At 36.5% G+C, this 126,033-nt stretch overlaps 11 protein-coding genes across 25 annotated transcripts in view; 5 read left to right on the top strand and 6 right to left on the bottom strand.

Moving 5' to 3' along the window:
• Positions 1-7,784: 7,784 nt before the first annotated feature.
• Positions 7,785-16,400, bottom strand: LOC127946777 (ubiquitin-like protein 7). Its single transcript, XM_052543535.1, has 10 exons — positions 16,214-16,400; positions 13,819-13,938; positions 13,559-13,641; positions 13,399-13,483; positions 13,263-13,320; positions 10,993-11,126; positions 10,825-10,874; positions 10,570-10,746; positions 9,133-9,242; positions 7,785-8,898 (listed from the first exon to the last, which is right to left on the bottom strand). Exons 1-10 carry the CDS (start codon positions 16,398-16,400, stop codon positions 8,745-8,747), a joined length of 1,158 nt encoding a protein of 385 aa, XP_052399495.1. The 3' UTR covers positions 7,785-8,744.
• Positions 16,401-21,748: 5,348 nt separating this feature from the next.
• LOC127946780 (inhibitory synaptic factor 1-like) lies at positions 21,749-29,466 on the bottom strand. Its single transcript, XM_052543540.1, has 2 exons — positions 28,019-29,466; positions 21,749-23,089 (listed from the first exon to the last, which is right to left on the bottom strand). The coding sequence occupies exons 1-2, from the start codon at positions 28,163-28,165 to the stop codon at positions 22,511-22,513; spliced, it is 726 nt and encodes a 241-aa protein (XP_052399500.1). The 5' UTR covers positions 28,166-29,466; the 3' UTR covers positions 21,749-22,510.
• A 3,712-nt stretch (positions 29,467-33,178) lies between these two features.
• On the bottom strand, positions 33,179-40,565 carry scamp5a (secretory carrier membrane protein 5a). Of its 2 annotated transcripts, none has more exons than XM_052543541.1 (7): positions 40,300-40,565; positions 38,846-38,900; positions 38,548-38,667; positions 37,717-37,873; positions 37,511-37,612; positions 37,005-37,122; positions 33,179-35,925 (listed from the first exon to the last, which is right to left on the bottom strand). In XM_052543541.1, the coding sequence occupies exons 2-7, from the start codon at positions 38,850-38,852 to the stop codon at positions 35,737-35,739; spliced, it is 693 nt and encodes a 230-aa protein (XP_052399501.1). In that variant the 5' UTR covers positions 38,853-38,900; positions 40,300-40,565; the 3' UTR covers positions 33,179-35,736. The 2 variants fall into 2 exon arrangements, with proteins under 2 accessions (XP_052399501.1, XP_052399502.1); XM_052543542.1 differs by lacking the exon at positions 40,300-40,565 and adding an exon at positions 40,099-40,204.
• A 4,968-nt stretch (positions 40,566-45,533) lies between these two features.
• On the top strand, positions 45,534-51,702 carry LOC127946778 (protein mono-ADP-ribosyltransferase PARP16-like). 2 transcript variants are annotated; one of them, XM_052543537.1, is made up of 7 exons: positions 45,534-45,678; positions 47,157-47,353; positions 47,445-47,582; positions 47,919-48,125; positions 48,333-48,504; positions 49,370-49,514; positions 51,002-51,702. In XM_052543537.1, the coding sequence occupies exons 2-7, from the start codon at positions 47,165-47,167 to the stop codon at positions 51,135-51,137; spliced, it is 987 nt and encodes a 328-aa protein (XP_052399497.1). In that variant the 5' UTR covers positions 45,534-45,678; positions 47,157-47,164; the 3' UTR covers positions 51,138-51,702. The 2 variants fall into 2 exon arrangements, with proteins under 2 accessions (XP_052399497.1, XP_052399496.1); XM_052543536.1 differs by having other exon boundaries at positions 45,548-45,678; positions 48,333-48,516.
• A 408-nt stretch (positions 51,703-52,110) lies between these two features.
• Positions 52,111-55,839, bottom strand: si:ch73-330k17.3 (IGFBP domain-containing protein). Its single transcript, XM_052543543.1, has 4 exons — positions 55,416-55,839; positions 52,860-52,947; positions 52,583-52,781; positions 52,111-52,482 (listed from the first exon to the last, which is right to left on the bottom strand). The coding sequence occupies exons 1-4, from the start codon at positions 55,747-55,749 to the stop codon at positions 52,423-52,425; spliced, it is 681 nt and encodes a 226-aa protein (XP_052399503.1). The 5' UTR covers positions 55,750-55,839; the 3' UTR covers positions 52,111-52,422.
• A 961-nt stretch (positions 55,840-56,800) lies between these two features.
• Positions 56,801-61,111, bottom strand: LOC127946779 (eukaryotic translation initiation factor 3 subunit J-A). Of its 2 annotated transcripts, XM_052543538.1 has the most exons (9): positions 60,979-61,111; positions 60,750-60,838; positions 60,479-60,530; positions 60,042-60,133; positions 59,860-59,880; positions 59,274-59,388; positions 59,038-59,202; positions 58,884-58,957; positions 56,801-57,942 (listed from the first exon to the last, which is right to left on the bottom strand). In XM_052543538.1, the coding sequence occupies exons 1-9, from the start codon at positions 60,998-61,000 to the stop codon at positions 57,811-57,813; spliced, it is 762 nt and encodes a 253-aa protein (XP_052399498.1). In that variant the 5' UTR covers positions 61,001-61,111; the 3' UTR covers positions 56,801-57,810. The 2 variants fall into 2 exon arrangements, with proteins under 2 accessions (XP_052399498.1, XP_052399499.1); XM_052543539.1 differs by lacking the exon at positions 59,860-59,880.
• A 1,968-nt stretch (positions 61,112-63,079) lies between these two features.
• Positions 63,080-76,245, top strand: LOC127946776 (amyloid-beta A4 precursor protein-binding family A member 2). Its single transcript, XM_052543533.1, has 11 exons — positions 63,080-63,247; positions 66,638-68,183; positions 69,248-69,287; positions 69,477-69,622; positions 69,781-69,867; positions 70,059-70,241; positions 71,738-71,917; positions 74,530-74,742; positions 74,832-74,951; positions 75,146-75,286; positions 75,574-76,245. The coding sequence occupies exons 2-11, from the start codon at positions 66,681-66,683 to the stop codon at positions 75,643-75,645; spliced, it is 2,685 nt and encodes an 894-aa protein (XP_052399493.1). The 5' UTR covers positions 63,080-63,247; positions 66,638-66,680; the 3' UTR covers positions 75,646-76,245.
• On the bottom strand, positions 75,756-79,608 carry LOC127946903 (dual oxidase maturation factor 1-like). The gene is made up of 7 exons (XM_052543720.1): positions 79,410-79,608; positions 79,065-79,122; positions 78,513-78,647; positions 78,209-78,416; positions 77,887-78,101; positions 77,075-77,292; positions 75,756-75,770 (listed from the first exon to the last, which is right to left on the bottom strand). The coding sequence occupies exons 1-7, from the start codon at positions 79,554-79,556 to the stop codon at positions 75,756-75,758; spliced, it is 996 nt and encodes a 331-aa protein (XP_052399680.1). The 5' UTR covers positions 79,557-79,608.
• Positions 79,609-79,744: 136 nt separating this feature from the next.
• Positions 79,745-98,878, top strand: duox (dual oxidase). The gene is made up of 33 exons (XM_052543532.1): positions 79,745-80,677; positions 81,498-81,581; positions 81,659-81,823; positions 82,521-82,708; positions 82,788-82,986; positions 84,027-84,193; positions 84,355-84,415; positions 85,658-85,754; positions 86,562-86,652; positions 86,834-86,936; positions 87,019-87,185; positions 87,307-87,482; positions 87,595-87,713; positions 87,800-87,940; positions 88,620-88,733; positions 88,820-89,022; positions 89,109-89,294; positions 89,413-89,626; positions 90,844-90,937; positions 91,047-91,207; positions 91,296-91,362; positions 91,459-91,536; positions 92,781-92,959; positions 93,116-93,346; positions 93,660-93,759; positions 94,100-94,149; positions 94,263-94,390; positions 94,771-94,924; positions 95,881-96,113; positions 96,253-96,411; positions 96,501-96,656; positions 96,826-96,954; positions 98,152-98,878. Exons 1-33 carry the CDS (start codon positions 80,614-80,616, stop codon positions 98,272-98,274), a joined length of 4,581 nt encoding a protein of 1,526 aa, XP_052399492.1. The 5' UTR covers positions 79,745-80,613; the 3' UTR covers positions 98,275-98,878.
• Positions 98,879-107,723: 8,845 nt separating this feature from the next.
• On the top strand, positions 107,724-113,999 carry LOC127946902 (uncharacterized). Its single transcript, XM_052543719.1, has 3 exons — positions 107,724-108,198; positions 110,228-110,351; positions 113,900-113,999. The coding sequence occupies exons 1-3, from the start codon at positions 107,778-107,780 to the stop codon at positions 113,997-113,999; spliced, it is 645 nt and encodes a 214-aa protein (XP_052399679.1). The 5' UTR covers positions 107,724-107,777.
• A 3,113-nt stretch (positions 114,000-117,112) lies between these two features.
• tjp1b (tight junction protein 1b) overlaps positions 117,113-126,033 on the top strand; it is a 75,876-nt gene continuing 66,955 nt past the window's right edge. For 10 of the 12 annotated variants that reach the window (XM_052543612.1, XM_052543618.1, XM_052543603.1 and 7 more), the window contains exons 1-3: positions 117,114-117,593; positions 124,351-124,392; positions 124,515-124,674. In XM_052543612.1, the coding sequence (XP_052399572.1) occupies positions 117,496-117,593; positions 124,351-124,392; positions 124,515-124,674 (300 nt within the window). In that variant the 5' untranslated portion in view covers positions 117,114-117,495. Of the gene's footprint in view, positions 117,594-124,350; positions 124,393-124,514; positions 124,675-126,033 lie in introns of all 12 variants that reach the window. The other 2 variants (XM_052543601.1, XM_052543600.1) reach the window with 1 other exon arrangement.

Below are 126,033 nucleotides of genomic sequence, written 5' to 3'. Positions count from 1 at the left end.
CCATACTGAAATGAGCTCTATGCACTACTTTAAACTGAATGAGCCCCAAGCGTACACAGGATGGATGAGCTAATCCTTTGTAGTGCATCCTCTCTGTGTCTGTCTGACAACTCAACCATCAACTCGCCTTCCCAACCGTTCTTAATTTCTGAAAGGTCATGATTTTCAAGAGACATTAGTTAAGAATATAACCGTTATATCAGTCCTTTTTTCGGACAGAGGAGGGTAATTTCCTCCCATGCTGCCTCAATAGGGAGGACCAGGAAGGAAAGGAACAGTGCTTTAACACAGTGGCGTATTTGGAGATATCTAAAAAAGTTATTGTGTGAAAAATCATATTTCTGGCATATATTATCAAAACTATCGAACCCTTCTTAGATTGCTTATATAGATCAAGACATCGCCTGCATACAGAGAGACATGATGTTCCTCAGTCCCACGCCTTAATTTTAAAAATTTTTATATCAACATTTAGGAGGGAAATAGGATGGTAAGAGCAACAGCTGGTAGGGTCCTTATCCTTTTTGAGGACGGAGTAGTTTAATCTTAGCTTGTGTGAGGGTTGGGGGCAAGTTACTGTTTCCCAATGATTCGTTAAATACTTATAGCATAATAGGTGCAAGTTAAAAATACGGGGGGATAACTGTCAGGTCCTGGAGATTTCTCAGTTCGCATGTCTCCGATGGCTGCAGTGATCTCTAACTGTGTAAGAGGTTGGTATAACTCTTCCCTGTCTCCAGACTCAATAGTAGGTAATTCTAAATTATCTAAGAAACTGTTCATATTCGTAACATCTGATGGGAATTCAGAAGTGTAAAGTGTAGAGTAATTGTAGCAAAAGTATTATTGATTTCCTTTGGGTTGGTGACTATATTTTGATCCTGATCTCTCACTTGGGGTATGAGCCGTGAAGCAGCCTGACGTTTCAGCTGGTGAGCCAGCAATCGACTAGCTTTTTCACCATACTCATAGTAAGTGCTCCGGGTCACCAATAATAAGTATTCAGCCTGGTTGGTAGATAGAAGAATAAGCTTAGACTGTAAAGCTATCTGTTCTTTATATAATTCTGGGGAGGGGCTTTCAGAATATTTGCAGTCTAACTTAAAAACTGAATCCGTCAGGTCTTCTGTTTGTTTGTGGCGCTACTTGGCTCAATGTCACGTCACCTTCACCTTCAGTGACATGTCTTCTTCATGTTCAAGATTATGAGATGCATTATTTGATTGTTTGGCAAAAGAGATGTGGTTTTAATCTAGATTTAAACAGAGAAAGTGTGTCTGCATCCCGAACATTATCAGGAAGGAATTCCAGAGTTTGGGAGCCAAATGCAAAAAAGCTCTACCTCCTTTAGTAGACTTTGCCATCTTAGGAACTACCAAAAGTCCAGCGTTTTGTGACCTTAGGGAGCGTGATGGATTGTAGCGTGGTAGAAGATGGTACGCAGGAGCTGAATCATTAAGGGCCTTATAAGTAAGTAATAATTGGGGTAATATGATCATATTATCTTGACCTGGCAAGGACTCTAGCCACTGTATTTTGGACTACCTGTAGCGTGTTTATTGAAGAAGCAGGACAACCACCTAGAAGTGCATAACAATAGTCCAGTCTAGAGGTCATGAATGCATGAACTAGCTCTTCTGCATCAGAAACAGGTAACATATTTCATAGCTAGGCAATGTTTCTAAGAATGCGGGTTTTGTAACATGTGAAATGTGGTTTTCAAAAAACAAGTTGCTGTCTAATATAACACCCAGATTTCTGACTGTAGAGGAAGTAACGGTACATCCGTCTAGTTGCAAACTGTAATCTACGAGATTATGTGTACTGTTTTTTGTTCCAATAAGTAATATCTCTTTCTTATCTGAATTTAATAGGAGAAAATTATTGGTCATCCAATCTTTTAAATTTTTAATACACTCTGTTAGCTTAGATAATTTAGAAGTTTCATCTGGTCTCATTGAAATATATAGTTGAGCATCATTAGCATAAAAGTGGCAACTAATCCCATATTTTCTAATAATATTACCAAGGGGCAACATGTAAATTGAAAATAGCAAAGGACCTAGGACAGATCCTTGTTGCACTCCATATTTTACTGGTAATAAATGAGATGACTCCCCATTTAAATAAACAAAGTTGTAGCGACCGGACAGATAGGATCTAAACCATCTTAGAACCTGCCCTTGAATACCTGTATAGTTTTGTAGAGTTTGTCATGAGCTAGGGTGTCGAATGCAGCACTAAGATCAAGTAAAACTAGCAATTTAGAGGACAATGCAGCCTTGGTCTGATTTGAATTTTATTGAATGATTGAATTTTAACAAGTATAGTTTCTGTTAAAATTTATGTTCTACAATGTTTCTGTTAAAAGACTGGGGCTAGTTGTCACACTTTTTTACACAGGTGATTTTCTCTACGTATATTTATTTTTTAAATCCAATTTCTGTATAAACCATAAAATCTTGACTATATAAGTCACTGAATGAAATTTAAACAGTAACATTTATGAAAGTTATGAAATACAACATCTTATGCATAAATGTAAAACTGTTATATACAAATATTGTAATTCTGTATAAATGTATAACATTTAAAATGTGTGGAAATCTGATGCAATATGAATGAAAACTATTGATGTTGTTGTTGTTTTCTGTTCAGTTAATATGTGAATGTTTTCCTTTGTGGAATCTCAGATATTTTCTGGAAGAACAGTACAAAAGCACATCAGTCATTATGAGATGTGTCACTTCTGATTTCAGCCTCATTCTGCACATTGACAAACGAGACAAATGTTATCATCACTGTTTGGCGTCAACATCAATGGCTACACGTAGTGAAATGGCTAATGCGGTGGCTCCAGATTTGCTCATGTAAGATGCTCTGGCAGGCTGTCTGGAGCTGGCATCAGCATCACACATCAGTCTTTGATCCCCGTCGCAGCGGGAGTTTGTGACAGTTTTTTGGTATCAAAAGAAGTAAACACAGAACTTATCAATTGAAGCTAGACAAAAATGAAATAAATAGAAACACATACACAACATTTCACTGACATCCCTGATAGACAGCACACTTTCTGGCTGGAAAGGACCATTGGCATCTGTGCATAAGTGGGATTTAGGGCCAGTGAACCACTAAATTACTCAACATGTCTTTAATTACTGGAATGCTCATGAGCGACAACATAATTAAGCTCAGAAACTGATGGGTAGGCTAGTGATTGGCAAGCATCATACTTTAATTTTATACATCAATGCTCTTTGTAAATAATAATTATTCAATAAGTTCTTTCAATCTGAAGATAAATTGATTTTGATTAATAAATTGTACTTTAATTTCATGATTAGAAGATCTTTTTCTCTAACATCCCAAGGCTTGCATCACCTTAAGAAAAAGAAAAAGAAAAAAACATGCAATTTACATTAGGATTTATTTTTTAATACTTGGATTTTGAATTATAGTATATCAAATAATAAATTATAACTATTTAATATATATATTTATATATATTATATATAATTTTTGTTTGTATTAATTCATTATTAATATAATAATCATAAAAAAATTATATTATCGTCATTGCCCAATATATTATTTTTTAATTACTAATAAATATATAAATATTCATTAATAATGTATTCATTATAATAATTTAACAATTAATACTTAATAATTATAATTCATACTATTAATCTATTCAGTATTATTGTAAAAGGTCACAATAAAGATAAATTAGTCTTGCTATTATAAATACAGTATTGAAGCGTGTAACTTCTCTGCAGTTGTCATAGAGATGCTCCTCAAGAAAAGCCAGAGTTTTCTGCCAGAACTCGACTGTGAGGAACCGTCTCTCCACTACAATCCAAATACAGAGTCATTTCAACTTCCTGAAATACAGCACACATGCCAACAACAGCACATTCATCTATCCGTCTATGTATATGCCATCTCACTTACCATTTAAAAGCATATTGGTGGGGAAAATAAAAATAAAATTATAGATAAATCTTAGTCTAGCCTTTATATTAATAGTGGGAAATACGGGTCAGCCTAGGATGTTTTTCTTGAATTTGTGAAATTATTTCTCATTTAGGGTCATGAACATGCCTGCAATGTTTTGACATTAAAAAAAAAATCACTGAATCGGACATGAGGGCTGTCGGGAGGCTCAATAAAGTGACCCGTTCCAAGATACCCTCTCAATCAACATCTTCATCTGCGGAGCAGGAAATGAGATTGGCTAAATCTCTGGCCTGAGATTAAATTCAAGTGCTGAAGATGAACATTTTAATGTATTAAACCGATCTACTCACATCCGCTGCAGACTCTGAAGCAACTAATAATACAGAGCATTTGATTTCACCCATCTGGTAAAAACAAAACCTACCGTATGAATTCCAAGCACATGACTCTTTATAGTGCAAAGCTGAATTGTATGCACCAATTACACATAAATGTATCATTTTCATAACTTTATTTGGAAAGGTCATTTGATATTGGCAGCAACAGATCCCGCCAAATTATTCTCATGTTTTCATCCTTGGTATTGACAGAATGACGGACATTATTAGTATATAGTTTGTGCTGTATAATGTAATGTGTTTTAATCATGCCTTTTATGGGAAAACAGTGTTTCTCACTCTTGCAGTGCTGCAGACATTAGCCAAAGATGTGATTCCCACTGACACAAACCACACAGCTGGGCTGGGAAGTTGCCATCAAAGAGCAGAAAAAGACATTGCATCACTGAATCTGCATCAAATCTCCACTGTACTGATGCAAATGAGAACATATGACATATTTACTTCTACAGTTTCTGAGTATGCTGTCAAACCCAGCATTACACCAAATGACATCCCCATCACTGCCACTCTGTCAGGACGAACTGTGGGGTGTTTTTGTAGAAATGTGAAACATATATGTGTTGTGCTGTAAATACTTTCAAGGTACTGTACATGATGAATGTACCAGTGTTGTAGTCGAGACCAGCTCATTCGAGTCTGAGTCAAGATTGAGTTCAGAGAGGGTTGAGTTCGAGTCAAGACCGAGAACAGAGAGGGTTGAGTTCGAGTCAAGACCGAGACCAGAGAGGGTTGAGTCCGAGTCAAGACCGAGACCAGAGAGGGTAAAGTCAGAGTCAAGACCGAGACCAGAGAGGGTAGAGTACGAGTCAAGACCGAGACCAGAGAGGGTTGAGTCCGAGTCAAGACCGAGACCAGAGAGGGTTGAGTCAGGTTCAAGACCAAGACCAGAGAGGGTTGAGTCAGGTTCAAGACTGAGACCAGAGAGGGTTGAGTCCGAGTCAAGACCGAGACCAGAGAGGGTTGAGTCCGAGTCAAGACCGAGACCAGAGAGGGTTGAGTCCGAGTCAAGACCGAAACCAGAGAGATTGGGTCCGAGTCAAGATCGAGACCAGAGAGGGTTGAGTCAGGTTCAAGACCAAGACCAGAGAGGGTTGAGTCCAAGTCAAGACCGAGACCAGAGAGGGTTGAGTCAGGTTCAAGACCAAGACCAGAGAGGGTTGAGTCCAAGTCAAGACCGAGACCAGAGAGGGTTGAGTCCGAGTCAAGACCGAGACCAGAGAGGGTTGAGTCCGAGTCAAGACCGAGACCAGAGAGATTGGGTCCGTGTCAAGACCGAGACCAGAGAGGGTTGAGTCCGAGTCAAGACCGAGACCAGAGAGATTGGGTCCGAGTCAAGACCAAGACCAGAGAGGGTTGAGTCCGAGTCAAGATCGAGACCAGAGAGGGTTGAGTCCGAGTCAAGACCGAGACCAGAGAGGGTTGAGTCCGAGTCAAGATCGAGACCAGAGAGGGTTGAGTCCGAGTCAAGACCGAGACCAGAGAGGGTTGAGTCCGAGTCAAGATCGAGACCAGAGAGGGTTGAGTCCGAGTCAAGACCGAGACCAGAGAGGGTTGAGTCCGAGTCAAGACCGAGACCAGAGAGGGTTGAGTCCGAGTCAAGACCGAGACCAGAGAGATTGGGTCTGAGTCAAGACCGAGACCAGAGAGGGTTGAGTCCGAGTCAAGACCGAGACCAGAGAGAGTTGAGTCCGAGTCAAGACCGAGACCAGAGAGGGTTGAGTCCGAGTCAAGACCGAGACCAGAGAGATTGGGTCCGTGTCAAGACCGAGACCAGAGAGGGTTGAGTCCGAGTCAAGACCGAGACCAGAGAGGGTTGAGTCCGAGTCAAGACCAAGACCAGAGAGGGTTGAGTCCGAGTCAAGATCGAGACCAGAGAGGGTTGAGTCCGAGTCAAGACTGAGACCAGAGAGGGTTGAGTCCGAGTCAAGATCGAGACCAGAGAGGGTTGAGTCCGAGTCAAAACTGAGACCAGAGAGATTGGGTCCAAGACAAGACCTAAAGAAATCTTCAAGAGTATGTCAAATGTTTGGTGGAAACAATAAAATTGGTGCCATACTCAAACAGTATATAAAATATAACATGGCATGTACACTGTATTTTACTTAACTTGATATAGGTTTAAAAAAATATCAGTTAAGGGTAAAAAGGCCACATGTCAAGGAATGTTTCTTTTTTAAGAGTCTTACTGCACACAAACTCTTTTTGCCTTTTATATGCAAACTGAATAATAGATGATGTTACAGACGTTTTAAAAATGTAATGTGTTAAGTTCATGAGACATCCTGACCTGAGTCCTGCTGCGGCTGCCTCACATTACGCTAACATCTCACGACACAAGAAAATCACCAATCATTGAACATGTCAATCATATATCAAATATTAACATACAGTAATTATCATGAAATATTTTGACTGGGACTCGAGTGGACTCGGGAATAAGTCTGATTCCTAATATGTTCAAGTCCAAGTCAATACCGAGTCAAAATGCACACAAGCCCATGACAAGACCAAGGCCATTAAAATACGGTCTCAAGACCGAGTCAGAGTCTCGAGTACTCAACACTGGTATATACATTTTTCCCCTCTCTAATGTGTGAATCAAATTGTGGGGAAATATTAATCATTTTATTATATAGAATTTTTTTGTTTTTTTGTTTTTTTGTTTACCTTTTTTAGCCAAACGCTTCCCAGTCATTTCCAACTTCAGAGTGACTCAAAAGAATCAGAATGAGCTTCATTGACAGGTATGTTTACACATACAAAGAATTTTCATGACAGAAACTTCTGCAGTGTAACAGAATGACAGCAACAGGACAAAAACAGTAAACAAAAAAAAGACAGCCTGCTCTTTAACCTCCTGTCTGTAAGCAGACTCATCACCGTCCTGAATGAGGCCAATGAGTGTGGTGTCATCTGCAAACTTCAGGAGCTTGACAGAGGGGTCTTTAGATGTGCAATCGTTGGTGTAGAGGGAGAAGAGCAGCGGGGAGAGATCACAGCCCTGAGGAGCTCCAGTGCTGATCATAAAGGTGCTGGATGTGAGTTTTCCCAGCCTTACTAGCTGCTGCCTGTCTGTCAGGAAGCTGTTGATCCGCTGACAGACGGAGGTGGGCACAGAGAGTTAGTTTGGACAGGAGGAGGTTTGGGATGATTGTGTTAAAGGCCGAGCTGAAGTCCACAAACAGGTTGCTGGTATGTCTAGATGTTGCAGAATGTAATGCACTCCCATGTTGACTGTATCGTCCACAGACCTGTTTGCTCTGTAGGCAAACTGAAGAGAATCCAGTAAGGGTCCAGTAATGTCCTGCAGGTGGCCCATTGCCAGTTTTTCAAATGACTTCATGATCACAGACGTTAGAGCCACAGGCCCGTAGTTATTTAGTCCTTTAATTGTGGATTTAGTCCAGTGCATGAAGAGCAAATTTAGAATCAGTGGGCAAGTGTTTCACTTCTACTTTTTCATCAACCAAGCAACTTGAAAGATGAACAGAAGTTATAAGGCCATGTTATATCACAAAAATGGACACTGAAATCACTAGAAAAGGTCTAAATGACAAATTGCGGCAAAGGCTTTTATAAGATGTTTGACCTGGTCATTGTCCTATAGAGTGTCCTATATCATTTGGACCTGAAGTTCATGAATAAACAACCCCATAAAAACATAACAGGTTATTGATACTGATGATAAAAGGCACATATAGATAGTTTGTTGTTTACCAATTAATTATTTAGCCTACTATTGTTTATACACAAAGCAAATAAACTGCAATCAAATCTTGTAGTAAATGCAAACTATCACTGCTTGCTTCCAAGAATATAGAAAGTATACATTTTAGTTAAAATTTAGTTTGGATATTTATTTTGCTGAAGTTGATTTTATGCACTAATTTCCATTTGAAAAGCTGTCACCTTCACCGTAACAAAGTCTATTGTTTCACTGGAAGATCAAGCTAGAGTGTGACATTTTAATTAAAAATCAGGAGGTCAAAATAAATTAAATATAACAATCGTAGATGAATCATTAAGATGCATTTGGAAAACAGAGAGGGGGATCTTCCACTTCATGCGAAGTTTAATCCTTGTACACAACTACAGAGCAACAAAATTTATGGTTTTTATCAAAGATTTTATATCCATGACAAAATAAAACTAAACAATGATTGTCTGAACATTTTACTTTACAGAGCTGAACATTGTATATCAACACAGCAGAAGTAATATATTTTAAAGTGGGCCCTAAACAGCTGATAGCACTGCATTTAGTGTACATATCTAAAAAAATAAAAGACAAATATGCATTTAAAAATAACTCAAATAGGTAGTTCAAGTATTGAATGTGTAGTGGTAAATCAAATGCCTTGGTTGTAACATCACAATAACGATTTACTTCAGAGAAGTGATTGGTGCGCCTCCGGCGAATATGAGCTCCAGGCCCGCTTGGATGTCTCCGCCGGTGGCCTGCAGGGCTCTCAGGATGAGCTCCTCATCACGGATGCCCATGTCCCGCAGCTGCTGGAGCTGCGACTGCCACTGATTCGACACATTATCAAACAGAGACACTCCAGAATCAGTAATGCCACTTTAATAAAGAAAATTATATTGTGATCAGACTTTGCTGCATATAAAAAGGAACAGGATGCATGCAAATCAAGCTGTGCTACCTGTCATAGGAAGAATGCACGCATTTTCTGCGACATCTCTATTTGAGATGTTTGAAGGGCTGATGACGGAAACTATAAAGATGATTCTGTTTTTCGGGTGGTTACTCACATGCAGGCTGGACATGCTGGACACCTGCAGGGCCTGCTGCAGTGCCTGGTTAAACAGATCGTTGGTTATAGGAGTGCCTGCAGGGACTGTGGACACTCCTGAAGAGGGAGCCTGTCACAAAGATTTTAGTTTTTTAAATTAGTGTATGCAAATCGAAAAAATTATTACAATTTAACTGATGTTTAAATTCCAGGTGATAACAATTATTATTATTATATAATTTATGTATTAATTATTATGTTAACTAGTTCTGAATTTAATGGGTCACGACATAATTTTCAACTAAAAACTGAAAACTCTGCTGAGTTTGGATGTTTTACAAGACAACAGAGTTTTAGGGGGCTGAAAAATGGAAACTTTAAAAAATGGGTTTTAAAGGGCAAGTTTTTGAAAATGATACCATTACCATCCCAGTATAAACTACAAAACCATGTGATGTCACGCACTTGTGTATTAAATGTGACCCTGGACCTCAAAACCAGTCTTAAGTCGCTGGGGTATATTTGTAGCAATAACCAAAAATACATTGTATGGGTCAGAATTATTGATTTTTCTTTTACGCCAAAAATAATTTGGATATTAAGTAAAGATCATGTTCCATGAAGATATTTTGTAAATTTCCTAATGTAAATATATTAAAAGTTAATTTTTGATTAGTAATATGCTTTTCTAAGAACTTCATTTGGATAACTTCAAAGGCGATTTTCTCAATATTTATATATTTTTTTCACCTTCAGATTCCAGATTTTCAAATAGTTGTATCTCGGCCAAATATTGTCTGATACATTGATGCTAATAAACCATACATCAATGGAAAGCTGTTAAATATTACATGTACAGGAAGTATTTTTAAATTCATGGTTTTAAAATGTAACTTAATTTTGGGGTCAGAAAGATAAAGGAAATTAATACTTTTATTTATTAAAGATGCATGAAATTGATAAAAAAGTGAGAGTAAAGACATTTATAATGCTACAAAAGATATGGGGGGATTAATCATGATATTCATGAATGATTTCGATGAAGGATCATGTGACACTGAAGACTGGAGGAATGATGCTGGAAATTCAGCTTTGATCACAGGAATAAATGTCATTTTAAAATATATTCAAACAGAAAACACTTATTGTAAATTTGTCATAATATTTCACAATATTACTGTTTTTACTGTATTTTTTGATCCAATGAATGCAGCCTTGGCGAGCAGAAGAGACTTCAAAAACATAAATACAATTATTTTACACCAAACATTTACCATCTATAAATAGTTTTTACAACCATGAAACGTAGTCTTTTAAATTTGATAAAGTACAAACATTGATAATCTATATATAGATATAGATATATATACTTATATACTTATATATATATATATCTTGTACATTGATACTCTGGGTGGACAGTCATGTGCAGTGTACTCTGCTGAAGTGTCCTCTACCTGGTTTCCTGTAGCTGGTGTAGCAGCGCTGCTCTCAGGGGTGCTGGCGAGGGCCAGAGCGGTGGCCAGCTCACTTTGAGTGATGGGTCTGGGGCCCACAGCGCCGTTATAGCCGAGCGAAGCTGGCCTCATGCCACCCAAACCACTAGCAATAGTGGACGGCCCACCGCGATTCCCCTACAGATGATAAACTGGCTTAGGATCCAATACTGTTAATGCACTATTCCTAATGAAGAACAGTAAATCATCACAAACCAACTGGAAGTCCTCCTCATCATCAGACATGCCTTCAAAGAGGAAACCTCCTGGGAAAAAAAAAAAAAAGTTATGCATGAAAACTACTATGGATCTCCAAAATAACCCATCACATTATGTAAATGGTTTGCAATTTTTCACTTAAATTGTGTTTTAATGGACACCCACCTGGCATGTCACTAAAAGAGCTAGAAGACACATTTCTAGAGGAGCTGGCGCTCTGTTGGGGCGGCACGCTGCCAGCCACCGAGTGCAGCACCAGGATGATGGCATTTACCAGCGCCGGGTGGGAATTGGCCAATCTGGTGAGACAGTTAAGCTCAGGGTATCATTTGCTTTAATCCAAAGTGCACCACGTGATTCAAATGTCACATTCGGAGACAATTAAACCTCGGATTCAATGGAAGTCAAAACAATATTGTGTTCACAACACATCGTTTTAAAAATGATGATTAATTATTATGAAGACACACAGTACCAGACAAACGTGACTGCTCATGATTAAAGGTGCCATAGATTTGATACCATATTTTAAATTATTCTCTGATGTCCCTAGAGAGTGTATGTGAAGTTTTATCTCAAAATACCCCACAGATTATCTTTTATAGCTTGTTGGAATTGCCACTTTTGGGTATGAGCCAAAACGGGCTGTATTTTGTGCTTGTCCCCTTTGAAAATGAGCTGATGCTCCCGCCTCACTTCTCAGACGAGTGTGGAGCTTCAAGAGCACATGCTCGCAGACATACCACAGATGTTACGATTTAACTGTTGGTGACCGTGTTACTGACCTCACATTGCTTCCAAACGCAATTTTTAACTACCACATTCCTACTCGCCATCATTCTGGTAGCACGTGAAGGCAGCATTAGTGAAAACAGGCAGAGACAATGGTAGCTTTAGCCACATTAGCCTTACAGTGAGACAAGAAGCTCTTTTGGAAAACAAAATATGATACATGATGCTTACTTTGTCTGGAGTCTGGATGTTTGCGCACGAAGCGTTGGTATCTATCCCTCTTTCAGAAGCAAATGACCCTTGTTTGTTAGGCATTCGAGTACGGTATGAAATGTTAGCACAAACGTATAGGACTATTCCATTTTTTATTTTATTTTTTCTGGACATTTCCTTCGAAAATGAAATTTAACCACCGTGTCCTCAGCGGTCTATGGAGACTCCTTTATCCATAGGTTCATCCCAACACATGACACCTTTAATGGCTTTTTGATGCTGACATTGTATCTCCAGCAACTACAGCAAGAGAACAGTAATGGCGGACCGCTGCTTTTCACTCAGGGCTGTGTATATGCTAACAGGGCGGAGAGCGTCACAAATGGATGGGACTTACACCGACTATGATGTCATAAACGTGAGAAACCTGGAACTGCTCGTGTGGAGAGACTGTTTCTGATTTTTTGGAATTATAAAACAATGAGTGGGTGGATTTTTACCATTATAGGCTGGTTGTTTTCACACACTGCGGCCACACAACTGTGCTCAAGCACCTTATAAAAGTGATTTTTGCATTCTGTGTCACCTTTAAATCTTAAATTAGACAAATATAAATTCTACCTAAATATAAATGATTAAAATAATTTATTGTATTAGTATTAGTATTATTTCAACATCGATTAATAATAATAACATTAAAACATTAACATAAAAGCATCACTATTATTAGAAGTAGTAGCAGTAGTGGTAGTAGTAGTTGTAATATTAAGTATAATTAAATAATGTTACTGATTAATTAATAATAAAAACATTCATGTATTTATTATTATTATTTTACTGTTATATATTATTATTTTATACTTATTTTTATTATTAAATTACAAAATGTATTTATTTATTATTTATATTAGTTGATAAATTACTGTTATTACATAATTACCAGTTAATAATAACATTATTGATTTTTTATTATTATTATTATTATTATTATTATTATTATTATTTTACTATTATTATTTTACATATAACATGATGATGATCACATGATTGTTAATTATGTTTATTAATTGCTATATATATTAATATTGATTCATAAATAAACAATAACATGACTGGTTTATGACTATTGATGGTGTTTTTCTTAATGATAGTAATATTAACATCTATTATTATTAAAATTACTAATAAGAAAAAACTAATATAATAATTATTATAACAATTGCTAATTATTATTATTATTATATTACTATTATTAGTTCATTAATAATAAAAATGACTGATTTATGAATGTTGTTTTGCTTTGTTTTTATATAACACATTATTTATTATTTTTGTTGTTGTTGTTGTTTTATTATTAATACTACTAATAATAATAATCATTATTATTTGTTTGTTTGTTTATTCATTCATTTATTTATTTATGGATGAGCTGGAGCAGCTCATGAAGGAAAAGCAGCTATTTCTTGTTGTATGTAATGATGCTCACTTACGTGTCAAGCATGTTTGGGTCCGTGAATTGCATGAAGAGGTCTTTGTCTTGAAGAACCCCTAAAAATGTAGACAATAAAGTTGAAGTTTTCAAAACGCCTCACACACATCACATATCACTTCTGCCTGTAAACATACCTAGAGCCACAGGATCGCTGCTCAGCCCAGGTGTCGCCACGATGATCTGGTAGAGGGATTCCTCAAAGTTCAGCATCTTGAACACCTGGAATGAGTAAACAGCTACTTGAATATGTTCCCAGGGATCCAGCAGTGAATCTGTATGCTGGTCTAATTCTACTGAGTCTCTGTATGCATTGCTGGTGTGAAGAGCTGCCTGCAAGACACGAAACTCCCTCATAGCTGCAACCTTGTCCACTGGCTCTATAGAAGAACATTGAGGAAGAAATAATGGACTGTATTCAGGGTGCATTTTTGTCTTTTTGGAGCTTGCCAGTGTCCATCTGTACATCATTTCATTTGTATGGAAAAAAGAGCAGCATGAACATTCTGCCTGATGTCTCTTTTTGTGTTCCACTGCAGAACGTAAACACGACTCACCGGGATGGATCTCAGGTTCTGGCCGGGACTTTCTCAGGATGTGCACAGTGGATCCCGACTGAATCCCATAGGACTCCAGAGTCAAGTCATCCTTTAACTTTCTTTCACAGTACACTAATTCTGTAATACATGAAGATAATGGGAAAACCGTTTGCAAACTTGTCAAGATTCCTCAAGGGGTTATTCCTAGAAATTTGATGCATTTGAAATTTGGTAATGATTATTTATGAAAGGATGTAATGCATTGTAACCAGTGGCATAGACAGGGGAGGGGCCATGGGGACTTCCCAGTGTTCCAGCACCTTCTATGTGTCTGTCACTCAAAAAAAGTCTTTCAGCTTAGATTTGAATAATACTTACACTAGCTCCGCCCACCATCGTGTGAATCAGCTATTAAAAACTTCAAAAGACAACCAAATTTTGTCATCCTCAGTGGTGAAGATGGTAAAACCTCTGTCATGTTCTTTTTGATGTGATCGACCCGGGTTTGAATCTGCCTAATGGCGAACTTTTTTCTCCCTTTTCAAATTACATCAGAAATGCATTTATTTTCAATGAAAATGAAAGAAATAATCAAAAAGTTGACAATAAACCATCGGTTAGGGTAGGTGTAGGAGGGCTTTATTTGTTGAGATTTTTACTTGTAGTCCAATGGTTGTGAGTTCGAGTCTCAGGCTGGCAGGAATTGTAGTTGGGGGTAAGGAATGTACAGCGCTCTCTCCCGCCTTCAATACCACGACTTAGGTGCCCTTGAGCAAGGCACCGAACCCCCAACTGCTCCCCGGGCGCCGCAGCATAAATGACTGCCCATTGCTCTGTGTGTGTGCACTTTGGATGGGTTAAATGAAGAGCAATAATTCTGTGTATGGGTCACCATACTTGGCTGTATGTCATGTCACGTCAATAAGGTGGCATAAACATATAAACACGTCGAAATGGACCGTATTCATAAAAAGAAATTTGGTGTAGTAGGCCTGCACAAATCACAACCCGAACATGACCACCGCGACCTCAAACTTCATTCATTGCATCTTGCAGTTGATGGAGATTTGTGCGATGCACATCCAAGGGCACGAAGCTCCCGTTCCACCACATCCCAAAGCTGATCTATTGGGTTGAGATCTGGTGATTGTGGGGGCCATTTTAGTACAGTGAACTCATTGTCATGTTCAAGAAACCAATTTGAAATGATTTGAGCTTTGTGACATGGTGCATTATCCTGCTGGAAGTAGCCATCAGAGGATGGGTACATGGTGGTCATGAAGGGATGGAGATGGTCAGAAACAATGCTCAGGTTGGCCGTGGCATTTAAACGATGCCCAATTGGCACTAAGGGACCTAAAGTGTGCCAAGAAAACATCCCCCACACCATTACACCACCACCACCAGCCTAATGGATCCATGTTCTCATTCTGTTTACGCCAAATTCTGACTCTACCGTCTGAATGTCTCAACAGAAATCGAGAATCTTCAGACCAGGCAAGTGAGGCAACATTTTCCAGTCTTCAACTGTCCAAATTTGGTGAGCTCATACAAATTGTAGCCTCTTTTTGCTATTTGTAGTGGAGATGAGTGGTACCCGGTGGGGTTTTCTGCTGTTGTAGCCCATCCGCCTCAAGGTTGTGCGTGTTGTGGCTTCACAAATGCTTTGCTGCATACCTCTGTTGTAACTAGTGGTTATTTCAGTCAAAGTTGCTCTTCTATCAGCTTGAATCAGTCGGCCCATTCTCCTCTGACCTCTAGCATCAACAAGGCTTTTTCGCCCACAAGAACGCCGCATACTGGATGTTTTTCCCTTTTCACACCATTCTTTATAAACCCTAGAAATGGTTGTGCGTGAAAATCCCAGTAACTGAGCAGATTGTGAAATACTCAGACCGGACCATCTGGCACCAACAACCATGCCACGCTCAAGATTGCTTAAATCACCTTTCTTTCCCATTCTGACATTCAGTTTGGAGTTCAGGAGATTGTCTTGACCATGACCACACCCCTAAATGCATTGAAGCCACTGCCATGTGATTGGTTGGTTAGATAATTGCATTGATGAGAAATTTAACAGGTGTTCCCAATAATCCTTTAGGCGAGTGTATATTAGAACACAAACTAGTATAACACAAACAGATCCCAAGGAAATCCAAGTATACAGTATATTGATATAACAACGGAATACTTACCTTTGATTATGAACTATTAGTACAAAAATAAATAAGTACTACAGTCTAATCAATAGATATTGAAATTAAAAAGATAGTCACCAAATAAATATAATAACTAATAAGCACTAATAAAATAATCATAAAATGATTCATGTTTAATGGCTCTAATCAGTTTATCAATACTGTAATAATCTGAAGTGTGACAGTATTAATGCCAAGCTGTCATTATATGTTACCTATGAGCTCAGGATCTGGTATGGCATCTGGGATCTGAGCTGAGACCAGCTGCTTGAGAGTGGAGACCCGATACTCTCCGGGAGGAACATCTCCAGGCTCATCAGTGTCGGGGAACTGCAGCACGGATTTGGGAAGAGAAGGCTGATCCAGTAGCTTGAGAGACAGACGCCACTCTGAGAACGCCATCGGTCTTATGCACGCACTGGAGATGATGTGCTGTCTTTGGCAACGCACAGAAATTACCACTATACCTGTCAATCTTGTAAACGCAATCTGTCTTTGAAATAAATAGTATTAGTATCATGCGGCTGTTTTCGGCTGTGGCCATGACGTCACGCAGGAAAGATTGCGGTTCTGGGAATTTGGGAGTTTTCTTGATGTGTGTACAGATTGTAGTAGTCGCTTATGAACAGAGAGGGCAGTGCACTAATTTAGATAGGTGTCAAGGCAACTCTTCTCATCTCTATTTATTTTAACTTAAAAATAGTTTTTACTGACATAAAAAAGAAACTAAAATGTATAAATATGTTTATATATATATATATATATATATATATATATATATATATATATATATATATAAAACAAATAATACAAATATAATAAAATGCAAACAATTTTAATTTTAAACAAAATTACTTAATATTTGAATTAACATGATCATTACTTGAAATAAAATAAACATTACCAGCAATTAAAAAGAAATGACATATATATAAAAAACCCATAAGCATATTTTATTTCAGCTATAGTTTAAAGTAAAATTACAAACACACAACAAGATGACCAAACATGGAAAATAATATTTAATAATAATAATTTCAGTCAAGTTATTTAAAGCCATTTAAGTATTTACTTCGAAGTAAATACTTAGCAAATACTTAGCAGTTTGTCATTTTTGCTCGTCAACACTTGTGTAGTTACGTCATCTACCAGTGTTGGCTAACTAAAACATACTGACTAGCCAAATGTTAACTTTTTGCTAGTAAATCAAGCTGTTCAACAATCTAATAATGATAAATTAGCAGTTCGGATCAGCTAGATATCAAATAATACCATTTACCACCTAATTACTTGGTATTTCAAAGATAGCATTATAGTAATAATCTTGTATCAATGATTGTTTGTTTTATTCATTCAATCCTTTCCACTATGATCAGTTCTTTCAATTCCAAGCTCTCGTATCCATCAGTTCCCATTTTTACTAGTCAGGGTTTTAGTGAGGTAGGACTGTGTTTGTGCTGTCACGCTGTTATTCGCTATGACAGATGGTCTCTTGGCTGGATATGCTTCTCTTCACTGAGCTCCTCCACTCGGTGCAGCACGCCTGACAGCGCCTGAGGGGATCAGGACACACCAGTTATGACAGGGATAGAGGAAGCGTCCAGACATTTCACACCCTGCGAAGAGACGCCCTGTTCAGCCAGAGCCGGTGGAACATGGCTCCGCTACAAAGGGACATCACTTTGGGCTTGTTTAAAGATCAAGACAAGTCTGAAAGTCTGTGCCGTGTAGATTAGAGGATCGGTGCCTGCTTCCAAACAGTGAGTGACCACTCAGACTTTAGTCATTCTGAAGTGGAAATCAGACGTCCCCATTGTAACAGGAGACGTTTTTTACATTTTACTTCTGAATAATGTCTATATCCTCTGGTTTGACAAGCCATACTCTAATTACAACGTTTGATGAATATCATGCACACAGGTTTTATTAGCTTGTGGAAATTAAAAGACTCATGGAACATGCATAAACACACACAAAATAAATAAATAAAATTATTATTAATAATAATAATAATTAAACCACAGGATGTTTTCAATTAAACTAGTCGTAGAACAAAGGTAACCAGTTATGATATACATAATACATATCAGTGCATGTCAATTTTAATGTAAAAATAAATGTGCATGAAAAAGCTCATGTCATTTGCTCTCATACAAATCTGCTTTCCTTATTTGATAATAAAAAATAAAATAAAAAAAAACTGGAATACGCAAGAAAGTGATGCTTGCTAATTTTTTGAGAAAAGCTGGATCATAATTTTCTGCATCAGAATGAATCATAAAAATCTGTCTCAGAGAAAATTTTATGAATCAAAAGGAGTTGTTTATTGTATTTGGCATCTTTATGGAGTTGCAAGTCATTTTTAAAGATATTTTACCTAATAGATAGATAATTTACCATTTTTATGTTTTTGAAAAAAAGCCTCATATATTATTTCAATTTAAAAGACAAATTAAAATGGTTCATATTAAAAAGTACATACATATACAGTACATATAGTTTTGATGACAATTTTTTTGTTATCTTGTCAAATGTGAGAATTTTGTACATATTGGTTGTTGTCTCAAGAGAAAATCCTGAAATGCAGAAGATTTAAGAGAAAAAGTATCTGTATAATAATCTGTTCTTCGCATAATCTCATAGCTGTTGACTGTTGCGTTCTTTTTGAAGCTTGGATGTTGCCATCCTTGAAACTAGCCCTTTTCTCAGTCACAGTACTGTATGGAAAGTATAAGAGGCTGAGGAATGGATTCTTTAATTAGATTAATTCGGCTAAAGACGGTGTCTGCAGATGTCTGATGAGAATTGAATATAAGCATTCTAAAGAGCCTAGAAACCCACATTAAGGGATGGTTATTTATGGAATGAATTAACATTAGGTGTCAATCAGGAAACCCAATGAATAAGGGAGAAGCTAATGGGTTTGATTACAAGCGACCCATTAAAACTTTTGTCCCAGTCTGGCCCCATGTGCATGAAGAGATTAGTGACTGGGATTCAACTAATGCAATGTCATTATCTTCATAAGCAAGCTTAATATCATGAGGGGCCTTGCCCAATGATGCCACAGTTATCATTATTAACCTAACACAGGGTTAGGTTATAGGAAAGTTTCTGTTTTAGTAAGTTTCTATACAACCAATTTAGCTTTATAACATGGTACATTACATTTCATAGCTCAAGTTCTTGTAACTGAACTATGGAAGTCAGTCTACGCCATGAGAAAAAATAAAAATAAATAAAAAAGTCATTCTATTATAATATAAAAAAGGTAGTTCTCACTATTGTGAGTATAGTATCTCATGGTCCTGAATTTTGTCTCACAATTGCAATTATATATCTCACAATTCTGACTTTTTTCTCACAACTGCAATTTTATATCTCACAATTTTCCTTGCAGTTGTGAATTTATATCTCAAAATTCCAACTTCTTTCCACACAATTTTGAATTTATATCTGAAAATTCCGACTTGTTTCCTTGCAATTTCAAAAGCATATTTCCCAATTCCTACTTTTTTGCACAGAAAAATTATTATATTAAAAAAAGTGAAAAATAAGGTCAAGAAAAGTTAAAAATATGGATGAATAAATTAGAAAGATCAACAGCATTTTGAAAATAGATGAATTTTCATTTCATGCTGACTCTATTCCAAAGCCTAATTTTCAATTTATCAAATGTTCTCTGTGCTTTTTTCCCATTCAAACTACTGAGATCAGCAAGGTCAGTGTGGGTGTAAAGATGTTTACACCATGTCAGCATGTAGTCTGAAACAGCTGTCTTGTAGAGCTCCATGTTCTGTCACAGGACTGACTCTCACAGAGCAGGTCTCAGCTCAAACAGTTTCAGGAGCAGAGCCACATTGAGCCGCGTTGAAAGACCTTGCCATGGAAGCAACTTCTGCAGTCTACCAAATATAATTACTATTGTGTGCAACCATTTTAATAGCAACTTCAATAATCCAGTATCAGTAGAAAGGAACCCCTAGTGGAAGGAAATATGACAAAAGCAGCATGAACAGGAGGCTGGTTATAATGTATTTTGGTTCAAAAGGGAAGACTCTGTAAGCAATATGCAAAATTATTAAACAACAATTGCTATTTCTGTCTGAGCTGACCATAAAATAAAAATACTGCAGCATTACCTAACACACACACAGACACACACACGCATATACATATATATATATATATATATATATATATATGCATATTCTGATTAAAAAAAAATGAATCTAAAAATTCTAAAAATAAAATAATTCGGGTTTTTTACAGACACACACACATACAGTATATATATATATATATATATATATATATATATATATATATATATATATATATATATATATATATATATAATACAAAATCTAATTTAATAAAAATCTTAACAAAAACTATCATTTCTAATACTAAAAAAAGACTATAGATACTTAAATAACAGTGTAAAGAAATGTAGTCAGGTTGATTAAATAAGATTAGTAAAATGAATAAACAAAAAAACATTATTATTCAATATATATATATATATATATATTAATTCCAGTTCATTGTTACCACATGAATACATTTTTTTTTAATGACATTGGTAAATGACAATTGTCCTGTAAGGCTCTTATCTTTAACCTTGTGATGAAGATAATTGGTCTCCTCTTGTATAGAGGATTAAAAGGTATTCCATAAAAAGATCTGCACAGTGTCCCTTGAAGGCAGTTTCAATGATTGGCTTTTTATTATAGATGATTGCATAACTGCCATCTCCAGTTGAAATGGGCCTGAGGTAAAGCTTTATGATTTAGACTCCATTTAAACTGCCTCACTCACACTGACGGATGAACTCAGATCACGGCCTTGTGAGGTCTTTTGAAGCAATGAGCCCGCAATGTCAAAGTTCAGATACGGCACGGCTAATGTGTTTGACATTATGGATAGTGAATCTTGCCTCTTAATTAATTTCCTCTGTCTGATCCCCTGTACTGACTCGACACAATGATTACAGTCATTGCTGAGCATTTTATCCTTATAAAATATGTCTTAAAGGGACAGTACACCCAAAAATGAAAATTCTGTCGTCATTTATTTAGCTGTCTCTTATCAAAATGTTATTTCTTTCTTCAGAAGAACACATAAGGGGTTATTTATAGCTGATAAAAAATAATACAATTTATAAATTTTGTGAAGAAAATGTGAGTGGTGGTTGCCTAGATGTTGTTATTTGGTCGTTCAATGTTCTGAGAGGGCTTCAGCATGTTCCTATGCAGTTCTGGCTGGACCTCCAAGAATTTTTTTATTTATTTATTTTTTATAAAATAAGTATACAAATGTTTTACTAGTTATACCATTCACAATGCAAGAATCATAAGTCTGAGTGACTTAGAAGAGTAATAGCACACTACTAGAGGCATGATGTTTGTAGTACAGACCTTGCAGTATGAGCTGCACAGCAAAATCTAACACAGTTTGAGGATTCTTCAAATCATTAACCCTAATTACGGCAGTAATGATCCTATATGAGCCTTATATGCAAATATGAGCTTTAAAAATCACAACTTATAAATGGGTCTTCTTTAAACACTTTGTGAAGCTTTTCTGTCATTATGTTAACTTCTATTTTAGTGACAATGGCTATGCTGCAGTATTATCATACGTATAGTTTCTATGGTAAATCTTTGCATACTACATCATTGGAAAAACAGTTTAATTAATGACCTGGTGAGAGAAAGACGGTTCAGAATGAAGTGTCTGCCAGAAACTTGCATTCATCATTTTATTCAGAAATAACAGCTTAATATAAAGCACATTCTTTGGGGAAGTGTACCACTCGCTTAATTTAACTCTGTCTATTTTCTGCGCAGTGTGGGTGTGACTGAAACCAATTCTCACTCTTTAGGGGGCTTTGGACTGGGGTTAATGTTCTGCCGAGATGCATGATTGTTTCGATATTGGCATAATCCCTCATAATGAATCCAAATGATGTTTAAATTGTTCTTTGCAAACTCCATGAGAACAGAGGTTTTTCCATGGCAGTAATTCATTATCATTAAGCATCGACCTAAACATTTCATAAATACAGATGACACACTTCACAAACATTTCAAACTTATTTAAATAATTAGTTCACCCCGAAATGAAAATTCTGTTCATTTATTCACACTCATGTCTTTTTGCTGACATTTTTATCATTCAGTGGAACACAAAGAGAGATTTCAATCACACTTTTTCATGATTTAAGCCTTAAAAAGACAAAAGCAACATGAAAATATTGTTGAAATATCATAAAAGTGCAGTAGCTCTGATTTATGAACGAATCATTCAGACTGGTTTTGTGAACCTCAGAAGATTTCAAATGTAGTAATTGAGTCACATGGACTATTTTTATGTTGTTGTTGTTGTTTTTGTCATATTTCAGCTTCACTTGCCTTCCGCCGAAAAAAGGAAAGTCATATGGTTTCAGAGAAGCATGAGGGTGAGAAATTAATGACAGATGTTTCAATTAGGGGCGCTTGCAGAACGTTTCAGTTCTTGTAGTCACTTGAAGCTCTTTGTTTGGCTGGAATGTATGGGAGGTGTGTTTGTGTGCTTTTATCGGAAACAGTTTGCGTACTGCAGCTACGGAGAGCTATTTTCTTCGAGTCCGGGCTGGAGTAAGTTTTACGATTACATCTGGGCGTCAGAAACCTCGGAGGTGAAGATGAAAACACAGAATCGGTGGACGACAGCCTTGATGATCTCATTCCCCCTCGATCTTCTTTGTAATCATCATCGTCACAGCACAACGCGTGATATAGCGTCTTGTCATAGTAATGGAGCCGTCCTCCAGATCCAAAGAGCCAGGAGGCTTTAGGGCTATTTGCGGCCTTTAATGGTCCATTGAGGGCAGGCAAGTCTCCACAGCTCCTGTGGTAGAGCTCTTGTTTCTTGGCTGTGGTTGGGTTACACACCGTGTCTAGCAGAGGGATGTGTAGTAAGTGGTTGTCGGATAATGTCTCATTGTGCAAGAGGTCACCACAGTCCTCGTTGCAACACACTAGTGTCAGGTCATCGTCTGAGTCGAGGTCGATATCTGATGTTAACTTGTCAATCTGTGCAACAACCTGAATGGAAGAAAAAGAGAAGATTTAGTACATGTCTGGAAAAATCGGAATCTTAGTTCAGCCACAAATGAAAATTCTATCATCATTTACTGACTGTACAAAAACGTAGGAATAAACCCATTTGGATTCATTCAAATTAGCCACTAGTTCACCAAAGTATTATAGAAATATATATATAATAGAATAGAATTGCCATGTGCTGTAGAAATCCAGTATTTTATAAGTAGGAACGTACAGTATGCCATATCTATTGACCATAACATTATAGAGATTTTGGGGTGCACTCTTTTAACAATTGCCAGTAAACCACCAGCAGAAAGCCAGAACACTACACTCTTTGTACATATATCCTTTCTATCGTTATGTTTTCCATCTCACCCCATTTCACCCAGTGGCATTGGAATATTTAGTATCTGTTTGTGCTGAAGGGAATTTGTCCTGCTGTGCTAGTAGCTGCATCTTATATAAGACCTCAACCATACGCTTATCAATATTCCTTTGCTTGCTTTGCCCAACTCTTTTCCGAGCAGGGTCTCAAGGCTAGTGCTCACAATTCAAAACAAAACAATGCACAGGTGTAAAGGCATAAAGATTTTAATCAAGATTATAACATGCATAAATGGTTATCACAGGATATTTTTCAAAATAAAATCATATGACTGAAAAGACATTATGTTGACTCTTGTCAATGTTAAGCAGCTTAGTACATGATTTATGACACAGTTATGTTTGATTTCTCAGGATTGTGATGATAGAGCACTGCTTGAATTGAAATATCAGAGGTGGTAATGACAGCTTGTTCTGTAATTCGCTGCTTTTGAGTTCAATGAGCTCAGTGCTTTGCTGTTGCCAAACTTTCTCATCGCATTCATTCGCAGGATGTGGAGTTCATGATATAGCAGACCAGCTATTCAGCAGCAAGCCGCGGGCTTTTGCCTGTTGGGATTCATTAATGAGCAGTCAAACATAAACAGGAAGAACCCAAATGACAACCATTCAACAACTCGAATATCTATTCACACCACACCTGCTTCTCGAAGTGCAAGCAATATGCAAACAATGCCATGACTTTTTGCCATGCATACAAGCAAGGGCTATACGAACATTATGTATTGGTATTTGCAAATATGTACTGTATCGAACTCTGCCAAGTACAATAAGCCATTATCAGATAAACACATTTTGGGGACTTCACTGAAAGTGGAGTTGTGCCCTGTGCGCTACTGTCAGACAGTTCATGTTTAATGCATTCCTGCCAACTGCACACGAACTGATTGGAGATCAGAGTGCTGCTCGATTGGGACCAGCTGAAACAGTTGCTTCCTTGAACGGTGGTTTGACTTATGGAGCCTTGCACACCTTGCAAAGCAGAAATGGTCATCTATAGAAATCCTCATGTGGTGTGAATGTTGTAGAAGGCACTGCTTATAACAAGTGGCTAGTGCTCTTGCTGTATGCTTTGCACTTGTACACATGCAAATGACACACATTCCAGTAGCTCGGTAACTGCGTATGCAACACCAGTGTTGGGGAGTAACCAGTTACATGTAATGGCATTAAGTAATTTTAATTACAATAAATATAACTGTTATCTGTGTACAAAAAAATAGGATATCTTGAATAATATTAATTTGATGTTTTGATGTGCACGATGCCTCCTGCAATTTAAAGGCCATTTAGTAAGGCAATGCTATTGTAATGCTTTTTTGAATTTGCAGTGGACCACATCTGCCAATTACATCAATCCACATCGCCGCATCCTAAAAGTTAGAGCCCATACCGTTTTTTATCTGATTTGTCTCACATTAATCTTCCTGCAGAACCCCTGGTCTTAGAGTCAGATCATTGCCAAAAGATGAGTGTGAGTCAGAACAAAGTGATTGACTAATTTTGAGAGAAAGCCTGATTTGAAAGCAGTAGGAAACAAACCCATCACCACCACTGGGCTTCTTGTGCAATTGATTTTTACCTGGAGTCTGGCTGGAAACTCCAAAACATCTGACAGAAACCATTAGTTTCTAAACTCATACATTTTTCATCATGCATCACTGCCTTCCCTATATTTTTGCTCTGAAAGTAATCTCCATATACACTATCATAAATATTTTCTTATCGTGTATATTTATGCATTTGACAACCTTTTTAATCCAAATCCATTTCCATAGCATTCAAGGTACAGTATATGTTTTATAAGCTAATGTTGCCTTAGTTTTGTTAGCAGCAAGTTCTACAGTTTGAGCTACAGAAAAGCTGTTTACCAAAAGAGCTCTTGTAGAAATGTCTTTCTACATTTATAGTAGCCATGCATTCTGATGAAATAAAGTCCTTTTAACTTAGTTCTACTCACTATATTCTTGACTCATAAAGATACAGTGACGTAAGTGTTTTTTTAAATGCTAATTACTCATTTTGATTATTACAGAGTTGATTACTGATTGTCTTGTCACGTCATTTAAAATAAAGCAACCTCTTAAGTTGTTTAAATGGATTTTAAAGTAGTGTGTGAGCTACCTTAGAACTCAAGCACTTTTGAAAAAGCAACACTACAAAACTTACTAAAAAAAACTTTTTTAAAAAAAGTGTAGCTTGGCAACTTTCTAGAAACTTTTGAATTGTTGATATATTCCATGTATACAATAGAATATAAAGAAGGCCCATATCGGATCTGAGAATGTGCTGTTTTTGTCAAGAATTATGTATTATCTACAGAATTGGTTAAAACATGATTAAATGTGTGAAACCGAGCTGAAAGTACTACACATTTTTATTGCTAGCTGAAAGCATGATCAAATTATTGAATTACACAAATGCAAATAAAAAAACATATGACATCATAACTCTGTGTGTTGATTAAGCAAGTTTCTGTAAGGGAGCAGTGTACTGGTTACACTTGACAGTAAAGAATTCAGAATCTTGACAAATGTTTGGCTGTTATCCGTGGAATAAGAGACAGCTGAAAGACAGATGAGCGTGTGGCAAAACTAATAACCATAACAAGATGTCAGTAGTAACAAGAAGGCTCTGCTGCAAGGTGTGAGTGACAGATGGAGGTGTTAACTCAGGCAAGAGCGGCAGAGCTACCGGTGACGCCTGAACTTGGCCAAGGAGACGAATGAGACAAATCCAGTGGAGCTGTGACTGAGATGACGAGACAGATTCCAGTCTTGGACACTTACAGACTCATAGACCGTAATGAGGCAGATAGCTATCCACCCGAGGAAAGAGATTAATTAAGGAGATGTCATCTCAAATAATGCTGAAAGCAGTCCCCCAGCACAGAGGGAGATAACTGCGAAAGAGATGAGATGCTGACAGGTGAGAAGATGAGAAAATCAGATGCGCTCCCATGCAAACTTGCCTATTGTCTGATTCGTCTGGTGATAATTAGGCATCACAGATGACGTCTTGCTTGTATGGGGTGTCGTCCTGCAAGTCTTTCTCCTTGTTAATCTATCTGTTGGTTGCTGTTTGGTTGATAATCTGTCCAGTCAACAGCCCCTAGGTGGACGTATCACAGGGGCATGAAAGTGTGAAACATGCCCACTGTGGTTGTGTCTATTGGTTTTTGTACAGTCAGGAAATAGCCAGAAAACAAACTCTATGAAAGTACAGTATGCATTATTGTGTGGCCTAAACATTAACGTGAATGCTTGCCAGTACATTGCAATATCACAGTCCCATCATTGCTGGGTTAATCATATGGTAACAAATTCCAGTACACAAGGCAGTGATAGAGTTAACAACCGGGTGTTTAGGTAACTTCGGGTGTCATTTTTACAATGGTACAGCAACTTTAAGAATGATAATGGAGACTTGCGTTGCGCTATGAATTGCTTTTTTTAAACAAATTTCATAATGCAATGTGCTGTATGAAATTATAGCTAGAAACATATCCATACTTGGATATATTTCAGGTCTTACCCGGCAGAATGTAGGGATCAGTGCCTTGTTTAGGTGCACAATGGTGGTAGCTTTCTTTTATAGTGCCCCTTGAGCCCCTTTCACACTGCCATTCCGGCAAATACAGGGGTAAAGTGTTCCTGTAATTGTTCCCTGGTCGCTAGATTTGGCACTTTCACACTGCCAGTGATAACCCGGTATATGTGCGTGCTTTCACACACAACCCGTGAAGATCCCGTAACGACACGTGACATCAGCACGTGACGTGTAATGTATGAGTCGACAACGCTTGGCACGTTATACTTTCACTGAAGCAAGCGAACGAATCTGCTTTATTACAGTTTGCACATATTTTTTCAGATCTTCCTTCAAAACAGCCAATAAAAGAGTCGCGCAATGGTACTATGTCCCCGACCCGGGTTCAATGCTGGAATCAATCCCGGACGTGGTTGCTTTCACACAGAAGGCGACCCGGCAATGTTCCGGCAATATGCCGGGTCAGACGTGCAGTGTGAAAGGGGCTTTGTGGGGTTAAAAAAAAAAGAGTTTGTCCTTTCAGAGCCGAAAACCTTCTGGGGATTGCTCAGACATGTTATGCAGTTACACTTTGAGTGACCCAAGTTCAAGTCCAACCTATGGATCTTTTTTATTTATTTACTTTTTGGATCCCGTCCCCAGCTCTCTCCCAGTTTGCTTCCGTGAATACTTTCAGTGAATAATTTCCTTTCTAAATAAAGGCAAAAAGATAATCCAGCTCCTAGACGACCACCAACCTGCAGCGATAACCAATCCTAATACAACACCAGAACCAGCAAATCAAGGTCTAAAGAATTACAAGAAACTTCCAGGCAAGTGTGTTTGGGGTAGGTTGGAGCCAAACTCTGCAAGACATCGGCCCTCCAGGAGCAGGATTGGACATCCTTGGGTTATAGCCTACAATCTTTCACAAACTAAATCTCCCTGTCAGTCCATGCCTTTTAACAAATCACTAATTTAACCTTCAAAGTGGGCTTGTAATGTGTGCCTTACCTCCCGGAGCTCTTTTGCCACGTTCTTGAGCTCAGCAAGAACTTCCTCCAGCTGTTCCATGACCATCTTAATGTGCCTGCGGATCTCTGCTCTCCGGTCAGGGCTCTGGCTCGGTTCAAGTGGTCCTAGCACAGTGCCGTGAAACATCCTTCACATAGGGACGACAGCAGCAGCGGCAGCCAGGAGGGGACTGGACACTGGTCTTCATGTCTGAAGCCCACCACAGTGTTGTTTGACCCTATCTGAATGAAAGGCCCATTCTCTGCTCCAAACATCTTAGCATAGTTTTTTATTTTTATTTTTGCTGATGTTAGGAAACTTTAAAATCAGTCAAGGAATATCTAGTATTTCTCAGTAAATTCAAAAGGAAAACTTTCAAAAAGAAAGAGCACCAAGAAAATTGGAATAGTTTCAGCACTGAAACAAATAGTTCCCGGCAAAGCTTTGATCTTTTCCGTATGATGTTGAAATGAAATCAAATGGAATCATTTTTGGCATGAAAGAAGCTTTGTTCTTAAGACAGCTAGCAAATAAATAAATAAATAAAACACCCTTTTGAGCTTCTATTTTGAGAGGTGTGTGACATCCCGAAAGTCAGTCTGCTTCCTTATGTGGGACGTCTGTCAATCGTTTTACCGATTCTCCACATCCACATATGCATCCTCTGTTGCAACTCCACTTTCTCAAAAACGTATACCATAAAGTGTGTTTTCTGTTGACGACAAAGCCTTCAGTGCAGGAGCCATCAGTATTTGATGTAAACAATATGTGTATCCAAAAAGTGCACTAAGAATGGTAAGAACAAGTCACATTGCCAATCGAGCTGGCAGAAAAAGATCACATCCGATTTGAATGGCACCTGGGAGGACGAGCCAAAGATTGTTTCTCTCAGAGGCAATCCTGACAGATACTGCTATGAAGAACCATCTCCCTGAGACAAAGAGAGTACCGAACATCCAGTTCAGCTAACCCACACCAAAATTTCAGTATCTTGTCTTCTCTTGGCTTTTGAGGCTTTGTCCAGAATGTATGTCGTTGGGATTTATTGCTGCTCCATATGTCTATAAAAAGCTTCCACAGAGTTGCCAGGCTTTCCCACTGTGCCCTCGTACCGTGCAGCGTATCTCCTACCCCATCTGAGCACGCTCAGATAACACTAGAGACGGATGCATGCTTAACACCTCTCTTGCAATGTTGTCCTCTATCAGTCACTGATGCACAAGCACTTAGGAAACCTCCCCCTTCTCTCTCTCTCTCCCTCATTCACTCTCCCTAAAACACTCACATTCGTTCTCTATGATCTCCCTTCCATAACTCTTCCCACCTTTTTCATTCTTGCTACCGTACACACACTACTCTTTAGTCCCACTCACCCTTGTCCTGTCCCTTGTCCTACTTCCGAAAGACACATCAATTCATGTACACTTTCAAGCTTGCTCTCTGCTCAAATCTTTTCAGTCACTTGCAACCTCAGTTGGGGAAGCAAATTAATTCAATTCAGTGTTGCAGTGCAGGCTCGTGAATCCTGAATGTGCCGGCTCTGCAGCAATAGAAGCAGACCAGATTATCCCATTTAGATCGGTAATGAATCAAAAACAGATGCAAGTACATAAGGAAACCGCTCACCCTAACCATAATTATGTGCAAGAGATGCTTCAGTCTCCTGTATTCAGTTTCATTTTAGTCTCCTCAAATCACGAATCGACCAGGGGGCTGTGTCAGCAAGTTTGAAATTCTAATTTACCTTTCTATAATGATTCTTCAAAACATCCTGCGAGGCTTGTCCCAAACAAAGGCTCTCATTATTTTGTAGGTAGGAACTCAAGAACAAGAACTACTGTATAATAATGAGAAATATTGGGGGGAAAACTAAATGGTTTAACACAAAACAAGCAGTTGTTTTGAAAAGTGTATTCAGGCATACAGTGCCAAATGGTCATCTAGAATATCAGATAAAATTTGAGATGACGGTAGGGAGGAAAAGTAACGCAACCTTTTGTGCTGTGAACATTAATCATACCTCAGATAGTGAGACTTGCTGGGGAGAGGGGTGCTATTACTTTTTGGAGTGTTTGGGCAATTTTAGCCTTGCAGATGGTAAGACAGCCAAGGAAAAGAGTCATTTCTAGAGACAAAGTTATAAGAAAAAAAAGTGACGTGACATACAGCCAAGAATGGTGACCCATACTTAGAATTCGTATTGAACCGTTCGGTACGAGGCTTTCGGTTCGGTGCGCATTATGTACCGAACGGTTCGTTGGACTAATTAATTATATTTGAAAAAAAAAACAAAAAAAGTTAAATATAATGATATGCGTTCAACAAGGTAGTCCAATAACCCAAACGACGTAACAGGCAACGCCCCTGACACCCCAAAGAAGAAAAAAACACCAACTTATATGTTTATGTTAGGCTACTCAGCAGGCGCTCGCTCACTCAGTACGCGCTGAAGGCCAATGCGTTTAACAGTCCAGAAATAGAAGATCCTCCAATAACCAACAGGTCTGATGTTTGGGTGCACTTTGGATTCCCAGTAAGCTATAATGGTGATGGCAAGAGAGTGGTGGACAAAAAAAACAACGGTATGTCGCATCTGCAACATGACAATAGGGTACACCAGTGGGAATACAAAAAAAAAAATAAAAACACCAGCGGGAATACTAGAAACATGTCAACTCATTTACGCCGACATCACCTTGAAAAGTTGAGATGTTTTTAATTTTTGCTGTATCTAAAATGTAACGAACCGTACCGAACCGAACCGTGACATCAGTGTATCGTATCGAACCGAACCGTGAATTTTGTGAACCGTTACACCCCTAATTTTTAGGCTAATAAGCACCCACCTAAACACCCTTGCCAAGCATGAAATGCTCGAAACACTCTAGCAACCACAGAGACAACTCAATGAAACGCTCAGAACACCCTAGCAATCGGTAAGTAACACAATTAAAAATATAGAACAAAGAAATGCTCAAGACACCCTAGCAATCGCAAAAAGTAACGTAATGAAACATTCTGAATAACATAGCAATCACAAAACAATGCAATGAAACATTCAGAACACCCTAGCAATCACAAAGAAATGAAATAAAACATTCAGAACACCCTAGCAATCACAAAGAAATGAAATAAAACATTCAGAACACACTAGCAATCACAAAGCAACGCAATTAAATGCTCAGAACATCCTAGTAATCGCAAAGCAATGGAACAAAATGTTCAGAATACTCTAGCAATTGCAAAGCAACGAGATTAAACATTCAGAACACCCTAGCAACCACAAAGCAATTAAATGAAATCTTCAGAACACCCCAGCAAATGCTAGGTAACGCAATAAAACTTTTAGAACACCAGAGCAACCACAAAGCAACACAATTAAATGTTTAGAACCCCTGAGCAACCACAAAGCAACGCAATAGCAATAGCAATTGCAAAGCAATGCAATCAAAAGATCAAAACCTGCAAAATAAATGAATAAAAAATAGCCACACCTTTGCAACTACCCTAGCATTGCAGTGCACAGAATTTTCATGTTCATGCACTACTCACATTTGCTTTAGAAAATGTTCTTAGTTGTTTTGCAGTTGCTGTTTAAATGCTTGACACTTTGAATCACAGGATGTTCACAGGCATAAAAAATTATTAAAGTGCTACATTTTAATAAAAGTTGGAACTGAGCTTTTGAGATTTGCTGAAAGCTAATGTAATCCTAATTGCTTGTGTGCCAATTTATGTACACATTTAGGGCTAAGAACTAGCTGTTGGAGGAAACGTATTTCAATACCCCAAAATGGTGCTGTAAATGGTTTTGTTTCCATTCACTACTGAAAAAAAGAATACCAGCTCAGAAGATTTTTGTAATATTTTGTCTCTTAGTTAAATGTACTTCTTTCTGAAAAGACTGATACAAAAATAGTTCCCGATTTATCTTTTCACTGAATTCACCTTCAGTGTGTTCAGTGAATTGCTATAACAAGGCCTTTCATTCAGTAAGATACGCTGCTTCAGTAAAATCGTTTACAAATGATAATATGTCGTATTTATGTTTAATTCAATGAGTAGCACTGTAGCATCTCATATTTAAATATGGTTTGATTTTGCATTTTTATTAAAGTTTGTATACACTGATTCTTACATCAGTTTAGTCAATGAGTCAAGATGCAGTTGTCAAAAATGACAGGTGACATTACAGTCTTTGAGATACTAACCATCACATCCAAAGCCCTTCATAAACTTTTTCCTTCATATGTATCTGAATTACTTCAACCTTTTTGTAAATTTAGTAAGTCGTGCAGTATACATACACAATAAGTAATGCTGAGTATTCATACTATTAACTGTAAATAGGCCAGTGTTGTAGTATGGTAGTATACTTTCCTCATTAAGTAGAGAGCAGATGCAATCCACCCTGGCTTTTAGTGCCATCTACTGGTGTATGTGCAATATAAAACAGAAATATTCATAACAAGGTGCAGTGTTATTTTAGAAGCATTAAGATACCATGTTTTTTATGAATATTTTAAATTAGTTTTAATTTAATATTAGCCCATTTTAATATTTTGTTTTCATTTTAATGCTAATTAAGCTAATTTTTATTAGATTTTTCTAAATATGTATAAAAAAATAAGTTTCATTTTATTTATTTTAGTACATAAAGTTGAAGAAATTGAATTGGCAATTAGCTAAAATAAAATAAGTTTTCTTTTTACCTATGTATTATTTCAGCTAACTCCAAAAAATGTAAGTACATTATATGATTTTGATTTTAGTTTTAGCAGACTATTAAAGTTTCATGACCCTGAATGGATTTGGACACAGAATTCAAACCAGGTCTCGGGGAGAGACAAAATAATATAAAAGTTATACAAAATGAACCAAAAAATAATTAATCTCAAACTTCAAAACCAACCACTTTTAGAAATCATAACTATTGGGCTTCATGTTTGCATCATTGATTGATTCTGAAGAATAGCTTTTCTCAAGAAACATGTTTGGTTTAACATTGCATTAAATACAAATTAAGTACCCTACATATAGTAGCTAAGGGGAAAATGTGGCTAAATTGACATTAGTGCAAAGTAATTTAAATGTTTGATGCTCGTAAGTCAAGAAAAAGATCAAAGAATAAAAAGAGAAGTAAATAAAAATGGAAACCTGTAAAATGTACTGGACAGTAGTTCTTGTCTTCAAGTAAACAATACATTCCACTTTAAACTTGACAAAATAATGAACATCTACACACATACAGAGTGCCTTTGTACACATGGCACAAGGTTTGGTTCAATTCACAAATTTACCAAGCACCACACACAACTCACTATACAAAGACAACTATCTTTTACTCTACTGGCATCGTTCCACTCATTTAAGTTTACAGTATGAACAAGGTTTCATCTACTTCTGGGAGATCAGGGCACAGGAAAACATGTTGGATCTTGGAAAGGACAGTGACCTTAGCTTTTGCTGGTGCGGCTGAAATATAACATTCACACATGTTGATGTGATCAAATCATGCATGACAGATACCGATATTGCTTCTGTCAATGTTTTCTTATTAGGCTACAGCCAGAAAACAAACAGGTACATTTTATACATCCAGTCCACTAGAGGACACTATGGGTATCAGTTAGGAATGAAACCTCAGCCAAAGCTTTGCACAGGAAGTCCTGTCTTACCAAGCCTCACAATAGTGCACTAAACATCACATTGTGGAACAAGATACGTTCAAAACATCCAAATACACACATTATCGAAATTTCAACAAAAAGACCTTTACAGAAACAAAAAAGCACATAGGAAAAACTCCCCAAACATCATTAATGGTATCACACATGGGCGTATTGATGCTTCACAGTTCCTGAAAGTATTTTACAAGCCTTGATAGAGACATTGAGATGACATATTACATATACTGTACACTATTATTTTAAACTATTTCATACTTTATTTTCATATAACTATGACCCACTTTCACAGTCAAGCATCTATTCATCACTTACCAACTCCTCAGACTGTCAATTCAACAAATCTAAATAAATTCTCTACTTTATATTACAAATCCACAATTTTCAATAGATATCTGTAATTCAGGAATTTCACACAGAAATTGCTTGTCGATGCATAATTGAGAAAATATTTTTCAGAAAATGTCAAGAAAATTTTGTTAGACGTGGACATAACTTTGTTTGGGGAGATGTGAAGGACTACGGTACATCACTATGATAGTAATTAATAACTAATATGATACCATATTTAGTACTTTAGACAATATTACTTCATAATACGCTTTACTTGTAAAGTTTAAACAAGTGGGGAATAAACCACCCAGAAGTCATATTTTACAGAAATTACTGAAATTCAATCTGAGATTATACGCAAACCAACAGATACGATTTCTGCCTCCATCGCAGATTCAGATAATAATGGACTGTGATATATATAACAAGTCTGTAGCTAAGAGCAGATTAAATACTAAGTCTATTCGAGAGCATTTAAGTCAACTAATGTACAAACGTACAACATGTACATGTACAATATTTCGTCCAATCAATTTCGTTAGCCGAACCTCAGCGACAGTACATCAGCAGTAAAATGAGACGATTAAATCCTGAGGTAAAGAAAACAATGTTAATAAAAACAACTACATTCACTAAGACATCAACAACCTTTAACACAAACGAAAATACGTAACAACTAAAACAACGTAAGAAAATGGCTTTCCTCGCACCTTCACAGAAAATGAAAACTAACTTTCTTTGTACTTGCACTCGATGTTAAGTGCTCAAAAGAAACAAAGTAATGTTTATAAACTTCCCAGGTTAAAACAATTTCTAAGAACGTTTTGCTAACATTCCCGTTAAGTTGTGAAAACGTTATTTCTGAATGTTCTCTAAATGTTCAAAATTGTTTTTTTTTTATGTTTTGAAAATATTTCTTAGTGATACAAAACTGAACATTTTGCTTACATTATGGGAATGTGTTCCCTGAAAAGTACTAAAAAAAAAAAAACATTAAACGAATGTCCAACTGAAACGTTTTATAAGAAAAACGTTCCATGAATGGTGTATGAATAACATTGTGCTAACATTTGAGAACATTGTTAAAGACCAGATAACTTTGAATGGACATTGAACATTACTAGAAGAACGTTTGTTCAGAACTTTGAGAGAACATTGCCAGAGTTCTCAGAACGTTCCGTTAACTGGGTTCATACTTTTTCAACTGCAAAACAGCCAGTCAATTTACTTCCAAAAGCTGATAATTTCTTCTCTTTGTGCATAAAACATACACTTATTTGTAAGACGTGAGAGTAAAGATGTGTTTGCTAAATAGTGGAAATGTGTTCTTGAATACTAACACCTAAACAAAAATATAGAAGTGGTTTGCAACTACCACAGAGAAGAATCTGAGAATCTAGTAACTCTGGAAACATAGTGAGCTTTGGAATGTTTCCTTACTGGTGCTCCAGTTCAGCCATGTTTGAAATACTGTTTGAAGTAACTGTTCATAAAACCTGCCGACATACCCAAACTATCACACACTTGTAAAACAGTTTAAGCAAAAGCTTATCTATTGTTGTACTGGTGGAAACTTATTTGAATTGTCTAATCTTTACTTTCTCCCTTCCCCCGTTTCAACCACTGACTTTATCCCTCTGGAACCCCCCTCCAAATACCCTGTTTCTGTCCCCTCCCCCCATTGTGGATGAATAGGATCTACATTGGCTCATCATAGTTGTAGGTTGGGGCAGCTGAGTACTGTTGACCCTGCACGGCCCCCTGCGCAGCCCCCATAGCTGCCTGCTGTGCTGCCTGCTGGACGTGAGGGTTCTTCCAAGCGCCGCTGGTCCATTCTTCCTGAGCCTTGCTCATGCTGCCCCCGCTGCCGCGGTACATGTTGTGAACCTGAGACAGAAGACAGTTTTATTGCTCAGCAGATCACTTGTTCTAACCAGGCGACAAGTAATTTATACAGTTATATCCAGAATGTATTTGATGTTTAATATACAGACTTTCACCATTGAAAAAGTCTGTACAAAATATCTATTTTGCTCAGGAACCCTAAGAAAAATAGCCCAAAAATTAGATAATTGTCAGCATTAAGAGTATAGAGTATAAAGTAATTTTCATAGAGCCAATAACCCCCCAAAAAAATTGCAAATATTTAATAATAATAATAATAATAATAATAATAATAACAGCAACAACAATTGTCAATAATAATCTATAGACACTTATTAAAGACTACTGTTTTACTAGTGTTTTCAAAGATTAAAAAAAGTATCTGATACAGTATGTAAGCCAATTATTAACTGTTAAAGGCAGATATTATTCTATAATATTTAGTCTAAAATAATAATAAAAACACTTACTAAAATCAAATGTTTTAAAGTGAATTTGGGCATCACAACATTATAATGTATAGTATAAAAATGGTTATTAATTTCCAATACTTGTATTAATTAATGTTATTAGATTATTAGTGTTTTTAAACATTAAAAATAGTGGCTAAAATGTGTCAATATTTTTTTTCATAGAACCAATAACCGGTAAATGGAGAATATTAAATAAATAATAATACAAAAAATAATAAAACAACATGACTTTATAATATTTTGTATAAAATAACAAAAAACAAAGTTAAATGTTGTAAAGCAATATTACTTATGACAACATTATAATGTACAGTATAAAAATGTATAATAATTTTAATAATTGTTAACGATTACGTTACTAAATTGTGTATAATTACATAATGTAGCCGATATGCCAGTCATTATTTTTATACAACCAATAATGAATAAATTGCAGAACTTTTTTTTTTTTTTATCTGAGCACAAGACCCTCTTCAGAAACTCTGCTGGAAAAACAATATTGTTGATATTAAGGCATAACCATACATTAGTAATTTCTTGACTTTCAGGAAACATCATGAGACCTGTGTATATTCAAAACAATAATGATGGCGGAACAGGAACAGGTACCTTGGTGAGCGCAGTGAACGAGAGAACAGCCACGGCGGTGAACATTATGGTTGGAATCAGCATAACAACAGCAGAGCCAATGTTAGTGCTGAAAAAAGTGATGGTGGCCAGCCAGCCACTGCAATTCAAGCACATAAAGAAGACACATTCTCCTCATTAACATGGTAGTTAGAAACTAAACTACCAGAGAAGACTGCATAAATTCAGAATATGACATAACATCCTAATATAATCTAAACAGACTATAATATATGTGTGCTAAAAATACTATGTGACGCAAGTGAGTACATGACTCATTTGAGTTTCTATAGGGTTACTCAACTAGAACTGACCCAGATTTGCTGTATCTATCTACACTACTGCTGGGTTGGAAATAACCCAGTTTGGGTTGTTTTGCAAACTCATGCTGAGTTAAATATGGACACACCCAACCGTGGGTTATTTTGACCTAGCATATCTATCTATCTATCTATCTATCTATCTATCTATCTATGAGCAGTTCTTACCACACTCCCCATCCTGGGATTCCAACAGTCTGGATGATACTGATCACCACTTGCGCCATGAAGACAAAAAAGAACGCCATGAAGTTGAAAGAACTGTCTGTCCTGTGAAAGAAAAGGTGAACTGCATTAGGGCTGTGCACAGTGATAACAACAAAGACTATTTTAAAATATCTCCTAAGCAACAGCTCCACATTAATTGAACTCACTTGAAGGCCTTGTAGATGGGCCTAAACCAGCACACGTATGAGCATGGGGTGAACAGTATCAGCCATAGAATGGACATCCCAAAATTGGTTGCCCCGCCCCCTCCACACATCCATGCTAGACAGCCAATCAGGTTCGCTGCTAGGGTGGCACTATTCACTGTGAGGGGGGGAAATAGAAAGAATTTCATTAAAAAACATAATTTAATTTCATTATAATGACTGTCTAAATACCATATATGTGTCAATATTGTATTTGTTTCATAATTTGGTGTTGTAGGTGGATACATTACAAGGAAAACTGAAATTATTACATCTACTGGAACAGGGCAGATACCAAATAAATGAGCACAAATGTATGACATACAATGACTTAAATGGAATTGCTAAGTAGTAATCTGACTCAAATCTAGAATTCAGTTTAGATACTAACACAAATATTAATTCATCTCAACAAACACTTACTTTCTCAACTCCCGTTTCAAAATAGTTCCTGTTAGTGTGCTAATAAATGGAAGGAATTTTGTGAATATACTACACTGCTCTTCTCATTAAAGCATAGTAAGCTGGACATTAACACAAGAGTAATATGACACCCCCACGTATTTACATATGGACTGACATCAACAAGTTTTTGTGCGTCTGTGTCTCTCAATGTCTACACTGAAAACATAGGAGACACTGTGATGGCAAATAAACCCACCAGATTGTAATCTACTCAGTGCAGACACCAAAATGAACATAAAATGGCAATGAGAATATCACACACACACACACACACACATATATATATATACATATATATAAAATGCTGAATTTGTTTTATCAACGTACATATCCACAGGTAATACAGTCGTTTGCACATTGTACGATGGTGGTCTGGGATCTCGTTGAAGTCTTGGTAAAAGCATGGTTTCAGTGGAATGAACCGTGGAAGAGGAGGGAAATTGTTTTCTGTGGGGGAAAAAACACAAATTAAAGTCCTGGTTCACTCATAAAACATACCATATAGTGTACTTTGGCCATGTACCGTGATAGGACCATGCAATTCTTTGAAATACCGTACAGTAATACCATGCTAGTCGAATATGTTAACAATTCAGCTTGGTTTAAGAAAGTTATACGCTCTCACCTGCCATGGAGATTCTTTTTCAGATCACCAACGTCAAACTTTAATATTTTAAAACCTGTAAAAACACAACAAATTCACACACTTCAATGAAACACTGTAAGGAGTGCTCATAATATATTCCAATGTGAAAGTGAAACTTGTCTTTGGTTAGTAAAACAGCTTGGTAATAATTAAATAACTTGAGTAAACACAATTTAGCACACAAGCTAGATCCAGCATCCGGAATAAAGGAAATTAATTCTTATTCAGTATTACAAACTTGAAACTTATACACCTTAAACAGCCTGCAACACTTGATTAATGCAAATGATTAATATTCTGAAAATACAATTATTTTTATTATTTGGCTTGAGAAATCTTTTTCAAGTATTAATTTGTGTTCTTAGAAAAAAGGGTAAGATGAATTTATAAATCCAAAGCTAGCAACTAAAACTATTTATAAAAAAACCCACAGGAAATCCCCAAGCTGGCATGAATATTTTTTACATTCACATAATACATTAAATCACTGTGAACATTCCATTCATTCCAGATTAATATTACAAGTTCTGGTTAGTAAAATGTTTATAAAACACCGTTTTATGACAATCAGATTTATGCACAAAAAAAATTCAATATTGCTCAATTTTGAGTAATATTGAAATATTTTCAAACATGAGAAATCGTGATTTTCACACTGTAACTGTGGATTGTTATTATCATAACCTCTCATTTGCTCCTCGAAATGAATAAGGAATACAGGTTTATGAGGCCTGGTAACTGAATCATCCATCGTTTGACCAGATACATCTGTCAGGAAGACACGATTAGAGTTAACAGAATGAAGAACGTTTCGAACAACTCGAACATTTAACGAGTCGTTTGGTAGCGGTTATTATAAACCGTATGTAGCGAATATTCACAAATATTTATTCGTAGCAACTACACTTTTAACCAATTAGGCCTATTTATAAGGTAGCGTTTATTTGCAGCGATTAATAACGATCATTAATTCGTAGCGATTATTATCAAACATTTATTTGTCGTGATTATTATCAACCGATTGCTCGGTTGAACCGGTTTTTCTCGCTCGGATCTAGCCAAACCCGGTTGCAACGTGAAGGGCATGTCGCCAGAGTGGTATATGTGAAATAATAATCTAGTTGCCATAACGTTATATCCCATTCATCCAAATGGGAGGTATCGTTATAAAAAGCAAGACTATAATGAGAAAACAATAGCGATATAATATTTAGCAAAACCTTTTGACTCACTTCAGAGCGGATCGAGGTCGAGCGCCCTTCAGGAGAGAAGATGGTGCTGAACGGGGAGGCGTTTAATTCAACAGTGCAAGCTAAGATCGCACGGATTTCTGATGCTCTCTGCATGTAAGACACACTACATCTGATCTGACTGCATACATGTGAAAAACACTGGTGAGAGAGTGAAAAGCATGGGTGAAAACCGTCCCTTACCTTGTTCTCGCGCGTTCACCCAAGAGAATGTTACCGATGCACGTGCCCGGTCGCAAGTAATAAACCACTTTCAGTTCAGTGATCGATGCACTTGCGATGGTAATGTTTTCCAAAATCCGTTATGATGTTTCCCAAATCCGTATGAGACGATATTGGGAAGATGGGAGTGAAAACAGTCACGTCACGGCACTCCTATACACGCACGCGCGGCGACGAGCATCTGTGCCGCGAGAGATGAGTGTGAGTATTGTTGTGAGTGTGTGTGATGCTGCATACATGAGATCGTGAGGCCGCTAGACTCGCGATACTTCATGCCTTCACTCTCACTAACCTCACCGGGAGAGACCGGGAGGCCGCTCTCCACGGTACTGAAGCATATATCTAAATAATAATAATAATAATAATAAATAAATAAATAATTTTTGAGGTAATACCTGAAAACCTAAAAAAATTGTACAGTTTAATTCTTACACTTATCACATATAGTTCATAAAATATAAAGGAGTATCAAACACATTCGTCAGGAGGAAATAATGGGAGTGATGATAAAACACTGTAAGATATTATAGTCTGCCTCGACCCAGCTCCACTCCACAATATTTGATTATGCTCATTTCCTAAAATGGCTTAATTATTATAGAGAAGAAGAAAGTCAACAGTTATGTTTTTTGTAGACCATTTGGGATGATCACATCCTGAGCAAATGGTGACCAATTGTAGAATGGGATTGGTGTGGGACACTGAGAACCACATCAGACAAAGGGGTGTCAGAACTCAATTAACATAGAGACTACAGTTGTTACAGGAGCTTCATTTACATGAAGGGTAGTAAACTGAAAATGTATAAAGGGTTTGAACTTAGGATGTTCTGGGTTCATTCTGACTCCGTTGAACCCAAGGTACTACATGTACTTTGTTACTGCTATGCTACAATAAACATCTTCATCGAGATCTTCAACATCCACTTCACTTTTTCTTACATAAAACACATTAAGATACATATCCTAAATAAGACAGTTCTTATTACATTTACAGGCCATTTTTACACAAAGGAAACATACACAGGAAAATTCTTGCTTAGCTATAGAGAAGCTTACAACTTACTGTAATTTGTGCATATATATATATTGAATTATTTATATATTAATACACATACATTATATATTTTGAAAATGTTTATACATTTATAAATGTATATTATTCAATTTTATATTATATATAAATACGTATATTTTATATATGGAGGAGTCACGTGACCTTGACCGGCGATGTGGCTGTACATTTTTAGGCTCGTCCTCAAATCCCCATAAAGTTAACATATTGGAGAATTCCGTGCTAAGAATCCTACTCATCTGGTTACTAATGTCGTCTATCAAATCTGCAACAAAAAGGGAATGTACAAAATCCCCGATTAAGAAGAGACTGAAAGAAATCCTAGGCCTATCAACCGAGGAACTCGACAACGCCATTCTTAGAGCTGTTAAACAGGCCTCGATAGAGCAACAACAGCACTTCGATAAGGCAGTGCAGGCAGCGGTCAAAGCAGCTGTAGGGTGATATCATACCATGCAGCTTTCTGGTGCAGTCTTGATAAGAATTATTGCCTCACCCACCGTAGCAACCATAAACCAATCAAATCACCTGTTACTTGTCAAGCACACTTATGACAACAGTTTGAAATCCTTTTTAGCCATTGGTTGTAAATTCCAGAGGGGCTGGGACCCCCAAACATTAAATGGCCAATTTTACCTGATATCACCCTAGATAATTTGGTGAAACCACAACTAACAGATCTGAAATGTCAAGCAGGCGAACGAATCTGTCAGCGGTCTCGACCATGACATTGAAGAACTGGGTAAGAATCTTCTCAAAAGGCGAACTGTCAATTTGATTCCCTCCTGGACGCTACGAGAATTCGGTCTGGTTACTTGTGTAAATCTATTTGAGTTGCTATATATGTGGGCAGTATTCAAACATCTGGTGTTCAGTCCAAGATTTTTATCTATGATACAAATTCTATACGAAACTCTCCTGGTCTCTGTTATCACAGGCACAGGTCTGTCCTCATCCTTTCCATTGCAGAGGAGAACACGACAAGGCTGCCCTCTCACCATTATTATTTGCTGAAGCCATAAAAGAGCACAAATCTATATATCCCAACATTCTATATCACTTTATACAGACGACATTCTTTGGTTCCTCTCCAACGTCAAGATCTCACACGTTAGCCCTGTTCAGTGAATTTAAGAATTTAGCAGGTTATAAAATAAATTGGCATCAATCCACACTACTCCCTCTAAATTCACCTGCCACTAATGTTCAATATCCTCCCTCCATTCCTGTTAGCAATGTTATCTCCTATGTAGGAATTAAAATATACGCAAAGTTATTAGAAATCACTCGCATAAAATATTATATGCAAATCTATCAATAGGTGACCTAAGATTTACAGCGATGGAATACTCTCCAAATTTCTGCACAAGGAATAATTTCTTTCATTAAGATGAACGTTCTTCCACGTCTTAATTAGTTTTTTCATGATTTCAATTTCTCCTCCTAAGTTTCTTGAGCAAATTCGATCTTTGATTTCCAAATTTACATGGAACAACAAACAAACTAGAGTTAAGTCTTCTACTTGGCAGCATCCTAAATTGATGGGAGGGTTGTCTCTCCCTAATTTAACATTTTATTACTGGGCATTACAACGATATATATTCTGCATTTTTTCTGAAGCCTATCCCTCAGCAAAACACTGACCTAATTTTTTTCATACATAATTGATCTCTACAATTCTTCTGGCAATAATATTAAGTGCTCTGTAACTTTACAGCGAAATGAGAACAACAGCACTCAGCCACTTTTGGTAACACAAGGCTTGACCTAAAATGCTTCTCCCATCATCTCAAGTATCACTTTCTCAGTGGTGGACGAAGTACACAAATCAAGTACTTGAGTAAAAGTACAGATACATATGGTAAAATATTACTCCAGTAAAAGTAAAAGTACTCCTTTTTCAATTTTACTCAAGTGAAAGTACAAAAGTACTAAATTTTTTATGTACTTAAGTAAAAAAGTACTGCAAGATAGATGTTTGCAATTTTATATAGGCTACTTAATTTAATTTTATATTAGCACATTTTTTTATAATCCTACTGCTCAAAATACCTGGGATTTTTTCAAAATAACCACTATATGGAGTCAAGATATATTTTTGTTGTTGATATGGACTACGCTGATGAGAGTAATGTTCACTGTGAAGCTTACACTGTGATTTACCTGAGAGAAAACAGAGCTGACCATCTGATCTTTACCAGTAAGAACAAAGTATTTTAAAGTTAGTTGTTTTACAGAACATCAAAGTTACAGTACAGACCAAAAGTTTGGACACACCTTCTCATTCAAAGAGTTTTCTTTATTTTCATGACTATGTAAATTGTAGAGTCACACTGAAGGCATCAAGGGCTATTTGACCAAGAAGGAGAGTGATGGGGTGCTGCTCCAGATGACCTGACCTCCACAGTCACCGGACCTGAACCCAATGGAGATGGTTTAGGGGTGAGCTGGACCGCAGACAGAAGGCAAAAGGGCCAACAAGTGCTAAGCATCTCTCGGGGAACTCCTTCAAGACTGTTGGAAGACCATTTCAGCTGACTACCTCTTGAAGCTCATCAAGAGAATGACAAGAGTGTGCAAAGCAGTAATCAAAGCAAAAGGTGGCTACTTTGAAGAACCTACAATATGACATATTTTCAGTTGTTTCACACTTTTTTGTTATGTATATAATTCCACATGTGTTAATTCATAGTTTTGATGCCTTCAGTGTGACTCTACCATTTTCATAGTCATGAAAAAAAAGAAAACTCTTTGAATGAGAAGGTGTGTCCAAACTTTTGGTCTGTACTGTAAATATGACATGATAATAAGGCCTGAAGTTAGAAAGAAAATTTTAAGGAAAAAAATAATAAAATAATTTTCATAATGATTTTTTCCTACTCAAATCTTGTCTGTGGTTTAAAAACACCTATGGCCAAATGGGGTGCATCTCTTCCCACTGATAATTACTGTAGTTACCATGTTCTGAACATCACATCCTTTCTTTTCTAACCATATATATATATATATATGTGGCTGAATAAAAATATTTGGACATTATTTATAAAAATTACATCAACTTAGCACCAACAATCTTGTTAGCTAGACAGTTAGCATCAGCTAACAATATTTACTTATTTTCAGTACGATTAACATTCATGTCTGTCTTCTCGTCTAGTTAATCCAAACAATATACATATGTATAATGTTACTGTCGATAAACAATATAAAAACAGACGCCACAAAGGACATTTTAATTAAACTGTTAACATTATGGCAGCAGTGAATTTGAACGTGCACAAATTATTGTATTTAATCTGTGTTATTTTATGGGGTTTTTTGTTGTTGTTGTTTTTTTAACCTAGAATTGATGTGTCTGCATCGTCTGCACTCGAGCATTTCAGTGGGCTTAAATAGATCACTCTTTACAATGGATTTAGTTCCCAAACAACTGACAGTTTTGACCGAAATACGATTTTCAGTTGCAATAATTAATCCAAAATTTCGATATTAATAACTTACTTTTAGCAACATCAGATGGAAGCGCGCTCACAAGATCTCCCGGTTCTTACTTCTGGGGACTCGCACTAAACGGTTCATTTGAATCAGTGAGTGGTAGACTCCAGAACAGCTGCAATCGGATCATTCTAATTCCTAAACGAATCGTTTGGTGTGATTCGCGATCCGATTTAAAAGTTTATTTTGAAAAGATTCAGTTCGTTCATGATGAATCAGACACCGCTTCTGCGTGTCGGAGCACGTGATATATTATAGGGAGTAACGATATGTTTTATGAAATGTAGTGAAGTAAAAAGTACGATTTTATGCTTTGGAATGTAGTGAAGTAAAAGTAAAAGTTGCTCAAAATAAAACTACTCCAGTAAAGTACAGATACTTGAAAAATGTACTTAAGTACAGTAACGAAGTAAAGCTACTCCGTTACTGTCCACCACTGCACTTTCTTGATAGCAAAAGAAAAAACCAGACAGGTAGATCGATTTAGATCAAGTAGTAAAACAATACATGTGTGAATCATTTTCACATAGAAATCAGATTAAATATTGTTTGATTATATTTATATTTAGGAAGGTTGTGGCATCACAAAAAAAACTATATATTTGGTGCTTCATGAATCACTGACCAACCTTCTCATAGTTCAGCCCGCTCGTTTCCATTGGCGTTCAGTGTTTAGCGCCCTCTGCTGGTGCTATCAGGCGCATGCGCAGCAGCAGCTGGACACGTTTAGCTTCCGGTGACTGTCAGATGCCTGAGCTTCAGGCACATAAGGTAAAATTTATAAGTGTTAGCCAAATTTTTGATAATGTATAATATAAGGACAAGTATAGTGACGAGTACTGTGCTTTCAAATCGTTTGTGTGCTGAAGCTTGAGTGAGTTTCGTCAGTGAGACGGTAGCTAAGCTAACCAGCTAACATGCTTAACATGTAAACAAACCCAGCAGAGATGAACAACCCGACTTTTAAACGAACTATTGAATTAAATCAGCCAAATATCGGAGCGGTAGAAGACTTAGAGCACATGAGTGATGAGTTTATATTATATTATTCATCTGCAGCAGAGCTGCTATTGTTCTCACTGAAAACAGGTTCAAGAGTTTACAGTCTACTGAAATCATGCGTCAGCGTCCACTAAATCATGTCTTCATTTAAATCTTTAAGCACTTAAATCTGATAAAAAAATAAAAAGGTCTGTTAGATTCTTTGTCCTTTATTTACTAAAGGCAAATGTGTCCTGTTTATTATTGTAAATTTAGCTGTAATATATTATAAACTGTATAGCATTTTTGAAATAATAAATGTATTGTACTTTATGAATTATTTAACAAACTTAATTTTTAGAATTAACAAGATGGTAAGTAAGCAAACTAATTAATGGGAATATTGTTATATTGTATTGAATTTATGAATGCATGTCAATGATAATATATAGTATTATTATCTCTTACTATATATAGAAAATATAATTAAATTATCATATATTAGCTAATATGTGACTTAAGTGTAAATTTCTTGAAATTGAGATTTATACATCATCTGAAAGCTTGGATCAGACAATATTTGGCCTAGATACAACTATTTGAAAATCTGTGATCTGAGGGTGCAAAATAATCGAAATACTGAGAAAATCGCCTTTAAAGTTTTCTAAATTGCCTTGCATATTACTAATGAAAAATTAAGTTTTGGATAAATTTAAGGTAGGAAATTTACAAAATATCTTCATGGAACATGATCTTTACTTAATATCCTAATGATGTTTTGCATGAAATTATTATTGATCATTTTGACCCATACAATGTTTTTTTGGCTATTGCTACAAATATACCTCAGCAACTTAAGACTGGTTTTGTGCTCCAGGGTCACAAATATAATATATAATATCACGATTACATTTATACCATATAAAATACATGTAAAAAAAAAAAAAAAATATATATATATATATATATATATATATATATATATATATGCATTTTATATACATACTCTGTGTATATACAGTGACTCTGCATATATTTTATATACATAGATGCCTATACTATATTTTGTTTGCTACTAGACTCACATTCTACATTCTACATTAATGAACATCACTTATTATTATTATTATTATATCTAATTATTAAATAATATATAAATATGTATATAGTACAATAGTATATATATATATATATATATTTATTTTGCATGAATGAAAATAGTTTGTTATTGTCTATTATTGATGTTGTATCTGCTGTGTGTGTTTTAGTGTTGGGAATGCAGCCTCCTCTCCCGACAGCTGCGGTCAGAGAGCTGGTTTGTTCCTGTCTGCATCGAGACCCTGTAGCCGCAGATCTGCGCTGCAGCCTCTTCGTAGCCGCCGTCCAGAGCTACAGACGTGATTCAGCGCTCAGACCCTTCCCTCCTCACTACCTCACAGGAGAGGTCAAGGACTTTGAGGAGCTGGTAAGACGTTTGCAGAAATAGAGCTCTCCGTGTTGTTAGTCTTCCAAAACAGACATCCGTTATAGTTTTGATTCTACTGTGTCCCTCACAGCAAAAGGACGTGGATACTTTGCCAAACGTGAGAGATCTTGTGCGTCTGGGACATGGGGATGGAGATCATCATCTGGCTCTTGTGCACTGGGTTCTGTCCTCCAAGAGTTTTGCTGTAAAGACCCTGCAGAAAGAGGAGGTATTGCTGAACTTCATTTAGATCTGTGCATTACACAGATGAATCTTAATGATTCTATAAACAGTTCTTGTAATGCAAAGAAAGGTTGTAAAGTAAAAAAAGAAAGCAATGTGGTTTGCGGGCTGCAAATGTAGCAATCAATGTTTCTAAATCACTTTGTTTACTGATTACTTGTTTAACTGGTTCACTAATAAGATTCATTTTAGTGTGATGTTTCATTGCATTGGCAGAATAACTTAAAAACTGAATGTTAAAAGAACAGAATACCATATAAATCATTTGGTTTTGGTATTCTGCGCACTCTTAGTTCGCTTGTGTTCAATCTCCTTCCACTAGTTTGCCAGACTCAGCCAGCTGACTCAAAGCGAGGGCGTTTCGGCTCCGGCTCCAGACTTCCTCTTCGAACTGCAGTACTGTGATTTGCTCGACTCCAAGTTCGAGCGGACGCGGGCCGGACGAGAGCTCATCTATGCGTTCCACGGCAGCAGACTGGAGAACTTCCACTCCATCATACACAACGGATTACACTGCCATCTCAATAAGGTCAGAAGGTGCCGTGTAGTGTCCGCTGCACTCCTTTAGACCTGCTCTGGATGTTATAGAGGACTGCAAATAAACATGTTTGATTATCCCCTATCAGTTCATGTTTAGATGATATGTGTGAAAATGATCATCAGAACTCCAGTGTCATCAGCAGGTTCACTGTAATGATGAAAGCCACTTATCTTTGGTTATGACTTGAGATTTCAGACCTCACTGTTTGGGGAGGGCACATACCTGACCAGTGACCTCAGCATGGCCATCCTTTACAGTCCCCACGGGAACGGATGGAGGGAAAGCGTTCTCGGACCTTTGATCAGCTGCGTTGCCTTGTGTGAAATCATCGATCATCCTGACGTGAAGTGTCAGGTGAAGAAGAAAGGTAATGTGTCAGGTGACCAGCTTCATACAATAACAGTCCAAAGCTGTGATTATTTAAAAAAAAGTCTCTTATGCTCTCCAAAGCTGCATTTATTTGATTTAAAATGTGTTAAAAACAGTCATATTGTGAAATATTATTACAATTTAATAGAACTGTTTGTCTATTTGAATATCAGTTGAAATGTAATTTCTAATTGAATTTTCAGCATCACTACTCCAGTTGAAAAGTTGTTGTGCTGCTTATTTTTTGTGAAAACTGATACTTTTATATTTTTCAAGATTGTTTAAATGTAAAGTTTAGCAGCATTTATAAAAATTTGTCCGAAATCTTTTGTAACATTCTACATTACTTGATAAGTTTAATGCATCCTTACTAATTTCAGTGCTAATTTCAAAAAAAAAAAAAAAAAAAATACCGTATTTTTCGGACTATAAGTCGCACCTGAGTATAAGTCGCATCAGTCCAAGAAAACATTATCATCTACAGCCGCGAGAGGGCGCTCTGTTTTCAGTGTGAACTACAGGAGCACTGAGCAGCACAGAGCGCCCTCTTGTGGCTGGAGACGGTAATGTTTTCTCTTGGTTCATTTCTCTTGGTTCATTTCAAAATAATTTTGATAAATAAGGCGCACCAGACTATAAGTCGCAGGACCAGCCAAACTATGAAAAAAAGTGGGACTTATAGTGCGGAAAATACGGTAGTGCAAATTAAGCTTTTGATGTGTTCATTGTCCGCGACAATCTTTCCAACAGTTATATGCTACATAATTTTTAACAAAATAAAACCAAACAAACATTGATTTGATTTTTATTCCAATTTTGTGTAAAAGCAGACATCTAAATTCATCTCTTGTTGTGTGTTTCAGACTCTGAGAGCATTGACCGTAAGCGTCTAAGGGCCAGGAACAGTGAAGGAGGTGAGGTGCCCGAGAAATACTTTGTGGTGACCAACAACGAGCTTCTGAGAGTGAAGTACCTGCTGGTGTATTCTCAGAGACGCTACCGATCACGGTGAGACCGGTGATGCCGGCATCCTTATTCACCTGATTCTTGCATTTCAACTGATGTCATGACTGTCTTTGTATTACTTTCAAAACATTTACAAGTACAAAATACAAAAAAATTCACTCAGAATACATTTCCTGTCGACATTCTGTTTTCTGTGTTTTGAGTAATGTACCACTCATACTTTTCCGTACAGCTACACTGATTCACTGAAAAACTCTGACTTGAAAGAATGAGTCGTGGATGGATATCAGGATTTCCAGTCAATAACGGCTTAAACTTTCATCTGTTTCTCACACAACGCTATCATATGACTGCAACCACTTAGGATTTAGTATTTTGGTGAAATGGGCTGCTATTAATATAATATTATGGTCATTTCTTTTTCATCCCAAAATGAAAATGTGCTTAAATCAAAGACGTAGATGAATTAGTGTCTTTGTCTGAATTAGTTTTTTTTTTTTTGAGAAATCTATCATTCTGTCACTTGTTCACCAGTGGATGCTCTGGGGTGAAAGGGTGCCGTCAGAATGAGAGTCAAACAGCTGATAAAAACTTCACCGTAATCCACACCACTCCAGTCCATCATTTAATAATGTCTTGAGAAGTGAACAGCTGCATGCTTGTAAGAAACATATCCATTATTCCTGCATTTTTTTAATATATATGCTAGGGGTGCTCCGATCACGATCGGCCGATCGTTAATGCGCATCTCGTCAGTAAAGCCGGTTCTCTAATCAGCTGTTAATTCCATCAGGTGCGTGATTTCACATAGAGCAGCTGTTAGTACACAGAGCCGTTGTTAATAGAGAAGATGCGCCAATAAACGCTGAAAATTAACGTGATTTGCGCAACTTCTCTATTAACAACGGCTCTGTGTAGTAATAGCTGCTCTATGTGAAATCACGCACCTGATGGAATTAACAGCTGATTAGAGAACCGGCTTTACTGACGAGATGCGCATAACGATCGGCCGATCGTGATCGGAGCACCCCTAATATATGCATTATCTGGTGAAAAAGTTGTCTACTTAATCAGGAGAGAAATATGCATAGATCTAAAACCGTTTATGAGCAAAAACAGTCTAAAGCACATTTAAACAAGTATGTTGGTAAATTTTTATGTTGAGAGGAGGACAGAGGATGGACTTTATTATAGAATCATATTTTAGCCGGAAGAAAAGGTTTTAAGTTAAAAACGTCTTGATGGATTAGAAACGCAAGCTTTTCATTTCACAGCACTTTAACTGATGGACTGGAGTGGTGTGGATTACTTGTGGTTTATTGTGATGTTTTTATCAGCTGTTTGGACTCTCATTCTGACGGCACCCATTCACTTCAGAGCATCCACTGGTTAGCAAGTGATGTACTGCTACATTTCTCCAAATCTGTTCATATGAAGAAATAACCTAATGTGCATCTTGGATGGCCCGAGGCAGAATTTTCATGTTTTTCTAGCTTGCTGTATAAAACGATGTTCTGTTCTGATTCCAGACACGCTCAAAGGACATCGTGGCTCGCCAGACATCACTTTGCCATCATGATGGGCCTGTATCTCCTGCTCCTCATATTCATCGGTGCCTTCAACTCGTCCACTTTTCAGTCGTTCTGGCACAGAATGTTCCGGTGACTCTGACCGCTTCACACAAATCCGCATCACGTCCAAAGTGCCTTTTACTCACAAAGACTATCATGAAAGAGGGAAAAAAATCTACTCAGGAACGATTTGCTTCGGGCTCAACATGACATTCCTTGATTTTTATTTACATTACTTAGATTTGCATAAACACTGTGCATCTGTCAGAGGTAGAGCATCTTGCTGGTGCGGATGCTGCCGAGCACCAAGAATGTTACATGATAGCATGTAGCGTAGTTTTACTTTTTGAATAATGGGGACACTACATTAGCTACCAAATGGTGAAGACAAAGCGCTGTCTTAACCTGCCTTTTCAACCTAGTCGTTGGCAAAATTGCTTAAAAATAATCATGTAGGGAGATCGGTGTGCTTTTATATTGGATATTTTTCAGTTTTCATGTCTAGATCAAGTCAACTATGCAGAAGACTCATGCTATGGTGGTCAGTATCCTTAAAACTGTAATGAAAATGAGTCTTGATATCGCATACATGTCTCTAATTTGAATAATCCAGAGGATCTGAATTGTGCAAATATTTTAAATAAATAAATGCAACAATGCTACATTGTGTTTCTTAAGGCAGAAAACCTCACTTAAGGCAATATCGCACTTAAGAGTGACATATTGGCTGTTGTTGAAGTTTATGGCTCTTGGCGCGCTGAACGTTTTGTCTGGCCCTTGTTTTTATCAGTCGTAAAAACAAAAGCAGGTGTATGTGCCTGATAACAAACGCGGTGTGTTTTTCATCTTGAGAAATGGACACTTGATTAGCTCTGTTTTTGAATACATTTTTTACATTTTGAATTTAGTGGCGGCCTTATAATAACTTACTTTCATGCATAAAGTTAAACGCATTTAAGCATATATTTAAATCACTGTTGGTATAATTAAGAAAAAGTTATTCACTATTGAAAAATTAATAAAGTGCATTTCTCTTACATGTTTGAAAGCATATATATGTGTGATCTCCGAAATGAAAATAGTTTTATTCATTTAACATTCGCACATACAAATATTAGAATACATCATTTAAAAAACGGACATGATTATATGACAAAAATATTAATGGTAGGCATCGAAATGCAGTTTTAACATGTTTTAATGATAAAAACACTGTTTTAGATTGTACGACAAAAGCTGTACAAGAATAATGCAAATAATTTCACAGCATTCTTTTTTTTTTTTTTATAGTAATGAAATGCATTATTAAAAAATAGCTGCCTTTTATGCTACAATTTACAACTGGATTACATTATTTGGATTCTTCTTAAAATGCAGAATCAGTTGGCTGCAGTTGGACAGGTAGGGGCCAAGCACACAAAGAATCCCTCAGAGTTATTCTGTTGGGGGGGGAAAAAAATATTAATTTTAAATAATTTTAACCAACACATAAATAAGCAAAAATAGATAAAAATAATGATAAAGCATAATGAAATTGACCTGTAGGTTCTGGTGGCAGATGGGTGGATGTGTTTCTTGGGTCAGGTGTCCTTGCACACACCTGCCGAAGCGATGCAGGCACACGTGATCTGTTGGAGAACAGGACTGAGGACACGATGGAGGTCTGAGAACCAAGCAGCTGGAGCAGGTGGTGTGCTGGCAGTGACCTCCACACTCACGCTTCTCCAACAATACAGACCTGCAGCCGAGAAGGGGTCACTCATCAGAGACACTGAATCAAAGATCAATCCGAATCAAGACTTCAAGCAGAAGTTACCTGGCTGAGCATATTTCATTGGGATTTGCCTTGCAGAACTCCCATGTGCACTCCGGTCTGCAAGTGTCTGCTTTGAGAACCTCCAGCACTGTTTGGAAATACAAATCCAAAATCAACAAAAGAGCCATGCAAAAAGTGCCAAATAATACACTATATTGTGAAATACTGTTCTGCTGCTCAAAGAAAAAAACAGACAATAAAACTGATGGAATCCCGTTACAATACGGATGCAGTTCTTCAGGAAAGATTGGGGATTTCATCAGCGTCTAGATAAGAACAATCAGAGCTTAGCCTTTATGGGAAAGTGCACTGAGATCAAAGGAATCCTTGACTGCCGTATCTCTTTTCACAGTTCATAAATTAGATTAACCTTGATGGTGCCATTTTTAAGAGTGTGAACATGAACATAAAGTTAATTCATGAGCAGGTGCGCACACTCTGCATGAATCGATTGTACCACAGGGGTTGTCATACTTTTAGATGGAAAGAGAATCTTTAGTAAACATTTGTAAAAATGTATTTATTTTTTTAATTTTCAGCAGACACTCTCCGGTGGGTCCCTGGACTCCAGTTTGAAAACTCCTGTTGTGTTATATATTAAAATAAATCATTAAAAATATTATTTTTGCTGCATAATTCACAGGGTTCCCACTATTATTATTAACATTGCTAAGACTGTTTCACTCATTCACAGGGCTGTCGCTAGTGGGGTGAAATGTGGTGACGATTATAGGGGCCCACGGCCAAGGGGGGCCCCCGGTGATCTCGAACGTCTGGCTGTGGCCAGTCCAAAAAGACGCTCAGGACAGTTGACAGAACGCTGCAGTGTGTCGTCACGAAAGCGCGTCATTTTCACGTGTTATTAAGCCTTGCCACTTGCCAATTTAACCATTCAAAAGACTTTAAAGCATTTAAACACAAATGCGGAAAAGCTGGCCTGAGTAGCTGGTTACTAGGTGTGCTCTCCTTTACAAAGTTCTCATTTGAGTTGCCACTGCACCTGAACGAACAAAAGGATGTGTAAGAGCCCACTTCAGCACCGCGGTGTTCTGGTGCTCAGGCTCACGCAGAGAGAGGCGTCTTAAAACACACCGAATTTGTCTGTTTTTGCTCTTGTACTGACAAATACATTTTAAAAAAATGTGAAAATACCCGTCTTGGATAGTATGTTAGAAAAAAAAATTGGTTATGTCTTAAGTGAAAGTAAAGAGTTGAGTGGAAAAAATCGTATGTGTATTATATTGGATTCGTTCAATGTCTCTTAAAGTGACCGCGCCTAATTTGGCTACTAGCTGCTGTAATGTCAATCCAATGCAAGAAAAATGAAAAAAATAAAACGAAAGAAAGAAATATTGATTTTTTTTTAACTAGTACGTGCAGGACACTATTAATTAATGTATGTAAGTGAGTATAGCAAAATAAGAGAGGCAGCTGTGGCCAAATAGTTAGAGAGTTGGACTACTGTAGTTACCGGAAACTTTGACCATGTTTTGCTTACGTGTTTTTTTTTTTGTTTGTTTGTTTTTTTTTTTTTTTTTTTTTGGAATTGCTAATGCAACCTTTTCACACAACAGACTGCACAAAATTAATCATTGCGTGGTAACTGGTCAACGAAGTATTGACAGTTGTCTGAAGTTTTGTTTGATTGTAATCCATTACATATCTTTCTATCAAAGTTATCTGATATTATCAAGATTAATTTGTTCTGACAGTTTAACTCTGAGTTCTTGTCATATTTTATTACCATTTTCTAAACTATAGCAAATAAACTGATAATGTCAGAAATGTTGATGTATATTTAATTTTTACAGTGCTATTTTACATTTAATTATTCGGTTTCTGTACCTGGACACTTACAAACTTGAAAAAACGTAAACACTGTGTAATAGCACAAACGAATAAACAGATTGAACATACAAAATAAACACTTTCGAACAGGGCCCACTGGTACAACCTGCACCGGGCCCTGCTGACCCCTGCTAGGCCCTGCTCATTCATGACTTGAAGCATTTTAAAACACAAAAAGGTAGGTGGGGGAGTCTAAAACAATAATTAAAAAAAGTTGATTTTTTTTTTTTATTCAATTCAATTAAATATTGAATTCAGAAATTTGTTAGTGAAATCTTCATGATTTTTCTTGAAAATGTCTTCATTTCCATGACTTTTCAAACCTGGAATTTCCTGATATTCCCATGTTTTTTCAACATCATATGAACTCTGAATTCAAAAAAACAATTCGACACTCTTAAAAATAAAGATTCCACTGTGATTCCATAGAAAAACCATTTTTGGTTTCTCAAAAACCCCTTCAGTGCTTATAATTAAAAAAATAATAATAAAATAAAAAAAAGGTTCTTTGTGTGAAGTACATTTTAGTAACATTTTGTAAATAACCATTTTCCACTATTAATAACCTTTTGTGCAACAGAAAGATTCCAAGGTTCTTCATGGAACCACAGAAGCCAATAAAGATCCATTATTTTTAAGAGTGTAGACTTGCAGGTTTCTATGTAACCTCTAGACAGATGAACTCGACATCTCCAGCGCCAGTGGTACCTGATTTGCAGGTTCCCTTGAGTTCTGCCTCTGGTTTTCCATCAGTTTCTTCTGGGTAAATGCAAACCAGCCCTTCATCACATTTCCCCAGGTAGTCCCAGGTGCCTCCACAGCTTTCTCCCGCAAGCTTGGCACAGGCTGGACAGCAACCGCAGATCCCAGTGGTGATTCCACCCTTACACTGGAGCTTCAGCGCTCGGCGAGGGGAACAATGGATGCGTTCGCAAGGTGGACAGTGCAAGGTTTCGAGGATCTGCTTGCCCTCCAAGGTGAACGTCTCCACAGCCATTACCGGCCACAAAATCACCAACATTGAGAAGACGCATGGACTCATGGTTGCACTTCACATTACTGAGATGGGTCACCTTTTATATAATGGTCCTCACAACCGAGACCACATTTTACAACCACACACACTCAAAGAAATCATTCAACTTCACACCAAACAACCTCCTCCCTTCTTCACAAACAATGGATGATAAAGTGTTACGTTTGTTTAGTCTGGATTTGCTGTTAATTATCCCCAAGTCTTATCTTTACAATCGCTCTGTTGTTTTCTTTTTGTCTGAAAACCAAGAAGTTGGACCAAGGGAAGAAGACTGGACCCTTTGTGCGCAGGTCACGTGACCAATAGCTGTTGGTGCAATTCACGGTGTGATCGAGATAATCGTCCATGAGCGACAAGGACAAGATTAGGACATTGGCAGGTTATCTGAGAAGACCTGTGTGCAACTTTTTCATAAGCTGGAAAGCAATAAAACGCCGCTTTCAGTCTGGCGTACAGTTTTCAGAACAGAACGGTTCTTCAAACAGTCTCAAAGGTCATGCCCTTGACCGCTTTATACTTAAACAACTACTGTAGATAAAATTATTAGACGATAACATTTTGCATTAATGCAATTTTTTTTCCAGGTTTTTTTTTTTTTTTTTTGGTTAAATTAATGCAAAGTACAATAAAGATGACCCTATTTACTTTCTTAATACAAATTCCTAGTCTTGTCAGTGATTTATCATTGATAAATTCTTGCAAAGAATAAAAGACTCAATCAAATGATTCAAAATTACATTTAAAAAATTAAAAAATCTGTCATTATTTACCCCCCCCCCCCCCCTTAAGTTGACGGTAGCCATTGAATTCCATAGTATGGAAAAACATTGTTTGGTTGCCAACATCTTTCAAAATACCTTGTGTACTCAACAGAAAAACAAAAACAAATGCAGTTTTGAAGCAACTAAAGGGTGACTAAATTATTAGTTTTAATTTTTGGGTCAACTATAGCTTTAGGTCTGATGAACAGCATTTTATTCTGTCAATTACCACATAATTATGATCCATTCCTCAGCTAAGATAAAAAGACAATATAAGAAGCAAAAAAGACAAGCGATGGATTTTAAGCAACTTTTATTAAATTAGATCTTTATAAAACAGTGCAGTCTATCATCGGCTTCACTGATCATAAGTCTCTATGATTCATGTCTATCACTGTAAGTTGTCAAAAAAATGGAAAGTCAAACAACACCTGAAAAGACCCCATGTCAATGTTCGATCCCTTATACATTAGCAGATCACACTCATTCATTGCTGGCATAGTTGAGGTCAAATGAGTAACTGCATAATGTGCTGCACTGAAAACGTGTTGTATTTGTAAATATTCACATATTTCGCTCTGCAAAATTTAGGTAATGCTAATAACACTGCAATATATCTTCCAAATGGTTCAGGGGTGATACTTGTGGTCTTAGACTTTTCATGGAATGCTTTACGAGCTACAAACAAAAAGGTGTTATTTTCAAAGCATTCTGCTTCAATTAGGTACGCTACACTATAAATTTACTTATCTAAACAAATGAGCTCACTGTAGTCTATGAACAAAAAATGAAACTCTGATTGTAGACATGATTTATAAACCAGGTGACTACCATATCACCACTGTAGGTTATATAGGTTGAGTTAATCGACTTGGTTTACGAAAGGAACATCCCATTCATAAAGGAAACCGACTGAAGCGGATACGACGATAGATCAATCCGGACTGAAATTTGCATAGAATGTCATTTATTTCCAGGACATAGCAGTCACCGAACAATAACACTCTTTGTTGCCTGGACTGTGATCATTAATTGATGCTGCAGATTCACATTTGTGAAAAGGGCCCCATTTTATCAGGTTTATTATACCGACAAACATTGACCTGAATTCACAAATTAAAGACAAATACTGCAGTTAATTGATTCTCTGCATAAACCACTTTGAAGGGAGAGTGTGCATTGCGTGGGATGGTGTTCAGAGTATTCTAGCATGGTTCTGGTAGTGGGCTTGACTGAGGGGTAAGGTCATGCTGTTAAGGTGTGTGGTTCAGCAATCGGCAAACACTAGCAATGGCTTAAGCCTTGGTCACATGAAATCCTCGTAGTCTTGTGCATAGCCTCCGCCGAACTCCCCGTAGTCTGCGAGATCATCTCTCTTTGTGGCTTTTAAACCTCCTCCTGGTAAAACTCCCTTCTTTTTCTTTTTACCTTTGTTTGCCTATCGAACAAAAAATATATAAAAAAATTAAAATTACAATACAAATAGTACATATGGTATGGTATATAGGAGTAAACAAAACATTTTACATAAAAAGGATAAAGCATTGAAAAATATAATAATTCCTAGTTAGTAATTGTTTGATATTGAATGAATAGTTTGCCCAAAAATAATCATTTGCAAAAAATGTACTCCGATCTGGTGAAATCTATAATTCCATCCTTTGTTCACCAGTGGATGTTCTGCAGTGAATGGGTGCCATCAGAATGGGAGTCCAAACAGCTGATAAAAACATCAAAGTAACCCACACCACTCCAGTCCATCAGTTAAAGTGTTGCGAAGCAAAAAGCTGTGTTTGTAAGAAACAAATGCATCGTTAAGATGTTTTTAATTTTCAAACTGTCACTCCTGGCCAAAATAGGAGTCAATAATCAATAATAACACTTCCTAGAGTGAGGAAGGCCATCTGCTGTTGTTGTCTCACATCAGAAACCACCAACACATTTGTTTAGTTTTTGTTTCACATTTCTCTCCTGATTCAGATAAGAGGATTTTTTTTTTTTTACTAGAAAAAGTAACATTATGGATGGAGAAGTCTATTTTAGACAGAAGCAACGGGTTTAAGTTTATGAAAATGATGGATTTTATTCTTACAAGCGCGCAGCTTTTTGTTTCTCAAGACATTAACTGATGGACTGGAGTGTTGTGGATTACTTGTGGATTATTGTGATGTTTTTATCAGCTGTTTGGACTTTCATTCTGACGGCACCCATTCACTGTAGAGGATCCACTGGTGAACAAGTGATATACCGCTACATTTCTCCAAATCTGTTGAAATGAAGAAATAAACACATCTTTATCTTGAAAGGCCAGAGGGTGAATACATTCTCTGCACATTTAAAACATTTTGGGAGAACGATTCCTATAAATAAATTTCATACCTTTTCTTGTCTCTGTTTTTCACTTAGTAACACTGTTAAAGAATTGTTAATTTTCTTCAAGTCATCAACTTCCACTGCAAAACCGAAAAATGTCATGAAGTGATACATAAATCATATTATGACTGACAGAACTATCAAATATAAATATACTTACATGAAAGACACAGGTCCCTAAATAGTGACTCTAAAAAGCTGGAATAGTGTATTGATTTCTCACAGGAAGAAATTTTTTCTTTTAGCAACCGCTCAAACTCTGTGAAGTCTTCTTTTGTAGAGGGACTCATTGCATCAATTCCTGAAACATTATTTGATACTACACCTACAAACAAGAATAAAAGTTAATGATTTGGGCTTATTAGGGGTAAACATGTGGATCTGGAGAGCACTTACCGAATACTTCTTTTGCTAGTTCTAAGTCTGAATCTTCCTGTAGTTTTTTCACTCTAAGTTTTTCTGCCAGCTCCTCTTCTGGTGTGAGTTCTGTGCTGTTTTTTGACTCCTCTAACTATTTAAACATATTACAGTTAGTAAAAGTGTTGGTATATTCTTCTATCACACTTATGATACTAATAAAGGTATGAGTTAACAATCAGACAATACATAGACTACCATTCAGATGTTTGGGGTCTGTAAGATTTTTTTTTAAGTCTGTATTTATTTGATTGAAAATGCAGTAAAAACAGAAATATTACAATTTAAAAGAACTGTTTTCTATTTGACTATATTTTCAAATGTAATATATTCCTGTGTTTTCAGCATTATTACTCCAGTCTTCAGTGTCACATGATCCTTCATACATACATAAATACATACATTCATACATATACACATACATATATACATACATATATATTTTTTATTTTATTTTATGTTATTTTTCTTTCAGAATTCTTTAATGAACAAAAAGTTAAAAAGAATGTTTATTTGAAATGGAAATCTTCTGAAAGTATTGATTTCTTTAAAAAATGTTACTTACCTCCAACGTTTGAACGGTAGCCTATGTATATAAAAAATTAAAAATTACAGTTACAAAATGCTGTAAATATAACAATGCTTTCAATGTTCCTCAATGTACATTAAATATTTAACAATCATAGAAAACATTCAGCATTACTTGTTACTGAGAAACAGGCTTAATTAAATATTGTCCACACTCACTCGTTTTTGGAGCTCCTCTTGTTTTTTTCTTTGTAAATTTTCCTTTTCCTTTATTTTTTCGCTGAGTTTCTTCTTTTCTGTAGGTTTAGTTTCTGTATGCGAGAAAAAAAAAACAGTTAAACCTCAAAGATAACAAACCTCAAAGAACATTACAACTTGAAGTACAGCTGAAAATGTATAAACATATAATGTTAATGTGTGAATAATTTTCAAGCCATTTTAAAATGTTAGTGTTAATTTGGTGTTTAATTAACTATGAACAAATGTAAAGTACAAAATCTATGCTTAAATATTATAAATATAAGTAATTCAGAGAACTAGAAGTCAACTGATAAAAAATAAAATTATAAATACGAGGTTAAAATACATTTTGGGGGAAAAAAAACAACAATGTTCCGTTTGTCAGCTACCAAATTATGTATTTCATGTCACTGTACCTGACTTTTTTTCCTCGTCCTTTTCCTCTTCTTCGTCATCATCCCAATTATCCTAAGTTACATGGAAAAATTGTTTAAACCACAAATTAATGGACCTATATTACGCTAAAATTCATCCTCATCGCTCTGTTTTGACACTCTTGAGTTAGCAAGAGCAGCTAGCAAGAGTTAGCTAACTGTTACTTCTCGACAGATGAGAGACTTTCTCAGCTGTTACAGAGTAAAAACACATTTTGATTTGCGAACGACAAATAAAGCGTTCGCTACTAACTTTGACGTCGTCGTCTTCATCCTCGCCCTCCCATTTGTCACGAACTGCCGCCTTTTTGAGAGGCTCCTCGAGCTCGAAACTATCAGCATCTGGACAATAACAGCGCGTTAAGACAGATTACTTAATGACAGCCGTGATTCATGATGACAGTCTATTGGATAAAACATGTTAATATAAATTCGTAAGGTCAGAAAATAAAATTAACGGTAGACTTTAATGAGATTCTTACCCCAAGAATCTGCGTCCGCCATGATGTCGGACCAGCTGAGGGGCACGAGCGCGTGAAGCACACACACCGCGCGAAGACTAACAGAAATGTCAAAATAAAGGCCCTCAGTCACATATATAAGGCATGGCTCTCTTAAAACCCAGTAACGGTGTAATATAAGAAAAGTGTTAAATACTTAAATCGTATCAGTTTATTAGATTTTTGAAGCTTTTAGTCCATGTGTGTAAGCCTTGTGGTCATACCCTGATAGCAAACGTACATCAATGATACATCTATTTTGGGGTGACCATATTTTGGATTTCCTAAAAGAGGTCAGTGGTGCAGGTGGGGTGTTGAGGTGTGGTTGGTTGGTGGATAAAGTGATACCGAAAGCCACAAAGTAAGTCAATCCCAAATATCAAAACTCAAAATATGTTATTTCCATATATAAAATACATATTTTACAGCTGATCATAAACACAGCTAAAAAGCTTCCTACCGTTTGCCCCTTCTTTACAAAAGTAACTTAGCACAGTTTTATCAAAGGTAGAATCAGGGCTGTAGCTGGGGTTTAGAGCCCTGGTGCAGGTTGCATCCATGTGCCCTTTTTGAAATTGTGGATTAATAGCACTTAAATCAATAGAACAAAGACAGAAATTAAACCATGTTTATTTTTTTCATGTTTGGAGACATTCAGGTACAGAAACCGAATAATCAAATGGAAAATAGCATTGCATAGCCTTCACTGTATAAATTAAATATAGATTAGGCTAGTTCTTGTTAAGATTTCAAAATGAATTCAGCCAAGAGCAGTGAGTGGTCTTGTTTTGATTTCTTGGATTAACATTAAGGGCACAGACATCAGTCATGGGCCCCCATTAATTGTATTTGTCACCACCTTTCTACTAGTGACTTCCCTTGAATGCAATACAAGCATTTCATTCAAATGTAAGGATTTGCTGCTCAACAGATCCTGTGCTCATTGAAAATTATCTGATCTTCCTTCAGAGCACGTGTGATCGCTAAATCAAAAGTGAAACAGTGAACAGTAAGCGCTCATTCAAAAGAGATTTAAATACTCCGCACATTGATAGCGGATCCCTGATGCGCAAAAACAGTGTATAGGTTGAACATCACCTGACAAACCCTGGAAAACAGGTCTTATTGCTTCCACTTGTTGGAGAACGCGCTAACAGCCGAAATAAATAATAGCGATATCTATGGACTGTTAAGATAATCATTTAAACTAGCTAACTGTTTTTGTTGTTGATGTTTTATTCAGTTTTTTATATAGCCTATAAATGATAGTGAAAAGAATAAAACTAGAAAACTTTTAGACATCATTCTGCATATGTGATGGACATTGGTTATGATAATCATTGGTATCTACTTTCAAGGCATCGAGAGTAAAAATGCTTCCAATTTAACGAAAACGCTTGAACCGGTGTTGTGCCCAATTTCGACCCTCTGCCGAATTATTACCCACCTAGGTAATAGGTTCAGGAGTAGGTGTGGGGGAGGGGTTAGGATTAAGGGTGGGGTTAGGATTAGGCAATCAGGTAGCGACTTGAACAAGGGGGTTAATAATTCGTCAGGGGGTCGAAATTGGGCAAAACACCGGAAGCGCAGAGACCAGGTTAACAGAATATGGAAGTCTATTCAAGAGAAACGCTTAGAATGTTTGCAGGAGCACAGGACACAAAAAAATCATGGTAATGGTCAGAAATTCAGCTGGAGCAGGATTAAGAAAACATGAATACATAAATACAAAAATGCACCCAGGTCCAAGAAGGGGACATGTCTATTTGACATCTGCAAGACCTATTTTTTAGGGTTTGCTCTTATCTGGAAAGCATCTGCTGTGTACAAACAGCAGCTAGATGTCTCTAAGATGTCAGTATTACATTCATCCTAAATCATGAACATTTTAAAGACATTTTCTGAACGTCTTTGACATCTGATAGGAAACATCCTATATTGCATATGAAAAAATCCTCGAAAAAAACATCTTGCAAACGTCAAATAGATGTCTCAGTGATGTGTGCTAAAAGGGGTTTTGCTAGTAGCCTACTCTTTGCTATGATGTCTGTCTCTTTAAAAAAAAAAAAAAAAAAAAAAAAAAAACTCATAAAGCGCCTCACTGTCCCGGGATGCTGAGGGTGTGTGTTTAGCTACATCCACGCTCCTCAGCATCTGTGGTGCGTCAAAGACATGTCCTAACATTCGCCCTGTAAATGTCTGAGGAAGACAACGAAATCATATTTGGCTGCGCAACGCCAAACTGGCTCCGGTAAGCACTTCTTTTTTAAAGCTTGTCGTCGGTATTAAATGATATGGCAGCCTCTTCGATTTGAGTCAGTTCTATATTAACTGCACTGAAAGACAAAATGCATATCCTGCTAATTCTCATCGCCACGCTATTGTCGTGTGAGTGAGTGCACAAGCATGTGGCGTCTCAGTGACAGTGAAACGGCGACGTATTGCTATATTCTCTGCGTATGAGACGGCCAAATGTTTCTTGTGATGTTATTATGTGCAGAAACATTTTGTCCTCGCTTTTAAGGATTAGAAGTTTGTATTAATTTGGGTTGAGAGGAGTCCTGGTAGATGTTATGTTGCAGTAATTCCGTCTCGAGAGTCCAGATCACTGGGAGAATGGGTGACGTCAGAACCGCTGGATATTAGGCTTATTTAGTGCTGAAGGAGGGTCACTGAGAAACTTTTCAAAGTATTTAAAATTCTAAATTGAAAGAATGTTGTGTGAAGATGGTACATATGGCAATAGCTGTATAAAAAAACAAAAACAAATCAACAACATTCCTAACCACCAATCTACCATGCTGAAAAGCAACTCAAACCTGCATAAACTGCTTTCATGGTCTTTTCCCTGCTAAAAACAAAACAACAACTACAAAAATAGCTAAACCTAGCCTAAGCTGGTCTTAGCTGGTTTAAACTGGTCTCACAGCCTGGCCAGGCTGGTCAAGCTGGTTTTAGCTGGTTGCTCTAAATGGTCTACCAGCCTGACCATAAGGAAGTGGCAAAAACCCCTTTAAAACAAGCCCGCTGATTACCTTTGACTAGTTATGACCAAACTGGTGGACCACCTAGAACCTCTGCCAATCTTGACTTCTGAGAGGCTCTTTTTATACCCAATCATGTAGCCAAATGACCTAATAAGTTGCAAATTGCTCCTCCAGCTGTTCCTATATATATATATATATATATATATATATATATATATATATATATATATATATATATATATATGTGTGTGTGTATATGTATATGTATATATATATGTACATTTAACTTTTCCGGCCTCTTATTGCTGCCTGTCCCAACTTTTTTGGACTGTGTAACTCTCATGAAATCCAAAATGAGCCAATATTTGGCATGACATTTCAAAATGTCTCTTGACTTTCAACATTTGATATGTTATCTATATACTATTATGAATAAAATATAAGTTTATGAGATTTGTAAATTATTCCAATCCTTTTTTTACTCACAATTTGTACAGTGTCCTAACTTTTTTGGAATCAGGTTTGTAATTTTAAATATGTGGTTTCTAGGCCTGGAAAAGTCTTGGAAATGTAAATTTAAAAATATAAAGATTTTAAATCTTAGAAAGTCATGGGAATTTACGGTGAATCATGAATCATAAATCTCAAAACATAGAAAAGTATTGTTACTAACCTCTGTAAATGGCATGGAAATTTAGTGGGCAAAATATGTGGGAACGATTTTCACATAAATAAGAAATAAAGGCACATTTCTGCAATGCTGTATAAGAAAGCTCTACAATTTAGACCCTATGGAGAAAAGAGACACTGCAAATTCATTGATAGTCACTGAACATAAAGGAACATTGAGGTAAACAGGTATATTGGCCAATTAGAAGTTGCTTGCTGATCTAATAGTGATACTAATGTGTTCGATTTACATGCTTTGACCAAGACTGCATTTTCAGCTTAGACTTGCTGTTTTTTCTTTTAAGGTCTGGGCCAATTTCCATAGTTTATTTATGAGGAATACAAATCTATTTACTTTGCCACAACTACATTAAATGCAGATAGATTAGCAAACTGATCTCAACAACAGCTTGAAAAACATATCTCTATCCCTGAATCTCCATGCTTAAATATTTAGCAATACAATGGCCTGCAAAATATTTTGACACTTAAACCGTGCTTAAAGGTTGTTTCAAACTTTGTTCAGTTGCTTAGTCTAAAACTGAGTTTGATTCCACTGCCCTCATGCTGCTTTTTGGGTCTTATGTAGGTAAGTGTTACCAAGATCACCAGATTTTCCCGATTTTCAGTATGGATAATGATTAAGATTTAAACTAAAATATCATTCCATCTGTGGGTGAAGGAAGCTTTTGTTGTATAAGGGGACAAATTAAGTGAGTCAGAATCAAAAACAGGAGGCTGTATTTCCACTGGGAATCTGATGCTTCTTATCAATAGCGAGGAATCCCTGGAGTGCAGGAAAATATCAGCATGTTTCCTGCTGATGCACCTGCTGAACTGTGCAAATCTGTCTCCCTGATGCTGTGGTGTACTGTGTTTGATTTGGATGAGGTTGTTTTCCTTAGAGGTTTTAATACAGCTCATGAACTACAAAGTCAAGGTGTAGGTGTAAACTGCATATAGAATGATGCTATCTGATCAGTTTGTGGATATTAGCACACTTTATTCCAATGCATAGTGTGTTGTGCCAAATAACAAATGCATACATTTTGAGAATTCCTTGATCTCTACTTGGTTATTGTTAGGCTATATGTTGCACAATTGGTTAGTATGTTATACTAAGGGACCCAAAATAACTTTTGGACCTGTCAAATTCAGAAAATGTATAATTTACTGGCCATGAAATTGTATTTTGAATTGTGTTTATTATACATGTATCTGTCTATATGTATAGGTTTAATATGCACTTTATTTACATGCTTGTAGATTACGGCTCTGTTCACAGTAAATGCTGCTCCACACAAAATAAAATATTTAAACTATTACTACATTAGTTTGCATGTTTTGATGTCCATATGCTTTTTTTTTTTCAAGAAATAACAGTGTCTGTAGCATTTCTGTCATAAAGAATTGGCCAAATATTAAATATTAAGTGGACATTTGAGTAAAATATTGTTCAGTCAATATTAAATGAGCAATAGATTGCACTAAAATGTGTAAAAATAGTTAAATAAAAAACATAAATAATAGTTATGATCATATTGCTTTGTTACATTATGTATTTTAACTGTTTTGTTCAATAAAACCATATGATTACCTGCTTTTTATATTTTGTTTGAACCAATAATTTATTGGCTTATTGCTATTATATGTGTTTTTTAGTCATTTTAAAGTCTATTGTTAACTTAGGTCCATTTTGTTCCAACAAAAAAAAAGATCTGGATACTCAATCATCAGATTAATCGACGTTAGTGACAGCACTAATTTTGATTCTAGAAATTAATTGTAGTGGTTTAATATGTGGAGTATTGATTTCTGGAGAGAGTAGATAAACGTAGTTAGATGATGTTCACTTAGTAGATCGTTTGTATGTCTTTGATTTAAATCGATTCCTGATACTGTCACGAAGTTAATAAATACTCACCAAAACCAATTTCAATCAAATATGCCACTTTTTAACTTACATTTTACATACTTTGTTTCAGGGCTGACAGAATCCCACTTCTGCGAGGCTGATGAAGGCCAGTCATGGCTCTCAGGAGAAGATCGGGGACCGGAGCCATTGTTTCAGAGCTCATCCCGTCAGCCATTAGCAGTGCTCCTGAGGGAAGTGAAAAGCTCTCTGGAGATGGAGTTGATCCAGTTCCTGAGGAAAAGCTGGACATCCAGCCACCCTCACTTGTGACCGCTAGGTTCTGTCTAAGTGATGGGTCTGAGGACGACTCTATCCAAGGCGAAAGCCCTCTTCAACAGGACAGCATGGAGGAGGACTCACTGTCCGAGTATGATAATGTCGTATCAGGGGAAGAGAAAGAAGAAGAGGAGCATGATTACGAGGAAGATGAAGAACTGCAAACCGAAGCAGACAGGATGACCTACTATGTCCACTGTTGTCCTGAAGATGAAAGCTACATGGAAGGAATGGATTGCAATGAAGGCGCGGATGGAGCCGAGTGTCCTGGCACGTCTCGGGATGTCCAGGATATCTCTAAACCAAAGGAGGCTTGGGAACATACAGAGGGCTTTTACAAGGTTCTGCAGGAAGACGCAACAGCAATGGTCTACAAACGTCCAGAGCCTATCACCGAGACAACCTTCGTACAAGCCCCCATGGCTGAGGACGAGGAAGATGAAGAAGAGACAGAGGAAGAAGCAGAAGAGGAGGACAGTGAAGAAGAAGACATTGTTGGGTTTTTTCACTGCGAAGGGAAAGAAGCAGAGTTGAACAACAATGAGATCCAAAATAAAGGTGCTGACAGCTTTCCCAGAGATGGCAGAAGTCGTCCTCAAGATTCCAGTTGTGCTAAATTGGGTCAAGAAAGTGATGCACTTAGTAACTATAGAAGGAATCAGGACATCCCCAAACACGTAAGGGATGTCCCTCGAGGATCAAGTTGTCCTCCTAGAAATCAAATGGAAAGGGTTCGGGAAGAGTGTGCCAGTGACTGTCCAAAAGATTGTGATGTCCCTGTGGTCACAGAAGGTACAGGAGACCCTAGACAAAGTTTCAGATACGGAGCACATCAGTCGAAGAGAGTACACAACACAGACCTCACTAACAATAAAACTAAGTTCGCAGATCCAGAGGACAGAGGCGTTTGGAAAAAAAGACATTTGCTAAAATACTCTACAGAGGATGACAGGGACAGACATGGGAAACTTCCACACAAGCAAAGTAAAAGTCCTGAAGACAGCAAAAACACAGGACAGGACCATCCCGTTTGTAGTCATAAACCAAAGGGTGGAATAGAAAGAAAGATCATTGGGGATGTTGAGCAGATTGAGAACAGAGTTAAGACCAAACTCAAAATTTCTCCAAACAACTCTGGGAGGAACAAAGGTGCATCTGATCCGACCAATAATGGGAAAGAGGCTCCTGATAGTTCCAGGGCCTCTTCAACATCATCAGACATGAGAAGCAGCCAATCCAGAGCCCATGTTAATACACATGTACAGTCTCCAGACAAACGGCTACATGAAGACTTGACCAAACCTGGTGAAAAGGAGAAGACAAAGCCTAATCAGGAACAGGTAACTCTGCAGAATACTTTACTCACTGTCAAGAAGTCTGCTTTCTCCTTGCAGGGGAGCATGTGAATCCATGTGATTGAATCCTTGTTATTGTTCCAGCATTTATTCTAGATTGACCTATGTTTTAACACAAAAAAAAGGTGAATGGTCGTTTTGCATGTTGATTGGACATCCTGTTCTTGTCTTAGCCTGTTCTTGGCTCTTGATAGCATTGCACCAGACTTTTATCAGTGGTCCGGCTTCTTCTAGAGAAGCATAAGACAGTCCTCTCTAATGAGATTTGAAGATTTACATCCATCTTCAAACTGCAGGGCCTCAGGGATGCTGGAGCCTATCCCAGTATCTCGGGCCACCAGTGAGGGAAACACCATGGACAGGTGTCCAGTCAGATTTGAAGATTTGTCTAAATAATAGACTAGATTAATGTTCAGCCACCGAACAGTGGTCCAATAAAGAGTGGAAAAGTGGTTATTGGGAAAACAACACAACATTGCTGTTTTATATATAAACCATTAGCCATTTGGTTCCAAAAACTGAAGCTAATTATGTGTATGCTAAGTCTACCAATTTAGCTCATGTTTGTATACAGGGACACAAAGTTTGTGATTACATTCCTTTTAAATTGAGTTGTCCTGTTTCTGCTTATATGTATACTCCTCAAAATCTGTAAACCTTAATATATCCAAGTATATCCACATCTAAATTATCAATTGTTGGACCCTTGAAAGGTGAAACTGTAACTGCTACAACGGGACTGGCTATGGACAAAATAAAACTGATGTCCACACATTTTTTGTATCATTCCTATGCTTTCAACAATAATTATGTCTTGTCATGTCAATTATAAATTGTACCTATAATCAAAATATAATAATTTTCTGTTTCAATGTTTCTACTGGTTTCTCAGAGTAGTCCAGAGGAAAGTTGTACATGGCCACCATCTGGACAAAAGAGACTGGCACGTTAACTAGTTATATGCTGAACCATAATAATATAATACATGCAATGGGACAAGTTATAACCTGTAACAGGATCTGTAACTTAAACATTGTTTTGCTTTTCAGCAGGCCCAGAGAAATCCCTCTTTCCCAAGCTTTGTGGACAGTAAGTTCTGCTTTATTGACCCAAAACTGAATATTGTGACTCAAACCTTTTTTTAAAGACTTAAAAGATGCATCAGTCTGTTTGTTGATAATTGGAATAGTATTGATATTAGAGTTAGGTTCAGAGTATTAGCTTAAATTTCAGGTGTTTTATTAGCCTAGTTGTTTATCCTGCTCTTTCGTTTATTAGTCCCTGGTCCATGTGAGCCAGAAGACCTCATCAATGGAATAATCTTTGCTGCAAACTACCTCGGCTCGACCCAGCTGCTCTCTGACAGAAACCCGTCCAAAAGCGCGCGCATGAAGCAAGCTCAAGAAGCTGTGGACTGTGTTAAGGTATTTTATAACCAAAATATTGGAATATTTCTGCTGCCTTGGCAAGGCTCTCGTGAACGAACGTTGCTTGAAATGTGCTTTATGGTTTAATGTTTTGTGGGAACAGAACATTGTCAGACGTCCCCTCTCAGTCCACTAGATGACACTGTTATTTTTAGTCTGTAGAGGGTGAAGCTCAGAGCTTGACAGAGATTGACTTGTTCATCTCAACCAAGGCCATCAAGGTGCTCAATGCCGACACACAGGTAGGTATATTTCATTTAACACTGGTAATTATGTGAATATATACAATATTTGGTCAAATGTACTTTCAGAGCTGTGGTGCAGATGTTTTAACACTTTTCACTTTAAAAGAACTGGATTTACAGTAAAGGGCAGTTTAGAGAATTAATGCTTGCGTACATTTCATTGACTGACTCCTGGTCCTTGTTCACAGGAGACGCTGATGGACAACGCCCTCCGGACCATCTCTTACATCGCAGACATCGGTGAGGTGGTGGTCCTGATGGCTCGCAGGCGTCTGTCGAACGCCTCCTCACTCGACTGCACAGATTCAGGCCTCGGCACAGAAAGTCGGAAGCAGTACCGCATGATGTGCTACGTCTTTGAGTCAGAGGATGTGAGATTTATCTTATAATAACAAATAGTGTGAATGATAATGATTGCCATGAATTGGATTTCGAGAGAAAAGATTAAAGCTTAAGTGTTTTGTGTGTGTTTGTTTGTTTGTTTGTTTTCAACTAATGGCCATGGATTTTACATTATTTTTGCAATTGCAAGCTTTTTCATGCAAGTAGCACAGAAACTACACACTTAGGCTTAAATCTAACAATCCAGAACTGCATAATAAATCTGTCCTTATGTCAGTGCTGATTGGTACCTTCTAAATAATATATGTACCCATAATAAAATAATGGAATGATCTTACATTCTTCACATTTATGCAATGATTAAAAAAATTAAATACAGGTTTGCAGGAAATGCAGAATTCTGTGAATTTTAGGTATTTTAACTTGAGTTAATAGATGTAGGCATGGGGAAATTACTTGGCACACATGTTAGTTAAAAGCATTATCAAATTCGCTTAATTATTTAATAAACAACATGTAATATTTAATATTGAATAAGCTGTTTTTAACATTTAATAAACAACCAAACTTTTCTTGTGTGACTGAAATCATTACTGAATCAGCCTAATTACTAAACAAACATATATAATTTAATATCCAGTAAGCAATATTTCATATTAATAATTAATATAAAAAAGTATCTGTAGCTGTATTTATTGTCTTCAAATTTGTATGATTAGCCTAAACAGTTACTAAACAAATGTTTAATATTTAATAGGAATATTAATTTATTAATATTTCCTACATATAAAACAACAACAGTGCTTTCATTGGTGGGAAAAGCATTATCAAATTAGCCCAAATGATTTCAAAACAAATATATAATATGTCACATTTAAATGATTAGTATTAAAATTCAATTAAAAAAAAAATGTTATCAGTAGCCGAAAGCCAAAATAATCACTCAACAAATATATAATATTATTTAATCCTAAATAATAACTAGGCAAATATGTAATATTGAATATTTGATAAGCAATATTTAACATCTGTATTTACTAAACAAGCACTGTTTTTGGTAGCTGAACAAATGGTCAAATTAGCCAAAAAAAATTACTAAACAATATATTGCATTCGATAATAAATATTTAAGATTATTATATAATAAATAAACTCTATTGATGTAAGCTGAAAGCATTATCAAAATAGCCCAAAATCTGACCAAACAAATATATAATATTTAATATTCAATGAGCAATAGTTAACTCAGTATTTAGTAAACAGGCACTATTTTTGGTGGCATTATCAAATTAGCCTAAATAATGACTAAACAGTCAGGCGTGTGTAACTGTGTGAATGTCTGAATGATTCCTGGTGGTTTTGTGTTTGTTCTTCCTTGTGTTCATGTGGTGCTCATGTAACGGCATGTTTTGACTCTTTTCCACCCTCTCGATTTGACTCAAGCACTCTCTCGCTCTGAGATGTCGTCACGTGGTCAAGTATCCTCCTGTCTCTGAGTGCTTGGCCTCTCTCTCCTCCCTCACAGGCCCAGCTCATCGCACAGTCCATCGGTCAGGCGTTCAGCATGGCCTACCAAGAGTTCCTCCGAGCCAATGGGATCAATCCCAAGGACCTCAGCCAGAAAGACTACAGTGATATCCTGAACACTCAGGAGATGTATAATGATGACCTCATCCATTTCTCCAATTCTGAAAATTGTAAAGAGGTGACTATAGCACTGGAAACATCATCCCATAGCTATAATTAGCTGCTTTGTGTCCCAGACATCAAACTCAAATGTGTTTTAATGCTCCTGTAAGTCTGGCCTCTCCTTTTCCAGATCCCACTCTCCCAGTCTTTCCTAAAGCATTCCTATCACTTTCCACTGTCCTGTGTTCAGTGTGTGTTTCAGTGCTGATGGTGATAGAATAGAGATTAGGGGGCCGATATATATATATATATATTTGCTGTTATGAATCGAATGTATTTAACAGGTATGTAACTATAACAATTATATACATAAATATATGTATGTAGATATACAGTGTATCAATGATATTTATACAATTATCTATACTGTATATTTATGTATATATATATATAATGCATATAATTATATAAATTATTTTATATTGGTGATATGATTATATAAAATATGTAAATATATAGAAATTATATATATAGTACATTTACTGTGTGTGTGTGTGTATATATATATATATATATATATATACACACACACACACACACACACACACAGTATGTAGTGTGTATAAAATATTTTTTAATCTTCATATATAAGATGTATTCTTAATGTAATATGTAATATATATTTTTCTATATGTAAATTATTTTATATTAAAATATACATATATTAAATGATAATAAATGGCATATAGCTATGCAAGTAATTATATAGCTATAAAAAATTTATTTAAATATATATTTCATATTTTTATATATTAAAGTATTTTTTAATACTTATGCATTTTATATGTAATTTTTATATTAATTATGAATATATTAAATAATTATTAATTATATAACTATAAATTGTGTGTATATATATATATATATATATATATATATATATATATATATATATATATATATATATTAGGGGTGTAACGATACGCGTATTCGTATTGAACCGTTCGGTACGACGCTTTCGGTTCGGTACGCGGTACGCATTATGTATACCGAACGGTTCGTTGGAGTAATTAATTATATTTGAAAAAAAAAAAAAGAGAGAGAGAGAAATATAATGATATGCGTTCAACAAGGTAGCCCAATAACCCAAACAACGTAACAGGCAACGCCCCTGACACTCCCGAAGAAGAAAAAAACACCATCTTATATGTTTATGTTAGGCTACTCAGCAGGCGCTCGCTCACTCAGTACACGCTGAAGGCTCGTTGCAAAATAGCCAATGCGTTTAACAGACTAGAAATGAGAAGATCCCCCAATAACCAACAGGTCTGGTGTTTGGGTGCACTTTGGATTCCCTTTAAGCTATAATGGTGATGGCAAGAGAGTGGTGGATAAATAAACAACGGTATGTCGCATCTGCAACATGACAGGGTACACCAGCGGGATTACAAAAAAAAAAAAAAAAAAAAACAGCGGGAATATCTGGGATATATGCGTCAGTACTATCTGGGAAAAGACGAAAAAAAGGAGAAACATGCACGCAGCAAACTATCCCTGCAGCATTTAGAAACTATAGCTTACAGGGAATCCAACCCAAACACCAGACCTGTTGGTTATTTTAGGATCTTATATTTCTGGTCTGTTAAATGCATTAGACATTTTGCAACGAGCCTTCAGCGCGTGCTGAGTGAGCGAGCGCCTTAGGGGCCGTTCACATATCGTGCCTAAAAACGCATGGAAAACGCTAAGCGCGTCTTTCTCCTGAGGCGTCTGTCTTTGCTAAGCAACAATGACGTGCTCTCTCCATGAGACGCGGAAATTTCAGCGAAGGATAAATGGATTTGCAGCTCTAAAAATCGCTTGCAGTAGCTCTGCTACTGAATTTATTTCAAAATTGCAATCCATATACAACTATGATCAGCTGTTCCTTCATCTTGGCTGAGCTCTCAACGTTGTTACGGGAAAGGATGAAGCTGATTGGTTGGTTCTTGTCACATGACCCGCGGTGCGCTTGCGGCATTCTGAAAAGTTGAGATGTTTTTACATTTTGCTGTATCTAAAACGTACCGAACCGAACCGAACCGTGACATCAGTGTATCGTATCGAACCGAACCGTGAATTTTGTGAACCGTTACACCCCTAATATATATATATATATATATATGTGAAAACTATTTTGAACAAAAAGATTGTATAAATTTCATATAATATATTTTATTTTTATATGTAAGTATTGTATTATTTCTAATTAATAAAAATTAACAAAAAAATAATTACAAATAATTAATTAATTAATAAAAAAAACACCATATTTGTAAAAAAATGCTCTCAAGGATTTATTCATTCAAATATATCAAAACTCAAATGTGCAAAATTATCAGCTTATGCTGATCACAATGATTAAATGGTTAAATACCATTAAATGGCAGTGATAAATCCTGGTGTGTCACTGGTCCCCTGCAGTAAATTAAAATAATATTTTTTGCTAGGTATTCTGCCACACGCTACGTCACAATGGTGTTAAAATCATACTTCTAACAGCAGTTAACACCTGTCACCCCATATTCGTTTAATAAATGGAGTATTTGGTTCCTTTTTTTACACTGTTTTCTGACTTCTTTAAGTTCTTTCTTTGCTCTTTAGTCGTTATGGATTTGTCCTGATTTTGAATCATATTTCTGCGCTCAGCTTCAGCTAGAGAAGCAGAAGGGTGAGATGCTGGGTGTTGTGATCGTGGAGTCGGGCTGGGGCTCCATCCTGCCCACCGTCATCTTGGCCTGCATGCTGAACAACGGCCCTGCCGCCCGCTCCGGCAAACTCAATGTGGGCGATCAGATCATGGCGGTCAACGACACCAGTCTGGTGGGCCTGCCGCTCGCCGCCTGTCAGGGCATCATCAAGGTTTTGACGTATCTAAGCATGTACTCAACACATACATGTCATTAGACTGCAGTATCACACGTTTCTGTGTCTATGCGTGTGTGTTTCAGAGCCTGAAGAATCACGTTCAGGTGAAACTAAGTGTAGTGAGTTGCCCCCCTGTTACTACTGTCCTCATAAAGAGACCCGACCTGCAATTCCAGCTGGGTTTCAGTGTCCAGAACGGCATAGTAAGTGTCAAGGATCAACACCACTAAAAGAAATTTACGTTTATAAAATAACAAATGTCTAATGCATGACTGTCTGATTACAGTAACTCGGCTTATCTGATCAGCGGATGTGTTTGTGCATTGTTAGGGGATTTTTTTTGGTTGTATCGTGAATAATTTCAGTCTAACGCAGTCATCCTGCTGTTGAATTGCAGATCTGTAGTCTGATGCGTGGAGGTATTGCGGAGAGGGGCGGAGTGCGAGTCGGCCACAGAATAATTGAGATAAACGGACAGAGTGTGGTCGCTATGGCGCATGAGAAAATTGTCCACGCCCTTTCAGTATCTGTAGGAGAGGTACGGCAATATATATATTTTAATTATTAGTAATAGTCCAATTACATGTTTTCAGTTTCAACTGAACTTCAGTACGGTACAAATCCCTCAAAATAATACGCGAATACTGTACAGATAGTACTTAACACTCCTGTCTTTTGCCGTTAGTCAAATAAAACCGACCTTTATTGTAAGCACACGGAGTCATCATCCTTTTCGCATATTTGCACTCATTTTATTTTATTATGTAATGTATTAATGCCACGAATGCTGTTAAAATGATGTTCCTTTCATTTTTTTTTCAACAGATAAACATGAAAACTATGCCTGCCATCATGTTCAGGTTGTTAACTGGCCAAGAGACACCGGTGTACATCTAAGAAATCATAAAACTGGGACTTTTTCCTGCAGCTAAAAAAAGTTTACAGCTCCAAAAAAAAAAAAAAAAAAAAGGGCAGAAAAATATTGAAAAAATAATCTCTGTCTTGCTTCATGTGGCTGTAGACTGCGAAGAAAACACAAAGAAAACCGAATCACATAACAATCTGATCAAAGGAGTGATGTTACTTGCTTATTAATGCAATGATAGTCTTCCATGCCAGAATTATTAGTTTGTATATATTTTAAATGCCTTTTGGTTCAAGCCTTTTTTGAGTTCTTAAACTAACAAAGTACTATTACCACGTGACTGTACTAAAGTTCAATAGATCAATACAGTAGGGCGTATTTTGTAACAATACTCATTTCACAAACTCAAAGATTAACAAGTGGGCTAAAGCATGCTAAAATCCAAAGATAGCTGTTACATTTGCTGAACATGCTTAGTCTTCAGTGTCTCTGTGATAAATGGGTACTGTACACTGTGAACGAACCATTTCAGTAGATTACTTCTTCAGCATGAAGACTGAGAATATACTAATCAGAAAACCTGAGCTGCATTCATGTGTACGTATGCATGATAAAAAATTTAGTATCACTGAGATAGTATTATTATTTTTGAATTCGATATTATTTGTATATTCTCTGTTTTGATTTTAGTTTTTTTAATGTATGTAGAGTTTATACAACTTCAATTTAAGCCTTCTTCATATAGATGTGATTTTCAATTAACATTTATTTCTTTTTTAAGTAATGAAAATATTTGTATTTTTTTTTTTTATTAGCTAATGGTGTGTGTGTGCATATTAATTACTCATAAATTCATTATTTTAGAATTAAAAATCAAATTACCTTTGAACTTCCGAATTCAGATGGATCACACATTGAAAAAAAATCAATGCAGACTGTATTTCAAATGAAACAATGCTCATATGGTTATGAATTCACTCTTGGTATTGCCAAATGTTATCGCATTTGACTAAAAAGAACTGTAACACAAATAATGGAAATAGACAGATTGTAGAATTTGTATTTTAATTTTGTGCATTATATACATATATACAGTACTTATGATTATGCAGTTTTCCCCCAGCAATTCAGTGTGTACGTTTTCAAGTAGTAGTTTTGGATGGCAGCACACAGCCCCTTAGAGTCGCTGTAAAAAAAAAATAATAATAACACTAATATTTAATCAAACAGCAAAGACATTGAATTTTAAACCAATGACACAATTTTGGTGTAAATAGTAATATGCTTTTGTTGTATGGAAAAGAGCAGCATGTATATTCTTCAGAACATCTTTTGTGTTCCACAGAAGAAAGAAACTCATAAAGGTTTGGAATAACATGATTGTGAGTAAATGATGACCAAATCTTTTTTCTTTTCAGATAATGTTAATGCAAATGCATTTCTTTGTGCTTTGAAACGTACTGTTAATGTAGTGATCTGCTGAGACGAGGACACATTTCCTGTCTGTGTGTTGTTATCATAGATCACTCCCTCTAGAAAGCCTGAGTTGAGGTAGCCTTCACCAGTATGGCATTCATCATCCTCGTTGTCCACGCCCACACTGAACGCCTCCCTCATCCTCGCAGAACACAGACAGTCCAGTAGCACCACCACCAAACCAATCACAGCGCACAGCAAACCTGAAAATAATCGAAAAACACACACAAAAAAGATTCTTCATTGGCATTAATGGTTCGATGAAGATCATCCATAGAACCTTGTCATTGCACAAAAGGTTCTTTATAGTGGAGAAATGTTCTTAAAATATTTAAATCTACTTCACAAGGTTCTTTGGGGAATTCAAAAATGGTCCTATGACATCACTGTGAAAGCCACCTTCTGGAACTTTTATTTTTAAAAGCGTGAAATATTCTCCTCAAATAAAGGTTTAAATGGATGCCATAGAAGAACCCTCCCATGAACACTTGTTTTCCTTAAAGCGAAGAACATTAAAAAGTCATCTAAAGAACTTTTTTTTCACTATAAAGAACCTCTGGAATGAACGTTTCCATTGATGTTAAAGGGTCTTCATGGAACCTCGAATGCCAGTAAAGTATATATTGCACATAAGGTTCCTCAGACTGAAAATAAAATGGGTTCTGTTCACCCAAAATGGTTCACCAAAAGTATTGTCACCACAGATTATATCTATATCATTTGATATTGTATTTAACATATGCTTACCAAGTCAAACACTTTTGAAAGTGGTACGCTTTCCCATAAAGATCATTTACCTGTAGCCAAAGCGATCCAGAAGGAATGGCTGTAATCTGTCTTTAAAGACTCTGCACCTATACTGAAGTCACATGGGATCACATTGAATATAGTTGAGAAGGAAGCCATGGAGAAGAAAATGAAAGCGGCCGTGGCTATCATCATATAACCGGCGTAGAGGATGACAGGCATTGAGAAGAGGATATTGGCCACTAGCCAGCAGCAAAAAGCCGTCCTGTGGGAGAAGGCCATTCTGTACTTCAGCTTGCTTTAATTTGTTGAATAGGATGGGGTTTCTTTACACTACAGTAAGACATTGGTGGTGTCTGTGTGTTGGTTTACCACAGATTGGCTGAGGCGAAGCGGCCTGAGTATCTGTACTGGTAGATGAGGCCGCAGGCGCTGTTGCGAGTGAACTTCTCTGCGATGTAAAGGATGGGGTTGGGAAGACCTCGCTCCAGCGCGTCATCGTACTGCTCATCTACGCTGCTCGACCACCTGAAGATCTCGTTGTAGTCAATGGTCTCATTTATCTGCAATACTGGGTCGCCTGTTGGAATGGATATCGAAAACCCATGAAACCTGAATTGGACTAATAATATTCTTGATAAGTGGACCATAAATCTTGATGACTCATGCGGTTTACCTTTGAGTGTGATGTTTATGCCATACAGCCCCACATGAAGTCCCACCTCAGCGGACACCACAGCATTACTGAAGGATTTGTAGCTGGCGTTGGCTTTCACGCTGGCTTCAGCCCAGTCTCCAGTAAAATTCAGCACTGAAATGGACAAGAAGATCACAGAATTAAAATGTAGACTATGTTATACAAGTTCAGCAGCTCTTACTGTATGAAATGACACAAGATAACTGGACTTATTGAGATATTTCATTCTTTTGTTCTAGTTGAATTTTTAGACTCTTAAACTTAAAAATGCATGAATGCAATTGCATTATGTAACAAATATGTCAAACCGAACCAATTAAATTTAATTATCACCTTGACTTTGGTTAAAAGTCATCGAAAAACTTGGCGAGGTTAGAAAAGAGCTCTAGCAATGCAATGTTGTCTAATGCTATGTAGTTCTTGTATTTTAAATTCCAGGTACATAGGAAAATATTTTTGAGGCCAATATTACCATATCTAGCAACAACTTGAGTTCCAGACTAACTTGAAAAAAATACTTGAAATACTCACCTACTAAAACAACTCCAATAAATAAACTAATGATTATCCTGAACGTCCAGAACAGTCTCTGAAAAAGAGGACATTTTTTTGTATATATATTAATCTTCTTTTTCCCCCCACAAACTGGCACAAATCCTTTGTGATATTTTAGACATCTTTGACATAAAGAGCTGATGTAAAAGACTTAACACAAGGTTTGTAAATTAACAAGGGCACTAAAAACGTAAAAGAAAAAAAAACAGAATTTTACTCTAAATGGTGTTACTGACACTGATATTCAACAAAAATAACACATAAATTAGAAAGCTGTAGATAAAGAAAAGCCTTCTAGACAAACTGATCCAACTCACTTACCGATTTGCCACGTATTCCCGGTAGAATGAAGAGGAAACTGACAGCCAGAACCGAGAAAACCAGGATCGCGACCAGCAGGCTGATGTCGACTATGAACGGGCTCCTTTGTAGGGAGTAAAACGGGTAAATGCCATCGTAGAAAGTCATCTTCCCTCCACAGGCGAGAACTATAGCTGAAAGAAGGACAGTGTTGGCCAGAGGCTCAGTTACCTGAAGATTGCAGATTACAGTCTAGTGTGCGAATTATACAGTGATTTCAGGAGGGCCGATATAGCTACTTTTGAAGTGCGCCTACAGCGAAACCCCTACTCGAGCCGATTTTTGCCGATATATCGCGAAGTGAAATTCGCGCTCTAGATTTAGCTTTAGTTCATCCCTGATTTAACAAATGCTTGTAGGTAAAAAATAAAGTTTCCTTTTTAGGCTTTCGAAATTTGTTTCCTTCATAAGAATTAGGCTACAATTCGGAAATAACTAACTCGGCCCATCTCTCACACATCTTCACACTTCAGATCGGTCGTTAAAAATTACTTCGAATAGATCTAGAACACAGAAAGCGCCCCTCATACAGCAGTCCGTTATAATGCAAATGATCCCGCTCAGGTAACCGGTCCAGGTAAGCGCACCTTCAGGTGATTGTTAACGTGAATGAGGATACTTTGATAACCGTACATCAAAGGACATCGGATCTTCCTTCATAGTCTGACAGAACTGGATGTTACTTGATAGACATTTGGAAATCAATACCCAACGACAATGCCGTATTGCAACTCACCTGTGGACGCAACGAGAGCCGCGAAACAACACGGGAAAATATGTGTCCTGGAAATAGGATGATCCTCTCGGCGCTCATCTTTTAAGCGATCGCACTTCCTAATAAAATATTTGATTTGCATTGATTGGTATTCCCAAAGAGAGGTGTGAACCGCTCATGACCAGCCCTTCAAACATAAACCCAATGTGAAACAGGCAGGTGTGGATGTGGGTCGGACTCTTCCTTTGATTTTCGCTACCGTCTGGTCTATTCGCGGACAGGTGAGGTCTGCTATTCTCTAAGACAGGCGTGACTGTATTTTAACTTTAATTTGCTTAATGTTTGCTCTAAAGTCCCGGATTTGTCAGTCTTAAAGGAAGGTTGTGTCTGCTTGAACACACGGCAGTTTTCTGTAGTTCAGGTGAAGAGGTGCTTCATTGGTCTGCAAGAATGGGTTTATGTGAGCTACTCTTGAAGACTTTAACTGCACTGTCTGTTCTCTGTCAAGCTACTGGTGAGTAAAGTCTGTCTATCTGATCTTTCTACACCGACATCTATCTATCTATCTATCTATCTATCTATCTATCTATCTATCTATCTGTCTATCTGTCTGTCTGTCTGTCTGTCTGTCTGTCTGTCTGTCTGTCTGTCTGTCTATCTGTCTATTTATCTATCTATCTATCTATCTATCATTTTGAAATTATAAAAACTATTTTTAATAAATGTGAACCAATGTGCATAACTTTATTATAATTTGTATTATTTTTTAGTTTAACTGTCCTCTAATTTTTTTTTAATGCTATTTTAATTAGAGAAATTACTGTATTTTTTTAGTGGTCTCAGACTTTTGATCCTCACTATGTACATATATATGAATTTCCAGCTGTTTGAATACTCATTCGCCTACACTATTCACTAAATGTGTTAAATACTATGTAACAGGCTAATATGAGTTCTTGTTATTCATGAAAATTACTGAAAAGTGTTTCAATAAACTGTACTTCAGTCAAGGTTATTCAAAATATGTTCCTATATTTTGCAATTAAAAAATTAGTGGCAAAAAAGTGGCTCATTGACACAAAATAGCTTTTTTGATTATTTTTTCTTTAATCTTGCATATTTGTTTATTTTACATCTTAACTATTATTCCATTGATTTTTTTTGAGGGACATTTTAGGATGTAAGTTGGATTTAGAATCCTAGATAAATCTTATTTTAAGCACAGCTGAAATGTGCATGGAATAAATTAAATCATCAATGTACTAACATTATATAAAGATTCACACTAATTTATTATAGTGTTGCCAAAGTTCCTTTGATCTTGAACCAAACAGGTGCCAATTCTGCCATTACCTGGGAAGTTCAAAGGTATGATGGGTGGTACAATAATTTGGCAGATCACGATCGAGGGGCTGCAGGTGAGTGAATTCATACTTCTTTTATGTTTAAAAAAAAAAAAGAAGAAGAAGGGAACATCAGGATATTGTCCCTACAGATGCAGCACTGCTCCGTCTCCTTCCGGCGCAGTACGCAGATGGCGTTTATCTGCCCCGACAGGAACCGCACCTGCCAAACCCCCGCCAGATAAGCAACATAGCGATGAGTGGCCAATCTGGTCTCATGTCCTACAGGAACAGAAGCGTTCTCTCTGTGGCCTTCGGTAGGTGATGCTTTCATTTAAACACGGTGTAACCTGTTGATTGAAGAGCCAGCCCTGTAATAATAGTGTCACATCATTTAAAGAAATGTCCAGAAAAGGCTTATTGAGTGTAATTTACCTTAAAGTGATAGTTCACCCAATAAAAATACAAATTTAAGACACAAATGCATCGATTCACTTCAGAAGGCCATTATTACAATGCAATTCAGGGAACACAAAATTAATGCCAGTGGCTCCTGATGAGAAATTGAGGTCTTATGAAGCGAAACGATTGATCTGTGCAAGAAACTAAATGTTATTTAGCGGTAATCCACAGCATTAGGCAATTTGGAGATTTGATTCTTTTCCGCAAGCTGATTATTTCGGACAGTTGGTTTCAGTTTAAGGTTGTATTTGTTTCCTCAGTTCAGTGACTGTTATGAGTAGTGCTGAATGAGTTGGCAAAACCAGCATCATAGGATCAGATTTGCCGGTATTTTGGTTCATTCTGAGTCAGAGTTACTGTCAGGTGTCTGAAAGTGAGTTTTGCTGCCCAAGCTGTGAACTCTTTCAGATGCTTCAGTCCTATCTATGCACTGTTATTCTATTAAGAATTTTAAAGGATTTCAGTAGGTGTTTTCTTAATAGTGACTAATTTTAATAACGGATCAAGGAGAATTTGATTCCTTATGATGGCCACTCTTTATTATAACACTAGGTTACCATGTGTGGTCTGAGATCTCAGAATCACGAAGGCCTGGTTGTCCACCTGAGTTCATGCATATTAAAGTCCATAAAGAAGATCCTGTCTTTGGCTCTAACTCTTCACAACCGGTCCTGCTTCAGTTCCAGAGAGCAGAGTGGGATCCGAGCACGGGCAAAAGTCCTAACAATCCCCGCACACAGGTGCGTATGTAGCCCCTGTAGACTGTATGGGATTTATAATAGACCTGCTGGGTTTTTGATCTACCCGAATTCATTTCAGGTGAATCACGTGACAGCATGGATAGATGGCAGCTCCATCTATGGATCGTCCAGCTCATGGTGCGATGCCTTGAGAACGTTTTCCAAAGGACTGCTGGCGTCAGGCGCCTCACAGGACATGCCCCGGCGCAGCAGCAGTGGTTACCTCATGTGGAGCGCGCCGGACCCCAGCACCAGCCCCGGCTCACAGGAGCTCTACGGTAACATATGGAGTAATACTTTAAGTTGTAGTACATTTATTTATTTATGACCACATGACCAGTAGTTACATGGCTAATCAATTTTATAACTAAACAATACATAAATGGCTATATAAATAAATAAATAAATGCTCAATAACAAATAAAAATGAATTAATTAATTAGTGATTAAATGCATAATAATAGTAAATATATTGATTAGCATCTTGGTCTGCTCTAGGAGATAACACCGTCATCGAACCTGGTCTGTCTAACACCGAAAGATGTTAATGTTAGTACCAAACACTTCTTGCACTGCAATAACTCGCTAATCGAAAAACATAAGCTATATAAAATAGATCAACTTACCGTGTGCTTTTTTTTCGTTGGAAAACAGCAGCTCGCTATTCTTGGTCCTCGTTGAGAAGCATCGCGATGCAATCATGAGTTATTTACTAAACTGAAAGATTATGATTTGTATTTGTGAGTGACAGACAAGTAGAAGGGTGGGGGCACACTGGGGGGCCAATCAGTTTCCCCAAGGCCCCTCCCCTGGCTATAAGGGATTTAAAACCCACATAATTTCATTTGACAGGCAAAATAAATAAAAAAAGCATAACAGTGAAATGACAAACTGTGTTTTCTAAAAATCGAGCCAAGAGGCAGCATATAGAGAGAGAAAAGCAAAGGAACCAAAATAGAACCCTGAGGAACCCCACAGGGCAAAAAAAACATTACTCGAGTAATGTTCAACCATCTTGACTGAAAAACTCACTGGAGTGTTATTGTTGCAATAATTCCTTTTTCCTCAATCCTTTTGCATGAGCATGTGTTTGCTAAAATGCTCATATGTGACACCAATAGACCATCATTTTTGAAAATAATCTTCAATCTATGTTCCTCTTGTAAATGGCTCCATAGATGGCAAAACATTAAGCAATAAAGTACAAAAGTGCATGATACAGAGCAGAGTGACTTCTCATTTTGCATTATTTTAGTACTTGTATGGAAAAAAAAGTACATTGTTACATTGTTTTCAGCTGCTGGTTTTGTGTTCTCAGAGTTTGGGAATGCCTGGGCCAATGAGAACATCTTTACGGTCACTGAGGGAATTATTTGGTTTCGTTACCACAATTACCTGGCCTCCAAACTGCACGAGGAACACCCCTCTTGGTCAGATGAAGAGCTTTTCCAAAATGCCCGAAAGAGGGTTATTGCCACATTTCAGGTAAAGCAGATGGTGCTCTATTACTGACTCACTTCATGAAACGGGGCAGTTTAGAGGAGTGTAAAGATTCCATTCCTTCCATTAGAATCTCCTTTGAACACTTTGAAAAATATAATGATATATCAGTCTTATTTCTGATTTGATGATCGATCCTTCCTCAGAATATAGCATTCTATGAGTGGCTGCCGGCCTATCTGGGAGCTCCAGTGACTTCCTATCCAGGTGAGACTTGTGTGTGTGTGTGTGTTCTGAATGTGGACATGCTCCAGTAATCTGTAGTTTGGCTCAAACGGCACACCCACTGACCACAGTCCGTTCTCTGACCGTCTGAAGGTCACACTACAATCAGATTTTTCATTCACTTCCACTCATATGCATGTTCGCGCTTATTAATAATAATAATTATTTGATATTTATAATTTCTATTAATATGACCAATTGCATTTTGATACAGGTTTCAACTTCTTTTACTTTTAAAGGTCCTGTAGGGAACTTTTGTAAAAAAAGATTTTTTACATATTTATTAAACCTGTCATTATGTCCTGACAGTAGAATATGAGACAGATAATCTGTGAAAAAATCAAGCTCCTCTGGCTCCTCCCAGTGGTCCTATTGCCATTTGCAGAAACTCCATCGCTCGCGGTAAAAAATAACCAATCAGAGCTGTGGTCCGTAACATTGTTTGTGTTCAAAATGTAGAAAAATGTATATAATAAGCGAGTACACCATGAATCCATTTTCCAAACCGTGTTTTTAGCTTGTCCTGAATCACTAGGGTGCACCTATAATAAGTGTTTATATTCTGACTATTTTAGATTGCTTCGGGGTTACCGCAGCGGAGTAACCCAGTACCTTTGTGATTCTTCATAGACATAAACAGAGAGAAGTAGTTCCGGCTACGATGTTCTTCCGCAAGACGCAAGCAGTTCTGTTTATTAACCGCTAGAGCGTCAAAAGTTCCCTACCGCAGCTTTAAGTAATAAATTACTTATTAAAATAATCTAAATAAATAAAAAAAAAAAATTTTTAGGTTTGAGATGCAAATTTACAATAAAATATTTAATGTAAAATATCTAATGATAATAAACAAATATAAAATTATTTGTCTGTTATTGTGATATATTGAACAAAATGATCTATGTGGGTCAGAGGGTCTCTTCCTGTTTAGGTGGACGATTATATGCAGCTGTGAGCAGACCTTCTGCCACGGGTCAATGATTTGGCAACACGAGACTAATCTGTGGTCTGTTAAAATCTGTCTCATGGCTTGTGTAAAATGCAGTTGGCTTTGCAGTTGACAGCATGTCGTTGGCGTCTACGTGATTGCAGGTTAACAGATGCCAAGTACTGTATGTCCTTTCTGCTGAGGGCAGTACTGTAGGCTTAACAGTGGTTTGTGTAAATATGAGCTGATAACGGAATATATAATATGAGCTGAATCACACAGCGCCGTCTTTTTTGCAGGTTATCAGAAATATGTTGATCCAGGGATCTCTGCTGAGTTTGAAGCTGCTGCTGTGAGGTTTGGACTGACTCTTGCACCACCTGGTGTATATAAAAGGTACACTGCTCAAATCACTTTTGTAAAACTGATACAAATCCCATGACATTGTAACATTAACATTGTACATCTAACATGTTGACATTGTAACATTAACATTAACAACTTTCTGTTCATATAGTAACATGTTTGTGTGTATATATATACATATATATGTTTTGCTGTAGTGTGTCAGTAGGAAATATCAGTTTACATTTCCAAACATTACTTTTGCCTTTAAATGTAATAATCCATTGAGATTTTTGTTTGCATGAGGAGTCTGACAGCAGCCAGTGCTCCACATAGAGATCTGATCTGATCATCATCAGTCTGTCTGGAAGAACATGAAGAAACAGAACAAACTGAGACAGACGCAATCCAGAAGAACTGTGGCAATGTCTCCAAAACGCTTCAAGAGACCTGCAAAGCTACAGTACTGTGCAAAGTTTTAGGCATTTCTGTAAAAATGCTGTGGAGTGGGGATGCCATCAAAAAATAATCATATAAATAGATTTTATTACTAATGAATTTCTATTAACTTAACTAAATTAAATCAACATGACCACACTATGTGTTAAAAAAAACTTTTTTCCTAGAAGGATTTGTGCATTATTTTTCAGGTAGCTTTGCAGGGAGGTTTCGTGTGTTTTGGAGACATTGCCACAGTTCTTCTGGATTGGGTCTAGTATAATACTAGTAGCCTAAGACTTTTGGACAGTATTGTACAGTATTGTATATATATATATCCCAAACTTTCAAATGGTAGTGTACATATAAATTCCTCTATTGTATCTAAAATTGTGTTGAAATGTGATTTTGGGGATTCAGAAACAGGACATGTCACTACAAAAGTGCTGTGAACAGCGACGCAAGTAAATCTCCTGCCCTGCGTTTATGCAACACCTTCTGGAACCGAAATGTGAGTCATGATTTTATTTATTAAATTTCAAACATGGTGGCTTTACTATAATTTTGACTGTTTTTGTCCCAAGAATGTCTTTATTATATATATGTATACACACACAAACACACAGACACATATATAATGAAATGTAGAAATTATTTTAATTTAATCAAATATATATATATAAATGTTTTAGAATCCAAACCTGCAGTCCAGTCAGGATGTGGATGAGCTAATAATGGGCATGGCTTCTCAGATCGCTGAGCGAGAGGACAACGTTATTGTGGAGGATTTGAGAGGTTGCTTTTTCTTTCAATTCGTTTAATGACAATAAGAACATCTGCTGTTTAACACATCTTCTCCATTCCATTTTTCCATTAGACTACATGTACGGCCCCTTGAGGTTCTCGCGCTCTGATGCAGTGGCTTTGACCATCCAGAGGGGGCGTGATTTTGGGCTGCCCAGTTATAACCAGATCAGGGAGAGCCTCAACATGCTGCCTGTCAACAGCTGGGACGAGATCAACCCTAAACTGTATAACACACAGGTGCTGCTACAGCCATCAGCAAGAATCTCTCAATAACAAATATCCAGAATCACCCAACCACTTATTGTTCAGATACTGCACAAATCTAGTTTGTAATGTTCTATCTGTTTCTTTGATCTAGTTGTTAAGGGTGCTTGAAAAGTTGTATGAGAATGATACCTCCAGACTTGAGCTATTTGTGGGCGGCCTGCTAGAATCACAGGAAGGACCCGGTCCAGTGTTTTCCACCATCATCCTGGACCAGTTTGAACGAATAAGGAACGCTGATCGCTTCTGGTTTGAGAACATACAAAATGGGTGAGAGATTTTTATTTGATGATTACTTAAAAAAACAAACAAAAAAAAACAGCCATGTCAGTTTGGTCAGATGATGAGCACACAGAACACTGAAAGATATCCTTCATCTCAGCTTGTTCACTGAAGAGGAGATCCAAGCCATACGTAACACCACATTTCATGATGTCCTTCTGGACGTTACTAGTGCGGAGGAGGGTGACATTCAAAAGAATGTGTTCTTCTGGGTGAACGGTAAGAAGCAACCAAGATGCACCAACATATTCCACAAAAAATAATATTATAAATCATGATGTGTTTATGTTGGGCTTTTTGTTCAGGTGATCCCTGCCCCCAGCCTCAGCCAATCAGAGCCTCTGATCTACACCCCTGCACAAAGGCTTCCTCTATGAGTTACTTTGACAACAGCAGCAAAGCTGGTTTTGGAGTAACGGTGGTGGTACTCTTCCTGTTTCCAGTTGGTCAGTGTCATTCATACATATATATATATATATATATATATATATATACTCCTATGAATTTCATTCAGTTACTGTTACCTACCCTCTTAAAATACATTAGGTAACTTTTTGAATGAATTAGATTTGCTGCTCTCAACCTTTCCTGAGGATGGTACTCCCATAGTTATGCTTGGAGATTTCAACATCCACTTAGATAAACCTCTGTATGTAAGAGTGTCATCTACTGCAACACACAAATCAGGCCACCAACTGGACCTTATTTATATACGATACTACTCTACTGATCATGTACTGGTTACTCCACTGCACACGTCGGATCACTTCCTCCTCACTCTTAACCTCAACATGGTCCCTGATACATCACTTACCCCTCCACATGTCCACATCTTTCTACGTAACCTACGCTCACTCTCACCCTCCCGGCTATCTGCCATGGTTTCATCTTCACTTCCTTCCCCTAAACTGTTAGCATCTTTTGATCACTTTTTGTTTAAAAAAAAATATTGAAATGGTATTCTTGTATTGAAGTGAAATAATTTATTGGATAATTTATTACAATCGAACACGTCACTTTCAAAGTTTCTTGCTAGTTAAAATAAAGAGTTTTTGTCAGGGTGTATATTCCCCCCAATCATTTATCAACACTCGCCACTGTTACAACTTTCTGATCTCTCAACAGTAAGCTACATAGTAGCTTGTGTAGTTGCTCGTGTCCGGACGGCCAGATACAAACGATTCCAAAAGAAGCTCAGAGGTTCTACCACAGACAAGAAACCTGCACATGAAACTATTGGTCAGTAACATCACCTGCAGTGTCACATTCGTCTGAAATGCCAGTGAAGATGAGTTTATTAACTTCATTTTACTATATTTATTCAGCCAAAGAGTGGTTGGGTCACAATGCAGCACCTCAACAAGTTACACTTGCATTCAATGAGAAGAAAGTATTCCAGACCTTTGATGAAAACGGCTCTCTTCTCAGTTCTCACAGCATGAGCAATCAAGACCACCTGAATGTGTTAATATCAAATGACCATCAGCATCGTGCTTTGCTCTTGAAGATCCCCAAAGAGTATGATATGGTAGGCATTTTGTAGTTTATTCTGATGTTATTATCATTCAACTGATTCTCAATGAGACATTAAGTTGTCAGATTTCTGTCCAAAAGGTTTTGTTCTTTGAGGATGGTGGACAGAGGTCAAAGTTTCTGAGTCACCTGCGCTCTGCGCTGGAGGGCAGAATTCAGAATCTGACCGTGATGGAAATGAGTGAGAAAGAGCTTCTTAGAGATGCAGTGACCAGAACACAGAGGGAAAAGATTGTGGAGACATTTTTCAAGCACGCTTTTTCAAAGGTATGTGTTTCTGTTCTCTCTTTATAATGTATGTCTACACGGTCATTTTGTTTTCATTCCACTGGCAAAGTGTCACAAAGTTAAGAGGTAGCATCTTCCATGTGTTTTTTGACTCCAGGTCTTGGACATTGATAAAAGTGATGCAGGAGACTTGAGCAATAGGACCAGAGAAGCTTTACAGTGTGAGCTCACACGAGCTGAATTCGCCAGTGTGCTCGGTCTGAAGCCTGACTCGCTCTTTGTTGAGTCCATGTTCACACTGGCTGACAAGGATGGTAATGGATACCTTTCGTTTCAGGAGTTCCTGGATGTTATTGTCATTTTCATGAAAGGTGAGGTTGTTAAAATCTTTTTTATTGCTCTTCATTGTTTCAATATATGTTGTTGTCACCATTTAAAAATACTACCAAGTAACAGTGTTACAATGTTGTGATGTTACAGTGCTACAGGTTTACCTTGTTATGTTAGGATTTTACAGTTTTACAGTGTTTCAATGTTAGAATGTTAGAATGCTACAATGTTACACTGCTACAAAGTTACGTTGTAAGGATGTTACAGTTTTACAATTTTAGTATTTCCATGCTAGAATGTTGTGATAGTACAGTGTTAAGATGCTACTAAGTTAACTTCTTACAATTTCAGGATGTTACAGCTTTCAATTTTAGAGTTTTTTTTGTTGTTGATACAACGTTACAGTGTTACGGTTTAATGATGTCACAAGTGCTACAATTATTGCCTTGTTACATTGTTAGGATATTATAAAATGTTATATTGTTTTGTTGTTAGAGGGTTGTTATGTTACAATATTATAATGTTACAATGCTGTAAACTTACCTTATTATATTGTTATAATTTTACAGTTTTACATTTTACAGCGTTACAGTGTTCTGATGTTACATAGTTAAGATGTTACTGTGCTATTAAGTTAACTTAGGATGTTACAGTGTTAGTTTTATGATTTTACAGTGTTACAAAGTTACATTGTTAGAATGTTACAGTTATACAAATATGTGGCATTAACATTTTACAAAGCGACTTTAGAATGTTACAGGTATACATTTTTTGCAGCATTACAATGTTACAAAGTAACCTTATTTTGAATGTTACAGTTGTACAATTTTGTGGCATTACAATGTTACAAAGTAACCTTACGTTGTTAGAATGTTATAGTTGTACAAGTTTGCAGCATTCATAATGTTGCAAAGTAACCTTATATTGTTAGAATTTTACAGTTGTACAATTTTGCGGCATTACAATGTTTCAAAGTTTGCGGCATTACAATGTTGCAAAGTAACCTTACGTTGTTAGAATGTTACAGTTGTACAATTTTGCGGCATTACAATGTTTCAAAGTAAACTTACGTTGTTAAAATGTTACAGTTGTACAAGGTTGCAGCATTACAATGTTTCAAAGTAAACTTACGTTGTTAGAATGTTACAGTTGAACAATTTTGCAGTATTACAATGTTACAAAGTAAACTTATTGTTAGAATGTTACAGTTTTACAGTGTAATGGTGTTAATATTTTGTGTTTTTGCTCTCAAATCCAGGTACTCCTGAAGAGAAGTCTAAGCTTTTGTTTTCAATGCATGACATTAAAGGAGATGGCTTCTTGTCCAAGGAAGAGTTCACTTTCCTACTCAGGTCGTTTCTGATGTTTTTTGAGCTTTGTAGAGAACAAAAGTATTTATATATATACTTTTATAATCAGATTAAATTGTTCTGCTTGTCACATTCCTCATGTCTTGTACAGGTCTTTCATTGATATCTCTGAAAGTGCTCTATCTAAGAGTCAGGCTGATGATGGTATAGCAGCTATGCTTCAGGCAGCTGGTCTTTACAACAAAGATTGCTTCTCCTGGGAGGACTTTCACCTTCTGCTGCGAGACCATTCAGCTCAGCTCAGTATTAAAGGTCATGGTCTAATCCTCCATGTCTATATTTATTAATTCACTCAATACAGTGGCATTTTACTTTGAAACTGTTGTTCCTGTATTCCCAGGCATGGAAGTACTTGGAAAGAAAAAAATAGCCAGAGAACAGCGAGTATCTTTCATTAAGAAAAATAGGTAAAGAAAAAAAATATAACATAAAATCCATTTGGCACTTAAAAAAAGAATAAGAGTAATATAGCTATTATAAGTATTTTTTTATTTCTATTGTAGTCCTTCAGCAGTGGAAGAGCTTACTCACAGGCGTGAGGGGGAGCAAGACCAGGAACTTCGTCAAAGACAGACCAAGAAGTGAGATGTTAATGCAGTGGTTCTCAATTTCAGTCCTCGTGCCACCACCACCCCACCGCGAGCTCTCTTTAATTTAACACACTTGAGAGAATAGAGAGAGAATTCCATTCATGAGCTGTGTTCCGATTGCAATGGTCCGTACACAACATTCACTTTTCCCCACTCCCTAAACACAAGAAGTACGTTGAAGTTTACTTCACTTCGAAACATTCATTCACAGATTTGCGCTACGCCACAGCCTGTAGCGTCTTCACACACAGAAGAAACTTACTAGAGAAGTGTGAATTTACCTCTGTAAAAATACAATTTCAATTCACATCTCGCACAACTTGAATGGAACATACACTCCATTCTTACTGGAATCATGGCGGAATTTCCTATAAAATCCACTTCGTAGTGCACTTATGGTCAACGAGAACAAATGTCTGAAGTGATAAGAGATGCATGCAAAATTATGGAACATGTTCTGACATGTATGGTCACTAGGTGTTAGATTTAAGCCTTTGTGAAACCCATCATTTGTTGGCTATTGAGCAATGTGGCAATCTGTATTTGTGGGAAGTGATGCAATTCTGTGACGTTATATTGGTCAGGTTTCGCTTTGAACGTCATCATTTCTAGTTGACTGTGACAAAATTAAACTGGCTAATAATGCAGAAGCAGAAATAACTTGAAAGTGACCTTTACATATTATGAATGTTGATTGTTGAGGACTTGTGTGTGACGAGTGGGGCGGAGCTAGTGTTGCTCATTATCATTCACTCCACAGGCCTTGCTCCACTTCCACGGCTCTCAGATGGAGATGTTTAGGAAGGATGTTACTATGATACATTACTGATAAATAACTAACTAGACCAGACATGTCCAATCCTCCTCCTGGAGGGCCGGTGTCTTGCAGAGTTCAGTTCCAACCCCAATAAACACACGTGAACCAGCTAATCAAGGTCTTATTAAGTATACTAGAAACTTCCAGGCAAGCTGACCTATCCACCCGTCTGTCTAATTAGTTATCTATTTATTGACATGTCTTTCTGTGTAGTTAGTCAATCTGACTGCCTTTCTATTTAATTTTTCTCACATCTTAGGTTAACTTACTGGCTATTTCTCTGTGTAGTTAGATAATTATCCATTTGTCTGTCTATCCAATTAGTTAAAATGCTCAACCCAAGTTTGAGCAATAAAGGTATGTTATTTCTGTCAAGCCACCCTAATTAAAGCAGAATATGTTCTGTTTCCCTTGTTAGAACTGAACAAAACATCCCTAAAGTGTACGTGAGGCCTCGGAGGGAGCGCTACAACAGGAACGCAGTGCAGCAATGCATCCAGCAGGTCAAACGCTTCATAGAAAACTACAGAAGACATATCATTTGCACAGTCATTATATACGGGATCACCGCTGGACTAGCACTGGAAAGATGCTATTGTAAGTGTCCCATTATTTTCTCTCTTTTCATCTCTGAACATTGTATTGTGCATATTTAATGCCTGATTTGATTTATTGTGATCATGTTGAACTGTCCCTATTTTTTAACACTGGAGATCCTCACTAATAGTTGCAAACCAATAGCAATGTTTGTAGATTATGGTTTACAGGCCCATGCCAGTGGCATCCCAGAGACCTCCATGGTGGGTGTGCTCGTGTCTCGCGGTTCTGCGGCCGCAATCTCCTTCCTGTTTCCCTACATGCTCCTCACTGTGTGCCGTAACCTGATAACCATGTGCAGAGAGACTTTTCTCAACAGATACATCCCGTTCGATTCGGCCATCGACCTTCACCGTCACATGGCTATGACTGCTGTCGTCCTCTCAGGTCAGAAGAGAAACATTCGCTCTACGTACAAAATGCCATCTATTAATACTTGGACTTCTTATGTGCACTCTCAATTTTTTTTTTACTATAGATATGATTCATTAGAATCTTACATCGGCGTGTTTATGTTTTAATACTTTGCATGTCTAAAGATATTTGTGCAGTTTATGACATATGTCAGTTGACGCATTCAATTGCCAGGGTTCAAAGTTCCATTGCATTGTAACATTTCCTCAAAGTGATGTGCTATACAGCAATAATTTCACTTTTTTTTTATTTAAGTTTATTTTTTTATTTTTTTTTTTGGTGCCAGTTGTTCACAGTTTGGGGCATGTGGTCAACGTTTATGTTTTCTGCATCAGTGACCTCAGTATTCTTGCCTGCCTGTTTCCTAGAGTGTTCTCCAACAATGGGTAATTTATACAATTGATCTTGAGATACACACACACACACACAAATATATATATATATATATATATATATATATATATATATATATATATATGTACACATATGGTGATGGTTTCAGGTTCAGAGTAACATTCAAAAGTAACGTTTCCATAATGTTTTACAAAATGATCAAATGTTCATGTAACCAGAACTGGATGTTTTGAATGTTCAGAGAACATCCAGAAATAAAAATTGTCAATCTTAATGGGAACATAAAGCATTCTTAGAGCATATGTTTGTTAGCTGGGAATCTCTGTTAGTGCAGGAGCCTTGTCTAATATTCTGTATGTTGATCAATTGTAGATCTGAGCTTCCAATGAAATGGACCTTCTGGTTTTTCAAGACAGTTCCTGGTATAGATGCTCATTCAATGTTGTTCGGATGTATTCAGTATTACATTTCTAGAGTCGGTATATTACTTTTCTTGATGTGTGTTTGCTGTAGCTTTGTTGTGTTTCTCTTTCAGGTCTCACTGGGGTTCTTTTGCTGTTGATTTTTGCTTTTATGTACGTCTTCGCCTCACGCTATTTCAGATGCATCAGCTTTAGAGGATTCTGGATCACACACCACCTCTATGTGCTCGTCTATGTCCTGGTAAAGGAAAAAAAATACCTATTCATTTATGAGCTTCAGAATTATGTACTACGAAAAACTAATATAGTTGAAATTCAGTTAGTAAGAGAGTGAAAGGAAAAAAAATCCATAAATGATTCATTAGAATACTTCTTTACACTTTTTGTTTAAAAATAAATAAATAATGTTTTCCAATTTTTAAAGTAAAAGAAATGACGAAAAAAATGGCGTTTCTTTTTTTTGATTTTTCCAAAAAAAAACAATATGATTTTTCTCAGCCATTTGTTTAGTTTTTTGTTTAGTTTAGTTTTGTTTTGAAAGTTACATGTCTGGTGAGCACATTGGCCACAGGAACTGTGAATATGGACTTCCTCTCTTGTCTCTCTCATCTCATTTGGCAGACAGTGATCCACGGCAGCTACGCCCTCCTCCAGGAGCCCCGCTTCCACATCTACCTGATCCCCCCGGGCCTCCTCTTCCTCCTGGACAAGCTCATCAGCCTCAACAGGAACAAGGTGGAGATCCCAGTGTTGAAAGCGGAGCTGCTGCCCTCAGGTAGACAATACGCTCAGCAAATCCACCACAACGCTCTTCAAGGGCCTGAGCACACAGTGGTGTCTCATGTGCTGTAAAGTGTTCACTTCTAATTGCTCTAGCTGTAAAATAATACAGCACTTCAGAACAAGAGTATCGAGGCAAATCCAGGAGTCACTTTATTGATTTTAAAATTAAACGTTGTCTAAAATCACCAATAGGGTGACAATTTATTTCAATAGTCCACTTTAGATATTCCACTAAATATAAGTAGTTTTGCAACTACATGTCAACTATGAGTCATTAGAGTATTAGTAGACTGCTAGCACTGATCATTCTACTGACTATAAGCAACGTTGAGGAAAGTTTCTTTTAAAAGTAAAGCATTACGATATTGTGTTACACCATAAAAACGTAACTAATTGTGTTACTTACAGTAGTTGCTTTTGATGGGAAGTAATACATTACGTTAATGTTGCATTACTCTTTGTCACTTGAGCTGGGCTTGCTTGTTTATTTTTAATAACAAAAAAATATATATTTATATATATATAGTTTTGTAAGTTTTGTTTTTGGCAACTGTAAAGGCCCTTTCACACCAAAAGTGAAATTAATAAGCCTCCGGCTGAAGGAAATGCATCTGCCTCTGCACTTAGAGGTGTCTTGCATTACTTTTTTGTAAAAGTAACTAAAATATATTATTGTAAATTTACAAGTAATGTGTTACTTTACTAGTTATTTGAAAAGTAATCTGATTACATAATTTTTGTTACTTGCAATGCATTACCCCCAACAAGTAACTTTGCATGTACATATGAACTTAAAATAACATAACCTTAAAATAACATAAAATAAGCTGTCTACTTAAACTCTAATGAGAGTTAGTTGGCATGCACTGGCAAAGTTATTTATAATAGAATTTCTAAAGTGGACTAGTAGCACTGATAACCCGATTCTCAATTTCTCTGAACTGACAGATGTAACTTACCTGGAGTTTAAGCGTCCTCAAGGTTTTGTCTACCGCTCGGGACAGTGGGTACGTATCGCATGCCTGGCGCTGGGCACAGATGAGTATCACCCTTTCACCCTGACCTCCGCACCACATGAGGAGACCCTCAGCCTTCACATCCGTGCAGTGGGACCCTGGACCAGCAAACTCCGAGAGGCCTACACCCCTGAGAATCTCCAGGAGTTTGGAGGATATCCAAAGGCGAGGATAAACAGTTTGTGTTTGGATCATATAGATGTAGATCAACCTGAATGCATTAATTTATCCTAATATATATTATATATATATATAGCTTTTATGTTCCTTGGCCTGAATGAATGACCCTGCTGTATCTCCACAGTTGTATCTTGATGGGCCGTTTGGGGAGGGTCATCAGGAGTGGACAGACTATGAGGTGTCAGTTTTGGTGGGTGCTGGGATTGGAGTCACACCCTTCGCTTCCATCTTAAAAGACTTGGTGTTCAAATCTTCAGTCAAGTTCAAATTTCACTGCAGAAAGGTACAACACAGCCATTGAAAAATAGTTTTCAATGTCCTATAATTAATGAATACATTTTTAATGACTCTTAACGTGTCCTCTGAATCCAGGTGTACTTTATCTGGGTGACACGGACTCAGCGTCAGTTCGAGTGGGTGTCTGACATCATAAGAGAGGTGGAGGACATGGACGCTCAGGAGCTGGTGTCAGTGCACATCTACATCACACAGCTGGCTGAGAAATTCGATCTCCGCACCACCATGCTGGTAAATCCGTTGTTTATATGAGAATGAAATTAGGTTTTATTGGTTTATATAGTTGCTGTAAATTCCATTGAACTACTGTTATGAAATTAAAAGCAAGTTAACTGATATAAAGTTATGGTTGGGTGTAAAATCAATCACCTCTCTCTCTCTCTGTCTCTCTTTTGTCAAGTATGTCTGTGAGCGGCACTTTCAGAAGGTGTGGAACAGGAGTCTGTTCACCGGCCTGCGCTCCGTCACACACTTCGGACGCCCACCCTTTTTGGCTTTTCTCAGCTCACTACAGGAAGTTCATCCAGAGGTCAGAAGCCAAATAATTAGCATCTATGCATGCAAGCACCAAAAATGCTAACTATAACGATAATTATAACGTTTTTAATAATCATTCTAGTTCTATGAGAATTGGAAAGTTTACACCCCAACAATAACGACACAGAGGAACAATATCGCTGGAATCACTTTTACAATCACTTTTCTCCAGCTGATGAATGATAAAACATTGACAGCCAATCAGAATCCATCGGCTTAAAAAAAAAGCTTGAGCATTTAAACTGGGAGATGACAAGACTGCAGCATGTGCTTATAATAATAGTAGATTATTGTGTGTTGTCGTGGATGCTAATATAGTCATCCGTATAGTGGTCTTTAGTTATATTTTTCATTATAGTTATCTTTTTTTGCGTTGGTTATAATTAGCTTTATTGTTATCGTTATAGTTATCTTTATCGTTATAGTCATTATTATAGTTTTTGTTATCGTTATAGCAATATTTATCATTATAGTCATCTTTATAGTTATCATTATAGTTTTCTTTATTGTTATAGTATAGTTTATTGTTATAATAACTACAACGATAACCACAAAAAGAACTTTAACGATAACTATAACCTATAGTTATCGTTAAAGTTCTTTTTGTGGTTATTGTTATAGTTATCTTTATCGTTATGGTTATCGTTAAAATTATCTTTATCGTTACAGTTGTCCTTATAGTTATATCTATTGTTAGTTATTTTATCAGTTACGTTCCTATTGTTATGGTTATAGTTATTATTTGTTTTTGTTTTTGTTACCGTTGTTGTTATTGTTATAGTTATGGTTATCATGATTAAAGTTATCTTTATCGTTATAGTTATCCCTATAGTTATAGTTATCTTTATCAATATAATTATCTTTATAATTATCATATTTATAGCTATTGCTATAGTTATATTTATTGTCAAAGTTATAGTTAACATTGTAGTTATCTTTATCGTTATGGTTATAGTTAAAGTTATCGTCTTATAGTTATCATTATAGTTATCCTTACTGTTATATTTATCTTTACAGTTGTAGGGCCTTAACTGTTGCATTTTTCTAAATCTTCCTGTATCGGTAAATATTTGTGATTCATATGGGATCTTGTTAAAGGAGTCATTTTGGTAAATGAGTCATTTAATTAGATCATACTGACAGTGATATCAACCTCACGTACACCACTGGTGATGTTTTCTTGTTAAAGGTGGAGAAGATCGGCGTGTTTAGCTGCGGTCCTCCTGGTCTGACCAAGAATGTGGAGAAGGCCTGCCAGCAAATGAACAAACGTGACCAGACACATTTTGTTCACCACTATGAGAACTTCTAGGCTGTACGATTGAATCCAATAAGAAATACTTGACAACAAATCACTGAATCATCAATATTGATTCATTTTTAATTGGCCTGGAGTCCATTATTCAGTCTGAGTTGCCATTACTAGTTGGTAAAGTAAAGAACATGTTGAGGTCATATAGAAGTATAATGCGGTCAACAAATCAGTTATGCTAAATAAATCACTTTTAGTACCAAATATATTAGGAGCAAATTTCATATAAAGAAACAGATTACAGATTAGATTTTTTTTTAGAGGTAATTTTTCCATTGTATTTTTTGTTTGTCTTTTTGAATGTAAAAGTACATATGATGGATATTCTATGTAACAAATGATCAATAAATGAAGTGTTATTCCATTTTTATCTATTATGTAATTGTCATTTGAGTGTTACTGTTGAGGTTTCATAATAATTATCACTAAAAGGACTGATCAAATTCCACCTAAATTTATTTTGTCTAAAAAAGGAACTCTTTCTTCTTTGATGATACTCCTTACGTTCAAAACATAATTCACATTCAGTGCTTGTTATGTTTCTTCTCTAAGGAGATTTATGTTTTGTTTGTTCATTAAAAGCAATGGCCCGTTCACAGCTTTTCATCCAATGTTGGTGTTGTCTGTATTCTGTTTACCACAAACTCCAATAACATGGTATTTGCCGACAAAGCAATAAAACTGCAGGAAATTAGGAACATTGTGCTGGCAGACAATATCACTTTTGGGATTGTGAATATGATCAACACAATAACAACAATTGCCAGTATCCTAGAGAAAAATAAAGTATGAAGAAATGCATGTATAAAATAACTCTGACCACGTACACACTGCAGGTCACAATATTTTGGTGTGTGGCTCATTTCAAAGATAATGCATTATGGTTTGAGTCTTTTATGGGCTTGTTCTTTTTTTCTAGCAAGATCTGTCGACACCGAGTCAAAACATACAAGACACTGATAGACAAACTTTTTCCAAATGTGTATGTGTTTGTACATATATCTGTACATGTACATTAAAATACAAATGCATTTTTAACTTTATATTATTTCATACACCTGTTTATATTTTTTACTCTATAATTTCTTGGACCATTTCAGTCCATGGTAGTGCAACTGAAGCAAACAATCAACTATGGGAGGCAAGACACTGTCCAAAAGATCTCGGGGCTAAAGTTGTTGACAGGCACAAGTCAGGAGATAGATACATAAAACATTTCAAAGGCTTGATCAAACCCTAGAAGCCAGTGAAGTCTATTGTTAAGAAGTAGAAGATATTTGGATACAACACAGACCCTCCCTCGTTTAGGACGTCACTTCTAACTGGATGAAAGATGTGGAGGAAACTGATCAGAGAAGAGACCAAGAGATCTACAGCAACTCTGAAGAAGCTGCAGGATTATATTATATTATATTACATTATATTATATTATAAGTAAACCTGCTCTGTTTACTTCTGTTGCCTAGTTTCCTATGAGTCCTGATTTGTTTCTGTCTTGATGTATTTGTTTCAGATGTGTCTCATTTATTTACCCAGTATTTATGCTCCCTGTTTTAGTCTGTTCTCTGTCGGTTATTCGCTTAACCATTGTGTGTGCTACATTTGCTTCTGAGATTCTTCTGTGTGTATTCTCTGTGGATTTATAACAAAAAAAAATTGGATAATACTCCTTCGTTGTGCACTTTAAATAGCACATTTCATTACGATCAGTTATGTTTTTGCACTGGGGAAAGGAATATCAGGATAAACACAACAATATAAACTTAAGAAGAAGAAAATAGTTTAAAAAGGATATTAATAGCTGTCTCGCTTTACTGTTCAACGTGGCAAACAGATTTCCCATTAAATCAGTTGAGAAACACAGTTAAAGGATATAATTTTTTTATTGATTTCACAGTTGTAGAGTTATTTCGAATTATGTTTTCGGAATAATTCAGATATGAAAGGCTTGGCAAGAGTGATCACTAGATATTATTAGTTCAAAGAATTTATTACTGAGATAGAAAGGAAGTGAACCTGAGTTGAGTTAACAGGTAATCTTTTAGCATTTAAAGATTGAAAATACTTTTACATTGTAAGGTTTCATTATTCATTAGCCAAAATACAGTAACAAACACATTGGGAGTATATTTCATTCAAAAAAACACATTAGCGCTTTATCAGATAATGTCAGACTCTGAATCTTAAATCAGTTACTTATTTTTATTTATGTGTTCTTAGATTATAACTCGATGGGCTGATTTAACAAGAATCTTTGCTGTGAAAACTTGTCATATAGTACAGTAAAGTAGATCACAAGAGTGTGATGTAATATGTTTCCCCCCCACAACAATTCATGTGTGTTTTACTGTAAATGAGTGAATTCAGCTATTTACTAGTTATATTGCTGTTATATATTGACATCCTTTTGTGACTTATTTTTGTAATTTTTCCTCTTGCATTATTCATTTCCATAAAAAGCATCTCAGTTCACTGAAAGAGGAAGTGTGCAGCAATGCCTGAGTTACTGGAAACAAGGCCTTTGATGGCAATGCATAGTTGGATAGTTGCTGCTCAGGTTTCATACCCTTAGATCAATCTTTACAACCACAGATATGAAGTTTAAACAAGGTTACGTGCTGTCTGAGATTGAACCAACACTAAAGTTTCTAATTAGATCAAACTATTAATCATTCCATTAGAACCAAATGTTAGCATAATGATAAACTTAATCTCAACTTCCTTTTCAGAACTGGCCCCGCTGACTCGTCAGACCTGGGATCAGTACAGCATATTTGCATATAAATTCAAAAAGGAAACATGTCTTTTTCAGGATAATGCATTTTAAAGATAATTTAGTAAAATCCAAATAAGCTGTACAGACCTGTCTTTAAACAATATTTTTCATGTCTGTTGAATGACTCATAAACAGTTTTTGCACATGCGCCTGTGAAACAGTCTTTAGCAAGCTTATGGTTTACAGGCAGCAGGTGTTAAGGTCATAGTTGTAATAACTTAGGACATTGAACTGACCTTTTTTTACTAACTCTGAAGAAATATCTTGACTGATATTACTGCAACTTTTGATATTTTTATGGACTCGTTATTCCATTTCTTTTCGTCAAATGCTTGTTCCGTTTATATCTCAGTAGGTGAACTTCATATTTTACTGTAATACACATATTTACACATTTAAGATATATGTTGGAAATTAAAGCAGTAGAATGTGAAAGGACATTAACACACAAACACATACAGGTGCATCTAAATAAGAATGTCATGAAAAAGATTATTTATTTCAGTAATTCAACTCAAATTGTGAAACTTGTGTATTAAATAAATTCAGTGCACATAGACTGAAGTAGTTTAAGTCTTTGTTTTTTTTTAAACTGTGATGATTTTGGCTAACATTTAACAAAAACCCACCAATTCACTATCTCAGCAAATTAGAGTATGGTGACATGCCAATCAGCTAATCAACTCAAAACACCTGCAAAGGTTTCCTGAGCCTTCAAAATTGTCTCTGAGTTTGGTTCTCTATGCTACACCATCACGAGGAAGACTACTGATCTGACAGTTGTCCAGAAGACGATCTTTGACTCCCTTCACAAGGAGCGCAAGTCACGAACATTCATTGCCAAAGAAGCTGGCTGTTCACAGAGTGCTGTATCCAAGCATGTTAACAGAAAATTGAGTGAAAGGAAAAAGTGTGGATGAAAAAGATGCACAAGATGCTCAACCAACTGATTCAAGAATTTGAGTGAACTTCACAATCAGTGGACTGAGGCTGGGGTCAAGGCATCAAGAGCCACCACCACAGATGTGTCAAGGAACCACAGACATTGTCTGAGTCCTCTTACCTGGGCTAAGAAGAAGAAGAAATGAACTGTTGCCATTGGTCCAAAGTCTTCTTTTCAGATGAGAGCAAGTTTTGTATTTCATTTGGAAACCGAGGTCCTAGAGTCTGGAGGAAGTGTGGAGAAGCTCATAGCCCAAGTTTATTGAAGTCCAGTGCTAAGTTTCCACAGTCTGTGATGATTTGGGCAGCAATGTCTTCTGATGGTGTTGATCCATTGTGTTTTCTGAAAACCAAAGTCAATCCACCTGTTTACAAATAAATCTTGGAGCACTTCATGCTTCCATCTGCTGACCAGCTTTTTGAAGATGCTGATTTCATTTTCCAGCAGGATTTGGCACCTGCCCACACTGCTCAAATACCAAAAGTTGGTTAAATGACCATTGTGTTAGTGTGCTTGACTGGCCAGTAAACTCACCAGACCTGAACCCCAGAGAGAATCTATGGGCTATTGTCAAGAGGAAGATGAGAAACAAGAGACCAAACAATGCAGATGAGCTGAAGGCCTCTGTCAAAGAAACCTGGGCTTCCAGACCACCTCAGCAGTGCCACAAACTGATCACCTCCGTGTCAGGCTGAATTGAGGCAGTAATTAAAGCAGAAGGAGCCCCTACCAAGTATTGAGTACATGTACAGTAAATGAACATACTTTCCAGAAGGCCAATAATTCACTAAAAAAATTTTTTTTTATGGGTCTTATGAAGTATTCTAATTTGTTGAGATCGTGAATTGGTGGGTTTTTGTTAAATGTGAGCCAAAATCATTACAATAAAAAGAACCAAATTATTAATCTACTTAAGTCTGTGTGTATTGAATTTATTTAATACATGAGTTTCACAATTTGAGTTACTGAATTACTGAAATAAATGAACTTTTCCACGACATTCTAATTTATTAAGATGCACCTCTACACATAAACATCAATTAAATTTTATACAAGTAATTTTTTGCGCTTTGTAGTCATACTTTTTTTTTAATGAAGTCTCTTCGGTAAGGCTGCATTCATTTAAATACAGTAAAACAATAAAATTTGTTTTCACATTTCAGTTATATTTTTAAAATATATTTTATTCCTGTGATACAAAGCTGGATGTTCAACATCATTACTCCAGTCTTCAGTGTCACATGATCCTTCAGAAATAATCATAATATGCTGATTTAATGATTCACAAGAAACATTTCAGATTGTTATCAATGTTGCAAACAGTGGCAGCTGCTTAATGTTTCTCTGGAATATGGCACGTGTTTACAGGATTCTTTGATGACTAGAAAGTAAAAAAAACAGCATTTCTTTGAAATAAAAATATAGGCCTTTACTGTCAGTTTTGATCAGTTTAATGCCTCCTTTCTAAATCTCATATATATACAGTATACAGTAAACACACACACACACACACACACAAAAGTTTGGCCATAAAAACATAAAGTATACATTAATAAAGTGTTTGCTAAGAAGTTAAAGTTTAATTTAATATTTAATAGGAATCTTAATAAAAGAATCTATTCAAGCACTGATTATAAGTGGGGACTTTTAAGTAAATGTTTCATTGTACTTCAGACTGGTAATAATGTAATGCTAACAAAAGGTAAAATAGTGGAAACTTCCTGATGCTGTAATAAAGGAGGTAAATTTACTGAGAATCAAAGATTTGTCTATGACTCCTTGATTCTGATTATGTGGAATTGATAAGTGAGGGTTGGGTCGGTCACGTATGCATCTGAGAACATTATCCAACTGATTCACGTTCCACTGCAGTGGGAAGATCAGTGCTCATTATGACTATGAGAAATATTATTTTATTACTTGCTTGCTTAGTTTTTCACAAATTAGTGTCTAAGCAACTGTAAATATTTATGAAATTGCTATGTCTGGGCACAGCTATTGTTCCAGCCACCAAAGACAGATTCGTAAATAACCTGCCTGATTCATCTCAACTACTATATGTACCCATAAATACACATAAACTAGACGAAATGACTGGCACTATTTTCCCTAATACATTAGAAGCTGTTGCCCCCATAAAATTTAAAAAGGTTAGAGAACTTGGAAGTTTTTAGAATTGCATGAAAAAATAGTATGTCCAGCTATAGACAGGCTCTATAAACTGCCAGGGCCGAGCATATCCACAAACTCATTGAAAATAACCAAAACAATCCAAGGTTTTTATTTAGCACAGTGGCTAAATTAAAAAAAAAAATTCCAGATGTCAACTGATTCAAATATTCCACCAAAGTTTAATAGTACATAGTAATGACTTTATGAATTTCTTCACTGATAAAATAGATAACATCAGAAATACAATAATAAATGTAGATTCCACAGCGTCTAATACTAGTTTCATCCATGGCACCCAAAGATAAACTGCAGCGCTTTACAAACCGAAGGACAGGAAAAGCTGAAAAAACGTATCACTGTATCTAAACCAACAACATGTTTATTGCATCCTGTACCCACTAAATCCTGAAAGAGCTGTTACCTGTAGCCGAAGAACCTCTTCTCAATATCATTAACTCGTCGTTATCTTTAGGTTACGTCCCAAAACCATTCAAGCTGGCGGTTATTAAGCCTCTTATTAAGAAACCACAACTATAGTGAACTGACAAATTATAGGCCTATTTTAAATCTTCCATTTATGTCAACATTTTTTGAAAAGTTATGTCTGCTCAATTGAGCACCTTCCTGCACAAAATCTGTATGAATAATTTCAGTCAGGTTTCAGGCCCCACCATAGCACAGAAACTGTTCTTGTTAAAATTACAAATGACCTGCTTCTTGCATCAGATCAAGGCTGCATCTCATTGCTAGTTTTATTTGATCTTAGTGCTGCGTCCGATACCATAGATCATGACATACTCATAGATCGAGTACAAAACTATACAGGTATTCAAGGGCAGGCTCTAAGATGGTTTAGATACTCCCTGTCTGATCGCTACCATTTTGTTAACTTAAATGGGGAGTCATCTCATTTATCACCAGTAAAATATGGAGTGCCACAAGGATCTCTCCTAGGTCCTCTTCTATATTCAGTTAATACATGTTGCCCCTTGGTAATATTTTTAGAAAATATGGGATTAATTTCCACTGTTATGCTGATGATACTCAACTATATATTTCAATGAGACCAGATGAAACCTCTAAATTATTTAAGCTAACAGAGTGTGTTAAAAATGTAAAAGATTGGATGACAAATAATTTTCCCCTATTAAATTCAGATAAAATGGAGATATTATTTATTGGACCAAAAAACTACACATAATCTTGTAGATTACAGTTTGCAACTAGACGGATGTACTGTTACTTCCTCTACAGTCAAAAATCTAGGTGTTATATTAGACAACAAATTATCTTTTGAAAACAAAATTTCCCATGTTAAAAAAAAACAGCATTCTTCCATCTTAGAAACATTGCCAAGCTACGAAACATGTTATCTGTTTCTGATGCAGAAAAGCTAGTTCATGCATTTATGACCTCTAGACTGGACTATTGTAATGCACTTCTAGGTGGTTGTCCTGCTTCTTCAATAAACACGCTACAGGTAGTCCAAAATACAGTGGCTAGAGTCCTTGCCAGGTCAAGAAAATATGATCATATTACCCCAATTTTACAGTCTCTGCACTCGCTACCTATTACATTCTGTATTAGTTACAAAATATTATTACTTACCTACTGTATAAGGCCCTAATCCATCACGCTCCCTAAGGTCACAAAACGCTGGACTTTTGGTAGTTCCTAGGATAGCAAAATCCACTAAAGGAGGTAGAGCTTTCTCACATTTGGCTCCCAATCTTTAGAATAGCCTTCCTGATAGTGTTCGGGGTTCAGACACACACTCTCTGTTTAAATCCAGATTAAAAACGCATCTCTTTAGCCAAGCATTTAAATAATCCATCTCATAATTTGTGACTGCAATTGTATCTGATCAAATGTGCATTATTATTATTTAGCTTGGGTTAAACTAATTTATTTTACTTTGTTGGAACAGCAGCTACGCTAATTATGTCTCTTTTTGTTTCTCTGTTTTACATTTACACAAGCTCCAGTCTGGATCCAGAACACTTGAGAAGAGATGATGCTGACCCCTCAGAGGACCTCAGATGATGCTAACCCTGAAATAACATACAGAACTGATGAATATTGCTACTTACTATGCAATCACATGATAATTGTTTTTTTTTTTTCACACAAAAGAGTTCTAAATTCAAATACTTTCTTTACAACAAACAAAGAGATTGGAGTGAATCTGCATATTTAATATTTATTAGGGGCCTAGAAATGAAGGTGTGTAGGCGCTAACTGTATCCATTGGTCTTCTTTTTCTTCTTCCTCCTCTGTTCTCGAGTCTATGGCATCCCAAAGAGCCATTTTGAGGAAAGTTATTAAATTTGGCATACAGATAGAGGACAGTCTCTACATTAACTATAGCAAGTTTGGAGTCTCTAACTTTAACCCTCTAGCGCCACCAACAGCTCAAAGTTGCACTCCTGTTTATACTTACAACTTTTTGAAATGTAGAGCTAAAAAGGTCCTGATCACAAATGATAATTACAAAAATAATTAATTAATAAAAATAAAAATAAAAATAAACGCTTCATTTGAATATTTACTCTCCCTATCAAGTCCTATAAATAATATATTGGTGATTAAAAGTTTCAATAATGTCAAAGACAACTGATGTGGGCCAAACACAGATTAATTAAGATTAACGTCCATTTTACAAATTTAAGTTAACATAACAAAATTAAGAATCTTGAACATTTTAAGTTACGGTTATTTTCCCCCTTTTTGTGTCACTTGCTGCTGTTTGTTCTTGCGTATTGAATTAACACCAGATGTTCTCATCGGAGGAGGTCGCCACCGGCTCAGATGTGACAGAAACACATATTCACTTCATCATTTACGTGCTCAAAAACATAAGGATAATTTCAAACTGTAACTAATGCAGGGTAAATGGCAATGTATTTAGATCTCCAAACTGATCTTAATTTAGCTTGCATCACTTATTCTAATCATTTTGTTTTACAGATACTGTTTTCTAACCAATGAGCAGCTCAGATGAAGTTCATCTCAATATGTTGCCATATTATCTACACATTTGATGTTGTAGTTTAATCTTGTGCTTATTTAAACACTAACTAAGCCTACTAAAATATGTACAGTATGTTATTTTTATTATAAAAAAAAAGGGGCAACAGCTATTTACATGGTACTTAATGATAAATGATAGCTATCATATATATAAAAATTAACATTGGTTCACAGAGTTTTTCTGCAAACCTGGGGAAAATGAACAGAGAGACTGTTCCTGTGCTTCCCTCTACTGGTACATAATCTACTCTTTTGTTGTCAATGCATATATGCTTAGGATTATGAAAAAATCTAATGTCTACGAAATTACTTTAGCTTTTTTTTTTTCAGATCTGATGTGCTGTTTAAAAAAATAAAAGTACAAATTCAATCCTCAGATTTCATGTGCATTTATGTATTCCAGAACTAGCAACAGACAGATCAACCTAACATAGTCTGCTTAACACAAAGCTAATCCTATTACCGTCTGTAAGCAGTATTTTGTCTCTGTCCAGATTGTCCTGCTGTCCCAGACGCTTTGGGTGTCACACAAATACGTGCAGAAGATACAAGCATGATCATCAATTGGTTGTAAAAAAAAATATGCACTTTCCTCTCTTCGATGGAACTGTTCAGGACGTCTTAGTGGGAATCCTCAATGTGAAGATGTTTGGAAGTGGCACTAAAAAGTGGTTTATCAAGACGAATAAAAGACAGAGGACTAAAGGAAGAAAGCCTGTCAACAGGAAGAGAAAGAAATGGGTGGCTAAGGTCCTGAAGCAGCACAGGGAAATGATCCTGAAGGAACTTGAAGTCAACAAGGTGCTGCCGTACCTGGTGTACGACAAAGTGTTTTCTCTCGAGGAATACAAAGAGATACTGGGTCAAGAGTCCAGAGAGAAACGAGCCGAGCTCTTCCTGGATCAGCTGTCTCTGAAGAGCCCGTGTGCGTTCAACGCCTTCTGCTCCGTGCTGGAGGAAGTGTGTCCTCACCTGCTCACCTGCTTCCTGTTGGACTGTGAAGGTAAATCAGACTTCATCGGCTGTCTATTTAGATCAAAGCTGGTCGAACCTCATGAAACAGGTCCCATTTCACTCCAAACAAAACTCAATAATAACTCTAATAAAAATGCTACATAAGGAAAATGTTATATTTTAAAATATTTTATATATATTTTATATATATATATATATATATATATATATATATATATATATATATATATATATGAAGAGTTCAGATGCAAAAGCCTCTAAATGCCATCTGAAATTTTCATCTGAAATTAGGATTTTTATCAGGCTCCTATATCTATGTTCAGTTATTTCACTTTAATAGCCTGGAAAATGACCTGCACATTGCCATTAAAGTAAAATGACTCAACCTAAGCATAGGAGCTTGATAAAAATCCTAATTTAAGATGCAAATACAGTAAAAGCAAATGTGAGAAGACAGTAAGCAAAATAATCATGTTATTTTGCACAAAAAAAAAAAAAAAACTAATCCATATATTTTATTTTTTGTTATTTGATTCATTTACTTTCATGATTTTTTCGCATTTTAGTAAAGAGTATATTGCGAGAAATGTGCTGAATGATTAACAAAATGTCATAAAATGAATGTTAATGCAAAAAAGCATTAATTAACGCTCCTAAATATAATGAAGGTTTCATTATCATTTACAAATGTATATTAATATACATACATACATATATACTGTATATATACATATATATATATATATTTGAACATGAACTGTGAGATCAATAAATCAATAAAAAACACTCCCAAATATAGGTTTAATTTTCATTTAAATAAATAAATAAACTAATATTTCTTATTATTGTCTTCAGATTTTTGGATAAATTATGAACTGAACATGAATTGTTAGATTCTCCAATGCACAAGCCAGTTTTTTACATGATGATAATGACAATATTAAGAGAAATGTGCCTAATAAAGATGAGAATAATACCCTCAAATATTATTAATAAAAAAAGCAATAAATAATACGCCTAAGTATATAGTTACATTTCTTTTTAATTAATTAATTACATTTTTCTGATTGATTTCTTCTGATTTTGAGGTGAAATGTGACCTATAATGACCTATAGTAGGATAATAACTAAAACATCATTATCATTTTATAATTTATTATTAAAAATATGAACATACTGATGTTGCAGTAGGATCCTGCATAAATGCAAAGCCTCAGTACCTTCACAAACACCTTTGCTAATAGCTGAGGTCTGTTATCTTAATCTAATCTTAAAGAGCAGTTAAAGCCCCAGCTGACTAGCAAGGAAGTATAGACACTAACCAGGCCTGTATGGCCCACAAACTCAGTTTAAGCCCGCATGTCCCACTAAGAGCTGGCAGAAAATAGCCATCTTAAATCCGCCCCTCTGAGGAGATTACCAGATAACCCGGGCGACAAACATTTATGGGCAAAACACAGCATATGGCCCCAAACATTAAACTCCTCGGCTAATTTAGCTTAATCTTGCAGTTTGATGTAGAAAGATCAACGTGAGGATGATAAACAGGCCAAGTTTATTTTTTTTTTGTATTATTTTTAAAGTGTTTCCGCTCATCTGCAATACATCTATAAGACGATTCCTATCAGATGTCAAATAGACGTTTATTAGATGACTTTGAGATGCTTATGATTCAGAATGCATGTAAAACTGACATCTTAGAGACGTCTATTTGATGTTTGTACACAGCAGATGCTTTCCAGATGAAGAGATCTTTAACAGACATCTTGCAGACGTACCTGTGGTATCTATGTTTGATGTCTTCTTCAAAAGACTGGATTATCCTTTGATTTGGAAGATGTTTTTTATACTGACCTGTATTAGTGCATTAAACTATTTAGTTTGATATAAATAACCATTTGCAGATAAAAGACACTGATCCGAAACACGTCCTTTCTTTCTGACTTGAATCATTCCAAAACTCTTCAAGTGATTCATTACTGAGTGCCAAATGAATCGTCATTACATTACTATTCAGACACTAAAGTCGAAGGTAACTTTGTGTTTCTCTGTCACAGATGGCTCAGCTGGAGGAAACAAGAAGCAAGGACAAACTAAACCAACGCACAGCCAAGAGAACACGCTGTCCATCGAACGAGACACCGTTCTACCTATGTACACAGACCCACTTTTTGACACGAGGTAAGATTACTCGCTGGAAACGAGAACAGGCAATGTAGGAGTAGTTTCTTGGCATCAACACATTTGGATAGACATAGGTGCCGAGGATGCTGCCGTTTGTCTCAGGCCTGAAGGAATGTCTGCATTTTTGTGCCCTTTCAGTGGCATTTCTTTATTTGTTTAACTGCAGATATTGTATATAAATGCATGCAGTTATTGGTATAATGCAATGTGTATCTGCCGCTGACAGCACCACAGGAAAAGAAATCGTATTTTACACAAGTTGTGAATGTCAGTTTGCAGTCTGAAGTGAGTTTTGATGGGATTAAAAGATGTCTTTAAAATGCATCTTTCTTTTGAGCTGCATGAAAAACACAAAACGAGCAGTGTTGTCAGACTTTATCAGGAACATCTACTGTACATATGAATGAGAATATATATCAGTAAGTACAAGTACAGACTGAAGGAACATCTAATTCGTTATGATATTTTATATTTGCATATATTTACATATTTATAAGGTAAAGTTATATAACCTTTGCAATGTTGTACATGCTGTGAGTGAGCCTCGGTTTACTTTTTTTACTCAAATAGATCTGTTTAAACAAAGTGAGCCTCAATCTGAGCAAACAATGTGCATAAGCGCCTGGGGATTGTCATGTTTTATGAAAATGTGTTTTCGAATAAAGAGTAACCACAGCTTTTAGCTAAACAAAGTCTTTTAGAAATGTTGGAGAATGATGCTAACAGGGCAGTTTGTTTGTTCGAGTAGCCAGCCGTTCTTTTTTTTCTTTTCTTTTTTTGTGGAAGTAGGACACATCCTGCCTCCAGCTCGGCTTCATGACATTTGAATACAAATGTAACTAGTGTGTGTATTTTGTTGTATTGTTTGCATTAAGTATATGTGTGTGTTTGTGTTGCTCATGGTGTGTGCTTATAAACAAATGTAAAATCTAAATTCAACAGCAAAGTTTTCAATTTTAAGTGGCTTACAGTAAAAAAGAACACAAGGGTGAATTACATGATGCACAATTGTTTTGTCATATATATATAGGGCAGCCATTTATGCTGCGGCGCCCAGGGAGCAGTTGGGGGTTCGTGGTATTGCCCGCCCGAGACTCGAACCCACAACCCTAGGGTTAGGAATCAAACTCTCTAACCACTAGGCCACTATTTCCCCAAGACAGACATACAGTAATACACAACGGCTTCAAAGAATTAGGTAAAGACGTGCACTTTGTAGATGCTTTGACCCAAGAGGTCTGTGTTGACTAAAGTTAATGCTACATTTCACTTCAGTCACTTTTTGAGGCTTTAAAAGCAGTTAAAACAAAATAGAGTGAAATATATGTTGAAAGAGGAGGATTTTGTTCATTTTATAGGCTAATGGGTGAGAAACTAACATTTTACAAATGCTCACACTCACTTTACAGATACTCTAATAAAAACTGTCTGCTTTCAGTTTCGATTTCATGCTACATTTCACTCCAAGGCTCTTTTTGAAGTGTTATATCTGCTTGAAGTAAAATAAAATGAAACTGAAGTGAAATATATTTGTTGAAAGTTTTGTAGTCTAATGGCTATAGTTGTACTTTTCTAAGAAACTCTTTATGTCTGTTTTGCGGATGCTTTGATCAAAACGTTCTGAAATATTTCATGCTACATTTCACTTCAAGCCTCTTTTTGAGCTACTGAGACCACCATTAACAATACAGATTAAAATATGCTTGTTGAAAGAGAAAGAATTTGCTTATTTAGGAGGCCAACGGCTAAATGAGCTATATAGCCCCTTTACGGAAATACATATGTTCACGCAGTGTTTTCATAATATCTATATGATGATGGTATTATATGTAACAACAATATATATATTAAGAATTTTTATATTTTCCATACTATAATTCACACTTTTTTTCATAATTTGGCTGCTCCTGCGACTTATAGACATGTGCGTACAGAAGCGGCCATGCATTATAATTTTTTTCATTTTTGTTTTCTCTTTATAATGACTTAATTGTCTCATTATCTCGACATAATGAAAGTCGTTTTCTCTTTATAACGACTTAATTTTCTCATCATCTCGACATAATGAAAGTCGTTTTCTCGTTATAACGACTAAATTTTCTCGTTATCTCGACATAAAGACGTTTTTTCGTTATAACGACTTAATTTTCTCGTTATCTTGACATAATCGTTTTCTCGTTATAACGACTTACTTTTCTCATTATCTCGACATAATGAAAGTCGTTTTCTCGTTATAACGACTTAATTTTCTCATTATCTTGACATAACAATCGTTTTCTCGTTATAACGACTTAATTTTCTCATTATCTCAACATAACAAAAGTCGTTTTCTCATTATAACGACTTAATTTTCTCGTTATCTCGACATAATGAAAGTTGTTTTCTTGTTATAACAACTTAATTTTCTCGTTATCTTGACATAACGAAAGTCGTTTTCTCATTGTAACGACTTAATTTTCTCGTTATCTTGACATAATGAAAGTCGTTTTCTCGTTATAACTATTTAATTTTCTTGTTATCTCGACGTAATGAAAGTCATTGACTTCCATGGTATGCAAAAAATTATGGAAGCCAATGACTGCAGCAACTGGTTGGTTGAAATGAACTATTCCTTTAAGTTTAAGTTTTCATTTAATATTTATATTATACAGTACTAAATTTTGGCTTCATTTCAATTAATAAAATATATTTTCAATTCTTTTATCTATATTTATTTATAACATTTAGTGTTATGTTTTACTTCAAGTCTCTTTCTGAGCTGTTAAAAATATATTATTGGTCAGAAAACAAATTTAGCTTGTTTCGTCGAATAACGAGCAAAAGTGTTTTACAACATGTAACCATTTTACGAACACTCACATGTATTTAGCTGATGCTGTGCTCAAATTGCTAAGCTTTTGGTTGCAAATGTAATGCTACATTTTGCTTGAGGCTGTTTTCCATTGCACGAAATGCAAGACTAAATAAAGGTTTGCTGAATGTGTCAGGTTTTGTTTGTTTAGCAGGCTTAAAGTCGAATATCTTATTTGGCGGCGTAAAATAATATACCATGAAATGTGCGCTTTTAGCATCTCCATTATTCTCTTGCAGAACAGCTCCTACATCCCAGCCGTGGAGAATTCACTTCATTACTGGTTAAAAATAACTTGAGCTGAAGTCCTAGTCTGTCAAGTTAGCAAAGAAAAGAGGAGGAGAGTGAGGAAGATTAAAGCGGATGACTCACCTCACAGCACACTGGGAAAAAGCACTGAAGTGTGACAACAAGTGTGTGTTTAAACAGAAAAAAGAGTGTATGTGTTAGTTTGTGCATGAATAAGTGAATGAAGTGTTGTTATTTAAATATGTTGCTGTGTTAGCACTGTTTGAGTTGAATGGGTGTGTGTATGTGTGTTGGGTCGGGCGAATCACGATGCACTCTTGTGTGAAGGACCGCATTCTTTTTTTATCTCATTTCTCTTCTTTGTTCACTTTTGTTCACCTCCTTGGTGAATGAGCTTTGAATCTCATAACCCATTCCTGGACCCACATTTTTCTGTTTGTGGAAGACCAAAGAAGAAGTGCTCTCCTAACTTGTCCTATTTCATGGACGCGCTCTCCACATCACATGGAGCTGCCGCCATGGGCTTGGGGAAGCAAGGTCCTTGAACAACTTTGGTGGGCGTCCTGAAATAGATCTGTGAATGTTTGAATTTGTGTCCTATATAGAAGGAATAAGACACCGTCCCACACAAAGGAGTGTTGTGAGAAGGCCTGCCTGATATATTGAATATTCATGATGCGTTTTGCCAGCCAATTTGCAATTAAGCGGCATTGTAAATGTTCCTAGATGTTTGTTAATGGCTGTTTATACAGTTTAAATGATTGTTCTAATTCTATGAGAACAGAGACTTCCACAACATAGCTATCCATCTTATTTTTCAACAAAAAAAAGACTACGCTATTTTCTGTGAATGTGCGAGTTTTCCGATTCATTAGCCACTATATGTAAACAACTACTAACTACTATGTAAATAACTACTATCTATCTATCCAATAAAAATGTAAATAATATTTTTGTAAAAGCAATTTAAACAAGTGGTGGATGCAATAATGGATGCTTAAGGTTAAAAAATGTTTACTTGTAAAGTTCTATTTACTTTCATTTTAAGTGAAATATTTTTAAAACAATTTTAAATAAAGCCATTTAGAAATGTGCTATAGTAATTTGTAGTTTATTAGTTATTAGCTTGTCTTCACTGTAGCTTATTTAACTTTTAAAGGAATTGTACATTCATAATTGAAAAAAAGCTTTGATTTGCCCTCATACCATTTCAAACCCATGACATTATGTCTTTAAGGGACTCAAGAATACAAATGTCCATGTTGTCCTTAATGAAAATTAATAATGACTGAAGATGTCAAGCCTTTAAAAGGATGCAAAACAGTAGTCCATATGCTTTTATAAATTCTTCTAAAGCCAACAATTAAACATTGATATCCATCTTATTTTTTGAAAGTTCATTCTGAAAGTAACTGAGACGTTAGAAAAACGTCTGCATTTACACTAGTTCGTTTTCGTTTTAAAATACCTAACTTTTGCTTCAGTTACTCTGCCGTCACTTTCTAAAACGCTGCAGACCCTTTTTTAGTTTGAAAACTCTGAGGTGTTTCAGCGTAAACTTTGCAAAACAGAGACTTTTGAAAATGATGGTGTGGCTGCCCACGTTCACTATGCACATCCTTGTCGACCATATAAACAATAACATCATGCTCATTGTTGTACCTGCATGAATGGTCATGTATGCATTTTCGGTTGTGTAGTGTGGATGGAGGAGACTGTTTCTGAAACGCAGTGAAAACGCCCATTGTGGACTGCATTTAAAATGAAAATGTAAATATAGCCTTAGTTTGCTGAGAGAAAGAAAGTGGCTTGTTTGAATAGTGATTGTGCGAATATGCTCTGGTATGTACAAACAAGGGAACACACAACTGAATCAAACATCTGGAAATAAAGCAAAACAACAGGGAACAAAGTAATTCCAAAAGATGCCACACTTGTTATTTACAGCAATAATCTGACATTAATTTGATCGCATTACACCATCCCTTGTGTGACATCATTAAAAACAATTATACTGTTGAACCAACATTCCTCACAAAAAGAAGTTTATTCAAGCGTGCTATTAGTATACTTCTTTTAAACTAAAAATAGGAAAGTATGTTTTTATTTTACTTCTCAAAAATATGATTAAAATTACATTTAAGTATACTTGACTTACACTTACAAAAAGTCTTAATATATTAGAACTATACCTAGAATCTGTTTTCATTATTATACAGTAGAGGGCGCTAGTACACATCTTCTGTACAGAATTTCCAAAAAAAAAAAACACACACACAAGTGAAGAAGAAAAAAAGAAACAAGATGTAACACGATCATCTGACATGAAACAGCATTAAAACTGTAACGTTATGGAAATTTCGACCGATAAAGATGTAATAATTACAGTCAAGCCTTGGGGTGTTGATCGACTCCATCTGTCTTGATTATCATTCCAATGATAATCGATGAATCTAATTCATAGTCTTTTTTCAACTTTTTATTCAAAATGTTATTTCTTTTTTTCCCCTTTTTTTTATGAAACTTACCCACATTTAAGTGTTTAAAAAATAATAATTGAAGCTAGAATAAAAAAAATAAATTGTTTACAAGCAGATACCCTGTTCTTTCTTTGGATGTTTTGTATGTTCATATATTCATGTATCAAAATATATACAAATTTAAACCTAAATAGGCACATAGTATACTCAAAGTATGATGTTAAGTTCACTTAAAGAAAACTTTTGAGTATACTTGCAGTATAAAACTACAAATCTAGTAGTTTACTGAGACTATACTTCAAAGTGTATAAAGTATTTAATTAGTAAACTCAGTATACCTATAGGTTCACTTTTAGTATAATTGCAGTACAAACTATAAACACAGAGGTATACTAGTTGTGTACTCAAAGTTTGCTACTGTTATACTTAAAGTACACTTAAAAGTATACTGTTATAAACTAGAAAGTGAGCCAATTTAGTCCCAAGGAGTATTGAAACACGACACTTACAAGTATACTACTAGAACACTAAAATATGTATACTTGGTACAGAAAGTATACTTAAAAATATACTTAAACTTTACTTAAGTATACTTAATAAAATCAACTTGAAGTATACTACTTTTTGGTAAGGGACACTTTGAACAACAGATGTGTGACAAAGTTACTACAGTTTCAGAAAACGAGCTAGCTACTTAATTTCTCCAGCAGTGCTTCGTACTAAGAAGCAAATTACATTATTGTAAATCCCAGGTGAGTTTTGAGAAGTCAATTGAATGATTAATTAAAAAGACTTATTGACGAGTAAAATATTAAAGCTCCAAATATTGTAATATATTGCCTGTTTGGCGCCATCTCTGTTTGAAACCTGCAATGGCAGTTATTTGCGGAGTTGTCTTCTTTACATTTGTTGTGCATTGACACTCCCCAGCTTGGATTAATCTAATTTATTGAAGTTTATATGTGGGCTGTCAGTCAAACCACCAGTGTGGATATTCGCTGTACTTCCGAATTACATTTATTACGTCTTGGAATATTGTAAGATATCAACTCAAAATTATGTCACAATTAAGTAAATTATGATAAAAAAAATAATAATAATAATTTGGTGAACTGTCTCTTTAAGCCCACCCCCCAACTCCACACACACACCTACACAAACTCCCCAGACGGACGCGTGGACGCTTCAGCGCGTGCAAAAGAGAGGGAGAGTTCTAAGAAAAGTGGCAGCACGCGCGAGTGGCGGGAAAGAAAGAATCTCGTGAATTATTACGACTGGACTGGCGCGCTTTCAGTTCCGTAGACTGTGGGGTAGTACGAGCAGACTGTCATTGCTGTAGTGATGGGCGGCAGCGGCGTGCTCCCTCGCCGGAGAGTGTTTCTCCTGTCACTGCTGCTGCTGCTGCTTTAAATGGCGCTGCGATGTTCAACACGGAAGACGCAGTTGAAGCCGATGCCAGGGAGTATGAGAAGGAGGAGAGAATAGATTGATATTATTAGTAGTAACGTACCTGCGCTTCTGGTGCAGATTTTTGTGTTTCATAAAAGCGGTGAACAGTACCATGGTGAATTACCAGAAATACATTACTGTAATGCAGCTGGCTCTAGGGGTGACTGCCATCAACAGAAAGCGTAGCCTGCCTCCCAGAAAACACATGTGGTGAGTATTTATATGTGTGTGTGTGTGTGTGTGTGTGTGAAGGGCTGTTCGGTAGTGCAACTTGTTGGGAAGAACGTTTTACTTTATAACCATGTAAATATCTCTTATTTCAGTCTTTTCGGCGGCAGCGCGAGCAAAGTTTGAGTGTAACTTACATAAAACTCTTCACTTTATTTAATTAACGATTCAGTCTACTAGAAACCCAAGCATGTCACATCATTTATATGTGTATGTCTACTATGTGCACTTTCAAATAAAATAAAGTTACAGCATGGACGTGTTTCTATGCAATGATTTGTGTGTTTCCTTCATCGTCTCTGTGTGTGTATCTGTCTGTGTTCTGTAGAAGTTCCTCGTTCATGTCCATTCATAGTGGTGCTCACTCCTCCAGCACTGTTTCTGTGGTTCTCCAATCACTTACTGACTACACTTTATTATTTTCTTTCTCTGTTGGAGCTGGATATAAACACAATTTATTTTCATAATTACCATATTCCACACTCATCCTCGTGCACTTTTTTTTTTTTCATTTTTATTACTTTGCAGGCTTGAAATAAACAGGAAATTGTGGCCTTCAGGGCATACTGTGAGACTCGAATAAAACACCTAGGCCTACTTTAGATTGATAAAATGTTGATTTGTCGTTGGGACTGATGCTTTTTTCTGTAAGTCTCACATGGCATAAAACTTCACCTCACACTGCAATGCTACTATCAGGCTAAAAGGGCAAAATAATTACCTGAAATTACATGCTTTAGCATCAAAGGAAATCGTGCAAGATCAAAAATAGTCTAATGGAGGAAAACGTACAATTAGCATAAACGCCAGGCCTTTGTTTTTGTAATCGCACTGAAGAAAAAGATGAGAAACTGTCAAATGTTGTCCTTAAAGTGCTTTTATAAGAAAAGTTCTGTTTGCAGATGGTTGGCCTGTAATGACTCAACAGCCGTTGGCATTTTATGCCCCTTGGGGTTAGTAAAGGCTGCTAATTTGAGTGTTGCATGCTGGGTAATTCATATGTAACTAATTAGGTGCAAGTTGTGAGAACCCATATGTTTCTATCTAGTTTTCATTGTCATTAAAAGCACCACAGGCACTTGTAGCAGCCAGATAGGTTCATTTTGTAAATTTTCCCCTTAAATGGAGATCAGCTTGTTTTACTTCATGTAAGGAGTAGTGCAATAGTTGACCCTTAAAGTAGAACTGAAGCCACGGTGTTCTGTCCTAATGTGTGCTACAACATCAGAGCAAAAAATCTACCAAACAAGCAACTGTAATTTACTTCTGAGATAAGTAATTAACACGACTGGCTCCAAATAACTAGAAAACTTAACAAATCCTGATAAATCCAAAATGATGATGAGGCATCTTAAACCCTGAGAGACATCCTTGCGATGCAATGTTTGGGTGGTGGTGCTCAGCTCCTTTGAGTGATGATTAATTATTCATGGGTTTTGAAACATGACGTAGCTGCTTTTCACAGGAACGTTCTCACCTCAACTGTAGTGGGATTTGAGGCACATGTTAAACAAAACTCACAGTAAATTAAACAAGAATATGTCAAAAACACATCTAGGTCACATTTCATCCAAGTTTCACTTTCAAAGGAAAAAAATGCATAAATATGTTTTCTTGACAAATCTCATTACTTTAATATGTGCTCATTCTATAATAACATTTACATTTATGCATTTAAGCAGATTCTTTATCTAAAGCAGATTTGTAAAGAGCCAACGATATTCATAATATTCTGAAAATGTACTCAACCTCAAACCAACCAAAATGTGCATGGGTTTGTTTTAAGTGTTTTATTTGAAACAGATTTGAAGAAATGTAGCATTGCATCACCACTTTTTCACCAGTGGATCCTCTGCGGTGAATGGGTGCCATCAGAATGAGTGTCCAAACAGCTGATAAAAACATCACAATAATCCACACCACTCCAGTCCATCAAGACGTTTTTAACTTCAAACCATTGTGTCTGTCGAAGATATGAGTCCTCTATCTATAATATAATTTTCTTCAGTGAAAGTTGTGTCATCTGAATCGGGGGAGAAATCTGCACAGATCAAGCACTTAAGTTTGTTATGTAATTAATGTAAATAACACATATTTTAAGGTCTATTGTAATTAGAATGATTTGAATTTTGCTTGCAAATAAGTGCAATTACAGCAACAACAACAAAAAACTTAGAAACTTATTTCCATTTTCATGTGAGATAACTGTAAATGTCTTCAAATCCCTGTTTTTAAATGTGTTAAATATAACCCAGACACGTTCTTGACAGTTTGACAGTGGATATCACATTATAGTAATAAAAATGTGACTTTTTCCCCTTAAGATAATACAAACTGTGAAAGGAATATGTGCTTAATTTACTTAAAAATAATGTTGTAATGCAATACATCGAATTGGTACTGAAAAAACAAAGGCTTTGTGTTCATTGTTCCTTAGATTTTTGGGGTGAAATGTTACCCAGATATGTTTAAACAGTCATTAATTACTAGAAACATTATAAATATCTACTAGAGACTCTTCTCTGATATCTGACCAGAGGAGGCTTAAAGGGTTACTCCAGCCCAAAATGAAATTTTTGTCATTAATCACCCCCATGTCATTCCAAAATCTGTAAAAGCTACATTCATCTTCGAAACACAATTTAAGATATTTTGGATGAAAACCTGGAGGCTTGAGACCCATAGACTGCCATGTACAGTAAGTTACGCTGTCAATATCTTAAGTTTGAGTTTCTTCAAACCCTTTTACAGGTTTGGATCGACATGGGGGTAAATGATTAATGACAAAATGTTCAATTTGGGGCGGAGTATTCCTTTAAGAATGTGTGGTGTTTGAGAGTTGCTACATTCAATCTGTTCCAAGGTGAGCCTCCTGGCCTGTGGTCAAATATCTGTCCACTTTCACACCAGACGATTTCAGGATCAATCCAGGAAAAGAGGTAAAATGAAAAACACAGTGGAGATGAGTTCTCATGAGTCGAGTGAAGATTGCTTAGAAGGGCCCTTGTAGACGATAATGGACACGCAACATTCTTCTGTTTTTGCTGTTTGTGATACCAAAAAATATATTTAATTATGAAGCATATCAAGTCACTGGATCAGTTGGCTGTGGTACATGATATAATAAACCACATCTCATTTATCTTCTTCGTTTTATTACCAGTGATTTACCAAAAAGGACTTTTCTAAACCCTCATTGGGGGGGGGGTGATTGGCTGTGATGAGTGGAAAAAGAGAAATTCTGAGAACAGCATCTGTTCCCAGTCCTGGAAGCACAGCAGATGGTCTTCTTTCCCCACAGTCGTACAAACTATCCCAGAGCTAAGCTTTAACCTGCATGGCGTAATAAAATAGGCGGCAGTTGCCCACCCTGAGGCCTCTTTACTGTGTTTTTTAGCATTTACACACTCTTTTAAATGTGAGCTGGGTGTGCGTTTGACTGATGGAAGCCACAGAGTTAAGAAGTAGCGTCTACAGTAGGTCATGTTTCATGTGAATAGCTGGGTTTCCCCAAACAGTTTTCATCCCTCCTTTCCAATAGACAAGTAGAGCACTGATTGAGACTCCCTGTAACCTGTCCTCCATCAAGCTATATAAACGTCTTCGCCTTCCAATTCATCTCCATCCAGAGTGATTCAATATTCTTCTACTGTACAAGGACTGTCTTAAATTGTACCAATGCTACTGTAAACCATGAGCTTCAGGGGTATTATATAACCTCTCGTCAACCTCTGCAAGGTCAGGTTTTCCTTTTTTTCGCAAAGAGGCATTTGAAGGTGCACAGTGTAATATGATATTCTCTTTGGCCATTCTCTGCTGGCCAAAGAGAATATCATATTGACGTCTGTGATAATGACAGCAAAGATAATGTTGATGACAGTCATGGATGGTAGCGTACTGGTCAGCTTTGTGTATTTATGTCTAAACTGTGGATATTGACTTGTTTTCTATATCTTATTGTGCTTGGTAGCTTTATGAGAAGTCAGGAACTCACAGACTACTCAAGTTGATTGTAGACTTTTTATAGGCTTTTCTTATGGCTTTAACTGTGCAAAGGATCTTGTTTGGACAGAACAATGAGCTGGACACTCAGTAGTATGTGTCTGAAAGCTTAGGAAGCTGTTCCTCGCTGTCCTAACAGGCAGTTACTTCACAGGCAGCATTTGTACATGAAGGTACCTCCTGAAACTAATTTCAGACAGACTTCTGAGACAGCATAACAGTTGATCTACAACAAAACAGAGAGAGAGTGTAATTACTACGCTAATTTCTCACAAGAAAGGAAATCAAAATGTTAATTAAGCATACATTTTTACCACTTGCAACTTTCATATGCTTTTTTTTAGATTATCTGTCATATAAACAGGCAGCAAAGGGTGCCTTCAAAAATGTATTAGATCTATACATGATTTAACACGATCTTTGGATTCGGATATGCATTGTTGCCTTCCCTAACTCTGTATTTTTTTTTACATTTTATTTGTTGGCATTTGGACGCAGCCAATGTCAGCATCTTAAATGCTAAGCACAAACTATTCTCGATTGTGGCCTGAAACTTGAATGTGTTGCATTCTTAGCATTGCTCTGCAAGTTGGATGTTAGCATGATTTGTTTTCGTCTACATCCAGTTTTCTCTTTCATTATGGAGAAAGAGTGTGAAAAAAAAAATCTTGTTGCGTTAGTTAGCTATATCTAGCTAATTGAATAATAACATTTTAATGTGACATTTTGAAGGTAACTCTGTCGCCCCCTTGAGTATTGGAGTCAAGGTTTAGCAAGTTAGCATGAGGCAGTGATAAAGGCAAAAGTTGTTGTTGTTTTTTTACATGAACTGTTAGTGTATACATTATGTACAACTAAACAGCATTGTAAAGTATAATCTATTTGATAGCATGCATGAACTGGTGCTCATCACATGTGCACTGGGATTTCTCTATAGAAGTTATTAGTGCTAAAATTGGCTCTGTACACATTTAAACTATGTTGTGTGTATCTTGTTTCTCACAAGAGCTTGTCACATCGTTGGTGCATCTTTAGAAGATTGGTGTAGTTGTTGTTTGTTTTCCGACTGAGAAAAAGAAATACGAATACTATGCTGTGACAAAATGTGATTTTTTTTTACTATGCATACACGTAAAAAACAATATACTTGAGTTATAGCAACTAATGGTAGACGCTGTTTCACGTCACAACTCGGGATAGTTGCTAGTGTAGTTCTGTGAATGTTTTTCTGGTGCTATAAGCCAATTAGCATTGTCAAAAATGTAATTTCCTTGTGACTCAAAAAGCCATGGTTTACATACAGTATTTCCAAATCACATCCAAATCCAAATAACATCTAAATCACATATATTAGATGAATTGGAATGCTAACAGATAGCTTTGCGCACTTGCTTATAGTATATTACTGGTCTGGTGTGGTATTCACTTGGTTTCCTCAGGCCAACATCAACCTCGTTGTTACACTTATGTCTTTGTCTTCTCTTTAGTCTTCCATTATCTGCCGCTCTCATTTAATGATGTAAATTATAGTGCAGCAAAAGCGTTTTGGATGCTTCTTCAATTCCTTTTTCTGTTTACGGTACTCTCCGAAACCAGAAGCTAGCAACAGCCCAGGAGGCTTTCTTAATCTACCACTTAATATGGAAATGAGGTCTCCTATTCATTGGTGCCCCAGTCAGCGCGTTGAAACAGAAGATTAGCCATAATGAATTTCATTTTGCAGGGGTTTCCAACAAATCCTCTTCACAAACATGGTGTGAACGGTTATGGGACAAGGCATTCAAATTGGCTCTTCTACTGTACAAGTACTGTCTTAAATTGTACCAATGCTACTGTAAACCATGAGCTTCAGGGTTATTATATAACCTCTCCTCAACCTCTGCAAGGTCAGGTTTCTCCTTTTTTTATCCCAAAGAGGCATTTGAAGGTGCACAGAGTATTATAAAAACATTTTGGAATTTTTATTTATTTTTATTTTACTGTATATAGATAATATTTTTTTTTTAATATTAAATCCATTTCTGCCCTTTTTTATGAATTAGATACCAATATTATTTGTATTCAGTTTACATTATTAAAAAATAATAACGTAAGGTTAGTTGGATTGGTTTTACATGCTGGTGTTGGTTACTGGGGCATGATTATGGAATATTATCTGAGCTTGGCCTTTACATTTTTTGTGTGATTTGTGTCTATTATCGATGGACGGCTGTGGATATGTGCCATAATATAATTTTTCTCAATCAATGTCCCATTTTCCTTTGAAATATGTTGCATTAGGTCAAAAGAGCTGCCAACCTCATTTCATGTTGATTTTAAATGAAACTGATTTGTTGAGTAAAGCAGTTGTTTTAATTTGTTAATTTTATATATTAAATAAATGTTCATTTTTCATATTAAATGCACTATAGCTTCCAGATTTCCCTCCGTTTTGTTTAAAAAAGCATTTTCCTTCAGAGCCCAGTTTGCAAAATAAGTCCCTGTAGCTATTTACTTATTTTTACTATAATATTTATGTTACTGTATTTTAATGTTATTATCCAGCAAAGAGCTGTCTCATCTAAACTAAATAAAATATTAAAAACATGGTCCTATAATGAAAGTCAGTGACAAACAAGCTGAAATTAGTTGAAATTTAGTGCGAACTATTCCTTATAAATGTCTTTTCATTGTTTTTTAGCCATTTTCATCATGTATTTCAAAGTATTTCTCTCTTTCTGTTGTGCTTCAATCTCAGGGTCTTCCCCAAACATGACATGGACAAATACGGGCCTGCAGTGTAAGCATTTTAAACCCCTTTCATTCCATTTCACTAACCAAACTCCATTGGTTTTGCTCATCTTTTTAATGGAGATTAAATGTATGCCACATTTTAACACACTCTGTCTGTCACTTTCTTAGTTACTATCCCAAGATCCACGATTTCATTGCCACCCCAGAAAACATCTCTCTGCTGGATGAATCTGAGGGATCGGTGCACGGCAAACCATCCCTGCGCAGAATCAAGGGCCGAATCCACCGCAGCAAGAGCCTGGACAGCATCAACCTGCTGGACTCCTATGTGAGTTAAAGACTGCATCCACTGCAGTAATGCTTCCGCGTGTGCTGAGGTGGGATGGGGAGTGTGCATGGCATGTTTGTGAGTGTGCAAGTGTGTATTCAAATGAGATTGCGGCCATGGATGTTGTGTATCAGCATCAGTGAGCGAGTATGCATGTATTTGAAAAGCCATTCCATCACTGCGTCTGTGCACGTGACTGTTTGTTTGTGAAACTGCACATGTACCAGTATGTCTGGATGGCTGCTCTTGGGAATTTCTGCAAGAGTGAACATGACAAGTGAACATGATAAGTCCAGTTATTCACAATTATTGCATACATTATTAAAAAGCACACAGCTGGAGTCAATTCATAAGTGTTTGTAAAAGTAAATCAGGAGTCAATGGATATACCATACGAGGACATCATTTAAAGGGACAGTTCACTTAAAAATGAAAACTTTCATCAACTTTGTGTCATTCTGAGTTGTCAAACTTCTCTTTGCATGATGACTTGGAGTTTCATGCTCAAGTTGTATGTATGTAGTAGGTTGTTTTCATTTTGATTTGTTTTAATACATTTTTGGAGCTCAACAGCCCCAGTCCCCATCCACTTCAATTGTATGGAAAACAAGTTGTGCGTTTGTGTTCAATGAAAGAAAAGAAAATTTAGTACTACACGAGGGTGATTTAAATGGTGATAGAATTTGCATTTTTGGGTAGTGAACTATCCCTTGCATGCAAATTAAAATAACATTTCCCATCATGAATGTTCCATGAGTCTGTCATGTTCACCCTGCTCAGACTGTCTGAATGCCTTATAGATACTTCATGGGCTCATACTTAATGCAACACCTTACTAAATCTGATTCCTGCACTGGGATACCCTGGAGTGGGTTTCCGTTTGCATATAAAACACCTGGGATTTGAAGTACATCAGGATGTCTCACAAATTGCTTCGCCTCTTCAGAGGAAATGCATTCTAACATGATTATCATTCTAATGAGCTTTAAATGGGACTTCCATGAGTGAATTCCACTTGTTTGAGTCTTTTGCACTTTACTATTATGGATGAAATTGTCATTCTGGTTGAACAGGGTTTTTCTCAAGGGAAAATCTCAGTTGTCAGATGTTTTTTCCAGTTCATTATAAAAATGCTTCCTGTGGATTCTTGTTGAATAGGTTTGTATTTAAAACATCTTAGCCTCTCAGAGTTACATAATGTTACCATGCAATGCCACAATCAGATTGTACATCATGCATTCACTGATGACTTCATGTTATTTTTTAATTATTCCACAGTGCTTTTGTGAGGTGAATTTAGACTAGAGCATCATTAATCATTTCTGACTCATGCATAGTGTATCATCTACTTGGGTAACA

Source organism: Carassius gibelio, chromosome A25, assembly GCF_023724105.1.
Source record: "Carassius gibelio isolate Cgi1373 ecotype wild population from Czech Republic chromosome A25, carGib1.2-hapl.c, whole genome shotgun sequence".
Classification (NCBI taxonomy): domain Eukaryota; kingdom Metazoa; phylum Chordata; class Actinopteri; order Cypriniformes; family Cyprinidae; genus Carassius; species Carassius gibelio.
The sequence above is the reverse complement of the archived record's forward strand: the minus strand, read 5'-3'. Positions and strand labels throughout refer to the sequence as shown.

Excerpts from the sequence above, each read along its gene's own strand:
- LOC127946778 (XM_052543536.1), top strand. The coding sequence starts at position 47,165 with ATGCAGCCTCCTCTCCCGACAGCTGCGGTCAGAGAGCTGGTTTGTTCC. Across the intron at positions 47,354-47,444 it reads TCAAGGACTTTGAGGAGCTG|CAAAAGGACGTGGATACTTT; the intron begins GTAAGACGTTTG and ends TGTCCCTCACAG. Across the intron at positions 48,126-48,332 it reads TACACTGCCATCTCAATAAG|ACCTCACTGTTTGGGGAGGG; the intron begins GTCAGAAGGTGC and ends TTGAGATTTCAG.
- LOC127946903 (XM_052543720.1), bottom strand. The coding sequence starts at position 79,556 with ATGACTTTCTACGATGGCATTTACCCGTTTTACTCCCTACAAAGGAGC. Across the intron at positions 79,123-79,409 it reads CGGGAATACGTGGCAAATCG|AGACTGTTCTGGACGTTCAG; the intron begins GTAAGTGAGTTG and ends CCTCTTTTTCAG. Across the intron at positions 78,648-79,064 it reads TATTGGAGTTGTTTTAGTAG|TGCTGAATTTTACTGGAGAC; the intron begins GTGAGTATTTCA and ends TGTCCATTTCAG.
- LOC127946777 (XM_052543535.1), bottom strand. The coding sequence starts at position 16,400 with ATGGCGTTCTCAGAGTGGCGTCTGTCTCTCAAGCTACTGGATCAGCCT. Across the intron at positions 13,642-13,818 it reads AGAACCTGAGATCCATCCCG|AGCCAGTGGACAAGGTTGCA; the intron begins GTGAGTCGTGTT and ends GTTCTTCTATAG. Across the intron at positions 9,243-10,569 it reads CACCAGCTACAGGAAACCAG|GCTCCCTCTTCAGGAGTGTC; the intron begins GTAGAGGACACT and ends TCTTTGTGACAG.
- LOC127946780 (XM_052543540.1), bottom strand. The coding sequence starts at position 28,165 with ATGTTTCACGGCACTGTGCTAGGACCACTTGAACCGAGCCAGAGCCCT. Across the intron at positions 23,090-28,018 it reads TGGCAAAAGAGCTCCGGGAG|GTTGTTGCACAGATTGACAA; the intron begins GTAAGGCACACA and ends TCTTCCATTCAG.
- si:ch73-330k17.3 (XM_052543543.1), bottom strand. The coding sequence starts at position 55,749 with ATGAGTCCATGCGTCTTCTCAATGTTGGTGATTTTGTGGCCGGTAATG. Across the intron at positions 52,948-55,415 it reads CAAGGGAACCTGCAAATCAG|TGCTGGAGGTTCTCAAAGCA; the intron begins GTACCACTGGCG and ends ATTTCCAAACAG. Across the intron at positions 52,483-52,582 it reads TCTGCCACCAGAACCTACAG|AATAACTCTGAGGGATTCTT; the intron begins GTCAATTTCATT and ends CCCCCCCAACAG.
- LOC127946779 (XM_052543538.1), bottom strand. The coding sequence starts at position 61,000 with ATGGCGGACGCAGATTCTTGGG. Across the intron at positions 58,958-59,037 it reads TAGGGACCTGTGTCTTTCAT|TGGAAGTTGATGACTTGAAG; the intron begins GTAAGTATATTT and ends TCGGTTTTGCAG. Across the intron at positions 57,943-58,883 it reads AAAAACAGAGACAAGAAAAG|GCAAACAAAGGTAAAAAGAA; the intron begins GTATGAAATTTA and ends TTTGTTCGATAG.
- duox (XM_052543532.1), top strand. The coding sequence starts at position 80,614 with ATGGGTTTATGTGAGCTACTCTTGAAGACTTTAACTGCACTGTCTGTT. Across the intron at positions 87,941-88,619 it reads ACTCTTCCTGTTTCCAGTTG|TAAGCTACATAGTAGCTTGT; the intron begins GTCAGTGTCATT and ends ATCTCTCAACAG. Across the intron at positions 88,734-88,819 it reads ACCTGCACATGAAACTATTG|CCAAAGAGTGGTTGGGTCAC; the intron begins GTCAGTAACATC and ends ATATTTATTCAG.
- scamp5a (XM_052543541.1), bottom strand. Across the intron at positions 37,613-37,716 it reads CCCATCTACAAGGCCTTCAA|GACAGACAGTTCTTTCAACT; the intron begins GTGAGTTCAATT and ends TTTCTTTCACAG. Across the intron at positions 35,926-37,004 it reads CGTTCACTGCGCTCACCAAG|GTTCACAACATGTACCGCGG; the intron begins GTACCTGTTCCT and ends CTTCTGTCTCAG.
- LOC127946776 (XM_052543533.1), top strand. The coding sequence starts at position 66,681 with ATGGCTCTCAGGAGAAGATCGGGGACCGGAGCCATTGTTTCAGAGCTC. Across the intron at positions 71,918-74,529 it reads ATTCTGAAAATTGTAAAGAG|CTTCAGCTAGAGAAGCAGAA; the intron begins GTGACTATAGCA and ends TTCTGCGCTCAG. Across the intron at positions 74,952-75,145 it reads TCAGTGTCCAGAACGGCATA|ATCTGTAGTCTGATGCGTGG; the intron begins GTAAGTGTCAAG and ends GTTGAATTGCAG.
- LOC127946902 (XM_052543719.1), top strand. The coding sequence starts at position 107,778 with ATGCACTTTCCTCTCTTCGATGGAACTGTTCAGGACGTCTTAGTGGGA. Across the intron at positions 108,199-110,227 it reads CTTCCTGTTGGACTGTGAAG|ATGGCTCAGCTGGAGGAAAC; the intron begins GTAAATCAGACT and ends TCTCTGTCACAG. Across the intron at positions 110,352-113,899 it reads GACCCACTTTTTGACACGAG|ACCAAAGAAGAAGTGCTCTC; the intron begins GTAAGATTACTC and ends TGTTTGTGGAAG.